We start from the raw sequence: 142,951 nt of genomic DNA, 5'->3' as shown, positions 1-142,951 counted from the left end.
CCCACGTCCATGCAGCGCATGGCAGCACGCTGTGTCCATCAACCACAAGGCCCCCTCTGCTGCTAATGACTGGCGTCTCCCCGGTGCCTTCCTTTGGCATGTAAAGTACTGGGAAGTGCTGGTACTCACCGGAACATTCTGAGCAATAAGCTGGAAAGTGCTCCGGGCTGAAGAAATAAGCTGCGGCCATTTGGGGAGTAAGCCAGCAGATGGAGGACCTTCCCGTTGCTGGTGTGGAGACGTGGAGCCTTTGAACTGTGACCGGAGTTAGGTCATGCACTAAGGGGGCCCCAAGGTGAGTCCCCGCAGCTCCTAAGCAGAGAGGCCCAGGAACTGCACCCAGCTCCACCTCCCCTGTCCCCCGCACGTGACACCCTGTGCTGCCTGGGACTTGGCCATCAGGAAGGCCACAGGCCATGGAGCACGTGGCTGGGGAGGGCCACACTGTGCTATCTGGACATCCATACTCCAAAACTGACAGCTAAGCAAACCTCTTGTCTTATTTTAAAAATATGTGTTTAATTGAAGGGATGAGCGATGGGGGAGGGCAGGGAGAGAGAGAGATTTTTCAATTGCTGGTTCATTCCCCAAATGACCACGAAGTTGGAGCTGAGCTAACCTGAAACCAGGAGCCAGGAACTTCTTGCGAGTCTTCCACATGGGTACAGAACCCCAAGTACTTGGGCCGTCCTCCACTGCTTTGCCAGGCTGTAAGCTGGGAGCTGGAGCAGCTGGGACTGAAATCAATGCTCAGATATGAAACTTTCGGCTCCACAGGCAGCAGCTTAATCTACCGAATCACAATACCAGCCCCAAATCTCTCTACGTTAGCCTACCTCAATGCTTCACTCCAAGCCAGACTAATACAGGAGGCCGCCAAGGAGCTAAGAACGATTCAAGGGCCTTGTGCGGTAGCCTACCGGCTAAAGTCCTCACCTTACACACACCGGGATTCCACATGGGTGCTAATTTGTGTCCCGGGGACCCTGCTTCTCATCCAGCTCCCTGTTTGTGGCCTGGGAAAGCAGGCAAGGACGACCCTGCACCTGCGTGGGAGACCTGGAAGAAGTTCCTGGCTTCAGACTGGCTCATTTCCAATTGACTTGGGGAGTGAATCAGCAGGTGGAAGACCTCTCTGTCTCTCCTCCTCTCTGTACATTGCCTTTCCAACAAAAATAACTAGAGATCACAATGACTTGAAAATAACCTATTACAGTGTCTTCCGAGAACAAGTCATTTTGGGGGGACGTAGCCCCCACTTACATCATCCAAAGGTGCCTAAGGGCTCAGTGTTAGCTGGGGTGAGATGAAGCATTTACACTCCAAAGACAGTGTTTTTATTTATTTATTTTTTTTTGTCTCCAGCTGCAAGACGTAAGAAAGACACTTTGAATTGGGAGTTCCTTATTACCTGATGCACGGCAGGCTTTGAACCTTCTTGCTAATTTATCCCCACATCTTGGAGAGGATACAGGAATAAAATTCCAGCCAAGCAAGTATTGTTGGCGAGACAGAGGTCTTTCCTCATGAGCTCACCCCAGCGAGCGGACTCCCAGTGAGAGGAGAGGGCAGGACAGTGTGTGGGCAGCATCAGTTCACAGGCCTTGGCACTGCAGGTGCCACAGTGGCCAGGCCACTCCTGATGTCTTGCAGCTTCCATTCTAGCGAGGAGGCAGGCCAGAAGCCAATGCGGAAATGTCACGTGATCCAACATCAGGGCTAGGGAGAACACTGAAGGAGGCAGACCGTGAGGCAGGAGTGCTGCTTTGGGATGATGTCATCTCAACAGAGACACAAGGCAGACGGGAGCCATGTGACGGTCCGGGGTTGGGGCAGAGCATGCTGATCCAGGGGCACAGCACGTAAGCAGGTCCTGAGGCCCATACGCGCTGGAGCGTGGTGCGGGAAGTGAGGCCACACTGAGCAGGGTGAGGGAGAGCAGCCGCGGAGAACTGGATGGCAACGAAGGCAGGCTTGCTTCTGCGTGACACGGGATGGCCCTGGAGGGAGTCTACGTGCATCTTTCTAAATATATACTTATGTGAAAGTCAGAGTTAGGGAGGAAGACAGAGAGAGGCAGATTGTCTATTCTGGCTCACTCCTCCCCAGATGGCCTTTGTAGCCAGGGCTCAGTCAGGCTGTCGTCAGCAGCTTTGGCTGGGGCTCCCACCTGGGTGGCAGGGACCCAAGCACTTGGGCCATCCTTTGCTATTTTCCCCAGGCCTTTAGCAGAGAAATGTATCAAAAGTGGGACAGCCAGGACTTGAGCCAGAGCCCACATGGGATGCCAATGTCACAGGCAGTGCCTTTACCCGCTACAACCCAACACCAAGCCCCTCCGCCTGCTGACTCTGGCTGCCGGAGCAGAGGCTCATCCCCTTGGGAAAACCACGCAGGTTTTGTGATGTTACAGTTCTGCAGGGCGGGTCAGGCAGGCCAGAGCAACAAGAGTGTAATCACGATAACTGAGCTGGGGTTGCAGCCCATGACCCAAGCCGCAACCCACTGACGCTTGACTCAGCTTCAGCCTTCAGTTGCTCCGCACGCCTCACTTCCATCCCTCCATAAATGCTGTCAGGTCACATTGCTGGCTGGAGTTTCCAGAGCCTCCTCTGGTTCGGGAAGCTGCCCAATGTGCAAATCCTTTTTGTGTTGTTGTTCTTGTTGTCTTTGTCCTTGGCTGCTGAAATGAACTTAACTTGACATAATTGGCCTACGGGATTTTTCCCTTTTGGCAGCATTCTTGTGTTGAGACTTCTCCTCGGGCTGCCTCTCCCACTGCAAATGTCCTGGATTTATTCTGTCTAAATTCTATTCGTTAAAAAAAGATCACCCTGGGGCCCGGCGCGGTGGCGCAAGTGGTTAAGTCCTCGCCTTGCACGCCCGGGATCCCATATGGGCGCCGGTTCTAATCCCGGCAGCCCCGCTTCCCTTCCAGCTCCCTGCCTGTGGCCTGGGAAAGCAGTCGAGGACGGCCCAAAGCTTTGGGACCCTGCACCCGCGCGGGAGACCCGGAAGAGGCTCCTGGCTTCGGATCAGCATAGTATCGGCCCGTTGCGCTCACTTGGGGAGTGAATCATCGGACGGAAGATCTTCCTCTCTGTCTCTCCTCTCTGTATATCCGCCTTTCCAATAAAAAAAAATAATAAAAAATAAATCTTTAAAAAAAAAAATAAATAAAAAAAAAAAAAAAAAAAGATCACCCTGCTATGATATCTCCCTAGATTTTCCTAGTCCATATTAATGTCTGTCATCTTTGAATCCCTTCATCATAGTCTTTAGTTATATATATGTATAATATTATGAATATATATGGTATATATAAACATATCTACATATACACACTGTTACTGTAGGATGCAGGTGTCTTGAGTGTATCAGTTTGACTCTTACAAAAGCTTGCAAGGTAAAATAGCTTCCGTTTTGTAAATGAGAGAACTAGCGGTGGACACATGTTAAGTGACCAGCTGAGAAGCTGAATGGATGGAATTGGAACCCGGTTTTGTTTGGCTAGATCTTCAAATATGAGAGTAATTAACTTCCCCCCATTTGTGATACACTTCTTGTCCCACTATCTTATTCAGAAAGTTTGAAACTTCACGGAGAATACTGAGTACCCATCAGCTAGATTCTACAATTGGCCTTACTACTTGTTTTATCTAATGTCTTTCTCACCATCCACCCGTTCCCCAACCATCCTTCCACCAATCGATTCATTCTGTTCTATCTGGAAGGTAGAGCGACAGAGAGACTTTCGTCTGCTGCTTCACCCCCCCCCCCCCCCCCCCCCCCAGTGCTCACAACAGCGGGCGCAGCCAGCAGGCAGGAACGCCGGTTTTCCCAGGAGAGTAGCCTCCTGAGGGGCGCACTCGCGAGAAACTTGGACTAGGGGCTGCAGGGATACTCGGCCTCGGCCGCTCTCCTCTCACTGGGAGTCCGTTCCCTGGGGTGAGCTCATGAGCTCAGCTCCCCATCTGCCCCCGCTAATTCATCTTATTTGATTACTTTTAGTTCCAAGTCAGTTTCAGGCACCAGTACACTTCCCCCGATGCTTCACGCACGTTGTTCATGACGACTCAATATTTGTTTACAGTTCTATTTTTTTCTCTTTGCAGGTAATATTTGCCTCTTGTGGAATGTGGAAATCGCTTGCATGGGTGTCATGAGCTGCACCTGCACGCCCAACCGCTTCCCCCCATGGAGACAGAGCAAACGACCGTCACCCCAGAGGTCCCCAAGGCCCCTTCCCTGGTGCTCTCTCCCCCGCCCACGGGCGTGCCTGTTCTAGAACGTCATGTAGGTGGCACAGCTCACTGTGTTTTCTCCTTGCACTCAGAACAGCGTTGCAGAGATCTCCCCCTGCCACTCAAGCACCACACGCATCAATGACCTGGTCCTTTTTGATGCAAACCACACGTTGTTTACCGGCTTTGTGCAGGGACACAGGCTGAGACCCTTGATTTTGTTTTGTGTTTTTGGTAGATAGGATTCTATCCATCTTGGATAAACATGTACATTTTGGAGCCCCTAAATTTCTACTACTGTGCAATAAATTGGAGAGGGTATATTTCTAGAAAGTTCAACATTTGGCTACTAGTTATAAGGAGACGGTTACAAATCAGTGACCTCAGAAAGAGCATCGGGTTGAAAGCAAGGCCAGGGGACACACAAAATCAGTACTCTGCAGACTGGGCTCCCAAGGCCAACGGCACACCTCCCTGCCAACACAGACCTCTTTCCTTAATCACTTACCCAGTTGCCTAATGTAATCCAGGAAACAGGTGGACTGATAGTGTTAAGACTGTGTGCTGCTGTGCCGTCTTATCTAGGCCTCCATGGCAACTGGGCAGGTCCCAGCGGCAGGAAGATACATTTTGTGCTGGTCAGCAGGCCCCAGAAGGCTAATGCATTTTCTGCTGGGTAACTTCTTGGCTAATGGCCACTGTTGTGTAACTCTGGAGGAGAGCAGCCAGCTCTTTTGGGCAGCTGCTGCTGCAGTGTTCTTAGTCACCCATCCTTGCTGCTGCCTTAATAAAACAAAACAGAACAGAAAAAAACCTGCTTGCTCACAGCAGTTCCCAGCCCTGCACTCCTCAGTGGTCCTATTGACGGAGCGCAGGTCTGATGTTTGTTCAATGAAAACATTGAGATCCGGGTGCAGTAGGTAGCCCAGTGACTAAAGTCCTTGCCTTGCAACTGCAGGATCCCACATGGTTCCAGCTCCTGCCTTTGCTGCTCCACTTCCCATCCAGCTCCCTGCTTGTGGCCTGGGAAAGCAGTCGAGGAGGGCCAAAAGCCTTGAAACCCTACACCCATGTAGGAGACTCCAGGGAAGCTCCTGGCTCAGGATGATCTAGCTCCAGCTGTTGTGGCCTCTTGGGGAGTGAATTATCAGATGAAAGATTTTTCTGTCTCTCCTTCTCTTGTAAATCTATCTTTCCAATAAGTAAGTAAATAAATAAATCTTATACCAAAAAAGGAAGAAAACGTTGTGTTCTGTGACCCAGCAATGGGGTTTCTTAGTACAATAATGCTTAAGAACAGAGAGAGACGCTAATGGCTGGGCTTGTGATGCCCGGGGCCAAGCCTCTGCCTGGGTGCTTGGGTGTCATTCGCAGCTGCTCCATTCCTAATTCAGCTCCCTGGCAATGTCCTTGGTAAAGCGGAAGTGGTGCTCCCGCTGTGCGGGTGCCCAGATGCAATTCCAGGCTGTTGGCTTCAGCCTGGCTCAGCCCTGGCCACTGTGGGCATCTGAGGAGTGAACCAGGAGATGAAGCTGTAACTCAGCCTTTCAAATAACTTTCTCTTAAAAAAGAAGAAGAAGAAGAAAGAAAGAAGGGAAAGAAAAGTGAAAGGCAGAATTGCTTCTGATGGAAATCCGGAACTTACAGCCTCAGGAGGAATGGATGAAATAGCAATGATCACATCCTGTTTCATGTTCCCCAGCCCTCCCAACTTCGTGTTCCTCCTTGGAGGAAAAACAGAAAGCAAGCACTTGCAGAACATTCTCAAGTAAGTCCTCCCCTCCCCCCCAGGAACAACAAAAAGTCCCTTTTTTATAAATAAATGGGGGAGGGCCTGGTGCGATGGTGTAGTGGCTAAAGTCCTCGCCTTGCACGCGCCAGTTCTAATCCCGGCAGCTCCACTTCCCATCCAGCTCCCTGCCTGTGGCATGGGAAAGCAGTCAAGGATGGCCCAAAGCTTTGGGACCCTGCACCTGCGTGGGAGACCCAGAAGAGCTCCTGGCTCCTGGCTTCGGATTGGCTCAGCTCCAGTCGTTGCAGCTGCTTGGGGAGTGAACCATCTGATGGAAGCTCTTCCTCTCTGTCTCTCCTCTCTGTAAATCCGCCTTTCCAATAAAAAAATAAATAAATCTTAAAATAAAATAAAAGGGAAAATTATAACAAGATGGAACATACTGTATACACAAAATTTGCAAGAGTAATCTTGGTCTAAAAATTATTCTAGCTGACTCTTCAATTTTATTACCCCCCTAAAAAATGTCCCATGATCAAACTTAATGATAGTGAATTAGGCACTAAAAAAGGCTAAAATGGTAAATAAATTAAAAGAAAACTTTATTGAGCTGCGTTGTTCTTTGCTGCTGTGGTTCAGTTTAGTTTGATTGAGAAAGAGAAAACTCCCATTCACTCTGCAAACGGCCCACGACGGTGCGGGGCCAGACCTGCGGACTCGCTCATCCCGAGTGAGCGGCAAGGACACGACCACCTGAGCTGTTTTCCGCCTCCTGGGGTCTACATGGACATGAAGTTGCAACTGGGAGCAAGCTGGGAATTGAACCTGGGACTTCAATGCTGCGTGTGAGCAGCTTAAACACTCTGTGTTAATTATACCGGATTACAGTTACAGAGCAAAATCTGTTGCTCCTGAAGCATTAACTCCACCTAGCACAGGGAAGCTCTACCTTTCTCTCTCCCTTTTAAAAGACTTGTTTACTTTTACTTGGAAGGTAGAGTGATAAAGCAAGAGGGAGAATCAAAGAGAGCTTCCATCCACCTGTTTCATACACAGTGACAATAGCCAGGGCTGGGCCTGGCTGGAGCCAGGAGCCAGAAGCTCCATCTTCTCCCACATGCGTGACAGTTGCCTAAACATTTGGGCCATCCTCACTGCTCCTCCAGGCACAGTAACAGGGACCTGGTTAGGAAATGGAACATCCGGGACTCGAACTGGCACCCATATGGGATGCAGCACTGTGAACTAAGGCTTAAGCTGATATGCTACAACCCCAGCTCCCTGAAGGCTCCCAGCTTCGATAACACGCTCGATTGATGGCAGGCAAAATCTTTTTCAAATGTTTTCCAAAAATCTTTGTGGCAGACATCCCATCCAGAAGAGATACGCGAACAGTCCACCTTGGGACATATTAAGCAGGACATAAAAATGAGCACCCAGTCTTCCTGCAGCCATTCACAGCAAGGATGAACCTTCCAAAGCAGTTCCGTGTTGAGTGAAAAATGTGGACAGCCACCCACTCGTGCTCCTGGCCTGGCACTGTGAGGGGCTTGCTGCCAGCCAGGCTCCTCCCCACGGGGAGAGGCCAGCAGGGCACTGTGGGCACTGTGAGGCAACAGGAAGGGAAGTTGGAGAACGTCTTCCTCCTTGTGCTGCCGTGGCTGGGATCCCGGCAGTCGGCTTCCTCACTCCATGTGACCTGAGGCAGGCCTGGCTTCCTTCGGCCAGTCCCTGGGGGCACCAGTGGCACCTGTTTCCGTCAACCTTGGCCTCATCGGCCAGTTCCTTCTCCACCATCTCTTCCTTTTGCCATTTGGTTTTCCTGAAAAGATTCTGGCTGACCCAGTCTCCAGAGAGGATCCCAATCCCACCAAACTCCAAATCAAGGAAATGAAACAACAGCTTGTCCAGTAAAATCACAGGAACCAAACCAAGGTGTTGTCTGATAAACATCACGTTCGGGTTGGTGGGTGTCTCTGGGGACCAGCCGGGAAATCAGACTTGGGAGGAGGTGGCGGGGAGACACCTTCAACAATTCTGAAGTTGGGTAATGGATTCGAGGCAGGTTCACACTAAAATCAGGCTGCTTTTTTCTTTAAGGTTGATTTTATTTTTTTACTGGAAAATCAGATATACAGAGCGGAGGAGAGACAGAGAGGAAGATTTTTCTGTCTGTTGATTCACTCCCCAAAGTGAATTCACTCCCCATTGGCCACAGCGGCTGGAGCTGAGCCAATCCGAAGCCAGGATCCAGGAACTTCTTCTGGGTATCCCACATAGGTGCAGGGTCCCAAGGCTTTGGGCCGTCCTTGACTGCCTTCCCAGGCCACAGGCAGGGAGCTGGATGGGAAGTGGAGTTGCTGGGATTAGAACTGGCACCCATATGGGATCCTGGGGCGTTCAAGGCGAGGACTTTAGCTGCTAGGTCATGCCACCGGGCCCTTAAACTTCTTTTAAAAATTATTATTATCATTTCATGATACAGTTCCATAGGCCCTGGGATTTCCCATACCCCCTCCCCAAGTGTCCTCTCCTATTACTGAGTTCCCTTATATCACTACTGTAGTATAGTTCTTCATAAACACTCATATGTCCATCATTGCGGGCATGGACAATGGCAGAGAGTCCAGCATCCTATTGTCAAGATATAGCAAACAGTTTTACTGGGAGTCCATCTTTGTCTGGAAATAGAGATACATACTGCATTGTATCCTCACATCTGGATATGATAGTCTCCATTACACAGTTACTACACATCCCCTTATATGAAAAGCCACAAAACAAAATCAGCAACAGGAAGAAGAATAGAAATTTACAACACCATGAAGTTAAATAGCATTCTACTGAATGACTAATGTGTCGCTGAAGAAATGAAAAAGAAAATCAAGAACCTTCTTGAAGAAAAGGATGCTACTGCATGATGAATGACTCAGTGAAGAATTTAACGAGACAGAAAATGTTTTGAAGACATGAAACCAAAAAAATAAAACCAAACTCCCCCTTATCAGTTTTAAAGAAATCTTATTAGAATAACAGAAAGAGAGGACCAGCACCCCGGATGTGTTCCATTGGCTGGTTCACTCCCCAAGGGCACAGCATCTGGGCTGGGCCAGGCCACAGCTGGGAGACAGGAACTGCAGCCAGGTGTCCTATGTGGGTGCTGGGATCCAGGGGCCTAGCCATCATTTGCTGCCTCGAAGGAAGATCCTCAGGAAGGTGAGCCAAAAGTCTAGAATGGCAGGGACTTGAACCAGAATTCCAATATGCACTGACACTCAGTTTGCCAAGATGTATAGAATAAATTGCCGTGGGATATTTTATGAAGAAAATTTGAGACTCATTGGAATTTAACCTGGATTTTGCAAAGCACAACACCATATGACATATTAAGTAACAGATTACAAATGAAGAACACAGCAGAATTACTAAAAGCAAAGAACTTCACAAAGCATGCTGGTTATTGACGCAAGCAAATTAAAGCACGGTCTCATTTTATGTCTAAAGCCAAATAATCAAACTCACCATCACTTAAAATTATCTTAAGGCTCCATGCCTTTAGATGTGACATCATGAAAACTAAATGATGTCACTTCTGAGAAACAGCAAGTAAAACACTGTTGTAAGTGTGTTTTGCTACTGCCAAACTTGGCAGCGCGCTTATTTGGAGTCTTGAAATACATATTTTTAAATTGCTGATCCTTTTGCTGAGGTCTCTAAATTTAGAGTCGAGGGTAGCCACAGAGAAATATTTGCCCCTTAAATCAGACGTGGCAAAGACCGAGTTTGTTTTGGCAGACTGCACCTGAGTGACTGGCTAGAAGAAAATATTCTGCTGTGCTAATTATGCTTGAATTCTACAGAAGGACGGTTTAGAAGATGCTCTGCTGTGGACTTAACACCTGGGGATTAATGCAGAAGTTGTCGCTCTTTTTGAATGGAGGAGAGAGTGAGAAGGCCACAAAATGTGGGATGACAAGAGCAAATGATACAGTGAGGTTGTGTTTAGTCTTTTTTTATTATTAATTTTTAAAAAATTATTGATTACATTGTATTATGAGACAGTTCCATAGGTACTGGGATTCCCTCCCTCCCCCGTGGTGGGCTCCTCCACCTTGTTGTGTAACCACAGTTCAAGTTCAGTTGAGATTGCTTCATTGCAAGCATATACCAAGCATAGAGTCCGGCATCTTATTATCCAGATAAGTTCATCTGCTTCTTGGGGAGACCTTCCCTGGTCTGAAGGTAGGGTCAAGAGAGCAAGATCCCGCTCAATTAAAAGCCCCAGCAGCAACAATATATATCGTTATGGAATTAATTGACATAGTGTTGAGTAAACAATATGTTAAAATTACATGTAAGTTCTTAGCAACATCCTGTGACTACTTCAATGACATTTTAACAATTGAGGTGCAAAACAGCTTTAGGGGGGGTGTGCTAGAAATCTCTCATACCTTGGTGAGGAGTACTTGTTCTTTGTGTCCTACCTAGTAAGGTATGTGTGAGTCCATGCTGACCAATCTTTCCTTGTTGTTCTCTGCTTATCTATTCCAATTTGTGTGTGTATGTGAGTGTGAGTGTGTGTGTGTGTGTGTGTGTGTGTGTGTGTGTGTGTGTGTGTGTGTGTGTGTTGGGGGGAGGGTCTGGAGTGACCCTGTTGGTCATTGTGGAGGGTGGGGGCCCAGAGCTGGAACTAAGTAAGGACCGGAGAAAGCTCCTCTCCCTTGTCCCGAAGGAAGCTTATTGTTTTGATTCTGAAGACCGCTCGTGGTTCCTGGCTGTTGTCCCGATGACTTTGGATCCTATGAGGAAGGACTTGGGCTTCTTCCATCTCGTGTAGTAGGTCTAAAGAGGGGGGATGGATGTCATCTGAGTTCTCGGTCTCCGAAGGCATTCCAGTTCTGAATCTATCCTCTATAAATTGCCTGTCCAGTTCCTGTAGGTTACACTACACGGCTTTCTCACACATTCAAAGGAGATGAGAGATTTCTCTGTGCTCCCGCCCAGTTACTGTGTATCACAAGGAATTGGGAGTGTATTGGGTATTACAATTATTCATAACACGTGGGATGAGACAGTATTAGTTGCAGGTTCATCTGAGGAAGATTTACCGTCATTGGAAATTTTTATGGTTGTTTCGCGTCCCCAAAGCACTGCGGGTTCGGCATGGAGCTATCTGAGCAGCAATCAAAGAACCAAAATCCCAGGGCTCCCTGGCCACGGGGCTCCGGCAAGCCCGGAGCAGCTCCCCATGTGGGCGTGGGAGCCGCCATGGTGCTTACCAGGCATGAAATGGCCGGACCCGGGGGCGGCTGAGGGACCACCCCCCGGTTGTGTTTAGTCTTGGGAAGATACAGAGCTTGTGATTCTTAAATATTTATTCTCATGTGGAGGAACAGAAGGAGGGATGGGGACTGGAAAAGACAAAGGATTTTTAGCTGGAGGGAGGTTATTTCAAAAACAATGTGCAAGTTTATGGTACATGATTTTTCAAAAGATTTATCTTATTTTTATTGGAAAGTCAGATACACAGAGGAGAGACAGAGAGGAAGATTTTCCATCTATTGATTCACTCCCCAAATGACCTTAACAGTTGGAGCTGTGCTGATCCGAAGCCAGGAGCCAGGAGCTTCTTCCGGGTCTCTCAAGCGAATGTAGGGTTCCAAGGCCTTGGGCTGTCCTCAGCCGCTTTCCCGGGCCACAAGCAGGGAGCTGGATGGGAAGCAGGGCTGCCAGGATTAGATCTGGAGCCCATATGGGATCCTGGTGCATGCAAGGCAAGGACTTTAGCTGCTAGGCTACCGCGCTGGGGTCAGTACATTATTTTTTAAAAAACGTTTATTTTCATTTGAAAGGCAAATTTTCAGCAAGGACAGAGAAAACAAGATCTTCCAAGCACTGGTTCACTCTCCAAATGTCCACAACAACTAAAGCTAAACTGATCTGAAGCCAGGAGCCAGGAGCCTCTTGGTGACCTCACATAGAACAGGGCCAAAGATTCCAGCCTGCCTCGCTGTTTTCCCAGGTCAGAAGCAGGGAGCTGGATCAGAAGTGGAGCACCCAGGACACGAACTCATATCCACATAGGATGCTGGCACTACAGCCAGGTGTCACTATGCCAGCCTTGGTAGATAATTTTTTCAAGGGCTTGTTTTACTTATTGGAAAGGCAATGTGAAAAAGAGAGATGGAGAGATCATTTACTCCCCAGATGCCCACAGTAACCCAGGCTGGGCCAGGTCAAAATCAGGCCCAGGAACTTCACCCAGGTCCCCCATGTTGCTGGTCGTAGAGGACTCAAGTCCTTGAGCGTGCTGCCTCCCAGTGTGCACATGAGCAGGCAGCTGGATTGGAAGTGGAGCTGGACTCTCTTCCCGGCTGTTCTAACATGGGGTGTGAATGCCCCGGGCAGTGGCTTAATCATTGGCCCGTAACACCTGCTTTTATCACAGGTGACTTTAAATAGGAAAGTGCAAAGAAGAAAGCAAATGCATGTGGTGGCCCGTGACACAGGCTGGCACCGTGTCCAACGTGATCGTTGGAGATGAACATGAGATGAACATGAGGGGCAACCATCTACTGCGCACCTGCTACGTGGCAGCACCATGTTGGACAGCCGCCTGATGCCTTGGGAGGGACTCACCCTGTAACGGAGGGGCTGCTACTCTGTTTTTGTTTTGTTTTGTTTTTTTTTTTTTTTTTTTGGAAGAGAGTCAGAGTGTTCCTACTCACATAATTCATGGAAGGCACAGCCTAGAGTCAAACTCGGGAGTCTGACCACAGAGCCGTGAAGCTGGGCAGAGTGTTTGCCTCGTGGTTCAGACGTCAGTGAAGACATTCATGTCCAGTGTCAGGCTCCACTCCTGACTCAGCTTTCTGCTTCCAAGATGCCTCCATCTTGTTTAAGGGTGGCTCGTTGGAAATGAGGGTTACCTTCAAACTGACTGGGGTCACATCTGAACCCATTTGAGAACTTTATTTGAGCCCAGAGGAAAGAGACAGTTTTTCCAGCATATGTGTTTTATTTTTTTTTCTCTTGGAAATTATTATTTAAGGGGAAAAAAGCTGCATTTGATATTGTGTTAATTTCCAATTGCGTCCATGAGAAGACACTGGAAAACGAGTGGCTTAAGAACGACAGATTTATGAGTTCACGGCTTTCCTAGGCCAAAGTGGAGGTCTTGGCAGGACTGCTCGCTCTGGGCCTGGGCAGGTGGGGGGAGGGCACTGGTTGCCCCTTGGAGTCTCTGCCCAGGGACAGACACAATCATTAACTTCAGAGTTGGCCTGCTATGGAGTCAGGGAATTCTGAGTCCATCTGTGGCTGCCCTGGCGGGGCTGTCCACGTGATTTCCCTGTGGGCTGGGGGTCCCCACCCTGCCTTTAAAGCTGCTTACTTTCCTTGGTTTGCGCCGCCTCCCATACCCCCACTTCAAGGCCCACACTCCGACGTCAGCACGCCCCGACTCTCTCCTGCCTTCCTCTTCTGTGGAGCCTGTTAACCACATTTGTGCCACCTGGATCATACAGGACCGTGTCTCCACCTTGAGATCTTTAACACAGCTTGTAACTCCCAAGTCCCCTTGCTATGCACCATAACATGTGCCTGAGGTCAGGAGGTTAAATCTGGATCTTTTGAGCTATTGTTCTAATTAACATAGCATTTTCTCTATAGTCTCTCTCTCCGATTTAATTCTTTTTATTTAAAAGGCGAATTTACAGATAGAAGAGACAGAGTTGTCTCAGATGTATTTGTTTTTATCTGAAAGGCAGATTTACAGAGGGAAGGGGGAGAGAGAGAGATTTTATCTGCTGGTTCACTCCCCAAATGGCTGCTATGGCTAGAGTTGAACTGATCCAAAGCCAAGTGCCAGAGGCTTCTTCCAGGTCTCCCATGCGGGCACAGAGGCCCAAGGACTTGAGTCATCCTTGTTCTTCCCAGGCCACCAGCAGGGAGGTAGGTGGGAAGTAGAGCAACCAGGACAGGCTCTGGCACCCATTTGGGTTGCCTGTGCCTCAGAGAGAGGGTGAGCCTACATGCCACAGTGCTGGCTCCCTTTAGTGGGTGAGAATGGAGACTGATCCTGGTATTCTGAGGTGAAGGTTTTGGAGGAGACAGGATTAGCTGACATCAAGAGGGTGCGGCTCCAGGAATGGCATTAAAACAAGAGGGAGTGGGAACTTAAGAGAAAAGTTTGCCCTGTGCCACCTTGGTTCTCTCCAGAAGTTCTTCCAACCCAACAGCTCTCACCTCCAGAGCCGTGAGCCAAAGTCAGCCACCTGTCTTTCAGCATTATCGGGTTTGTGATCTCACGTGACAGCCGAGAGAGAACCAACAGACTCAGGAGTATTTGTAATGGTTCCACCAGACTGATGCTGATACAGGTGTTCTGGTGGCTTGCCTTGTGAATGTCTGTTGTGGTTCCAGCCCAGAGTGGACCTGCTGGCCACAGAGAAGGCACGCACTGCTTCTGCAGGCATTGCCCAGCACAGTTCAGAGCCTCATGACCCAATGACAAGGTAGGGACCCCGAATCTATACTAACACAAGCTAGCAGAACAAACACGTTAATGGGGCGCAGTGAAACTCTTCCTTAGGGTACACAGTCTACTGGGAAACGGAGAAGCAAGGACGGGATTGCACGCACATGCTCCAAGGCAGATGTTTGGAATGGAATTTCCTTGTTATTGATTTTTGAAAGAAAATTTACTTAGGGCTGGTGTGATGGCTCAACTGGTTAATCCTCCACCCTTATGTGCCAGGATCCTTTACAGGCACTGGCTGGTGTCCTGGGAAAGTAGTGAAGGATGCCCCAAAGCCTTGTGCCCCTGGACCTGTGTGGGAGACCTGGAAGAAGCTCCCGGCTCTGGATTGGTTTAACTCTGGCCATTGGTGGCCATTTGGGGAATGAAAGAGCAGATGAAAGATCTTTGTCTCTCCTCTTCACAACTTTGTCTTTCCAAAATAAATGCATCTTTTAAAAAATGTATTTATTGTTGCTTGAAAGGTAGAAAGACAGAGACAGAGATTTCGTGTGCTCATTCACACTTCCTGAATGCCTGTACACTCAGAGCTGGGCAGGTCTGAAGGCGCGAGCCAGGGGTCTTAGTGTTCGAGCCATCATCTGTTGCTTCCAGGGTACACAGTAACACACAGCTATGTTGGAAGCAGAGGAGCCAGGATTCAAACCAGACATTCCCAAATGGGATTGGGGGTATCCCAAGTGGGGTGTTACCTGCTGCATCAAATGCCTGCTCTTCTGCTATTCTCAGCCCAGCTCCTGTGTAAAACTTAAATTATCTCAAAAATAAAAGTTAAAAAACACTGTGGTGATACAACTTCAGCAGAAAAGGCAGGTTTTTGTGCAGCAGACCTGCCAAGGACAACAGGTTCTCGGGAAAAGTGCAGTCAGCTTGCTGTGCAAATCGGCACGTCCATGTCTTCTGGTGTGCGAGGGTTGCTGCCGCATGAGCACGTCCTGGGTTAGGGCACGGCACATGGGGCTGGCATTCGGTGTCATGGCCAGGATCATGTCTGGGACATCCCCTGCTGGAGGCCTGGATTTGACTCCAGCTTCTTGGCAGGTGGCAGGGAGAGTTCAAGTAGTTGCTCCCCTGTCACCCATGTGGGAGACAGAGGTTGCATTCCTGGCTCTCAGCCTGGGCCTGACCCAGACATGTGTGGTTGGGGCATTTGGGGAGTGAACAAGCAAATGGGAGCTGTCCATGTGTCTTTTTCAAGTAAGTAAAATATACAATCAAAACGACAAAAACAAAACATAGGCAGCACTTGAAAGCCGCATACCGTCCTGAGCCCAGGGCGGTCCCTGGGCTGCTCCGTCACATCCTTCCCGTCCCTGAGCCTGCCCTTTAACCTGGCTCCTGCTCTTCTTCTTATCTTCCCTTCCCCACTCCAGGCCTCAGGAACCAGCTACAGGGTAAAGTTCAGCCCTGGAATGAGGCTCAAGGATCAGATGAATCTGTATCCTTCAAATGACTGGCTAAGCTTCAACATGACGAAACAGAAGCGCTCTATCTTGATTTAGGCTGTGACGCGTCCCTTGGATCAAAACAGTGTCTTAAAGCAAACGCTTCTCGGCCTTTTGGCTAAGATCGAGTGTGGTGTTGTAAAGTGACCCGGGCCAAAGCAGTCCTTCTGTGCTTGGTGACAGTGTGATAAAGCTTTTGTTAAGTGGAGGGTAGGAAAGAGTAATGGGAATGTTGGAAAAATGGCAGAAACAAGAGTCTCCCACCTGCTAAAATCCTTGTCGGGTGTGCACGTTCCCAGCCCCAAGCTCTTTAGGGAATGCAGGAGGCCTAGAAAGTTGTGTGATTGGACACAAGTGGGTGGCTTATATACTGTTTTATGGTCATTGTTAAAGCTTACAGGCTCAACATTGCAGCACAGTGGGCTGAGATTGCCACCTGCAATCTCAGTACCTCACCTAGCCGCTCCACTTGTAGTTCAGCTCTCTCGTAATGTGCAAGGAATGCAGTGGCAGATGGCTCAGTGCTCGGGCCCTGTCGCCCTGTGGCAGGCCTGGATGAAGGCCCAGGCTTCTGAGCCTCCTTGGCCCAGCCTCGGCCACTATGGCCATTTGGGGAGTCAACCAGTGGATGAAGTGGTTGTCTCTGTAACTCTTTCATACAAATAAATCAATCTTTAAAAACCAGTTTACCTTTTGTTTCCTGCAATGGAAGACTGGTACTTACATGTTTGTCACGCCCACGCTCCTATCGACCCGCAATAAGAGGCAGACGCGAGTGAAGTCTTCCGCGGTAGTCTTTATTGTGCACACCAAGATGATGAAGAGGAAGGCCCCGACCCAGCTCGTGCTCTCGCTCTTATCGGGGATGGCTCCGCCCAAGTGGCGGCTTATTGGTGAGCCTCTAGACCACGCGCCAATCCTGCAGTTTGGATAGGGCAAGAGGCCTGTGCACGCGCTGATCACGCCGCTGTTCACGCGTCAGCCCTCAGCGCATGTGCAAGCGCCTGCGCAATACTCTCTAATGTACGTGACAGGAGCTACTCCTGCTGACGTGTTTATTTCCGCCAGGCGCCATCTTTAGGCCACCGCGTGTGGCAATCAACATCACCTCGTGTGGCAATCAACATCTCCCCCTTTCTTCTTTACAAAAAAAGCCTGTCTTAGGTTGTGGCTTGGGATACTCTTTACCCGTCTAGGGAGATCATTGTCAGATACCAATGGCCTCCTGTCTTAGGTGGAGACATCCTAGCCATCTTACCCGTCATTGGCAGCAGTTTGTAGAGAAAGTCGGCAAAGGTCAAGCTGCTGACATGGGTCACCCTTCCGCGTGCAATGGGCAATCCCAGCGGAGTGCAAGGGCTGACCCTGAATGAATAAGGGTTGTGTGCACACCCAACTCGGTGCAATGCCGTGACGGCTCGAGGTGCTAGGGCTGTGCATTGGACCTTATTCATTATTGAGCATGGTTAACCAAGCCTGGGGGGAGGCACCCTCTTGAAGGGCTAGAAGGGCCTGGCGGATAATCACACGATCTTGAGCAGCCCTCTGTCTTATGCGATAGAGGCAAAAAAGGGCAAGCGCCAACCCGCCGCATAAGAGTGAGAGCAAGACCCCCACTCCCGCCCATTCCTTTATAGAGGCCGCAGCGGTTTTGATCCAGTCTGTCATGGAGTGTGCTATTGAAGGATCGACTCTGGTGGAATTAATCTGCACGATCGCGATCCTTAGATCTTGTTGAAGCTCGTCGAACTCTTTGGTCCAATTTCCTAAAAGATAACTAGACAGTTGTCTGGACAAATTAGCAGCATGTGAGCCATTAACAAAAGGAACCGATGTCACACATAGGCCAGGAAGACGCCATTGACAGCCTAATTGTGCTACTTCCCACAGGGTGTCGACCTGGTCCTGAACCAGATCGACTCTCTGATTCAAGACCATCAGGCCCCCTTTTAGGTGGCTATTAATGTGGGCCTGATTTTGTAAGGCTTGGGCTGTAGCAGCAGAAATGTTATTTAAGGCAGTGGCCGTCTGTACAGTGGTGGAAAGGGCCACGGCCGCCGTAGCGGAGGCTGCAAGAGCTACGGTAATAGCGGCTATCAGAGCGGCCGTTATCCCAAAATCCCTCTTCTGGCGATATAGGGTCAGAGCAGTGGGGGTGTCCACGGGCCAGGGAAGCCATCTCGGGATGTGCATCACAACAGCTCCATCCCAGTCATCAGTGGCATTCCAGCATTGTGTCAATTTGCACCATTTCTCAGAACAATTCAAAGATGACACTGGTTGGCCTGTAGATTTAAACAGCAGGAACAAAAACGGAGGAATCACACAAACTGGAGTGGAAACAAAACTCTCTGTCCTAAATTCTTTGGTAACATTTAACGAGGTCTCAAAAGGTTCCGTAAAATTCCAGGTAACATTGGCAAGCATTATCTTGCCTCCTCTCAACATTGAAAATGGTTGCAAATCTGTACAGGATCCATTAATTCCACAAAGAAGCCACTGATGCCAGGGATTCACAAAAATAGATTGTACTGGATTTTGATATGTATAATTAAGGCCACTATAGGAGTTATTGCGCCAGGTACCCATAGCAGGAGAAAAGGTATAATGGCCTCGTCTGGCCCACATAACCATGGGGGACTGACAGGAGGTCCATGGTTTCAAAAGTTTTGATGAATAGGGCGTGGAACAACGGGGCATCTATTTTGGCTGTGATGGAATCGTCAGATTTCTATTAAGATGGCGGAGTGGCATGGCCCCGAAAATTATGGTGGCATTGGCAAAAGGAGCGGCCTCAGTAGATGGCGACTGTGTGGACAACAAAGTTTGCCTAAGCCATTGATCTAGCTTCTGTGTCCAGGTTAACTCTGGCTGATCTACCCACGCAGCTGCCTGTGGAGAAAAAGTAACACAAGAATAATCCTCGCTGGCAGAGCCACTCCAAAGCTGAAAACACAGGGAGCCACTCAGATCCAAATTATAGCTTGTAACATTGGCCTCTTCCATATCCACAGGCAAATATGGCAAATCAAGGGTCTCATTTGTGGTAAAAAAGCGAGGAAACACAGCCGCTGTATGGGTGACCGGCAGGGGCCGTGGAAAGGCAGTTAGAATGCCCCAACGATGCTCAGTCATGGCTAAGCTGGATAGAAGCAGCACCCCAACTAGCACTAACAGGGTATTACCCCGAAAGGGATTCACGGTTCTCATTCTCAGCGGCGTCCTCTTCGTCCTCTTGCGAAGGCGCTGCTTCAATCGGGCCTGGACAGCTGCGGGTCAATCGTGACGGAACCCAAATCGGGACTGGAGCATCCTGTGGAAACACACAAATAGCTCCTCGAGCTTGTCTTATTACCGGGTCTGGACCTTTCCATTTAGTTTCTAATACATCCTTCCATTTGACCCATGACTGTTCTTTAGTAGAAGGAAGGGAATGCCGATCAGCGGCGCTCAGGCCTTTCTCATCTAGCTGTAAAAAATTAATGGTAAAAAGGGCCAGGGCCAAAGTGGCCCGAGGGCTATGGCTAGTGAGGCCAAATGAGTCCCAGGCGGTTCTCTGTTTTTGTATGTATTCTTTAATGGTGCGATGAGCGCGTTCAATTATTCCTTGTCCTTGTGGATTATATGGGATACCAGTAATTAATTTCACACCCATCTGTTTGCAAAAGGCATGAAATTTCACCGAGGTATAGGCAGGGCCATTATCAGTTTTGAGACATTCAGGTTTACCCCACGCGGCCCATGCTTCTAGGCAATGTTGGATTACATGAACAGCCTTTTCCCCAGTTAGTACTGATGCAAAAAGTATGCCTGAAAAGGAATCAACAGATACATGTACAAATTGATTTTTCCCAAAGGAGGGGACGTGTGTCACGTCCATCTGCCATAGTTGATTAGGCCTCAATCCTCTGGGGTTAACCCCTTCATGCGGAACAGGCCTAAATTCGCAGCAGGCAGGACAATCAAGAACAATCTGGCGTGCCTCTTTTCTAGTAATCCCAAATCGAAGTCTAAGGGTCTGGGCTGAAACATGAAACTGTGAGTGGAATTGGCGGGCCTTCTCCTCTGAGGAAGGTGGAGACACGAGCATCATCATAACCTGAGTCCTGGTGGCGGCGTCTGCAAGAGCATTTCCTCTAGTTAGTGGTCCCGGTAGGCCTGAATGGGCTCGAATATGGGTTATATAAAAGGGGTGGTTTCTATGCCAAATGGCCTGTTGAATTTGTTTAAAAAGATCTGCCACCGGGCCGGACTCTGAAATAAAGCCAGCGGCCTCTAAAACATTCACCGCATTCACCACATATAGGGAATCAGAAACAATATTCAAGGGCTCTGAAAAGGTTTGTAAGGCAAGAAGCACCATATGACATTCCACTCTCTGAGGAGAGACTGTTGAAAAGGACTTGGTTATTATCCTCTCTTCAGCAACCAGGGCTCCAGCTCCTGTCGAGGAGCCGTCAGTGAAAACTGTCAAAGCACCAGTAAGAGGATGAGAGCTGGTTTTCTCTGGAAAAACCACAGGATGTCGCTGTAAAAATTGTAATAATGGGTGTTTTGGAAGATGATTATCAAAAACTCCTTGATAGGTAAACATTAAGATGGACCACTCATTGCTACACCCACTCAGCACTTGTAATTGTTGAACAGTATAGGGAACTACTATACGGTCTGGATAGCGTCCAAAATGACACAAAGCTAATTTTAACCCCTTAAGTACTATGGACGCGACCGCAGATGGATACCATTGAATAGACTTAATCTGAGAAATCTGAGAATGAATCCAAAGCAATGGGCCTTGTTGCCATAACACAGCAGTGGGGAAAATCTCTGTAGCTAACACACATAATTCAAAAGGCTGATCTTGATCTAGGCGAACTAATTGAGCCTTCTCTATGGCCTCTTGAACTTTCACTAAGACCTGTTGTGCCTCAGGTGTGAGTGTTCGTCGGGAGGCAAGATCAGAATCGCCTTCAAGTAGGGCGAACAGGGGCTTTAACTCCTGAGAAGAGATCTTAAGGAAGGGTCGTAACCAATTAATATCCCCCGCTAATTTTTGAAAATCATTCAGTGTTTGCAAATGAGAAATTTTAAGACTTATCTTTTGAGGCCTAACATATGTTTCTGTGATTAAAGATCCTAAAAAGGCTTTTACCTGCTGCATTTGAACCTTCTCGGCTGAAACTATAAGGCCATAATTCTGTAGAGCCTGCTTCAAGTCAACATAAATCTGTAATAACTGGTCTTGTTTTTGGGCACAAATTAGAATATCGTCCATATAATGGACAATACGAGCTGTTGGAAACCGGTCTCGTACCGGCTGTAACACTTGGGCAACATAAAGCTGACACATGGTGGGGCTATTAGCCATTCCCTGAGGCAATACTTTCCATTGATAACGCTTATCCGGCTCTTCATGATTAACAGAGGGAATAGTAAAAGCAAACCTCTCCCTATCTTGTAATGCTAATGGTATAGAAAAAAAGCAATCCTTTAAATCAATCACTAATAACGGCCAGTGTTTAGGGAGGGATGACAAAACTGGGAGGCCCCTTTGAACGGGACCAAAACATTGCATCTGTGCATTTACAGCTCTTAAATCATGCAAAAGGCGCCACTTTCCTGATTTCTTTTTGATAACAAAGATAGGAGTATTCCAAGGAGAAACAGAGGGCTCTAAATGTCCCAAATGTAATTGTTCCTGAACTAATTGTTGAGCAGCTTGGCATTTCTCAAATGATAGCGGCCATTGGGGAACCCAAACCGGTTCGGCTGTTTTCCAAGGTATGGGCAGCTGCATACCAATGGCCGCTATTAAAAACCCAGGCCTTTACGGCCTGGATTTTCCCGAGGTTCAATTGGCTGGACAATACCTTGATTCTGTTTGCCTAAACCTTTTCCCTGTATATAGCCCATTTGTTTCATTAGTTTTCGAGAGGTCTCAGAATAACCGGAGGCATTGGAGACTAACCGCACCCCCATCTGTTGAAGAATATCTCTTCCCCAAAGGCAAACCGGTAGGTCCAGGACATATGGTGTAACTGTCCCGCAGTTGCCTTCCTTATCCTTCCACTGTAGGGCTCTGGCACTTTGGGATGGAGCTTGTTCAAACCCCAGGCCGCGTAAACTATGGGAAGTTCGAAGCAAAGGCCAATCACGCGGCCAATATCTGGAGGTTATAATGCTCTTATCAGCTCCTGTATCTAAAAGTCCCATAAACGGCCTGTTTTCTATTTGTAATTTAAGCATAGGTCTATCAGCCATATCCATCATTAAATTTATATTAGAGATCTCTACTTTGGTCTGAGAGGAATCCTTCATTTCAGATAAAACTGGCAAAAATATAAGTTGAGCAATGGGGTCACCTTGGGCAACAGCGAAGGTACCTTGTGTTGTTGAGCATAAAATCGACAAGGAATCAGCGCCCGGGTGTAAGACCCCTGGTGTTACAATAAAGCCTTGCGAACTCAGGGCGGCACGGCCCACCACAAGCCCTAGTTTATCTGGCGGCATCGTGCCTGTCAGGGTAACAGGAATTGGCAAGATGCCATCTTCTGTTGTTAGCAGGACTCCGGTGGCGGCACAGAGGTCCATACTTGCTGGGTGTTGGCGCGGGTTGGGCTCTTCTGTGTGGAGCGATAAAATGCCCGAGGGACTGAGGGGACCTGGGTCTTTGGGCCCCACTCCCCGTTTTTTGATTCCTGAGTGGGAAGTGGTCGCCCTTCAATGTCTTTGACAGATTTACATTCATTAGCCCAATGTTTTCCCTTACGGCACCGTGGACATATTCCGGGGACTTTACGGCCTGGCCCGGCGCGGCATTCTTTCTTCATGTGTCCTGGCTTACCGCATTGAAAACATACCGGCAATGTCCTCTCTCTGGGGGAGGCCTTTAAAATGGCCGCCGCCAGGCCATGAGCGGTTAGAGGGCCTCCTGTATCTCTGCAAATTTTCAGCCAATCCGTCAGTCCCCTGGCTCTACGATCTTTTATCAAGGCCCTGCATTCTGCATTACACTGTTCCCAGATAATTTGTTCCATCATCTTATTTGTTTGCTCTCCTTCTCCAAAAGTTCTCTCCACTGCTTGCATTACTCGAGCAACAAAGTCAGCAAAAGGCTCATCAGACCTCTGCTTTACCTGTGTTATCCCCAACTGCTCCTGTCCTTTAAGGGAAATGCCTTTCCAGGCCCTAATTGCCGCCTCGGCAATCTGTGTGTATACTTGCCAGGGGAAATTATTTTGATCATTGGCGTATTCAGCCTGTCCAGTAAGCATATTAAACCCCCATCTTCCAGCCTCGCCAGCACGTCTATGATTGGCGTGTGCCGTCACGGCCAAATATTCATGCCATAGGCCCTTCCAATTTAAGTAAACACCCATATTTGGGAGGACGGCCTTCACCACAAACTGCCAATCTGACGGAGTCAAAACCTGTCCACCCAACCGCTCTAACAGGGATAAGGTATAATTGGCATGAAGGCCATATTGAGACACAGCTGCAGCTAATTCTTTAATTAATGAGGCCTCCACCGGGTGATGTACTCTCTGGTTCCCCTGTTCAAGTACGGGGAATGCCTGTTGAAGTTCCCGTTTCACTTCATTACTAAGAAAAGAATCATTTATCATGGGTAAGGGGGGCGCTGAAGGCGCCGGAGTTGCGGGTGCCTCTTGGCTCCGCCCATTGCGGGAGGAGGGGCCACAACGTCCCTCCTGGGCCTCGCGTTCCCTGGAGTCTTTCTCACCTCTCCTTTTTCTATTATAATCTTTTCTTGGTCTACGCTCTTCCTCTGAGTCTAAAGATTCTGTATCTGAGGAAGAGGGAGCTACTTTTAACTTCTCTAACTCCGATATCGGGTAAAGGGAAGATTTTTTCTCTTGACTATGGCCATTTTTATCGTTTTTCTCATTTTTCTTGACTCCCTTTTCTTGTTTAAGTTTGGTACCAACTCTCTCCTCCCGCTCTGTTTCTGAGAGGCTATCTTGGGCTAATTGAAGGCAATCTCGACCCTGAGTCACAGCTTCTTTGCACCGGTCATCTTCTAAACATGCACGAATCAATCTCCATAGTGGCATAACTCCCGGACTCAAACGGTCACGCTCCTTAGCTCTCTGTAAATCTTTACCGAGTTTCTCCCAGGACCGCGGAGTCAATGATCCGGAAACCACATACCAGGGCGCATGACGGTCTACTTCTTTGATAAAGCCTTCCAGTGTGCGCTCATTAATCTTTAAGTTGCGCGCCTTCAAAACTGCCTGTAAAGGCTTAATCAAGGAAGTCTGCGCACCCATGTCTCAGGGTTAAATTCCTCAAGCCCAGTAACGCCTCCCTCTCAGAGCTCCTTACCTATTTATGGCCGCGGTTCTGACTTCTCCCCGTATGGCACGGGGGGCCTTCCTCTAGGTCCCGAAATTTCCCGGGTTTCGGCACCAGTTGTCACGCCCACGCTCCTATCGACCCGCAATAAGAGGCAGACGCGAGTGAAGTCTTCCGCGGTAGTCTTTATTGTGCACACCAAGATGATGAAGAGGAAGGCCCCGACCCAGCTCGTGCTCTCGCTCTTATCGGGGATGGCTCCGCCCAAGTGGCGGCTTATTGGTGAGCCTCTAGACCACGCGCCAATCCTGCAGTTTGGATAGGGCAAGAGGCCTGTGCACGCGCTGATCACGCCGCTGTTCACGCGTCAGCCCTCAGCGCATGTGCAAGCGCCTGCGCAATACTCTCTAATGTACGTGACAGGAGCTACTCCTGCTGACGTGTTTATTTCCGCCAGGCGCCATCTTTAGGCCACCGCGTGTGGCAATCAACATCACCTCGTGTGGCAATCAACACATGTTAATCCCTCCCCATCTTGTTGCGACAACCCTGCAGCTAGAACCCTTGAAGCACTGCGAGATAATAGGTAATTCATAGCAGTCAGCTGAGCAGTACTCTATTACAAAGAGGAAAGAGATAGCCAAAGATTTTCCTGGAAATTCCAGAGTCACTAATTAGCAATTCAAGTCTGTTGGAAAGTAAGTTTCTACATACTCCATATTTTTCTGCATGAAACTGAGTTTCTAAATTATTGATTTATTGTGGAGAACAATGCAGTCTCCTTTTACGGCCTGTTTTCTGCAAAGACTGCACACACAACTTAGTGCTGTGGCCTGTGTAATCTTCCAGCAGTGAGATGTTGGCAAAGCCTGTCTCGTTAGGAAATCCTATCCTTTAGCTGTGATGAAAACTGACGTGCTGAAAACAGTCTAACGAACACACCCATTTTGTGGCCAACCTCAAGTTACCTGTGAGTTGTGTGAGTTTTGTCACTTCCTCTGCTTAACATGACTGACCAGCCAATAAAGTGACCTCTGCTGTCTTAAAGGCCTCTGGAGGCAACCCAGCTCACAGCTGGACAGACGCAAAGCTGAGTTCTTCAGGAGAGAGAGCTCGTATGTCTTCTGCTCCCGTGTAGCTAGAAAGAGCCACCAAGGTGGGCACAACAGCGTGATTCTAGAAGTGCCCGCCATGCTGGGGATAGGGCTTGCCAAGGCTTGGTGGCCTCTGTTTTTAAACAGGAAGTTGGGTTTGTGTTAGCCTGCGGGCATCCTTACACCTTGCTGTTTCTTGAGGACAAGGGATGGTGACGCCTGCAGGTTGCCATGGGGATACTATTTCTTCCTCTGCGTGCTAAGCATCATCATCACCTGGATATGGCTGTCCCTGCCTCGGGTTCCCAGCTCGCTCTTATCCATTGCATACATTTGCCAAGTATCAGGAGAGAACCTACCAATAGCGTGAGCCAGTGGCCTCGAACTCTCCTTTCTTGGAACGTCTCTCCATTCCTGCCCTTCCCTCTTTGGAATTCCTCTTGGCCCTGCTGGATTTTCCCTTCCCTCTCACCACCAGAAGCTCACAGCCAGACCAATTCTATTTGTCTCTTCATCTTTGGGATCAGCAACACCCTGAGTAAACTAGGGCCCTGGGCCCGGTGAAGCAAGAGGCTGGGCTGCTTCTTCTCTCTCTCTCTTTTGTATTTATTTTTATTTAAAGTCAGATCTACAGAGAGGAGAGACAGAAAGAAAGATCTTCCATCTACTGCTTCATTTCCCAAGTGGCCATAATGGCCAGAGCCCAGCTTATCCAAAACCAGGAGCCAGGAGCTTCTTCAGGTTTCCCATGTGGGTGCAGGGTCCCAAGGCTTTGAGCCATCCTCGATTGCTTTCCCATGCCACAAGCAGGGAGCTGATGGGAAGTGGGGCTGCTGGGATTAGAACCAGACCCCATATGGGATCCCGGACATGTAAGGCAAGGATTTGGCCACTAGGCAACCCACAGAGTGGGAGAAGATCTTTGCACACTATATAGGCGATAGGGGGCTAATTTCCAGGATATACAAAGAACTTCAAAACAACCAAAACACCAAAACAAACAAACCACTCAGGAAATGGGCAAACATTTCACAAAGGAACAAGCCCAAATGGCAAACAAACATATGAAAAAAATGCTCCAGTTCCCTGGCAATAAGGGAAATCCAAATTAAGACATTGATGAGGTACCACCTAATACCAGTAGGATTGGCCCACATAAAAAAGAACACCAGGGCCCGGCGCGGTGGCGTAGTGGTTAAGGTCCTCGCCTTGCACGCCCGGGATCCCATATGGGCGCCAGTTCTAATCCTGGCGGCCCCGCTTCCCTTCCAGCTCCCTGCCTGTGGCCTGGGAAAGCAGTCGAGGACGGCCCAAGGCTTTGGGACCCTGCACCCGCGTGGGAGAGCCCGGAAGAGGCTCCTGGCTTCGGATCAGCATAGCATGGGCCGTTGTGGTCACTTGGGGAGTGAATGATTGGACGGAAGATCTTCCTCTCTGTCTCTCCTTTCTGTATATCTGCCTTTCCAATAAAGAAAATAAAAAATAAATCTTAAAAAAAAGAAAAAAGAACACCAACGACACTTGTTGGCGAGGATGTGGGGAAAAGGGAACCCTACTCCACTGCTGGTGGAGCTGCAAGTTGGTACAGCGTCTCTGGAAATCAGTCTGGAGAACACTCAAACAACTCAAAATCTGCATACCATATGACCCAGCAATAGCACTCCTAGGAATGTATCCAAAACACCTGTTTCACGACAAACTAACATGCACCCCTATGTTCATAGCAGCACAATCAGTAATTGCAAAAACATGGAAGCAACCGAAATGCCCATCAGCAGAAGATTGGATAAGAAAGCTTTGGTTCATCTACTCCATGGAATACTACTCAGCTATTAAAAAAAACAAAATGTAGTTCTTTGTGGCTAAATGGACCCAACTGGAAACCATAATGCTGAGGGAAATGAGCGAATCCCAGAACGCTAGATACCACATGTTTGCCTTAATTTAACCTGTATTTTTTTTTGATCCTGTCATTGATACTGTCTTATTATTTACTCAGTACTATGTCAATCAATTCCATAACACTATATATTGTTGCTGATGTTTTGTTGGGGCTTTTAACTGACCAGGATTTTACTCTGTTAGCTTTGCCTTCAGACCAGGGAAGGCCTCCCCAAGAAGCCGTTAAATGTTATCAGGACAATAAGATGCTGGACTCAATGCTGGGTATGTGCTTGCAATGAAGGAATTTCAACTGAACTTCAACTGTGGTTATGCACCATGGGGGGAGGGTTGTGGGAGGAGCGGGGGAAATCCAAGCACCTATATAACTGTATCACATAATACAATGTTATTAACAACAACAACAACAAAAGGTCTTGGGAAGGAAGGAGTTCTGAGATCTAGCAAGATATTGTAAGACAGACACAGACACACACACAGATCCTCTCTGATGGCGTATTCCCCAGGGCCCGTAATGGCTGGGGCTGGGCCAGGCTGAAGGTGGGCGCTGGGAACTCAGCCAGGTCTCTCACACGGGCGGCAGACTCAAAGACTTGAGCCATCCCCTGCTGCCTCCCAGGGAGTGCACTGGCCGAAGCTGCTGCTGCTGAGGGAACAGGGAGCAGAGCCTGGCACCCTGCTGCAGCGTGTGGCTGTCTTAGCTGACACACCAAATGTTTCTTCTTAGGCAGACCCTTTCAAGATACACGGAAACAAGAAAGAAATCTGAGGGCCAGGGAACCAGAGGACAGTACTGGGGACAGTCACAGGGGCTGAGTGAGGCGATGCAGTGGCTGTTTGCTCAGAACCTGGGTATCTGTCACAGATCTGCAAGAAAAAGGAAGGCCTGCTCGTTGAGGGTGCATGATGGTACCACTCACAAGGACGCACGCAGAGCCAGCTGCCAAGGGCTGGGGCAGTGCCTCCCATTGGACTTGGAGAAGCCCAGAGGTGGAGAGGGCTAGGGGAAACGGCAGAATGGCTCACCACAGGGGTTTGCTATTCGGAGAGATGGCTGTTCCACAAGCACGGTGCCCTTCAGGCCCTGCCAGTCTAGGCTGGTGGGCAGGGAGCGGAGAAAACAAGCCCAACCTCACTCCCTTTTCAGACTTCTGTCTCCTGCTGAGGCCTCCTCCTAGTGAGTGGTTTGGGAACTGTGTGGGCTGTGAACCAAGGGTTTGGATGCAGGACAAGCTTTTCTGGGCTTAGACCAGGGGAACAAAGTGGAGAGCAGAATGATCCACACAGCTTTAAGAATCAAGGGGCCTGGTGCTATAGCCTAGTGGCTAAAGTCCTTGCCTTGAACGTGCCAGGATTCCATATGGGAGCCGGTTCTATTCCTGGCAGCCCTGCTTCCCATCCAGCTCGCTGCTTGTGGCCTGGGAAAGTAGTGGAGCACAGCCCAAAGCCTTGGGACCCTGCACCCGCGTGGGAGACCCAGAAGAGGGTCCAGGCTCCTGGCTCCTGACTCTGGATTGGCACAGCTCCGGCCGTTGTGGCCACTTGGGGAGTGAATCAGTGGATGGAAGATTTTTCTCTGTCTCTCCTCCTCTCTGTATATCTGACTTTGCAATAAAAATAAATAAATCTTAAAAAAAAAGTAGAGCTAAGGAGGTTGGTCTGAGTGGATGGGAACCGGACAGGCCTGCAGAGAGGCTGCGTGAAGCTTAAAGAAATCTAAAAAGTAGCCATTCATCGGGTGAAGGATTGGGGGAGACCGTCGAGTACGCAGGACCTAAACTAAGTAGGAATGGAGAGAACAATCATTGTTACCTCTCACACCAGCTGGTCTTTGGGCGAGGCATTGTTCCAAGAGCTTGACTCCCCCTGCAAAGCCTCACAAACAAGTCAGGATTATTCTCAGCTATCCTCTGAGCACTCGGCAAGATGTGCTGGTTTGGCACACTGTCCCGGAAAGGGACACTCCACACATGTCACGCAGTTGTGTTGCTCATGCCGAGGACTATGAAGCACAAGAACAAAAAAGCTACTGAGCCACAGCGAGGTGGCTCCCCTCCACCTCCAACGCCGACACGCGCTGGGGTTCCAGCTCCCGCAGTCCTGAGGTCGCTTCCAGCCGCACTCTGCTCCCGCAGTGCAGGCACAGGCATTTCAGTGGAAGAACTGGTAATACTTGGCGACAGACTGCAGGTGCCTGCAGCGGCGAACCTGCAGGGACACAAGCCAATGACCTGGGAGAGGCAGAGGCTGCAGAGCGAAGAGATAAACGTGGAAACTATTTGCCGAGGGCGGCAGGGATGGGTCAGGAGGACAACAGGCTAGGTGTATCTTAGAGAGGGAAGAGAGGGTTTGGGTGCGGTGGGGGAAGATGCGGAAGATGCGGAAGATGCGAAGCCCCAGGAGTTAGAGTCAGGATGTCACCGACCGGGAGCAGCTACTCAGCTGCTAAAAACCTCACGGATGTTAACCCTTGCACTTCCGGGAGATCACACACAGGGTTCCTGCCTTGCACAAGGCCTTGGATGCAACTGTGTGGATGCAACGTGTCCGTGTGCCTTTTATTTCACTCTGCAGACTGAGTTTTGTGGTGTTAACTGCTCTGCGAGTCCAGTGCCCCCCATTCGTGTCCCTCAGACACAGGGGACACATGCATCAACAATGGCTGCTGCCTGGGTTATGTCCAGCTCACAGACGTGCTTTCACACACTGGGTTATGTCCAGCTCACAGACGTGCATTCACACACTGGGTTATGTCCAGCTCACAGACGTGCTTTCACACACTGGGTTATGTCCAGCTAACAGACGTGCTTTCACACACTGACATCAGGACCTGAGTCACGCTATCTAATTTGCACAATTTCCACTGCTTACAGATTTTATCACCTTCTTCAAAGTCTTTCAAAACTGACATCTTTGCTTTTGACTGCTCTACTAGGGTAAGTCTTTGGAACAAAGCGCTTGACTTTGCTTGCCATTTGCCAGGGAAGCTTTTCACAGTTAATGCTTCCGGGTTGCCTAGGTGGTGACTTGGAAGGTCCTATTGAATTCTGTTATTTTCCTTAAAAGGTACATACCTAGAGCCCAGTACGGTAGCCTAGTGGCTAAATGTTTGCCTTGCATGGACCAGGTTCCCATATGGGTGCAGGTTTGTATCCTGGCGGCTCCACTTCCCATCCGGCTCCCTGCCTGTGGCCTGGGAAAGCAGTTGAGAATGGCCCAAAGCCTTGGACCGTGCACCTGCATGTGGGACCTGGAAGAGGCTCCTGGCTTCAGATTAGTTCAGCTCTGGCTGTTGTGTCTACTTGGGGAGTGAATCAGCTGATGGAAGATCTTCCTCTCTGTCTCTCTCTCTCTCCTTTCTGTATATCTGCCTTTCCAATAAAATAAATAAATCTTAAAAAAAGAGTACACACCTAAACCTTTAAGACACAAGTTTCCTTTCCTTTCGTTGTAGGGTTTTTTGACCCCGAATATGGCAGCAACCTCAATTCTTGTCTTGCAGGAAAGAAGAATTTTCATGCGGACACAGTTTAGTTTTTTTTTTAAGATTTATTTTTATTATTTTTTTATTGGAAAGGCGGATACACAGAGAGGAGAGACAGAGAGGAAGATCTTCCGTCCGATGATTCACTCCCCAAGTGAGCGCAACAGCCCATGCTATGCCGATCTGAAGCCAGGAGCCTCTTCCGGGTCTCCCACGCGGGTGCAGGGTCCCAAAGCTTTGGGCCGTCCTAGACTGCTTTCCCGGGCCACAGGCAGGGAGCTGGAAGGGAAGCGGGGCTGCCGGGATAGAACCGGCGCCCATATGGGATCCCGGGCGTGCAAGGCGAGGACCTTAACCACTGCGCCACCGCGCCGGGCCCCACAGTTTAGTTTTAAAGCAAGATTTATTAGAAAAGTTGAGATGAGAGGCTCCCGTCCTAGTGACGGGAGGGGGCTCTGAGATAGGAAGGACCCTTACCCCCTGCCATAGTGGCGGGAGGAAAAGTGAAAAAGAATGCCCTAGTGCTCTGCCACAGTGACAAGAACACGTATCAATGGTGGGGAAAGCATCTTTTAAAGGTTTACCTAAGATGTTTCTCCATAAACAAAGAAAATTCCTGGTTTCCATGGTGCCTGGCCCTGGGACAAAAGGCCAGAAAGGTGTCACTGGCCAACTTCCTTGGTCCCTTTGTAATGATGAAGAGGCCAGTCTGAAGCCCTGTGCCCCCCTTGGCACTGGCAGGAGACAGAATGGGGCTGAGGCTCCAGGAGGGGAATTGGTATGTTAATGTTGCCCTTGTCTCTTGGGGAAGCATTCCTGATAAGATATGCACTTGTCTCAGGAGAGATGTGCTCTGGGGAATCCAAGACATGGTGGGGGAAATACCCCTTTATATTTGAGGAAAAATGACTTGGGGCCCCAGAATGCCCTAACTGCCTACTGCCCAGTCCAACTCCTCTCACGCTTTCCTTTTCAATTTGAAAGAAGGGATGAAAGAGAACGAGAGAGAAGAGTGAATCCTCTGGCTCACTGGCTAAGTGCCCCATGCCAGGGCTGGGCCAGGTCACAGCCAGGAGTTACCCTCAGTCCAGGTCTCCCACATGGGCGGTAGGACCCGGGAACTTGGGCCAGCACCTGCTGCTCCCAGGGTGTGTGACAGCAGGAAGCTGGCCGGGAAGACTGCAGGTAGCGAATCGGATTACACAGGTACTTACCACACAGGTTTTTCAAACTTGAGCTCACTGGCGTGCTAGTTATACAATGACACCCACGTCTCTTTCAGGCTGTTTTCCTCCTTCAGGAAATGTAGCGAAAGAGGTCTGCTTTGCCCATGTGCAGGCTGAGGTAGTAGTGTCCCTGCTGGCAGCACGGCCTCCCAGCCCAGATGGCACTCACTAGCTACGCGGCCTGGCGTCATTCTGCATCTCTTGGGATTTCACCTTTCTCATTGTGAAGCGGATGCATGCACAGCCCCTGGGTCACGCCTGCCCGGAGGACCAGCCTGCCCGGAGGACCAGCCTGCCCGGAGGACCAGCCTGCCGGGAGGACCAGCCTGCCCGGAGGTCCAGCCTGCCGGGAGGACCAGCCTGCCGGGAGGACCAGCCTGCCCGGAGGACCAGCCTGCCGGGAGGACCAGCCTGCCGGGAGGACCAGCCTGCCGGGAGGACCAGCCTGCCGGGAGGACCAGCCTGCCCGGAGGACCAGCCTGCCGGGAGGACCAGCAGGTTGACGGAAGGGACTGCTTGCCAAGGGCTAAAACGCACTACTGCCTTTGTCAGTCCTCCCACAGGGACACGGTGATAACGTTACAGCTTCCAGCCTTTGCTTATCAAGTCATCTGGATAATTTAGCTCTTCACGTGACTTTCCTGTGAGGAACTCGGGCTTTGTTTCCGTTTTTTGCATCCTGAGTGCGTGCACCTGGACTGGATTGGATTCAGCTGTGTGGGATCCAGGCCGGATTCTCGCTTGTTCCCAAGTCTCCCAGCGGGCATTCAGTCCGAAGCTGGGAGTGGACAGCAGAATCCCCTTCTCCCTTCAGTGGGCATGGGTGTCCCGTCTGTCCGTCATTTGGGTCAGGCACGGGAAGGCTATTTTGCCGCATGTCACAGTCTCTATTTAAATGTAGGAGTGTTTGATGGCTGCAGCAAGGCTCCTGCAAGGGAAAACCCACACCTTCTCGTGTGAGGACCTGTAATTGCTACCCTGGCGCCCGGTCCACACGCTGACTGCAGACAAGGGCCACCGTGCGAGCCACCTCAACTATCCTTTGGAAGGCTGCACGTGGTGGCTTGTTACCAGAGGAAACACAGCTGCTTGGCAGCTCTCTGAAGGTTGCGGCTCGCTCCTTTGTCATCGGCTATCTCACAACATCAGAGCAGGGACGTGCTGTCCCCGCAGTCAGGTGCTTTCTGCTGGCCCTAGAGCACGTCAGCCACAGGCCGGTGCCCGACTCCGCGACGCCATCACCCGAAGCCCCAAACCGGCGTTTTAGGTCCTTGGATGCCGCCGTCTCCGTCCTATGTGTTTTTGAATCTGGTTTTTCTTCCCCACCCTTGTAACTCTTGCGTGAATGCTTTTTTTTTTTTTTTTTTTGGATAGTCAAGAGTCTATTTAAGCAGTTTCTTTGCCTGTTGGTCTTAATCCTCTCAAATGTTATTCATTATTCATGTCTGGCTCTGACCAGTACCATGTCCCCTCACACAGACGTGCCCCGGAATGGCGCCCGTCCCCTCGGGATCCGCCTCAGTCGGCTTCCCTGTGAGCACTACAAGTGTTTTTCATGCACAGGTGATGTTAACAGACTTGGTGATGGACTTGCCCAGACACGCGGGGCGGTTACAAACATGCGCACCTGGGCCTACGGTGGAGTTCTCTAGGGGAGATCCAACCCACCACATGCTAAGAATTCACACCAATGCACACCGCTGAGCACACATTCCGCCAGTGTGCAGGTGAGGAAAAAAATGAGAGCTCGGGGCTGAAATGACGTGCGCAAGCGGCAAGCGCCTAGCAAGCCGGCCGTGTCTCAGGTGCACGCACGCGGGCAGGCCGTGTCTCAGGTGCACGCACGCGGGCAGGCCGTGTCTCAGGTGCACGCACGCGGGCAGGCCGTGTCTCAGGTGCACGCACGCGGGCAGGCCGTGTCTCAGGTGCACGCACGCGGGCAGGCCGTGTCTCAGGTGCACGCACGCGGGCAGGCCGTGGCAGGCTGGCCGCTGCACGGGGCGCCCGGAGGTGCACGGGCAACGAATCCGGTTAGGTCAGAAGCCCAACATTAGGTCATCGCCGGAACGTTGTTTGGCCCTCTTCCGTCCAAGAGACGTCTAGACACACAAGGTCACTCTGTACCCCCTCTCGGGCAGGCGTGGCTGCCTGGCCCTGGCGTCCCCTGCCTGCGCCTCCGTCCTGGCGTCCGGCTGAGCTGACGGCCCTGGGCGCCGCGGCGTCGGACACCCGGCCAATGCGGGCCGCAGGGACCCCGCGGGGTCCTCTGTCCGCGGCCCAGGGAACATTCTCCAGCGCTCTCCATGCCCCGGAGCCTCCGCTCAGGGCCCTACTCGGTCCTCCCGAGAGAGCGAGCCCTCGCGGCGATGCCATGTGCGTGTGTCGGGGGGTGACCAGCACACACTGGCCCCGGGTGACCGTCCGTCAAGTGTCCCTCCCGAGCGGCCCAGGGCGGGTGACGGCGCCGGGCCCGCTGCCGGAGGCGCTGCGCAGGCCGGGCCGCTCCGCGTCGGGGCCTCGGCTCCCGCAGGGCCCGGCCCGTCCTCCGCCCGCCGCGCCCGCCCACCGCCGCCCGCCCGCCGCGCCGCCCCCTCACAAAAGCCCGGCGGCGCCTCACCGCGCGCAGGGATCCCGGCCGCGCGCGCTCCCGGCCCTCCCCCCGCCTGCCGGCCGGGCCCCGCACCTCCGTCCACCCGCATCGTCCCCGCTCCCCGAGGGCCCCGAGACCGCGCAGAGGCCGAGCGGCCCGCCGTGTAGCTGCGGCCGGCGGCCCGCGCGCCCCTCACCGCGGAGGGACTACTTTTCCACTCGGCGGCGGGGACTACTTCCTCCCCCGCGGAGGGGTCGGGCGCGCACGGCATGGCGGCGGCGGCGCGCGCCTGAGGAGAGGGACGCCGGCCCCGGCAGGCCTCGGCGCGGCCTACACGCTTCGCTCGCCCGCTCCCGCCTCCCTGCCCGCGCCCGGCCATGGCGGAGCCGTCTCCCGCCCGCCGCCCGGTGCCCCTCATCGAGTCGGGTAAGCCGCGGGGCCGCCGCCCTCCCAGCCCCCGACCCCGCAGTCGCGTCCCGCGTCGCTCCCCCGTCCTCGCCGTCCCCCGCGCGTCCGGCGCTGACCCGCTGCCCCGTCTCCCCGCAGAGCTGTACTTCCTCATCGCGCGGTACCTGTCGGCGGGCCCGTGTCGGAGAGCGGCCCAGGTGAGGGCGGCCCGCGGGCCGGGGAGCGGGGCGGGGAGCGGGGCCGCAGCCCGGGCTGGCCCGCGCCGGCGCCCGGCGCTGACCGCGCGTCTCTCCGCAGGTGCTGGTGCAGGAGCTGGAGCAGTACCAGGTGTGTGCCGCCCCCGCGTCGGCGCGTCCCCTCGCCCGCGCCCCGCGTCCTGCCCCGCGTCGGCGGCGGGCGGCGGGGCTCACCGGGCGCCCTGCGTGTCTTTTGCAGCTGTTGCCGAAGAGGCTGGACTGGGAGGGCAACGAGCACAGCAGGAGCTACGAGGAATTGGTGAGCGCGCCCCTCCCGCACCCCTCCCCGCCCTGGGCGCGCCCCTGCAGGGGCACCTGCCACGCGCCCGCAGAGGGACCCCGGTGGGTGCGTGTAAGGGGCGAGGCAGCCCCGAGGTTTTGTGGGGTAGTGGACAGTGTGGGCGGCCGGGGTGCCCGGTCCTGGTGGCCGGGTGGGCTGCCAGGTGTGGCCGCCCGTGGGGCGTGCAGCCGCCTGTGGGGTGTGCTGCTGCCCAAGGGGTGTGCTGTCACCCGTGGGAGCGTGATGCCGCCCGTGGGGTGTGCAGCCTTCCGTGGGGTGTGCAGCCTTCCGTGGGACGTGATGTCGCCCGTGGGGTGTGCTGTCGCCCGTGGGGTGTGCTGTCGCCCGTGGGAGCGTGATGCCGCCCGTGGAGTGTGCAGTCTCCTGTGGGGCGTGCTGTCCCCCGTGGGGTGTGCTGTCCCCCGTGGAGTGTGCTGCCGCCCGTGGGACGTGATGTCGCCCGTGGGGTGTGCAGTCTCCTGTGGGACGTGCTGTCCCCCGTGGGGTGTGCAGCCGTCCGTGGAGTGTGCAGTCTCCTGTGGGACGTGCTGTCCCCCGTGGGGTGTGCAGCCGTCCGTGGGGTGTGCAGGCGCCCGTGGGACGTGATGTCACCTGTGGGGGTGTGCAGCCGCCCGTGGAGTGTGCAGTCTCCTGTGGGGCGTGCTGTCCCCCGTGGGGGCGTGATGCCGCCCGGGTGGACATTGGCACCCCTGGGCGCCGGCCATCTGACTGGCATCCGAGCTCCGATTTGGTGTCCCCTCTGGCCCCGCCCTGGGCTTCCGACCACTTGTTCCCTGGGAGAAGAGTCTTCTGTCTCTGGAGGTGCCTGCTTTAGCTTAGTGATTTTTGTGAAGATATTGCTGTTTGCACACGCGGCCTCTGGAATCTGCTGGCTGTGCGCAGCGGGCCCTGGGCAGTTGGCTTGCAGTGGCGAGTGGGCGCTGAGCTTGCCCGGTGTGACTTAACACGGGCGTTCCTCACCAGGGAGGCTGGGTTTTTCTTTGAGTGCTGCTGACTACGCTTTTGTTTCCCTCCGTGCACCTGTTCAGTTGCTGTCCCAGTCTGTGAGGAGTTTGTTCACAGTGTTAGCAGTCTCAGGGATTTATTTGTCTTTAGTGGGAAAAAATGTGTTTTCCGGGAAAGTGTGCCTTTTCTTAGGGTGAAAGGGGTATTTGAGGCTTGCCAGGCCATGGTCACCGGCTGGCGGAGGGGATGTGGCCGCGGATGGTGGAAGACTCGTGTGAGGTGGCGCTGCCACCTGGGAGCAGCCACACGTGCACACCGAAGGTTGGCTGAAGTTACCAAGAGCTTTGGTTTAACTGAAGGACTGTTCACAGGACTGCTGTTTGCTGGTGACGTTAGCCTGGTTGGTGAGCAGAAAGTCCTGACGACACAGCACTGCAGTTCCCGCACGAGGGAAAGTGAAACTCCGGAACGCAAATGCAGGGCTCTGTAACTGCTGGAGAAGTTACACACTTTATGTAAGGTTTTGGTTTTTGCCGGTCGCATTGCTTAGAACCCTACTGGAAAGTAATAGTTTTATTTAAATCCGTGTCCGCTTTCGTGCTGGGGCGTGGCCGTGGGGGTGCTGTCCCGGCCTGCCTTGGCTTGCCCGGTGGCCGTCCTCTGCTCCTGGCCCGCTGCCCCGTCGCAGCACACGGTGCAGGGCAACAAGGAGGTTCAACTATTTGAGTATTTATTATTTACTAGAGTTGCTTTTGTGATTTATATTTGTGATTGTGATTTTATTATTTTGTGGTTTATTATGTTTTTGTAAAGGTTTTTTGTGTGATTTCTAAGTTTCCAAAATCTCTATTTTTCAAATGAGAATGGTGTAATGATCTATGCACCACATTTACAGGTTTGATTTTATAGCCAGTTTGTTATATTTATTTTGATTTCAGTTGGGGGGATGCCATTTGTGTGTGAGTATGTATAAAGCTCTGGCTTTATAATGCTAAGTGCCAGTGTGTGTCCCTCTTCAGATTTTCCTGTCTTTTGGTTCTTAGTTGGAGTTAAATGAATGTTTATGCATTGCACTGACAATATAGTCCGTGTCTTCTGGAAAGTACTTTAGTGAGAGATGGGGCAGGTTGTTAGATTTTGTTGCTGGTGGCCTGCATTTGATGAGACCGTCTGAGGTTGAAGAACTCTAAGTACAGTGTTCTTTAAGCCAGTTGAAGTTGAGTCTTTGTCATGAAACCAGGCATTGATTTTTTTTTAAAAGGTTTTCAAGAAATTGTAACACTGATGTTTGTAAAGCTTCAGTTTCTGTTCAGCTTGTGCCGGTTCTGGGGCTCCACCCTGCACTGGGGCGCATCCGCAATTTGAAATGCTGGGTTGGAGCCCTGCTTCCTCTGGATTCCAGCTTCCTGCAACTGTGGACCCCGGGAGGCAGTGCTGACTCCTAAACACGGGTCCCTGCGTCCCCCTGGGAAACCACGCCTTCCTGTCCCTGACTTCTGCGCGGCCCCTGGTGGTTGTGGTCGTCTCGGGCCTGGACTGGTGGGTGGGAGCTGTTTCTGTTTCTTGCTCTGTGCTTCTCACATACCTGCAGATGAAAGGATTGGACAGGACTGTGTGTGTAAAGGTGAAATGCTTATTTTAACAAAGCAAAAAGGATTATTAAGAAACATCAGTGGATAATATGATGTGCTTTTGTAAGCCAGTCTGGTCTTAACCAGAAGAAAAAATTCCGAAGATCTTTATGGGGCAGCATGTCACAGGGGGGCTCATTGCCACTGATTAAGATTTTTATCGTCTGAGTAAACCTTTTGTTTGAGGACTAGATTTTTTTTTTAAAGATTTATTTATTTATTTTATTGGAAAGGGAGATCCACAGAGAAGGAGAGACAGACAGATCTTCTGTCCACTGGTTCACTCCATAAGTGGCCGCAATGGTCAGAGCTGAGGTGATCCAAAACCAGGAGCCAGGAGCTGCTTCTGGCTCTCACACGCGGGTGCAGGGTCCCAAGGCCTTGGGCTGTCCTCAACTGCTTTCCCAGGACACAAGCAGGGAGCTGGATGGGAAGCAGGGCTGCCAGGATTAGAACTGGTGCCCATATGGGATCCCGGTACATTCAAGGAGAGGACTTCAGCCGCTAGGCCACTGAGCTGGACCCTAGCTTATTTAAAGTTGAGAAAATCACAGAGGTTCTTGAGAAGTACTCAGTGGTAGGGTGCACAGGGAGGGAAGGTGAGAGAGGTGTTTCTGATCTGCCCTTGTGTTGCTGGGGGAGAGAGAGCAAGCTCCCCTAATTGCTTGCTGGCTTGTTAGGATCCTGGAAAGGGGGTTGATTACATAGAGGGGCCCTCTTCCTGGAAGCTCATCCTCCAGGGTGCAGCCTCCTAGAGCTGATTGGGTTCCTAGCCTGTGGCTCCCAGACTTCATGGTGTTGTGTTGTAGGTACAGCCTACCTAGGACCCGTAAAATCCCTGGCCTGATCCCAGACTGGCATTGGGGTACACCATGGTTGGTGGGCTTCCTAGGACCCCAGTGTCAGTCACTTGGCCTGCTAAAGGCCATCAGTACCTCTCACCCCAAGACCCCAGCCTCAGGCTCCTGGCCTAGCATGGGGATATGCTGCAGGTGCCTTCTGTTCAGGACCTGTGAGGCACGCTGGCGTGCCTGCTCCGACCCTGTGTCAGGTGCCTGGCCTGCCACTCCTGCTTCCACCTCATCAGGCCCCTGACTTGCTGAAGGCTATCACGAGTAAACCCCCACCCCAGACGTGGCCTCAGGACTTGCCCTGGCATTCTCATGCAGCAAAGTGATGTCTCAAGGGTAGGTTAACCCACTGTACCACACCAGCCCTTCCTTCAGTTGTTTTGAAGTTGTCAAGATGCAGTGCACTCTAAATAAATTTAGAATTATTGTCTCCCTATCAAATGGACCCTTTCATAAGATTAGGAATGCCCTTCATCTCTCATAATGCATCTCAGGTTAAATGTTTGCCTTGCGTCAGTATACGCATACCAACTTCCCTTTGGCTAACAGCGCGACTATATGCTTTGTTCTCATAGGCAGTAAAGCTGTTCCTTGTGCTGCTGATCTTTGTGTTATTAACAGTGTTTTCCTTTGCACATATTTGACATTTTCCTAGATAGTATTAGTTGTTTTGAAGTCCGTATTATTTGCTTGCTTGTAGCTGTATAGCTTTAGAATGTTTGACTTATTTGTAGGCATGTAGGCACTCATTTGTAGAGTGTCCGACTTATGATAGAAACGCAGGCATGTTTCATGAAACTGCCTCACTCCCCAACGGCGGGCGCGGTTCAGGTAGAAGCCAGAAGCTTGGCACTGCACTGGGTCTCCCACATGGGTGTCGGGGGTACAAGTACTTGGACCATCTTTTGTTGCTTTCCCGGGCACATTAGCTTGGTCTGAATAGGAGCAGCTGGGCTTCGAGCCGGCACTTTGACTGGCTGCTGTCACAGGTCTCCTTCAACCCCCTTGTGTTGGTATTTTGGATCCTTCTGTGCAGTTTCATGGGTCTTATTTGTGGTATTTTCCCTTCAATCAGAAGAACTGCCTTTTTTAAAAATTCCCTTTTCTGTTGAATTAAAAAATTTTTTCTAAAAGATTTATTTTTATTGCAAAGTCAGATATACAGAGAGGACGATCTTCCGTCCAGTGGTTCACTCCCTAAGTGACTGCAATGGCCAATGCTATGCCGATCTGAAGCCAGGATCCAGGAACTTTTTCCGGGTATCCCACATGGGTGCAGGGTCCAAAGCTTTGGTCTGTTCTCAACTGTCTTCCCAGGCCACAAGCAGGGAGCTGGATGGGAAGTGTAGCTGCTGGGATTAGAACTGGCGCCCATATGGGATCCTGGGGTGTTCAAGGCGAGGACTTTTTTTTTCCAGGCCACGCCGTTCGGCCCGATCAGTTTGTTCTGCCCTCTATCCTCAGTAAGCCAGTGGGTGTTGCGGACCAGGCCAGCCCTGCCCAACTCAGCTTCAGCCCTCAGGTATACAGAGGGAGCTGTAGCCTAGTCAGTGACCCCCAGTAACCCCGACTGGACTGGCCCCCAGCATTTGCTGGCAGGTGCTTTAGTCTGGCCCAGCCCAGTGTGCACATATTTCAGCTTGCACTGGCTGGAGCTGCTGCCCAATCTGGTGCAGTCAGCCCCCAGTCCCAGCCCTAATGCAAACTGGCTGCTGCTGTGGCCGGACCCAGCCTGTGCTGCACCCCATCCTGGTTCTCACATCTGCCAATGGGGTGTTATGAACCGGCCCAGCCCGCCCCCCAGACCTGAGCCACACACGTGCCAGCAGGTACTATAACCTGGTCTACTAGGAGCTGCTCCTTGCTTTAGTTCTTGCACTGACCTGCAGGGACTGCAGCTGTTCCCCAGGCTCCTCTGTTGGGTCTCCGCTCAGTGGCACATCTCGTGCCCACTGGTAAGTTGTTGGTCCGGGCTGACGTAGTCCACTTCCCGTGCTGGCAGGAACAGTACCCTTGCCCAGATGACCCATACCCAACCTGGTTATATAAGACTTGTTCCTTCTTTGGAAGGCAGTGACAGAGATGGAATGGTAGGGAGAGACAGAAATCTTCCACCTGCTGGGTTACTCTCAGATGATAGCAACAGCCATGGCTGGGCCAGGCCAAAGCCAGGACCTACACGGATGGCTGCCGCCTTCCCAGGATGCTGGCTTGACGCGGGATCGGAGGGAGAGGAGCCAAGACTCAGCTGTCTGATGGTGTTACAAACAGTGGCTCAGTGCACTGTGCCAGGTCTGATTCATGAGGTAATTTTTCATCTTTTTGACTGGCAGCTATATAGCTGTTGGAATGTTCTCTTTACATTCCTGCCCTGCCTTTTATGCCAGAAGAGATCCGTTTTTGCTCTGCTGTGTCCCTTCTGTGGCCTTAGAGGGGCCCTTCAGTGCCCTTGGAATTGGCGGTTTCTCTCGTTTTGGCCCTTTGACATCTGTGGGAAGAATTGGGGCAGGTACAGTGTGACTGAGGCGGCTCTGGGTTCTGGTCCCTAATGCCAACCTGGCACTTAGCTTGCTAAAAGTTGGGCAGGTGTCTGTGGTCAGTTCTTTATCTACCTGGGATGAAAGCAGCACCAGTCTTTCACAGAAGGGCTCAGTACTGTTTTTAAGATTTGTTGCATTTGAAAGGCTGAGTTGGAGAGATGAGAACTTATTTGTCCACTGTTGGATCCCTCCCTCAGTGGTTGGGCTGGGCAGGCTGGACGGGGCTGAAGCCCCTCATGTCCAGGTTTTCCATGTGTGTGATAGGCTGTCCTCTGCTGTTTTCCTAGGTGCATTAGCAGGGAGCTGGATTGGAAGTGGAGTAGCCAGTACCTGAACTGGTGCCCGTATGGAATGCTGGTGTTACAGGCAGTAGTTTGGCCTGCTGCACTACAGTACCCACTCAGGCTCATCATTTCCTGAAGTGTAGTAAATTTAGATTTGTTTCCTTAGCTCTGTAATTTTTTTTAAACTTTTTTTTTTCATTTTAAAGAAAATATTTTGAAAGGCAGAGTTACAGGGGTTGAGGGGGGAGAGAGAGAGAGATCACCCATATACTGGCCCACTCTTCAGATGACTGCAGTGGCCAGAGCTGAGCTGATCCGAAGCCAGCAACCAGGAGCTGCTTCTGGATCTCCACGTGTGTGCAGGAGCTCAAGGACTTGGGCCTTCCTCTGCTGCTCTCCGAGGCGATCGGCTGGAAGCTGGGTCGGAAGTGCAGCTGCTGGGACTCAGACCGGAATTCATATGGGATGCTGGTGCTGCAGGTGGAGGCTTGTTTAGTTGTACCGTAGCACCAGCCCCTGTAATGGGCTTTGACATACATTTTTATGTTCTTGGTTAAGGAAAGAATAATAGTTTCTAACATTATATTTCAATAGTGATTCTTTCTGACAAACTGCATGTAATCTTTAGTGCAGTTATAGCTGCTTGGTGGCTCCTGGAATTGGTAGGCTCTCAGTGTTTGTCCAGACAATGCAGTATGCTGCAGTATATTTCCTTATTTAGAGCAGATTATCTGTAATTTAATAATTAAATGTTTGATGAAATTTGTCCTTATTGACATCAGTTAATTTTTTTAAGATTTATTTATTTATTGGAAAATCAAATATACAGACAGGAGAAGAGACAGAGAGGAAGATCTTCCGATGATTCATTCCCCGATGATTCACTCCCCAAGTGACTGCAACAGCTGGTGCTGAGCCAATCCCAAGCCAGGAGCCAGGAGCTCTTCTGGGTCTCCCACGCGGGTGCAGGGTCCCAAGCTTTGGGCTGTGCTCCACTGCTTTCCCAGGCCACAGGCAGGGAGCTGGATGGGAAGTGTAGCTGCTGGGATATGAACTGGCACCCCTATGGGATCCTGGTGCATTTGGGTGAGGATTAAGCACTAGGCTATCCTGCCAGGCCCAGTATTTGTTTATTTTTATTTGAAGGACAGAATTACAGAGAAAGGAGAGACATGTTTCATCTACTGGTTCACTTGTCACGTGGCTACAATAGTCAGAGCTTGGTTGGTTGAAACCTGAAAGCCAGCAGCTTCTTCTGGGTCTCCTAGGTGGACTCAGGCACCCAAGGCCTTGGGCAGTCCTCTGTTGGTCCCTAGACTGTTAACAGGGAGCTGGATTGAGAGAAGGGCCGACAGTATTCGAACCAGCATTCATCTGAGATGTTGGCGCCTCAGATGGAGGCTTAGGTTAGCCTGTTGTGCCATGTTTTGGGCCAGGAAGTTATATTTTGAATGCAAAAAGTAGCAGTGTAGAGTTAATTTTGTCTGCCGTGTTACTTCAGATTTTAGCTGAGGCCCCTCTCCCCCAAATTTGGGAATCGGAGACACACAGAGATGGCAAGAACTTCCATATGTTGTTTTGCTCTAAGTGCCTGCATTGTCTGAGGCTAGCCATTTCCCACAAAGGTGGTGGCACTCAATTACTTGAGCTGTTTCTGCAGGTTGCCAGGATTTGAATCTTCAAGAAGCTGAAGTTAGGAGTTTAGGCTGGGAGTCAGAGAGGAAGAGCGTTTGTCCATCTTCTGGCTCATTCCCCAGTGGCTACGTTGCTTAGGGTTGAGCCAGGCTGAAAGCGGGAGGCTGGACTGCAGTTGGCTCTCCCACTTGTGGCAGCACTTAGCGCTTGGACTGTCTTCTGTTGGTTTAGCCTGCACATTAGCAGGCGGCTGGGTTGGAAGTGGAGGTGCCAGGACTCGAATCAGTGTTCATGTGGGATTCGGGCATTGCAGGTAGCAGCTGGTCCTGCTGTGCCCCAGCACTGGCTGGTTCCCGGCCCTGGTGCTGTGATGTGGACTCTTCAGTATTCTTGGTAGGGTTGGTGCAGTAAATTGGATGTGAGAATCTGAAAAATTCACTGACTTAATTTGCATATTTTGGAATTAGAGTGTGTAGACTATACACAGAGATCTGACCATTCTGTGTAAGAGATTTTGGGTCTTTGGACTCTTGTGTCTGTGGAACTCCCTGAACCAGTGTAAGATCCCAGAAGGTAAAGGACTGTAAACTCCTTTCCATTTCATAGAGTTTTTTAAACCAACTGCTCAGGGACATTGGTTGGTTTCTGATTTTTTACTAGTGATTCTGTGAATATACACATAGCATTTGTGTGTGTAAATTTAATTGTGTTTGAAATTGATATCTGTTAGTTTCTTGTAACTTAATTGTTGAATAAAATGGCTTCCATGTTTTAGGTGTTCATTACAAATTTTACTCTTCAGGACCTGGCACAGTGGCCTAGCAGCTAAAGTCCTTGCCTTGACCCTGCCGGGATCCCATATGAGTGCTGGTTCTAATCCCGGCAGCCTTGCTTTCCATCCAGCTCCCTGCTTGTGGCCTGGGTGAGCAATGGAGGCCGGCCCAAAGCCTTGGGACCCTGCACCCACGTGGGAGACCCGGAAGAAGCTCCTGGCTCCTGATCAGCTCGGCACCAGCCTTTGCGGTCACTTGGGGAGTGAATCATTGGATGGAAGGTCTTCCTCTCTGTCTCTACTCTTCTGAATATCTGCCTTTCCAATAAAAATAAATATTTAACAACAACAAAAAATCTTACTCTTCAAAAAACTTTCAATTTATATTTTTGATTATGGAATGTGAGTATACTGATTCATCCTTTTAATCTTAGCATGTCTAATGGGCAAAACATGATTAGCTAATGGTTGAATTATTTCTTTACAAGTACTGTGCATAAAGTTAACGGTTTGAACTCATCAGCAATTCTTAATTTGTATGAGTAGGTTTCAAAATGTTCTTGGAATAACTGAATTAAAAGGTAGTGTTGGGGCCCGGCGCAGTGGCGCAAGTGGTTAAAGGTCCTCGCCTTGCACGCCCGGGATCCCATATGGGCGCCGGTTCTAATCCCGGCAGCTCCGCTTCCCTTCCAGCTCCCTGCCTGTGGCCTGGGAAAGCAGTCGAGGACGGCCCAAAGCTTTGGGACCCTGCACCCGCGTGGGAGACCCGGAAGAGGCTCCTGGCTTCGGATTGGCATAGTATCGTCCTGTTGCGCTCACTTGGGGAGTGAATCATCGGACGGAAGATCTTCCTCTCTGTCTCTCCTCTCTGTGTATCCGCCTTTCCAATAAAAAAATAATAAAAATAAATCTTTTTAAAAAAAAAAAAGGTAGTGTTGAAGAGCTAGCACTGGGGGGGAATGGTGGGTTAAGCTGCTGCCTGAATGAGCTCCAGTTCAAGTGCAGCTGCTCCACTTCTGATGCAGCTCCCGGGCAGTGTGCTTGGGCCCTTGCCAGCATTCGTGGAGGCAGTCAGGTCTCCTGGCTCTGGCATAGCCCAGTCCCCACTGTTGTTGCCGCTTGAGGAGAGAATGTGCAAAGATCTCTGTATCTCCCTCCTCTGTCACTGTTTCAAATAAAACAAATCTACCTCCGCCCTGCTCCAAAAAAAAGATAATGTTGGAGGTCTGTGAGCTTTCTGAAGGACGTGCCCCTCCCCATGCGTTGCGATATCCAGTTTGCAGTGAAACTGGGCAGTCCCTGGATTGCGGATCTACACGGAGCAGATACACTGCAGGTCAAGGTCACTGTTGGGGTGCTTGATCTTCCATCTGATGATTCACTCCCCAAGTGAGCACAATGGCCAATGCTATGCCGAACCTAAGCCAGGAGCCGGGAACCTCTTCTGGGTCTCCCACGTGGGTGCAGGGTCCCAAGGCTTTGGGCCGTCCTCAACTGCTTTCCCAGGCCACAGGCAGGGAGTCGGATGGGAAGTGTAGCTGCCAGGATTAGAACTGGTGCCCATATGGGATTCCAGCGTGTTCAAGGCAAGGACTTTAGCCGCTAGGCCATGCCGCCAGGCCCTCAAATAAATAATTTAAAACATCATAAAGTATTTCCTTTTGAAGGGTAGTTGTGTACTTTCTTGCTTATTCCATATCCATTTGGAAAATTATTCTATTTGATTTAAATGTGTTTAATGAAGAATTGGTTCCAACCTTTCAGAGCTCAGCAGTTTAATTTAGAATTTGCATCTTTTTTTGACTTTTTGTAAGTTTAAGAATTGTTTCTTGAAGAACATTTTTGTGAATTGTTTTGTATGTGTTGAGTTTTAATGGATTTGCTTTGAAGATGAAGCTGCACTGAGCAGTGTCTTCAGCACTGCATCACAGGACCAAAATGCTTTCAGCTGAAGCCTGCGCTGCAACATGGGTATTTCTTTACATAAACGAGGGGCTACGATCTCTTTCTCCCCGATTGTTACTGGAGTCTCTCTTTGGGTTTGAGTTTTGGGTTCTTTGAAAAGCGTAGAAATGAAGCGAGTGTTCATCTCTTCAGAAACAGAATGAGTTAAGCAAGCAAGACTCTACATTTCAAATTTTGTGCTACAAAAATGCTGTCACTTTTTTTTTCAGTGTTGGGCTGTACTATGGTTCACTGTGTAAGAAATATAGTGTGATATGGCTATAAATTTTTCCTTTGCATGGTTTCCAGATAACATTTAAAATTTTAGGGAAAATTAAAGGTCAGATAGAAGCAAATGAAAGATACTGAATATTCATTTTAGAAAGGCTACTTCCTAAATTACCCAGACTATCAGGACCCTGTTATTGCTTCCTATCAGCTTCCCTGGGCTTGAAGAGGCTGATTCTTGGTCACAAAAGGTAGCGGAAGTTAGTAAAACAAGTGATTCAAGGCATGGTTGGACACGGATTATGATGAAGAACAAACTGGTAGAGTGAGTGAGTGAGCATTGAATAAAATTGCTGATAGGTGCTACTTTTAACATTCAGGTCTGAGCCTTCAGAAACTGACATTTTATTGATTTGCTCATAATATTTTATATATATGTACATATATATTTGTCCTTTTAAAATTATGATACAATTGCATAGGCTCTGGATTTCCCATACTGCCTCCCCAAAACCCATTCTCCCCCTTGTAGTTTTCCCCATATTATAACAGTATAGTTCCTCTTAAGCAGTCATAAGTCCCTCATTGCTGGCATGGACAGTGACAGAGTCCAACATCCTATTGTCACGATGTTTCATTGGGAGTCTGTCTTGGATCTGGAAGTAGAGATGAACACTGTATTGGGATGTGGTAATCCCTAATACTCAGTTACTATGTATTCCCCTAAATAAAAAGCCACAAAACAAAATCAACAATAGGAAGAAAAATTGAAACTTACAATGCCATGAAGTTAGGTTAACATTCTACTGAATGACCAATGTGTCGCTGAAGAAATGAAAATCAAGAACCTTCCTGAAGAAAATCTTGCTCATGAGTGACCTATTAGTGAAGAATTTGAGAAAAAAATTGTTTTGAGGAAATGAAAATAAAAACAGAAACATCAAAATCCATGAGCTGTAGTTTTTGCTGGTCTGTGTTGGTGAGGTCTGTCTCCTGTAGGCAGACAGCTGGGTTTTCTTTTTGATCAGTCCACTAATCTATGACATCTGTTTTTTAAAAAAAAATTTAAAAAAAAGATTTATCAGAAAGTCAGATATACAGAGAGGAGGAGAGACAGGAAGATCTTCCCTCCGATGATTCACTCCCCAAGTGACCACAATGGCCGATGCTATACTGATCTGAAGCCAGGATCCAGGAACCTCTTCCAGGTCTCCCACGCGGGTGCAGGGTCCCAAGGCTTTGGGCGGTCCTCGACTGTCTTCCCAGGCCACAAGCAGGGAGCTGGATGGGAAGTAGAGCTGCCGGGATTAGAACTAGTGCCCATATGGGACCCCGGCGCGTTCAAGGCAAAGACTTTAGCTGTTAGGCCACTGTGCCAGGCCCATTCTATGACATTTCATTGATGACTTTAAGTCATTTACATTCAGGGTTTTTATAAAAATGTGGTAATTTGGTCCTGTCAATTAAGCAATGAGTTGTTGCTTGTTTGATTTAGTCTTTTGTTATTTTACTGGGATGTTCTTCGTGTTTGCCTTTGATTTTGGTGGGGGCTATTTTCTCTGCTAGCACCTCTTTATCATTTATTGGGCAGGTTTGGAAGAGGCATATTCTATTAGTTTTTTTTTTTTTTTCTGTGGAAGATTTTATTTCATTTTCAAAGACAAAGGAAAGCTTTGCTTGGTACGTTATTCTTGGCTGACAAATTTTTTTCTTTTAGAATCTGGAATATGTTGCTCTATTCTCTTTTGGTCTGTAGAGTTTCCTGTAAGTCATCAGGTGTGAGTCTGATTGCTATTCCTCTATGTGCCAGTTGATTTTTTTTTCATGTGCACATTACTTAAGAACCGTTTTCTTGTGATTTCCTTGAGTGTATGGGAATGGGCACCACGTTGCTGAGCTGCTTCCTGTGTGATATGGAGGTAGGATGAGTCTTCCTGGGTCTTTGATGGTGTGTTACAGTTCCTAGTGCGGTAGTGGATCTGTGATTTTTCTTGTGTTTGAAGATTATGACTACTGTATAGAATGCACGTTCCTGTAATATTTGGGCTTGTCTAAGTATACTTGTCCATATAGTTAGGAAGTTGAAGTTTCCTATTTTTATTTATCTATTTGAATGGCAGAGAGACCTGTTCTGTCTACTATTTTATTCCTCCAGTTGCTTGCACAGCTGACAACCAGGGTTGGTCCAGGCCAGAGAAAGGAGTCTGAAATGGAATCATTGCTGACACCACCCTCCCTGAGCCAGAACTCCAGTCCAGGCACGTGGCTAGGGGGTGCCCTCTACGACCTAGGGGAGCTCTTAGCCATTGTGCCAAGTGCTCACCCACCCCAGTATTCTGATGATCAGTTGTACTGCTTTTTCTGTCTGGAAAATGAGTGTGGTCTGCTTGTTAACAAAGCTTCGGGTGATTTAAGAGATGAAGCACTGGGAAGTAGTCTTCAGTTTTACATCTAGAGAACTTCTTTTTATTTGATGTTCAGAAATCAAGACTTCATTGTTTGTCTGGCTTGGAAATCAGTTATGTCATTTAGAAATTGTCTTGACAGTTGTCGGCCTCTTAGTGGACTTCCTCAGCTGGAGAAAGGTGGTTTTCCTCCTCCACAAGCCATGTTGTGTTTTACTCAATTTTTAAAATTGTTTGTATGTGTTATTTAGGTCAGTTAGTTTGTGATTTTTCTTTCCACAATTAAAAATTGTATTAAAAATTCTTTGTGATTTTTTTTTTTCTTGATAATATAGGACTTATGTTTCTCTGTATTTCTCTGATTTTCTGCCACAGTTTTACTTTCTGGTATAGCATGCTATTAACACCATGAAGCTTTTGAGTGCTGCCTCTGTTTTGGCATAAGTTCATGGACAATGTGTGTCCTGAAGAATTGTGCATAGACTTCAAAACCTTAATGCACTGAAATAAACTTTTCCATTTCTTTATGAACACTTAGTCACCTTGCATTTGCTGGTTTATTTCCCAAATACATACAACAGCGAGGGCTTGGCCCCAGATCAAACCCTAGCTGTTGTAGGAATTCTGTCCAGGTCCCCTGGGAGGGTGGGTGACAGTATCCCAAGGACTTGGGCCCGACAGTGGTTTCAGCTAACCGAGACCTCAAACTGGCCTGATCACTCGCCGTACAGGCAAGGGTGGTGTGTTGTTGTGGGCTGCACTGCAGTCTCTCTTCTGTGTCCTTGAATGAGCTGTGCTGTGTCAGATTTGCCACCCACCAGGGAAACAATAACTCAGCCGAGGAAATGAGAAGAATGTAGATGGCCTTTATTTCGGGGAACTATGATCACAGGCTTCCCTTTCCCGTGCAGCAGGAAGGACAGCCGTGAAGGAGTGGGCTACAGTGGAAGAAGAGCGCGAAGAGACGGGGGAAGGGGCCCTTTTAAATTCTTGACATGGAAGCCGAGACGGGTCGCCTTAGCCCTTATTGGTGGGGGGATATGGGTCTGTGCCCCTCATTGGTGCAACAGTGGTCTCACCGCCTGAGGAGCCCACCAGAATTCCACCATCTGTTCCGGGTTTGGTTGGAGGCAAACTCCACCCTTCTCCAGCCACCTTGGTAGCCATCACGCTGGGACTTCCTGACCTGGTACCTGTGCTGATTAAGGGATGATGATGATGACGACGAAGGGCCAGGAAGGCCAGAATGAACTCTGATCTTTTGGATAAAGAAGGGGGAATGGCGGGCTTCAACTGTTGAGTTGAGACTAGGATAATCCAGTCTGCAACAAGCGTAAGGAAGCTGAGGAAACCACTGCACAATATATACTCTCATTGAATAAGTTACAGGGCCGCGGAGTGAGCTGTAAGGCACAGTAAGTGGCCAGCAGCTCTGAAAACTGAGGCGTCCTCGCCAGTCCAGCATGCACAAATTGCTAAGGTAGTTGGTTTTGAGGTATATTTAACTGCAGCTGTTGTGTCTGTGGAACTAGCATCAGTAACGACTAGTGGGGCTGGAGAAATTGGTTGAGAAAGAACCACTGAGGATACGGTTGGGGTGGTAGACGCATAGCCTGACTGAATTTACTGGGGTTACAGTGGCTATCAACTTAAGGCCTGTGTATGCTTTTAATGAGGCTATGAGAGTTAAATGATTGGGCAACAAAAAGTCCAAGGTGTCTAGAGACAGGCGATCCCAAAAGATCTGGCTCACAGCCTAACTGCTGTAAGAAGAAAAGGCATAGACTTAACAGTGGCAGCAGGCATGGAAATGGGGGGTAGGACCTTTGCCATTCTGGAGGAAACTAGATATACACCCACTCAATATTGTCTGACGGTTGCCACAGTGCACCAGTATTAAGGACAAGGCCCCAAACTCTTTGTTTGAAGGTTCCACTGGTCGAGCTCCCAGGAACTGATGGCCTGATTGATCAGGGCAAGAGCAGGTCCCGCTGCTCTCTTAGCGCCCTAAGGCAGCGGCGTGGGAATCGCTGCTCAGGCAAGCAAGAAGTGGGGTGAACTGTTGGGTACTCAGTTTTAACCAAGAATGAATCCAATTTAAATGGCCTAAACACATTTGTAAATTATTTCAAGTGGTTTTCTTGGGGATCATAATGCGAGGGGCTCTGGGGTGCACAGTAAATGGGAGCACTTCAGACCCCCCAAAATAGAAAAGGACCATGCTGACCCTTGAGGGGCCACTGTGAGACCTGAGGCTTGAGGTTCCTCTGAGCTGCACAGCAGGCATGCTCAAGAAAACCAGGTTGTGCAATTTTTTTTTTATGGTAGTTCATAAATTTTTAAAAATACACATTTATTTGTTTGAAGCCAGAGAGGGAGGGACAGAGGTTTTCCAACTGGTGTTTCACACTCTGCGTGGCCTCAAAAAGAAAAACAAAACAAAAAAAACCCCACAAAAACACCCCAGGTCTGGGCCGAGAGCTCATTCAGATCTGCCTCGTGTCGCAGGGGACCAAGTAGCTGGGCCGTTTTCCACTGCTGCCCCAGAAAATGAGCAGGGAGTTAGGTCAGAAGTGGAGTCAGCAGCTGGGCCATGAACCTGTGCGCACAGGGGATGTTGTGGCAGCTTTACGTGCAGTGTCCCAACATGGCTCCCGATCGTTTCAGAGTGCTTGACGTTTCTGGGTACATTTCCTTCAGAAATACACTTCCTGATGACTTTTAGCCTGTAGCTGTGTTTTCATTCTTCCTGAGCTCCCTTTGAATACAAGTTACCGTGTTTTTGTGGGCTATCCTTTCGGTATCACATTCTTCTTGGCCTACTTCTACATCATAGACATTTTCTTCTGATGTTTTAGGAGTTGTATCGTTTTATGATTCATCTGGAGATAATTTTGGTTACAGTGTGAGATGAAGAGCAAGTCTTTTTTTTTGCAAATGGTCTGATGAGATGACTTAAAAAAATCAATGAAGAATTCATAATGTATTTTAATTCTGTCCCCCACCAAGTTTCTGCAGCCCTGGTACTTGTGTGTGTGTGCTTCTGAACACTTGATTCTACCACTGATCTTTGTCTCACTTGATGCCCCCCACGTGTGTGTGTGTGTGTGTGTGTGTGTGTGTGTGTAAATTTGAGAAACAGTTGGCGAGACAAGGGAAAGGGATCTTTGCCCTTCACTGACTCCTTCCCAGCTAGCTACCATGGTTGGCACTGGAACAGGCCCGAGCCAGGAGCCAGAATGCCACCCGGGCCTTTCCCGTGGCTGTGGGGCCCTAGTACTTGGCCCATCTGCTGTCTTGCGTGGATCGGAAGTGGAGCTGTGGGACTCCGCCAGCGCTCTGGTGACATGCTGGCCCCTTTACTGTTTTGATTGTGATAACTTTGTGCTGAGTTGACTGTAGTCATTATTAACCTTGTAACTTTGTTCTTGTTCAGAGTTTCCTGAGCTTTGGGTTTTCTAGGTCATTTTCATCTAAATTAAAAAGAAATTATCAATATCTACAAAACTTCTGGAATTTTGGTTGGGATGGGTTTGACTTGGTAGATTGATCTGTGTCTGAGTCTTTACATTTTTTCAGAATGTTTTGTGGTTTGCACCATGTTTTATTATACTTACACATTTATTTTTTGATGATACTGTAAACAGTGTTGTTATTAAAACTTGCTCTTCACCCAGGTCTTATCCAATAAACATGTGGCTCCTGACCATCTGTTGCAAATCTGCCAGCGTCTCGGTCCTATGTTGGATAAAGAAGTCCCACCCAGTATTTCAAGAGTCACTTCTTTACTTGGTGCAGGAAGGCAGTCTTTGCTACGTACAGCAAAAGGTACCTTAATTTGAAGAAGTGTTCTGCTTTGTATTATTAGCTTAATAATTACAATTGTGGAGTAATGTAAGCGATGTGGAAGAAAGGTGTTATGTAACTATAAATCTTGCTGTGGACTATAATGTCTTGCAATTAGCATAGATCATCGAAATTGATTACAATAAGTGTCTAATGAGTCCTTTTGCATTTAAAATATTGATAAAGATGCAGTTGTTAAGCTGAGAAGCTTGAATTCATTCTGAGATGTGTTTGAGGTTTGATTTGTGTGAGTTCTTTCCATTTTGTAGCTCACTCGTAACTTCATTGAATGTAATTGTATGTGTCTAAATAAACTTAAATGCTAGAAGTACTTCGTTGGGTACTTAGGCTCTGAGAGCCCTTTGTCATGAGCGGAGGTGATTTTTAAAATTCGGTAGCAGTTTGCAATCAAGCACCAAAAATGTAAAATTGCATGGTTCCTTTTTCATGGATTTTTTTTGCAAAGTTATGTGATAGCAAAATGTTTGGAATTGCTGTTCTTTTCTGTTAGCTTGGTATAATTGACTTAGACTAAGTATATGTATGTGATATAATCTATGTGTACATGTGGCTAACCTGCTGATGGGAAGATTGTTGGCTCTTCTGACCCCGAGCAGACGTCAAGTTCATCCCGTGATGACTTTGTCAAGAGCTGTTGGTGATGTGCTGCGCTCTTAGATGAGCAAAAGAACAACCCTCTCCTTTGCTCGCTGCCACGCTGGTTTGCTTAGTTGTTTCTTAGTGGAGACTAAGCAATGCCACTCGCTGGTTCTAGTCAGGCACTGCTCATATTCTTCCTTTTTCTGTGTCCCTATCACTTGTAATGAGGTTGGTCCGTAGCGGCTATCTGGGTAGCCTGTTTGCTTTGTGTCAAGCTCCATGGTGTTCTGTGATGAGCATTACTTTAGAGCTGGCAGATCTTCGGAGAGACCTCAGCAAGCCACCCTAGGCAGGAGCATATTTCTCTATTTGCTTTGTACGAGCGCCCCAGGCAGAGGCCTTGGAGAACTGCTCTTTGGTCATGGTAAAGATAATGAATTCATTCCTGTCAAACAGAATATGCCTGCTGGCGTGGGGCACCGAGGGCACCGAGGCAGTAGAGGTCTGTGGGCATCTTCCCTCTCACTGTGGAGAAGCTGCCTCTTCTGTTCGGAGGAACAGACGCTGTTCCTTAGTCCGTTTCCTGGTCAGGGAGGGATGGGGCTGCAGTTCGTGCTTGACTCCCAGGTCTTACATGCGTGTTCTGTAAATGAGCGGAAAGCTAAGCTTGTTCATTTTTTTGGAGTTTAAACTTATGGTGGTATTGGCTAGATTAATTTTCAAAGCGAGACAAGTTAATTATTTAAGTCAAGAGTTTTCTTATCAAGAAGTTTTTCCTTTTGAAGTTAACGTTTTTGAAAAGCTGGATTAGTTGTGATTAAGACCTTTTATCTTTCATATTGTAACTTATAATTCTGCTTTGAAAAATAAACACTTACCTGATACTAAATGGGACTTGGAGTCGAAAGATCTGGTTTTATGGTCCATCTCACTAATCCTTTGCAGTGGATCTCTTAAAGTCCTGGAACCTTCGGGCCTCAGTGACCTCACCTGGAAGTTGGCGAACACACCTACCTCACAGGGTTGTTGTGAGGGTCCAACGAGACAATGTATGTGCAAAGCACTTGGTGGACTGTGAAGTGCTACCCACGTTAGTTATTGCGGCTGTATCTGAGATGTCCTCAAGACTTTTCCCCTTCAGAAATAGTCTAATAAATCTCCAGGGCTTTTCTGTTAAAGTATATTAGTTGGTAAAACTTTGAATAAACAGTTTATTACAATATACGTAAGTATTCTATAAAATCTTTCTTGGGGTTAACTTTCAAGATTTTATGTGTATCTAAAATTCGTTTTAAAGACTGCAGGCACACAGTTTGGAAGGGCTCTGCCTTTGCTGCTCTTCACAGAGGAAGACCCCCGGAAATGCCAGTCAACTATGGTTCCCCGCCAAGTCTCGGTGAGTGAGGGTGGCCTGGGGAATGACTCAGTTTCCATTCTTGAAGAGTGCTTATCTTTATGAATGCCGTAGTAAAACCTAGAAAGACTAGTACTGTTATTTCAGTAGTACTTATCAAATTTCAGATTCTTTTCTAAATGTAGTAAGAATAAAATTAATGAAAAAATCATAAGATGTCTGTATTAATGAATATAGTACAAAAAATTGGAAGACACTTGAATCATTAGGATTTCTCAGACATGGATTTTGTGATCTTACAGAGATTGTTTTGGATTTTTGTTAGCATTTTATGCACTGGCCTCCTTAACCGTTCTCGTTGTTTTTATTTCCTAGTGGAGATACATCGAGGAAAACAACTCACAGGGTGTTGCACTTTTAGCACAGCCTTCCCAGGAACCATGTATCAGCATATAAAAATGCACAGGAGGATTCTGGGACATCTGTCTGCTGTTTACTGTGTAGCATTTGATAGGACAGGACATAGAATCTTTACAGTGAGTTAACATTTCAAACTCTTTGGGATTACCTGGAGCACTTTATTGTGCTTCGGAACCATCTAGAAACTTAAAATGTTTTGATGAACTTGGTCTGGTGTGGAGCCTGTGAATTTGTCTTTTCAACTGTGTTTTTATTTAAATGTGTGTGGGAGGAGTGCCTAGCTGCTTGTTCCCTGCCCAGGTGCCCACAGTTGACAAGGAGGTGGGAATTGAGGCTCCGTCTCGCACATGGGTGGCGAGAACCCGGTTATTTCAGCCATCACTGCTGCCCCCTGAGATTCCCCCTAAGGAAACTGGAGTCCTGAGCTGGGGTGGGGTATGTTCTTTGACAGGGACATGGGTGTGTGTGTTTATTTAAAGATTTATTTATTTGAAAGTCAAAGTTAGAGGGGACAAGACAGAGAGACCTGTCTGTCGATTTACTCCGCAGATGGCAGCAATGGCCAGGACTGAGCCAGCAGATTCCTCAGAATCTGCCGCAGCGGTGGTTGGGGCCCCCTGCTGCTGCTCTCCCTCGGCTGGAAGCTGGGTAGGGAGTGGAGCAGCCAGGCTGTGCACTGGAGCCCTTAGGGACGCCGGAGCTGCAGATGAGGTCTCTGCCCACCGTGCCAGCCATGTCCGTGTTGCGGACATGGCTGTTTTAACCGGTGCCTTAGCTGTTAGGCTAAATGCTCACCCCAGATTTGTGTTGTTAAAGTAACTCAGGTGTCAATGCTGCACAAAGCTCTGTGTGCTGTTTTGAGACATACTGAGTCAGAATAATGGTTCATTTTCCTTGCTTTTTTTTTTTTTTTAAAGATTTATTTGAAGAGCTGAGTTAACCACAGGAAGAAACAGATCAACTAAGATGTGATCTGTTCACTTGTTCACTCTGTCAATAGCTGCAGCAGCTGGGGCTGGGCCAGGCTAAAACCTGGAGTCTGGAGCCCTGAATCTTTGCTGTGGCTTCCACTGCTGGCCATGTTCCTAGCATGTCATCTGGAGCTTCAGCTGATGCACATTCGGAAGGCCCGCTCCTGTGTGCTGCAGATTTTGGCTTAAGCTGCACACCACAACATGGACTCTTGGGAAAAAAAAAAATTTTTTTAAGAAAGATTGATTTATTTGGAAAACCGAATGTCAGATAGAATCTTGCACTTGCTAGGCAATAGCCAGTATTGGGCCTGGTCAAAAGCTGGGACCTGGGTCACAGCAATCCAGACACTTTGACCGTCATCTGCTGTGTCTTAGGCACGTTAGCAGGAAGCTGGCTCAGAAGCAGTCAGGTCTGATCCCGGGCACTTCAGTGATGTGATATGGGCATAGACTGGGGCGGCTTAACCTGGCTGTTAGAGCACCCACCCCATTCTTATTAAGGATGCTTAAAAATATACATGCCTAGAAAGACAAAATTAAAAAAATATATATGCACACCGAATATTTCAGTGCAGCCCATTTTAGATTACCGAATTACATTAATTTGTAATTAATCTAAATATGTATAAGGAAATTACTCCAAATTTAGAAATGTCTTCGGGGCATACATGGTGGCATAGCAAGCTAACCCTGTGCCTGCGGTGCCAGCACCCATACGGGCATTCTTTCTAGTCCTGGCTGTTCCGCTTTTGCTCCAGCTCTCTGCCTGTGAAAAGCAGCGGAGGATGGGACAAATCCTTGGCCCCTGTATTCCCACAGGACACCCAGAAGAAGCTCCTAGCTCCCAGCTTTGGACTGGCTCAACTCTGGGGTTCAGACTATTTGGGGAGTTGGCCAGCAGACAGAATTTCTCACTCTCTGTTAAATGTAACTTCCAAATAACAAAGATTTGAATCTTTAAAAAGAAATGCCATAAACATCCCAAACTTCTACAAGTGATTTCCGTTAATATTGATTAATCACTAATCCATGAAAATAGATTGGTTATAAAAGTAACCTTCCCATGCAGAATAATTATTAGAAAACCGAGAAGTGGGAATGTAAGCACGTGAGCATTTAGATCAGGTTAGGATCACTGACGAGTTTTCTTAGCATTGTGAGTCAGATTCAGAGTGGATACTGAAACCTTGGCGCTGCGAGTGCTGGCTGGTACTGTGATCTGAGATGAAGACCGCGTTCTCATTGTCCCCTCGTTGGTTTTGGGATGGCTCCTTGCTTAGTCTTCATATATTTGTCCTAATGCTTGTCAAATGATTGAACTCGGTGTAAACGACTGACATTTGATTGTTGTTAACTGATGGAGGTGATCATGAACTTTTGGCTCAGACCTAACTAATTGTCAAGGAAGTTTGTAGAAATGTTATTTATGATGAGATCTACCCCATAGAATTGATCATTTCACAGTGTATGTAAATTTTCTTTACGTTGAAGAAAAATACTGTTGTTCCATAGGTAATTCCTGTGATTCTGTAGGAATCATAATTCACAAAATTTTCGACGTTGGAAAGAGGGGAGGGCTCTAGATGCTTCACTAGGGTGGCACCCGAAAGCTGTTCTTTTAAACTGACAAGCGTGCTGAACTGATGTTTGTTGCGTGTATTATTCCCTTAGGGCTCAGATGATTGTTTGGTAAAGATTTGGTCCACACATAATGGCCGTCTGCTGTCCACGTTGCGAGGACATTCTGCGGAGATCTCGGATATGGCCGTGAACTATGAGAACACGTTGATTGCCGCAGGAAGCTGCGATAAGATCGTTCGAGTGTGGTGCTTGAGGACGTGTGCCCCGGTCGCAGTGCTTCAGGGGCACACAGGGTCAATTACGTCTCTACAGGTAAAGCTCTGCTGAGGGGCAGGCGTGGCAGTTACTACAAGTCTGTCCCTTTAGGATTGACGACTAGGAAGGTCCTGCCACGTATGTGATCTAGTTTGAATTTAGGTAACAGAAAAATATGATTTGAACTTTGACAAATCATGGGAGGAAAATATAGTATCTAATGCAGACAGGCTTACGTAGGACAGCGTGCGTGACTTACTGCTTTTCTGAGATTAGTGGTTGAATTGGATGTCAGTTACAAACTCGTGTTGGTTTATTTTTCGACTTTAAAATTTGTGGGTGTTGACAGGCTGAAATTTGGCAAGCGTAAATTTGCTGATTTTTTAAGTTTAAGTTTTAAAATTTTTTAATTTTTCAAAAATTTTATTTATTTTTCCTGAAAGGGAAGATTCACAGAGAAGGAGAGACAGAAAGATTTTCCATCTACTGGTTCAATCCCCGAGTAGCTGCGACGGCCGAAGCTGAGCCAATCCAAAGCCAGGAGCTTTCTTTAGGTCTCCCTTGCAGGGGTATGGTCCCGAGGCTTTAGGCCGTCATTGACTGCTTTCCCAGGCCACAAGCAGGGAGTGGGAAGGGAAATGGAGCAGCTGGCATTAGAGCCGGTGCCCCTATGGAATCCTGGCATGTGCAAGGTGAGAATTTAGCCACTGGGCTACTGCACTGGGCCCCATTTTTAAGCTTTGTGTCACAGGAAGTAAAGAGCAATTGTGAAGACATGTAAAGTAGAATGATAGCATAGGAGACTCCTGGACCTGCTGACTCCTGACTCGTTTTCCCTCGCCACTTCATGTGTCCCTAAATGAGGCAAAGTGAGAGATAGATGAAGACAGGGCCCTCCCAGCTGCTGTTCCCTGTCCTGAGAGCACATTGTGGGTCTCTAGGGTGTGCAGTTGTCTCGTGAATGCAGTATTGTCTTTAGTTTGGATCAGGAACAAAACAAAGCTTATCCCTTACAGTTGATGTCTGTAATAATAAAAACAAAATTGTAAACCTAAGTTTCACCATCCTACTCAGCTGTTTTAAAAAGTTCTCTCGCAGGCCTGGCACAATGGCTCAGTTGCTAGATTCTTGCCCCGTGCTCATGGGTATTATGTGGGTACCAGTTCATGTCCCAGCTGCTCCACTTCCCGTCCAACTCCTTGTGCTTTAGGAGGGCATCTCTTTTTGCGTAGGCTCGATGTTGGAAACTTAGATATTGGGGACATGATATAGTGTGACTTCGGGTGCTGGGAAGTGAAGACTTGGGCAGCTGTTTCCTTCAACTTCTGGTCTCGAGGGGCAGCTGTGCAGTCACCTGGACACTCAGCAGCCTTGGAGGCTGTCAGCAATCTCCTGTCCCAGCTGTGGGACTAGCCCAAGGCAGTGTCCTGACCACAGCCTTGTGAGACCCTCGGCCGGAGCTGCTGACCCTCTGCTGCACCTCTGCTTGGAGCGCTTAGAAAGTGTGAGATACGGGTACTTATCACCTGTGCTCAGTGCTTAGAAAGTGTGAGATACGGGTACTTATCACCTGTGCTCAGTGCTGAGACACCGAGATACGGGTACTTATCACCTGTGCTCAGTGCTGAGACACCGAGATATGGGTACTTATCACCTGTGCTCAGTGCTCAGACACCGAGATACGGGTACTTATCACCAGTGCTCAGTGCTTAGAAAGTGTGAGATACGGGTACTTATCACCTATGCTCAGTGCTCAGACACCGAGATACGGGTGTTTATTCCCGGGCAGCGCATGGTGGGGTGATTTGTTGTGTTTCAGTGTAAACTGTACATAGCTGTGTCACACGTAGCATGTGTACCAATGGAAGCTAGAATTTGATGATCTGTCATGTTTGTCAGAAAGAACAAATAGCAGAGAAGAATTACAAAGATATGTATAGGAATTATATGTAGAAAAATATAGGATTAACAGGAAGATTGAAAATTCTAGTTAAAAGTCAGGATTAATGAGGGAACAGGGAAGAATGTGCAGCTTATCTACAAAGAGATTTGAGAAAGGGGCGTCAGTGAAGATCTTCAGATAACTTCAAAGGAGCATTTTAAACATTTTATAGGAAAATTGAAGAGAAATAAGAGGGTTGATGCCAGAGTCCAGCTCCAGCTGAGTTCGGAGCTCGGAAAGGGTGCATGGAGTCGGCGATAAAGAAAGACACAGACACTGACACTTGGTGCGTTCTCACAACAGCCCAGGAAAAAGCTGTCCTTTTATTTATTCAGACACCTTACAAGCCTCTACACAAGCAACTAATTATTCTATTTTTACTTCAAGGCAAAGGGGCATGTACAGACATTTGGTCACTCCGTCTGCACATCAAGGCTAAGCAGGTGCCCCTAAAGATAATTCTGCAAATACTGTATTCATATTCTTCAAAGCAAGCTATTATTTATTCTTCAACAGTAGCCATGGAGGGACAGCCAGGACTCCAAGGCCAAGGCACATGCGATTACCTGCTAATCAGTAGTACTTTCCCACCACATTTCTATTTCTACAATTCACCCATCATTTAATGGGAAAATAGGTTACAAGGGAAAAAAACCTAAAATCCAAAACAGAAATTTCAAATATAAAATCCCCTTACAACTATAGACTCTGCTACCCTATAAACAATGAGACAATAATCAAAAGCGTTTTTCTTTAATAAAAGCATCCTTACTTCCTCTAGCTAAAAATTATAAAAGCGGCTAAAAGAATTACATTTTCTATTTTTCAAAAAAATTGCAAAGACAGGCTAGTGTTTGAGATAACAGTAACTATATTTATTGCTATAGCAGTTTCAGCTCTCACTCCCATCACTTCCATTACTTTGTAAAATTCTTATTAAGCTATTTCCCAGAAGGCGCGGTATATGTCTAAGCCAGATTTCAGGGTATTGGGTTAGGTACATAATAAGATGTCCAGAAATGGCATGGGTTTAATTGTACTCCTGTGCGCCGTTAAAGGCCCACTCTCCAAGACGTTATCAATAACATTAACTTTCAAGCTCACGTAGGTGGCAAAAGCCATCTCAGAGGGGTGAACAGTGCCTCAATAGATCGCAGAATTCTTGGGTGGTTGAGTGTCCATGCGAAAGGTGGCCAGAGATCCGCCGGGTCTTGCCAAACAGCTGGAAGCTCCCCGGGCCCTGCCATCTGCACCTACTGCACGGACCCCAGCAGGTTGACACTCTAAAATTTGAATTGATTTGTGACTGTTAAATCTGTAGTTGAAAAAATCTTTCTCCGTGTGTTTAGTGTTTCTTTCAAATAGTTGACGTGGTTCTCCTGTGGAAGGAGTCCTACACACACAGACTGAGACAGTGTGAGTGGTCTGCTGCTCAGGACAGACAGGCGCAGGCTGAGCGACGCACAGATGCACCCTGTGAGCCTTCGCAGGAGTCTAGATTTTCAGCAAGAAAAAGCTCTGAAGGACTTGTGCAAAACGGGGAAATTTCCGTTTGGATTGTGTGTTGCATAATAATACAGCATTAAGTGTCTGGAGTGTCGCTGGGCATGTCACAGTTACGTGGGTGAATGCCATTGCTTTTAGGCAGGAAGTCTCAGCTCAGTCCCAGTGTCCCTGCTGGGCACTTGCATGGGACCTACGGCCTGGGCTGAGTGACCCATCTGGACTGTGCTGAGTCTGTGATCGGTGCTTGTGAGATGATCTTTACACATTTTACAAAATCAGCTGTTTGCGCAAAGTGAATACGAGCTAGCCATCACAACTGTCGACATTATCTTAGCACATTCTATCAGAGCAGAAGGGAGAGAAGATTCTGATTTTCCATTAGCTCGCTTGCCTTTTTTGATACATCTCAGGGAATCCTTTGAGAATACCCTGAAAGGTTGTCGTTTACATTGTACATTATAACCGTGGACCTAGGTAATGAGAACGAAATGGCGTTGTGCAGGTATTCAGTGCCTCTGAAATACTGACTGTAAAATGCTTAATATAGTAAATTTTATGTTACGAATTTCATCCCTCCTAACCATAGTGATAGTGCCATCTTTGATAGTGAAATAGGATCAGCATAAAGTTGAAGTTCTTATTCTGCCACTGTACAGGTTTCAACAGTAGAAACTGCTAAGCTGCTGAGCCTGTGCTAAGAGCGAGATAGTTTCTAAAAATGTATGTTATTATAGGAATTGTTTTGACATTGAAGTCAATGCACAGAGATAACTGTAGCACAAACTCAAAATGACAAGGGACTTTGAGAAGTTTTCTTACTGCTTTAAGTAGGAGTGAGCTAACACATCTTAAAATGATTCTTACTTAGAAAATTTTTTGAAAAATTATAAGAGAAACTAGGGGTAGAGGGACTATGGAGACTGAGATATGGGCCCGTCTTCCATTTGCTGGTTCACTCTCCAAATGGCCACTGCAACCAGCACTGGGCCGGGTAGGTCAGGCGCTTGGACCTCCATCTGGGGGCAGCATGAAATGGGGTCCTGACGAGGCTGCGTAAGGCTTGGAGGGCTATGGAAAACTGATTTACTGAACACCTACTCAGGGGGCCTCCCCTCTGTTTGTCAGTAAGGTTTTGTAGGACTTGGCGCCTTACTGACCAATAGGACAGCTTCCTGCAATCTCCCCAGCCACAGCTGGTAGCCTGGCCTCCAAAGATGCAAGCAGCAGGGAGGGCCAGGGTGCTGAGGCACCTGCAGCTCTGGGCCTGTACAGGCAGTGCCTTCTGCTGGCCTCTTCCTTCTGGGAAGTCAGGGTCCACCTGCTGTCCAGTGTGCAAGGCTAGAGTACAGGGGCTCTGACTCTACCAGCCCTTCTCCCGTGTGCTCTGGTCCCGTGTCCTAACTCTGGTCCCTTCATAGACTGTGCCTCTGGCTATAGCATCAGGACGTGGTTGCTGTCCACAGACCTTCGGACAGCGGCATGCAGCATAATTAAGATCGAGATATTATAAGGAAAACAGTGTGTTATCAATGCAGGAATAGACCACAGTAAGAGAGGTGGCAGTAGACACCAACAAAGTACTCGTGTATCTGGGAATTGGATTTAGAGTACAGGTGACTTAAAAATGTTCTTTCATAGTCATTTAAATTGTAAAAGGGCGCTGCAGGGCTCCAAGTTTTACTGAGGTTTAATTTTAATTAACAGGTGCATTCATTAATATATATTTTTAAGTGTTACTTCTGTTATTTTGGAAAAGATTTGCTACAAAACTCAATATTCAGAACATACCTACTTAAATGTATGTAAGCAGATTGAAAATTTTCTAATCCTTCATGGGTCAGGATGTGTTTTTTTTTATGTTAATGGTCTCTATCTTTTTTTTTTTAATGTGAAATTTTATTGTTATTTTGACAATCTTTACATAGTTAATCAGGGTAAGAAGGTTCAAGGGCTACAGGAAAAATGGATAATACTAGTATATTTTCCATATTGTTACCTTCATGTTTAAAGGGGGGTATTAAGGGAGAAGGCCCACCCAATTTCCCACCCTCCCCAGGTCCCAGATGTAGGGCATGCTCTGAGGTTCTTGCTCATGTGGCTTAGATATTGCAACAGTTATGAATTGCTGTCAGTCTTGCCACTCCAAGCACTATGAGGTCTTTGAAAAATCCACTGGTTGACATAGTCCATCATAGCTGAGATGGTTGGTTGACCTGTTCTGTCTTCTCTCTTTTCTTGGTTAGGGTTCTGAGTCCAGCATTTAGATTAGGAAGATCTCCAAAGAAACTTTTTGTATGTGCTAACAAGTACAGGGCCTGGCACCGTCCATCAGCTGGTGGTTGCAATTGCTGGGTTGGTTCTGTTTTCACTCCTGACTTCCACTGGAACCAATGGGTGTTGCAGTCCAGCCTGGTTCTGCCCAGCACATACTTGGCCCTCACATAAACCAGTGGGAGCTGCAGCCTAGGTTGGAGCGACCCGCAATAACCCCCACCAGGCCCGCCCCCTACCCTGGTTTGCCAGTAAGTGTAGCAGTAATCCAGTCTGTCCCACACCCCATTCCACCCCAGCCGCTATCTTAGTTTTATGTCCTCCTGTGGAAGTGGTAACCCAAGAGGGATGAGCCCACTATTTCCCTCCCAGGCCTCTCCCACTCCCAGATTCCAGCTGATGCTGTGGCTAAGCCCAAAGAACCCTCGCCCACTTTAATTTTGTTTGCACCAGTAGGAATAATCCGCCCAGCCCAGCTTTTCCCTGATCTAGTCCACGTGAAGTGCACAGGTGTGGTAGCTCTGCCTAGTCTGGTCTGCCCCCATCCCAGCGTATGCTGTCCTGCGGGAGTAGCTGTCCAGAAAAGGAACCCTCCCTTATTCCCCTGCCGGCTCTGCCCCCTTCCTTTCTTGTTCTTAGGCTGGTTGGGTGCTGCGGTCCTTTCCGGTACAGGCAACCTCACCTTGGCATTCCATAATGTGCACTAGTCTTTGTTGCGACCGACCCTAGGTCGACCCACACTGGTGCCTGGATTTGCCAGTGGATGATGTGGACAGATTCAGCCTGGTCTTCCCCCAACCCCTGCCAATTGTATGCCAGTGTGTAGCTTTCCATGGCCTGTTCTGGGTTGTTTCTTATCATGTTTCTTGCACTTACCTGCCGGGTCTGTGTCCTGCCAGAGGAGTTGCCCAGGCTCCTCCATCAGAACCTCTCCCAATGCCAGGTTTCATGCTTACCAGTGGTTCCATGAGCCAGCCCTACTCAGTCCACCTCCTGTCATAGCAGGAACTGTGGCTTTTCCTGACTGGCCTTCAACCCAATCTGGTTCTTGCTATTGGATGTTCCAGCCCAGCCATGGTTTGTCCATACCCACATATGGCTCACACATGGCTCAGTAGGGAGGGGTTTGAGACCTTGCCTAGTCCATCGCATATCTGCCCTGGTCCTCCAGGACACCAGGGGGAGTCGGGGTCTGGCCCGGTTTGGTGCATCCAATCCCAGTCCACACTTGCGCCAAGGGAGACTACAACTGTTTCCAGATCAGAATGCAGCCCCCCTTCCAGGCCATGTACCTCTTGGTGGGAACCTTAGCCCAGCTAGGGTTGTCCCCTTTGCTCCCCAACCGGGTCTGTTCCCATCCTTAGATCACTTGTATGCCAGTGGTTTCTCTGACTCAGCTTGGCACAGCCCCTCACCTGTCCTGAACTCTGCCTTAGACACTGTGGCTTAGCGTCCCTGGCTCCCGCAGACCAGTAGGTACAAGAGCCTAGCTCGGCATGACCTCTGCTCCCTCCTGGTTTCTAGTTTTACTTGTGGGCTAAGGTTTGCTCGGTCGTGCCTGATCTACTCTGTTGCATTACCAGTTGACACATTAGCCAGCTGTTGGAGCTACTTTTTCAGGACAAGCCCCAAGCCATAGCTTCTGCATGGACTGGTATTTGGTGCTCAGCATTATTGGTGATTACAAATTTTACAAAGGAAGAGTTACTGCCTGTTTCAGGTCCGAGAAGCACAATGGGTTCAACCTGGAGCTAATTAAGCAGCGACTCAAAGAATCAAATTCTCAGAGCTCCCCGGCCGGGAGGCCAGCAGGCAGAGCCTGGCACCAAATGGCGCACTGGCCGCCCTGGGAACAGCTCACCATGTGCACATGGTGGCTGTCCGGGAACAGGCATGAGATGCCCTGTCCTGAGACCCACCAGCTGCCAGGAGGATGCTGGAGGTTTAAATTCCGATCTCTATGTCTTTTTAATGTTTGTTTATATTTATCTTCCAAGTTCACTTTTTCACTCCCCAAATTCTTACACAAGCTGGGGCTGGACCAGGCTGTCGCCATGTGGGTTTCCCACAGAGGAGGGAAAGGCTAGACCCTGGAGCAGCCCTGTGTTGCCTTGCAGGATGCAGCAGCAGGAAGCTGGGTCATGTGAGGAGTTGTCATGACTCGGGACTGCCAGAATTCTGATGTAGGATGTGACTGGGACCCGTCCTTTCAGTTGCTTCTTTGTCTTGAATGTTTTTGTTTTTCTAAAGATTTATTTATTTATTGGAAAGTCAGATATACAGAGAGGAGGAGAGACAGAGAGGAAGATCTTCCGTCCGATGATTCATTCCCCAAGTGAGCACAACGGCCGATGCGAAGCCAGGATCCAGGAACTTCTTCCGGGTCTCCCACACGGGTGCAGGGTCCCAAGGCTTTGGGCCGTCCTGGACTGCTTTTCCATGCCACAGGCAGGGAGCTGGACGGGAAGTGGAGCTGCTGGGATTAGAACCGGAGCTCATATGGGATTCCAGCGCGTTCAAGGCAAGGACTTTAGCTGCTAGGCCACGCCACCGGGCTCATTGAATGTTTAATGAATCAGTGAGTTCTGTTGCTGCTTCTTTTTGTTTTCTTTATACTCTCCCTTCTGGGGACGGAGTGGAAAGCAAGTGGCTGTCTGTCAAGATTGTTGAATTGTTTTTGGCTCTTGTTCACATCTTACCTGTCCACTTTCAGTGTTTCATCCTTGCTTTTGGGGTTTTACTTGACAGTTACGTTATGTTTACTGTTACTACATCAGGGCACCTGAAAGGTTTACTTTTGGCTTTTGATTTCAGAGTTCACTGTTTAAGATTTCGTTTTTTAAAGATTTATTTTAATTGTAAAGTCAGATTTACAGAGAAGAGGAGAGACAGAGGGCAAGATCTTCCGTCCAGTAATTCACTCCCTAAGCGGCCGCAATGGCTGGAGCTGAGCTGCTCTGAAGCCAGGCACATGGAGCTTCTTCTGGGTCTCCCACACAGGCGCGGGGCCCCAAGGCTTTGGGCCGTCCTCGACTGCTTTCCCAGGGCACAAAGCAGGGAGCTGGATGGGAAGTGGAGCCACCGGGATTAGAACGGTGCCCATATAGGATCCTGGTGTGTGCAAGGCGAGGACTTCAGTTGCTAGGCTGCCATGCTGGGCTGTGTCCAAGATCTTTGACCTGAGTGTTTTGGGGTCTGGGAGAGGTGGTCCTGCTGCTCAGGTCCTCAGATGGCATGGAGCATCGCAAGGCAGGAGGGACCATGTGACCCATGTGACTGCACCTCCGGTCTCACAAAGTCTTCCACCTTTACTCATGGGGCTCCATCCTGATGACTCAGTCTAATCTAGTCACTTCCCAAAGATCCCATTTTTAGACACCACAATTATGTTGTTCTCAGGCTCTCAGAAATATTAACATAAAACTAACTTGTAAAACATAGATCTTTGAGGGCATTAAGCATCTAGGCCAATGTTTAAGCCTTAGCTCCCCTTAACATGCTATTGCTGTGCCCTAAATGATGGCTCAGTGGCTAATTCTCCCTTGCAGGCACTAGGATCCCTTATGAGTAACAGTTCATATGCTGGCTGCTCTGCTTCCCATTCAACTCCTTGCTTGTGTCCTGGGAAAGTAGGTTTTAGACCCAGTGGTAGGCCTGCAAGAAGCTTCTGATTGGCTCAGCTATGTCCTTCGCGGGCATTTGGCAAGTGAACCAGCAGGTAGAAGATCATTCTTTCTCTCCCTCTCTCTGGAACTTTGACTTTGCAATAAAAATAAATTTCCACATACAAAATGCTGTTGCTAAGGCCAGATTCTCAACCAGCTTATCCATCTCCTAATTTCACTCAGATTTCTTCTGTCACTTTGGAAACAGTGCTTATATTATTTTGTTATATGTTGTGTTTCTTACATTTTCTTCTCTTTTTAAAATGTTTGTTTATTTGAAAGTGCCACAGACATCTCCTGCTTGTTGGTTCGCTCCTCAGATGGTTCCTCGGGTCAGGGCTGAGCCAGGCTGAAGCACAGAGCTTCATCCAGGTTTCCCCTGTGGGTGGCAGGGACCTTAGCACATGGGCTGTCTTGTGCTATTTTTCCAGGCCATTAGCAGGGAGTTGGATAGGAGGTAAGTGCCTGGGACATGCTTGCATCCTAAGCTGTTGCTTTTTACCCTGTATGCCACAGTGCTGGCATTGTTGTTTCTGAGTTCCTCTTGATTGGATATTTCTGGATAAAATAGATTTTCTTTTTTAAGATTTACTTATTTTTATTGGAAAGTCAGATATACAGAGAGGAGGAGAGACAGAGAAGATCTCCTGTCACCAAGCTGCCACAGCGGCCAGAGCTGCACTGATCCAAAGGCAAGAGCCAGGAGCCTCTTCTGGGTTTCCCGTGTGGGTGCAGAGTCCCAAGGCTTTGGGCCGTCCTTGACTGCTCTCCTAGGCCACAGGCAGATAGCTGGTTGGTGAGTGGTGCTGCTGGGACACAAGCCAGGGCTCATATGAGATCCCTGGGCCAGCAAGGCAAGGATTTTGCCACTACGCTACTGTGCCATGCCCCAGATCTTCCCTTTTTTCTAGCTTGTTTGTGTAGCATTCTTGGTACTTTCGTTACTGAAGAGACGAGACGGCAGAGCTCTTTGTGATGGTTCATTCCTCAGATGTTTGCAAGCGCGGTGCTGGGCTGGACTCGGGCCAGCACTTCAGTCCAGGTGTCCCGTGTGTTCCTTGTACCACCGCCAGCCTCTTCCAGCATCTGCATCAGGACGGAGCTGGAGCTGGGTATCAAACTCAGAAACTTCCACAGGGGATGTACCTGTTCCTGAGCCTGGGTACTCGGTTAAACAGATTTTAATCCTGTTCTGAGGCTGTAGCATGATTTCTTACAGTGCAGTTGGAATTGAAGCTGACGTTCATCCTGAAGAATGGATCTAGTTTCGTTTTCTTGCTGGACTGCTGCACGGTTGTCACAGTGCCGTTCATGCAGAAGTGCGTTGTTTCCTCGGTCTGCGGTACCGCCTCCATCTGACCTCAGTCTTAGGGGGAGTTCGTCTTTGGGCTTTCTGTTGGTCATTCACATGATCTTACCGTTGTGTCTGCGATTGCTTCAATATAATTTGATCCTCAGATTTTATATTTTCTCTGGGTAATTTTGCTTGTTCCAAAACTGGTCTTAATTTCCTTAAGGATTTTACTCTTTTTTTGAAAGAGACACAGTGTGGGAGAGACAGATCTGAATCTGGAGGTTCATTTTCCAGATGGCACAATAACCAGGTTTCCCCAGGCTGAAGTGAGGAGACAGGATTTGTATCGGGGTCTCCCACATTGGTGACAGGAGCCCAAGTGGTTGTGCCATCTTCTGGTACGTTCCCAGGCAGTCAGCAGGGAGCTAGGTTGGAAGTCCAGCAGCCACTAAGCTGCTTCTACTGAGATCTGGAAGATGAAGGTTTTCAGTTGGAAGGACAAGTGGGGAGTCTTGTCACAGCATGGTAGGAGTGGGAGACTTAAATTGTTTTTTTTTTTTTTTTGCCAAGGGCCATTTGGATATTTAGTATCATCGTGGGTCATTCAGAATCACTTAAAAATTTAGCCTGCTATACATTTATTAAGTTTTAAGTCTTACCTAAGTTTTTTCAAGGTCACACTTGATAATTTCATGTGTCTTCCATGGCCTGGGGACCAAATATTCCCCATAACCACTCTGAAGTAGCACTTATATTTTGGATTTCTTGTATTTTGCTTCTAAAGAATGAGTAAATGGATAATTTAGACACTGAGTTGTGTGTGTTGTTGTTTTCCAGTTCAGTCCAATGGCCAAAGGCTCTCAAAGGTACATGGTTTCCACTGGTGCAGATGGGACAGTTTGCTTTTGGCAGTGGGACTTAGAGTCCCTGAAATTCAGGTAAGTAACTTCAGTTATGTAACAGATTTTCTTCTCTCCCCCCTCCCCCCCTTTCCTCCCAAGACTTAGGCAGAGTTACACAGAGAGGAGCGGGTGAGACAGCTGGAGCCAGGCCAGTCTGAAGCCAGAAGGGCGCTTCTTCCCGTTGACGTGGATGTACTGACCCAGGCGCTGGGGCCTCTTCTGACTTCAGAGGATCTTTAGCAGGGAGCTGGCTCAGAACTAGTGTCCGTGTAGGCTGCTGAATGCCACAGGTGGTGGCATTACTGCATCATACAGCCGGCCTCAGCAAGTTTTCTGTAGTGTCTTTTATTTCTTTTCTTTTTTAAAGATTTATTCAGTTTTATTGGAAAGTCCAATATATAGAGAGGAAGATCTTCTGGCCGCTGATTCACTCCCCATGTGGCCACAGTGGCTGGAGCTGAGCCAATCTGAAGCCAGGAGCCAGGAGCTTCTTCCAGGTCTTCCATGTGGGTGTCTGGTCCCAGGGCTTTGGGCCGTCCTCGGTTGCCTTCCCAGGCCACAGGAAGGGAAGAGGAGCAGCTGGGATTTGAACTGGCGCACGTAAGAGATCCTGGCACTTTCAAGGTCAGGAGTTTAACTGCCAGGCTGCCATGCCAGTCCCCTGTGGAGTATTTTCAGTGTAGTCTTAGTGTAATGAGATACTGTGTGTTGTGCTTGTCTTTTTGCTTTTGAACTTGGTTTTTATTACATATAACGGGCATTTTGTGTTGATGATTTGACAGTTTGTTAGCTGGATAGAAAAAAGCATAATTTTCTTAGTACATTTTTGTGACAAAAGATTATGTGACTTTCAAAAAAAATGTTGGAAATCTGTCATTAGCTATGTGATAAATCAAAAATCAGGTGGGAACACATGACAGGCACAGGCCTTGGATCGTAGACCTGTGCTATCCTGAGCTCTTGTGAGCAGGTTAGTGAGGGACCTAATTTTTCATTTAATTTAGATTACCTTACTCTGTTGTTAGGAAACTCTTAAAATATGTTTGGAATAATTTGTGCCTGAATTCTTCAACTCAGAAAGTTTTAGGATATCCTACGCAGCTAATAATTTTTGATGACAGTGTCTAGATTGAGGTATTTAATTGCTAAGTGTAAACTAGAAGATTTCAGTTCAGTGAGAAAGGAGTCTGAAATATCCCAGATGTTAAAACTATTGGTGTGGGATTGATATAGATATGTTAAGTGATATAAACTGAGTTTTCTTTTCTAGAAATGTTGCGGTTAGGACATTTGAAGTTGTGTTTGTAGCTCATGCCCCGGGTTTGTAGGAGAGAGCTGCCCCTCGTGACTCTGCCCTTGCGTGCATTCACCCGCACTCTGTTGTCACCTCTTGGGAGGGGTTAGCACGCTGCTTCCGTGCGGTGGATTTGTCTTGAAGATTGGACTGGACTGTATCTTTGAAAGTGCGCAAATACAATAGCCTATATGAAGATGCTTAATATACAAATAAGATTATAGTGATTATGCAAAAATAAAGCTAATAGTTTAAACATCTTATTTTGTACAACTAACGGATTTTAAATCATTATCTTCTTCTTTTAAAGTCCACGACCCCTGAAGTTCACTGAAAAGCCTAGGCCGGGAGTTCAGATGCTTTGTTCTTCTTTTAGTGTTGGTAAGATAATTTATTCGGTGGCTTTTTTCTTAGTTTTATTTCAGTATTTACTAAATGATCCACAGTATAGCTAAGATCTTGTAAGTCGTGTGTCTTTAATGACTTCCTGTGTTTAGGTTTAATGTATGGTATGCTCATTTAACACACTTTGTGTAGTTTTTGTTTTCCATCCCCCTATTCTGCTTTTCCCTCATGTGTACAATCATCAGACGGTGATAGAAGACAGCTGGCAGTAAGGGTTAAGCTATTCCTTAGGAGCTGTTTCTGTGCATTTCTTTCCTTTTTTTTAAGCTTATTTTTATTCTTTAGAGATTTATTTTTATTGGAAAGTCAGGTTTATAGAGAGGTGAGACAGAAAGATCCTCTATCTGCTGGTTTTACTGCCCAAGTGGCTGCAACAGCCAGAGCCCAGCTGATCTGAAGTCAGGAGCCAAGAGCTTCTCCTGGCTTTCCCGTATGGGTGCAGGGCCCCATGGCTTTGGGCCATCCTCAGCTGTTCTCCCAGGCCACAGGCAGGGAGCTGGATGGGAAATGGATTATCCAGGACGCGAACCGGTGCCCACGAGGGATCCCAGCACATGCAGGGTGTGGACTTTAGCCTCTATTGTGCTTGGCCCATTTCTGTACATTTCTGAGATCAGTTGTTTAAGGTATAACAAAATTTTGATTTTTTTCCATGATCCTAAATTACACATTTTTGGTAGCTGAAAGTTGTTTTCCATACATGTGTCGTGGTGAAATTCTTCTCCTTTTTTCTTGTCAGGTTTCGACTTGTGTGGGACTTTGCTTTTGATAGGTCGGAGAGGCTTTCATAAAAGACAGGAAATTTCAGTTCAATATCTAGTTGAGATAAGTTTAGTTTTGGAATAAGAGACCGCACTTTGTCTATATTTTAAAGTTTGGCAGTCCCACTTGTTTGGCTGTTGGATGTGAGCAGACGTTGAAGCCTTCCTTGCTGTGTTTCAGGTGGTATGTTTTTAGCAACGGGCAGCACTGATCATGTGATCAGAATGTACTTTTTGGGTTTTGAAGCACCAGAAAAAATCGCAGAACTTGAAAGCCACACTGTAAGCATCACCTTTAAAATTCTGTAGCTGTAATGGTTGAGTCTCTTGCTAGATGTGCAAACCTAAAACTGTTATTTGTAGTTTTTGTAGAGCAAATGAATTTTATTTTAAAAGTTTTGAAGTGTTTGATTTAAAAATATTAAATCATAGTTATCTTAGTTGAGAGATTGGTTGTAATGTTTATACATTTTTGCTGAATTATGTTAATCAGTTAAGAATAAGTTAGAGATTTTATGTTAATAAAGTGGAAATGTCCATTGTGGTTTTTGTTAATTTTACTCTAATGCTCATTTTTGAATAGGAGTTAGTGGGTTGCTGTTGTTGTCCAGTGGCTGTTTTGACCTTGTCTGATGAATAGTTTGGTTCCTTTCAAGTAGATCTTCTGCTACCCAAGCTTATGAAATGAAAATGCTATAATTGGGGTACAGTGAGGTAGATAATTTTTAGTGTTGTGTACATAGACCATGTCACGTCAATTTTCTCCTACTGGAGTTACTTGATAAAGTGATCAAATTACATTAAAAGGCAAAAATAAAACCAAACAATTTGTATATCATCATCAAAGTGAATATGCTTTGTTGGCAGCTGCTGAAAAATCTGTCTTTTGATGTTTTGACACAGTTCATTTTCACCTAAGTCATTTTGAAGAGATGTTGTGGTAAATGCAGCTTTACTTTTGGGAACAAGGCCCTTCCCCAGCCTCACCCTGGGGTGTGCCTGCTCTAGATTTTTTACTGTACTTCAGAGTACTGTAGGTGTTCAGTGACAGAACCGGGCAGGTAAGTACAGATCTACTGGTTAAAGCACTGAGACTTGCTTTTGCAACATTTACAGAGTTTATAGGTAACATGTCTGTGTTTTTGTTTCTTCTTTAGGATAAAGTAGATAGTATTCAATTTTCTAACAGTGGTGATCGGTAAGTGTATGTTTGTATGTTTTTAGGCAAATTAGTGTAACAGTACGTGCTAGCATAGCAAGCATATCACTTTGACTTTTTTGTTTATTTAAAATTTATAAATAAGAGTATGTTTTTGTGGAGTGCAGTATGATGTTTTAGGAAATGATTAAATAGAGCTATTAGCACATCTAGCACCTCACATTTTCTTCTTGATAGGAACATTTAAGATCAACTCTTTGGTTTATAAGTGTACATTATATACTAGTATCACTTTCTATATTGCAGTTACTTATAAATACATTCATTGGATACAATGTTGGACAGGGAAAGAAGTTACATTTCATGTAACTTGGAGTTCAGTTATCGCATGTTTTTATAACCAAATAGAATTCTTTGGCGGGATGTGTAAATTTCTTATGTTTGAGAAGTGGAAGCAGTTTCTGGGAGTGGGCCTTTAGGTAGAACTTAGCCTAACCGTCATCTGCATTGGCACCGACTCCACCTGTCTGCTAATGTGGACTGGGAGGCTGGGCTCAACTCCTTGGGTTCTTGTCCCCATGTAGCCTCTGGCTTTGTCTAGCTGTTGCTAACATTTAGGGTATCTTTTTAGCTGTGCATGTTCTGAGAGCTGTCTTGCATCTATTGGTATTCTTTCCTTATGTGAACAACTACCGTTAGGATAGGCCAGACCAGTGCCAGGAGCCACAAGCTCCATCCAGGTCTCCATGTTTATGGCAGGAGCTCAGGTGCCTAGGTCACAGCTCCTGTCTGCCAGGCACATCACCCAGAAGCTGGGTTCAAAGTTGGAGCAGCTAGGGCTTACACTGATGCTGTGGGGTGGGATGCTGGCCATCGAAGCAGCAGTTCACTTGCGCTACTCCAGTGTTTGATTTAATTTGCTAATAGATTGATTTATTTTTACAGTGACTAGCATGCATCAGTTTGAACTTAGAGTTAAGATAACTTAAATGGAGTTTTTCTCTTATTTTCCTGTACATCTTTTATTTTATGTTATTTGATTTTATTTTACCATTTCTTCCCTGGCTCCAAGTAATTCTTGTTCATTTTCTTCTCCAAACTCAATCTTATTTGAAAAGCTATTGATTGAGTTTGAAACGTGCCCTGCTCCACAGGACCAGGCCTTACAGCAGGGCTGATTTTTTTTCTCCCCAGCAGATAGGTCCTAAATACTTACTCTCTTGAGTTTTCACATGCACACTGACCTGTCGCCAGTACAGCCACATTAACAAAAGCTTCCTTGCTTGTGATTTCAATTGTAGCTTTGGTGGCAGGTGTATGAATGGATGTTCTTCTGAATGTTTTCAGGTTCCTAAGTGGTAGCAGAGATGGAACAGCACGGATTTGGAGGTTTGAGCAGCTGGAATGGAGAAGCATCTTATTGGACATGGCAACCAGGATCTCGGGGTGAGTGGTGCTCGGTAGCTTGGTCTGACTGGGTCTTCGTCTTGGTTATTTTCCTTAAGGGATATTAGCCTCTTCCAATCAAAGCTTTGTCTGCTACACAGCTTGTTGGAGAACAAGTGAGCATATCCTCTTTAAGATTTAAAAATTAGGCTCTAGAGATGTTGTGATAATGTTGTTTTGTATGATCATGTTGAAAGACATGGTTCTGAGTGCCTACCTCATTGCAGTTTCAGTTTCCAGGATAAGAACTGCAAGTTTATACATATATTAGTATTTTGACTTTGCTTATTGAGAGTAGTATAGGAGGTGGCACGAATATGTATTTTTAGAGTCAAACCTTGACTCAGTACTGCTTACACTGTTTATAAATGTATGATTTTTCAGAGCACTGTTTAATATTTCTTTGATCTGCTTCATCTGGGGAATAAAGCTTCCCTTTAGGCATCACTGGGAATTTTAAATGATACAGTGAAAACTGTTAGTTTACTTTCTGGCTGAGTAGCATGTTAATAAATCATGATTATGTTGCATTCAGCATTATTATTTTAATTGAATTTAATAGAAATTGGGGCCAGCATGGTGGTTCAACAGACTAATCCTCCACTTTTAAGCACTGACATCCCATATGGATGCTGGTTTGTGTCCTGGCTGCTCCACCTCCCATCCAGCTCCCTGCTTGTGGCCTGGCAAAAGTAATGGAAGTTGGAGCAAGTCCTTGAGCCCTTGTACCTACGTGGGGGACCCGGAGGAGGCTTCTGGTTCTTGGCTTCAGATGGGCTCATATCCACGTTTTGCAGCTGTTTGGGGAGTGAACTCCAGGGGGTGGAAGATCTTGCTGTTTTTTTCTTCCCTCTAAAATAGGCCTTTCAAATAAAAATTAAGTATATTTTTAAGAAACCAACAGAAGTCTAAAGTCATGAATTTTGTTTGAATTTGTTTCCTGTGTTGTATACTTTTACCGATTTTTTCTGAGAAATTTTGTTTTGTTTTATTCTTTCAAAAAATCATCCTATCTGGTTTACTTTTTCTGAAATATAAACCATGGGATTTGTAGTGAGTTTTCCAAATAAATTTGGCCTCAGTATTTTTGTGGAATTAACTGTTGCAGAGAATGGAGAAAAAAATATAGAACGGGACTTTTGATAAACAACCTTTGTTAAGTTAAAAAGCCTTCAGGGCCCGGCGTGATGGCCTAGCAGCTAAGGTCCTCGCCTTGAATGCACCAGGATCCCATATGGGTGCTGGTTCTAATCCCAGCAGCTCCACTTCGCATCCAGCTCCCTGCTTGTAGTCTGGGAAAGCATTCAAGGACTGCGTCCTGGAAGTTCTTCATTCGTTGAAATAATGAAGGAGAGGGGAGTGTGAAGATCATGGAGAGTTCTGTATTTAGGCCAAGTAAGAATATCACTGTTGAAATTTGAGTAAGGACCTGTTTTGTGAGGTGGAGGAGTAAGCTGCTGCCTGGACATCAGCGTCTCATTGGATACCAGTGTGCGTATCCTGGCTGCTCCTCTTCCCGTCTAGCTGCCTGCCAGTGGCCTGATAAACACAACGGAGGATGCTCCGAGTGTTTGGGCCCTGCACCCACAGAGACTGGCCCAGTTCCGGCTGGTGGCTATCCTGGGGGTGAACCAGCGAGTGGGGGATCCCTCTCATTCTCACTCCAAATTTTATGTAAACATGAAAAAGATTTTTTTCTAATGAGCCTGAAAAGTGCTGTTTTTTGCTGCCATGCTCCATTCTTGGAGGTAATGTTACCTGTGTGTGTGTGTGTGTAATGATTGTTTGAAAGAGTTGGCTGGGAGAAAGAGATCTTGCATCTACTCGTTCACTTCTCGTGCCTGCAAAGGCTTACACTGGGCTAAGCTAAACAGAAACCTGGAGTCCATGTGGCTTGTCTGCAGCGTGGCGGGGTTCTAGGTGCTGGGGTACCCCTGCTGCTTACCATTACTTGGAAGCTCAATTGGAAGTAGAGCAGCAGGACTTGGGTGCTTCTGTGGGAGCTTGTAGTTGGTATTTTAGCCTGCTGTGTTACAACTCCAGCCCTGATGATCTGCTTTTCTTTAAGTAAGTTTTTCCTGGAAATCTTGAAAAACATTGTGTTTGTAAGAATTAAGCAGTTTACTTTTTATTCTTTAATGTTGGTGAATCAACTTGATAAAATGTTACTTTTCTACCTCATTTATAGCTCAACAAATTGACTGTCTTGAGTCATGTTTTTCTATATGCTGATGATATAAAGATGGATTGCTTTTTGTTTTCCTAAAATTTATTTCTTTGGAGTTAGGACCAGGTGAAGATAAGTGTTAGTAATAGGTTGGAATCAGGACAAGGGCATAAAGGGAGCGAGGTAAAATCTGATTGACTCTGTCTCTGAACTGCTTCTGATTGCTCTTCGGGTTCCACTCTAATCTCTGGCTCGGTAGTCTTCATGGATCCGATGTGATGAGTCGTTTGTATGTGTTGGGAAAATAGGCCCAGGAGTGTCATTCTCGCTGCCGTGCTGGTGGTGAGGGGTTATATGCACTGTGTGGAAGCCATCCGAATGAGTGAACAACTTCTGTATTTTTGTTAGGGACTTGTCCTCAGAAGAAGAAAGGTTTATGAAACCGAAAGTAACAATGATAGCTTGGAATCAGAATGACAGCATTGTTGTCACTGCTGTGAACGATCATGTCCTCAAAGTGTGGGATTCCTATACGGGACAGCTTCTCCATAACTTACTGGTACGTCGTTTTTATACAATATGACAGTTCAGAATGTTGGAGCTTTAATGTTCCTTTTCACACTACAGATTAGATAACACACATTTTTTTCCACATTTAAGTTACAAGTTGACTGGAAGCTTTTACATGTGTAATTTTTCTGATTTGTGTATTTATAAAAACCATTATACTAGGACAGTGTGTATGTGTATGTACAAGTTTCAACTGATAAACTCCTTAATGTCTTGGCTTTGTTGAATAAAGGGTCATGCTGATGAAGTATTTGTTTTGGAGACACATCCTTTTGATCCCAGAATTATGTTATCTGCAGGACATGATGGCAGCATATTTATATGGGATCTTACGAAAGGCATCAAGATGAAACATTATTTTAATATGGTAAGTGAAATGAAGTGTATCTTTATGCTTACATTGGTTTAGAGTGCTGGTTTTACAAAGTTTGGCTGGAAATTGATCTGCATGTTTTGGCTTCAGGTTTCTGTCTGTACAAGTCAGGGTATGTAACAGCTAATGAATTAACTGGCAGCCATGAGTGCAGAGAGTTCAGACATTCAGAGTCTGCAAAAACTGAATTGATTTCAGGTGTTTTACACTAAAATATACTTCTAATCCATTGTCCAGACTTTTTGAAGTGCCTTAGTATGTTCTCTTTCAAGAGAATACACATTTATATATATATATATATATATATATATATATTATTTAATGCCCTAACTAGTCCAGTGTGTTATTTTTCTACACATGCTAATTAGCGACAATTCATATGCAACTTAACATCAGTCTTGGGCTTCCTGCCCTGGCTTGTTTGGATGTGGAGGGCAGTCTGTCAGAGCAGTTAGTAGGTTAATGACTCTTCCAGCTCAGGTCGCATTTGCCTGGGATTCAAGCAATGTAAGTTAGAGCTGCAAGGAAGAGTAAAGCAGTTTTCAGGAGTGAGCATGTGTTCCATCATAGACCGCCCTCGCTGAGGCAGGGAGCTGCAGTGGCAGGGAGCTGCAGTGGCAGGCATGTACCTGTGCGCCCTGGAGGCTGCAGTGCGGTCGTCAGATCAGCCTAGGACTGGGTTAAGGTACTTTTCCATAAATTCTTGAAGTGTTCATTTTAGTTCAGAAATACTAAATTTTATTAAAATTTACCTAGTAGGTAACTTTTTAATACGTATTAAATTCAAGTCTTAACCAGTTGCCTGTCATTCACCTATAAAATGCACAGAAAAACCTTCACTGTGGATTGATGTGGAGCCTTTATTCAGTGACTTGCAGAACTAATTCCTAGAACTTACAAGTTTATTTTGTTCTCTAGAATAGTAGTATCTAAAATGAGTTTTGGTTTGTGATAATGATATATTTTAAAAGCAAAGGTTGCTTTAAATTTCTGCTTCAGAAGGGACCTATTGCAAGACTTGATTCACATTAGAAAAACGCATGTGTCAGAAGTCGGTGTGTAGAATTTTTCCTGATGTGTCTTGTTGGCTTTCCTAGATTGAAGGGCAAGGACACGGAGCGGTGTTTGACTGTAAATTCTCCCAGGATGGACAGCATTTTGCTTGTACAGATTCTCATGGACACCTTTTAATATTTGGTTTTGGATGCAGCAAACCATATGAAAAGGTCATTTAAAATATTTTTTTATAGTGTGGGGAAAAATTAACTTTGCAAATAGTTTATGCTAATCTTTTATTTTGATTAGCTGTTTAATGTCTATTTACATATGTTTACATGCATTTTTTACATGTTATATGTAAACCTGAAAAATGTCATCCTGTGAACTTGACTTTTCTAGATTCCTGATCAAATGTTCTTCCACACTGACTATCGACCTCTCATTAGAGATTCTAATAATTATGTCTTAGATGAGCAAACTCAGCAGGCCCCTCATCTTATGCCTCCACCATTCTTAGTGGACGTGGATGGAAATCCTCATCCAACTAAGTACCAGAGATTGGTACCAGGCCGAGAGAACTCTGCAGATGAGCACCTGGTTCCTCAGCTCGGATACGTGGCCACAAGTAAGTGTGAAGGTGCTTTTGTTTTTGTTTTAAATTTTTTATTTAATAAATTTAAAGAGCAAAGAGCTGCTGTACCTGTAGATTCACCAGATGGTACTCTTTTGAAGTCTTCTGTTACTCTGTGTCTGCAGTATCTTATGCTGTTTGAGGTGAGGATTCTGGATCACGTGCTTGTTTCTGCCTGAATTCTTTAAAATGTATTTCTAAAAATAGTACTCTTCCCTATAACTGTGTATTATTAAAATCAGGCCATGTAATTCAGATAATGTTGTTCTCTGTGTTTGTGATCAGTTTGGTCAGTGTTCTGATGTCTTTGCTTTGCCCTCTTGTGATGTCCATCTGGCATCATCCTGGCGTGGAGGTATTCCATTTCCTCTGTCTCCCAGAATCTGGCTTAGGTTCTTCTTTACTTCCATGACAGTGATGCATTTGAAGAGAGTAATGCAGGAAGTTTGTAGAATGTCTCATTTGTATTCATCTTCTTTTTCTTGATTAGGTCTAATGCATTTTAAATTTTTATTTGAAAGGCAAGAGTGAGTTGCTTATCTACTGGTTCACTCCCAAAATGCCTTTCACAGCCATGATTACGCCACTTTGAGGCCCAGAAGCTGAAACTCAGTCCTGATGTGCTCCCTGGCTGGCAGAGACCAGCCACCTGAGCTGTGACCGCTGCCTCTGAGGGTGTGTGGTAGCAGGACCCGGGGTGGTGAATGCAGTTGGCACGCGCTTAGGGGTGGGCTTCCGCACTGCTAGACCAGATGGCTGCCCCCAGTTTTTTTTTGAAGGTTTATTTTGATGGGTATTAATACATTCAGTCCCACCTTTTTTGGTTAGTGCTTGCATTCCTCTAATTTGCAATCCTTAACATCTTTGAATCTTTTAAAACAGGCTTTTTATGGGCTGCATATTTAATCCGATAATGTTTGTTAGAACTTGTGGACTGTTAGTCTTCTGTTCCATATGTCCTTTCTCCCCTTTTTCTGCCTTCTATGGGATTATCATTCGGTAATGCATCTACAAATATCTTTCTAGTGATACTTGTTAGCTATTTACTTTTTATTTTTTTAAAGATTTATTTTTATTACAAAGTCAGATATACAGAGAGGAGGAGAGATAGAGAGGAAGATCTTCTGTCTGATGATTCACTGCCCAAGTGAGTGCAACGGCCGGTGCTGTGCTGATCTGGAGCCAGGAGTCAGTAACCTCCTCCAGGTCTCCCACGCGGGTGCAGGGTCCCAAGGCTTTGGGCCGTCCTCAACTGCTTTCCCAGGCCACAAGCAGGGAGCTGGATGGGAAGTGGAGCTACCGGGATTAGAACTGGCTCCCATATGGGATCCTGGTGCTTTCAAGGCGAGGACTTTAGCCAGTAGGCCATGCCGGGCCCATTGAAAAATTCATTTTTAAACTTCTTTAAAATTTTTAATTAGCTTCTAGCTGGTTCAATGCTGTGTGTAGATTATGGTCTTAAGCATATGACCATGAGCCTTTCCTGCTTTTTCCTTCCCCTCATGACTCTATTTCTGTAAGAAACAGATGAGAATTTGTTTGCTGTAATATACTGAGTTAATGTTAAAAGAAGATACGTGTCATAAGGAGTATTTGAATCAGAGTGCTTAGACGTGTTTCCAGGTCCCACAGTTAGCACTTTTATCCCATTAACTAATCATCAGCCTGTTTAATGTTTTTTGTGAGGAATGTTACTGAAAAGAGAAAGGATATACAGACATGAAAATCAGATTCTTCCTTTGAGGTAATAGTCGTGGTATCTGCTCTACTCAGAATCCTGTGTAAGAATGAAAGTAACTTATAGCTGATGGCAGCTGTGCAGCTGACGGCTGCTGCTGACTCTGTGCTAGCCTGGACCTGGGAGCAGGAGAGCCTCCGTGGTTCTGTCAATGCTGCAAGCGTGTTCCGTGCACTTTGCAGCGGCAGTGATGTGGCAGAGCTGGTAGAGCCCGCCTTTCTTACGGAGTGCCGCTTTCATCCTGCCTGCTGCGTCGGTTGCTTTTCTCTTCTCCTTAACCTGTTTGTGCATCTGTTTCCTATTTTCCCCAGCTACTTTCCTCTCTCACATATATATGTATGTGTGTATGTGTGTACACATATAAACATGTACATATACACATGCTGTATTTTAAATGATTTATTTTTACTTGAAAGGCAGAGTTAACAGTGAGAGGTCCTCCATGTGCTGCTTCATTCCCTGACTGACTGCTTTGGCCAGAACTGGGCCACTCTGGAGCCTGGTGCCAGAAGCTTCTTCTAGTCTCCCACAGGGGTCTAGGGGCCCCAGTACTTGGGCAATCTTTAGTCACTTTACCAAGCCATCAGCAGGGAGCGAGATCAGCAGCAGAGCAGCGGGGCACTGGTCCAGTTCCGGTTGACGTTTCACACACCGTGCCCAGATGCTCTGCTCTTGATCTGGTTGCAAGCCGAGGCACCTGGGAAGCAGCTGATGCTAGTTCAAGTGTCTGATGGAGTTGCTGCCACTCTCGGGGGAGACCCGTTTGCAATCCCAGCTTCTCTTGGTGTTGGCCTGGCCCGACTCTGGATAGCACAGCCATCTGTGGACTGAATCAGCACACTGAATGTCTCTGTCTTTCTCGTAGGTAAATAAACAGATGGAAAAATGGACTAGTCCGTCTTTTAACAAGTCCGTTGAAAAAGATGGTTGAAAAGAAATTGCTTCTTTCTCTTCCAGATATCACTTGCAATTTCCCTGTTTGTTCTAGTCAGAGGCTCTGGTTTGGAAGGTTTTTTGTGTCTGCTACTTGAAAAAATAAAGATTTATTTTTCATTCATTCGAGAGGCACAGTTAGACATCTTACATGTGCTGGTTTACTTCCCAAGTGACCAGAGAGGCTGGGTCTGGGCAGGCTGAAGCCAAGAGCTTCCTCTGGGTCTCCATGTGGCTGCAGGGCTCAAGCAGTTGGGCCTTTCTGTTGCTTTCCCAGGTACATTAACAAGAAGCTGGATTGGAAGTGGAGCAATCACAGCATAAATTGGTGCCCATTTGAGATGCCAGTACTGCAAGTGGCAGTGTAACTGGCTATGCCACAGCAGCAGCCCCCTGTAAGATTTCAATGAAATATATCTGGTATAAGCGAAGAGTATTAAAGTGAAAAAGTGTAATAAAAGCTTTATAGAGATAATTTTTTATGCTTTTATTCCAGGAATTTCAGAGCTCGTGTTGAGGTTTTTGTAATACCGTGATAAGAAAGGGTTTTGATTGCTTTTAGTCTTTCCTCAGAGTTAGTTGTGAAAGTGTATATATTCTAATGCAATTCTGATTTTGTGAGAATAGAAATCCTGAAATTGATGTATCTTTAGTTGCCGTGCACTTGTTCTTTTTATGGTTTGTGTTATGTGTGATGATTGTGTGTTCAATCATTGAAATTATAGGTGATGGAGAGGTAATTGAGCAAATTATAAGCCTCCAAAGCAATGATAGTGGTGAGCGAAGCCCGGAGTCCAGTCTTCTTGATGGAATGATAAGACAGTTGCAGCAACAGCAGGACGAGAGACTGGCAGTGGATCAGGACGCCAGCGCCAGTGGACTGCCAAGTGGGGAAGAAACCCCGCGGAGAGGTAATGAGCAGATGGGAAACAGTGTGTGTTGGCATGCCTTCAGGTTGGTGTGAGGAAAGGCACATGCTTTGTCAATAACCTTTAAAGTAGGTATTGCAGTTTTATAAACATGTAACATGAATATCTTATTATACATTTTTCTAAAATAAAACTTGTTTACGGGCAGAAAGAAACTGACTCCCATCTGCTTGCTAACACCCTGACAGGATTTGATTTTTAATTATCAAAGACTACTTAAAGGTGCTTGACTTTTTTTTCTTTTAAAGATTTATTTACTTATTTTTGGAAAGTCAGATTTACAGAGAGGAGGAGATACAGAGTGAAAGTTCTATTCTCTGGTTCACTCCCCAAGTGGACACAATGACCAGAGCTGAGCCGATCCGAGGCCAGGAGCCAGGAACCAGAAAAAATTAGTAGTACAACTGGGACTTGAACCCAGGCACTGCACTATAGATTTGTACAAGTGTCTGTGCAGACACCTGTCCCTGTTTCACTTTTTAATAATAAATTTATTTTTATTGTTGATGATGTTTGCATAGTTGGGAAAGTTGTATACCCGTGTTTACCACTGATTCATGTGGGAAGGTCAAGGAGTGGGGTAAAGTTGATGAGACAATTACTTCCCATCTTTTTTTTTTCTTCCTGAACCTGGAGGAAAGGGGGAGAGGAGAGGGCTGCTCCTAGCAGCCTAACTGCATCAGGACCCCAAGATGAGGGATGGCCACCCAGTGTTATCCCAGGGTCCCCAGTATATAGCTTGTTCTGTGGGTACTGCTTATACGGTTTTGATAGTTCTGAGATGCTATTGATGTCATTGCTGCAAGGTTAATGAAACCTTTCCAAGGTCCATTGGCTGATACAGTCTAATTTAGAGTCTCCACTCTCTCAGATACTTGCTGACAAAAGTTGGCTGCGAAGTTGTCCAATTTGTTCTGCCATCCATGGTAGTGGATGTTCTCTGTTGTCTCCATGATGTGTCATGTCCCCCATGTGCAGCTGAGGAGGCCCAGTTCTGACACATGCACTCTGGTCATGCTCCAACCATGGGAAAAACCAAATTCTGTGGTTTTTCCCATGGTTGGAGTTTTGAGTTCAATGGTTCAGTTGGGTGGAAGATATTCCTGAAGAAACCTCGTCTCATGTGACCCCAGACCTGACTCCTATGTGTGCCAGCCAGTGCAGGGTCTGGTTCAGTCTGTCATCCTCATTATCACACGCACGCGTGTGCACACACACACACACACACACACACACACACTCTTTCACTCTCACTCACTCTCTGGTGTTAGAGTGTCCTGGTCAGTTCTTTCTTCAGCCCCACCTCATATGCAAACCTATAGATACTGTGGCCCAGCCTAACCTGCCCACCACCTTGGCCTTAACACACTCGTGTAGCAACTGCAGCCTAGTTGGAGTGAACCCCCCATGATCCCCACTAGGCCTGCCCCCAGCCCTAGTTCCTGTGCACAAACCATTTATTCATTTTTAGTATATATCTTTTTTTTTTTTTTAAAGATTTATTTTATTTTTATTGGAAAGGCGGATATGCAGAGAGGAGAGACAGAGAGGAAGATCTTCCATTCAATGATTCACTACCCAAGTGAGCGCAACGGTGGATGCTATGCCGGTCCGAAGCCAGGAGCCAGGAGCCTCTTCTGGGTCTCCCACGTGGGTGCAGGGTCCCAAGGCTTTGGGCCGTCCTCAACTGCTTTCCCAGGCCACAGGCAGGGAGCTGGATGGGAAGCGGGGCTGCCAGGCCTAGAACCGGCGCTCATATGGGATCCTGGGCGTGCAAGGCAAGGACCTTAACCACTGTGCCATCGCGCTGGGCCCATTTTTAGTATATATCCTACAAGTAGGGAGACGTGCTTTTGTTACATGCCAAGTACATATTAATATGAAAGTCTTTTTTGGAATAATACGCTGCTGATTTTTTCCTAGGCTTTAGAAGACTAAGTTTAGATATCCAGTCCCCCCCAAATATTGGCCTGCGTCGTAGTGGACAAGTTGAAGGCGTTCGGCAGATGCATCAGAATGCTCCGAGGAGTCAGATGGCTACGGAGCGTGACCTGCAAGCCTGGAAGCGAAGAGTGGTTGTACCAGAGGTACCACTAGGCATATTTAGGTTTGTTTGAGGTTACCTATTTATACGGTTTTTATCTTTAAAGATATATTCATGTGGTTATTTACACGTTTTTAATTTTGTTGTGTGAATAATCATATAAAATATGTTTTAAAGATTTATTTGTTTAGTTATTTGAAAGAATGGTGGATCCATTTTCTGTCTGTTTTCCCAAGTGCTGAAAACAGCTGAAGCTTGGCTAGGTTGAAACCAAGACCTGGGACCCTGGCACTGCCTCCCAGATCTGTTTCTAGAGAGCTAGATGCAATAGAGGTTGCACACGTCCTGGTGGCAGCCTGACCGACGGGCTGTGCCACCATACCTGCTCTTACTGTCCTGCCGTCTCAGCTCGCACAGCAGTGGAGGCACTTGTCTAGCAGTTGGTGCAGTGATGGTGGGAAGTGAAACACAGATGGTAGGAATGTGATGAAAAAGTTTTGTGTGGTACAACTAAGTCTTAAATTTTGTCTGGTTCATGATGATCAGAACTGGAAGTGTCATTTTGGGATAACTTCTCATTGTCAAACAGGGATCGGAAGTGAAATATGTGAATAGTTTCTTAAACATGTAAGCATTACTACTTTGACCTAGAAGAAATGGATTTTTTTCAGCAAGGCATGACCCAGATGTCTGTGTTGTCACTGGCAGCTCAGCTTTCAATTTTAAGTTGCTATACCTAAGAACACTGCCAAGGCTGCAGTCGTTATGTGTCCTTTTTGGTGAGATAGTTTGAGATTTAGGCCATAGGAAGAGAGAAAGAAGAGAAAAAGGCCATTTCTAGTCAATGGAACTTCCTTGGTGTGGCTATCCGGCATTTCTGTCGTCATTTGACCACTAAAGCTGGTGAGGGGTCCAGGTAACAGGGTATTTGAGGTGTAAAGAATAATCCAGTAGGATTGGTAATGGATTATGTGCAGTGTTTCTTGTAACAGTGAAGGGAAATACAGCATGTATCAGATAGGAATTTCATCTGGTTTTTATGTTTGTTTATGTATTTGAAAGGTGGAAGGACAGAGTCTGGTGCTGTGGCATAGCAAGCTGGCATCCCCTGTGGGTGCTAGTTTGTGTCCAGGCTGCTCCACTTCTGATGCAGCTCTCTGCTTATAAGCTGAGGAGGTCGTGGAGAATAGCTCAGAGTGCTTGCCATTGCACGCATATGACAGACCTAGAAGACATTCCTGGTTCCCAGTATATCAGATATACTGGGATATATCAAATATGCCAGTATACATCTTAGTATGTATTTTTAGTATATCAAATAATCATTAATTTTTAACAAAATTGATGTAGTGGAACATTTCATATGTATAATCAATTTTAAAGCATTACAACATATGTACTCTACCTCCCTGCTTTTTTTTTCCTTTTGATTTTTACAATCATGTACTTAAATAATTTTCTTTGTAATTGCAGTTGTAAGCCTTTATCAGGTAAAGATTTCAGCAGATAGTAGTGGAAAAGTCATTGCTTCTCAAGATTCTGGACAAAGGCTACAAATAATAGCAAAATGTCAATTTCATTCATACACATTGCCATTTTTTAGACTTGTATGTTACCATAAATCAAGGAAAACTTGCATCTGTCTTTAAAGACTGGCTTACTTCATGAAACAAAATGGTCTCCAGTTATATCCATTTTGTTGTGAAAGTTTTTTTTTGTTTGTTTGTTTTGAAAGTCAGATATACAGAGAGGAGGAGGAGGGAGGGCGAGATCTCTGTCCGTTGAATCACTCCCCAAGCAGTCGCAATGTCCGGAGAAAGACAGGATTTTATGGCTGAATATTATTCTGTCATGTAACTATATCAGAATTTCTTTATCTAATCATAAGTTGATGGGCAGTTGGGTTGATTTTATATCTTCGCTGTTGTTGGTTGAGTTGTGAAACATGAGAGAGTATAGATAACTTTCGAATGCTGATTTCACTTGCTTTGGGTAAACTCCTGGGAGTGCAATGGCTGGGTCATATGGCAGGTGCATGTTCCTGTTTCTGAGGAATCTCTGTACTGTCCTCTCTGGTTGCACTAGTTCACACTTCAGCACAGTGTGTCAGGGTACCTTCCCCACAGCACCACCAGCATTCAGTAATTGCTGAAGATAGCCTTTTCTAATGGTGAGCTATTTATGGATTCCATACATTGAATCATCCTTGAATCCAGATTAATCCCACTTGATCATGGTGTGTTATCTATTTTGCGTGTTGTTGAATTTGGTTTGCTAGCATTTTGTTGAGGATTTTTTCTCTGTGTTCATAAAGTATGTTGGTTTGTAGCTTTCGTTATGTCTTAGTACCAGACATGTTAGTGGTCTTCGGGAATAAGTGAGAAGAATTTCCTATTGTAATCTCTAACAGTGTAAGAACAATTGATAGTTTTCTTTAAATGCTTGGTAGATTTCAACAGTGAAGCCATGTAGTTCTAGACTTTTCTTTGATTGGAAAACTTTTATTTTTGCTGATCATTGTACATTGTTGGTCTATTTAGGAATTCTATTTCTTCATGGTTCATTCTTGGTAAGGGACATGTGTATAGGATTTTTATGTTAATATGAAAATCAATGTCTAGTTTCCTCTGTTAATATTTATATTGTATTTTTGACACTGTTTCAATTTGAGGAATTCAGTGTATTGGCTTTCAGGGTTATGGGTGAATGATCTGTAGGGTTGATTTCATTAGCAGCTTTTCCTCTTTTTATACTTACTCACCAGTTCAGTAACTAATATAACTGGATTATTTCAATTTGCAGGAAGTTGGAAGATTTTCGGATGGAGAAAGGTGAGGAGGAAAGGAATCTTTACATAATAGGAAGAAAAAGGAAGAGTGCCCAGCTCTCGCAGAAGGTAACGGCACTCTGCTGTCAGGGCGAGCTGCTTAGATACCTAGAGTGTTGTGACTTTCTGCTGAAGTAGGATGTTTCTTTCTCTGGATTTTCCTGTTAATAGATTTCATGACAGTCCAAAATTTAGCCCATTAAAATAATTTCTTAAATTAATTTTTCCAGTATTTTGCTTTCATGGGAAGTTTTGAGAGGTTTTTAAACCTTTGTTTTTATGTAAGTATGGTTTGTATGTGTAATTTAATGCCATTTATGTTGTTAAATTGGGGTTAATTGGCAAGTGGTAATAAAAGTTAATATGAACAGCTTTAATGTTTGTACTTGAAAGTTTTAGTTTTCACTTCCACATTGAGCAAGAATACCTAAAATGTTTATCACATATTTTTGAGAACCAGATAGTTTTGTATGGATTTGAGAAATTGTACCAAAATGAACTTATCCCTTTAATTTCATTTTCCATAGACTTTGAGCTTCATGTATAGATTGCATATAAATATAAATATATATGTAACATTATCTGTGGAATTAAATTTCATGGAGGGGCAGTTAGGAAAAGTTGAAGTGCTTTCTTTTCTTACGTCTTGCTGGTGTGAAGAAACGGTTGGGAGGCAGATGAGACATTTCATCCTGCACTCGGCAGTGACAGCAGGGCGGGGGTCAGCCTGAAGCCAGGCACTCCATCGGAGTCTGTCGCTGGACGCAGAGGCTCAAGGACTTGTCCCGCCTTCCTCTGCTCTCCTGGGAGCCTGAGCAGGCTTACTGTAATGCACGAGCCTCGTCCCCAAATCCTCTCATGCTAACATACCTTGCTGAGGTGGCTACCGGGTACATAGTTTATGCTTCCGTCTTTGGCTTTCTCTTCTAAAATTTGTTCCGTGTACAGTTTTAAAGTTTTATTTGAAGGATCAAGAGAGGGAGTGAGAGATCTCTCATCCAGTAGTTGGCTGTACAGGTGTTCGCTGGGGGTGAGCCACGCTGTCCAGTAACTGGACATTCTACTGCTCTGTGCCGTGGTGGCAGACACACTTGCATCAGTCATTGCCAGCTGATCCCTTTTATGTCTTCTACAGATCATAAAAGTAAAAACAGGAAGATTAAGTTAACAGTGTATGCCAGAGTGGCACATATTAAAGAACAGATGTATTTTTTTTTTAGTTACTATATTAGAAAAGCAAAACTAGAGACAGAAAAACAGATCTTCCACCCCTTGTTTTCCTCCCCAAATAGCTGAGGCTTGGCCTGGCTCAAGTCAGGAGACAAACTTTCTCTTGGTCTTCCCATGTGCATGGCACAGACCCTGTCGCTGTGTGGTTTTCCAGGACGCATTAGCAGGCATCTGGATTGGAAGTGGACCTGCTGGGACTGAAGCCTGGTGCCCATATGGGATGTAGGCTCTGCAAGGGGATGGCTCAATTTGTTGTGCCACAGTGCAGGCCCTGAGTATTTTCTTTTCCAGGCCTTTATTTTGAGCTTATGTCCTTTCCGGAACTTGATGGAAAGGCTGTTTGGTTGACACTGTCCTTAGGTATTGATTGTCCTGCTCATGTTTATTTTTCAGACAGACTCAGTGGTTCCAGTGTCACAGTCAAGACAGAGGACGTGTAGACGTAAATATCTGAATTATGGTCAAAGAGATCTGCATGAGTTATCTTCTGAAGATGAGTCTTCAGGGTCCGCAAGACATGTGAGTGTTGTCAGTTTAAACAGCACACAATGGCTGTAGATGTATTTAATTCTCTACTGTGAGTCTATGCTGTATTTATTTGAAAATATTATACTCTGTAGAGGTTAACAGTGAAATTTTATAATTAGAAATTTTTAAGTAAAAAATTTAAGAACTCTGTTGAGATAGTCACTACATTTGAGTTATTACCCACCACTAGTATTACTGTGGCTGTTGCATCATTACCACTATTCACTTTTTAGAAAGATTTTTTTTGGAAGAGTTAGAGGTGATTATCGGCTGGTTCACTGCTAAGAGGGCTTTATGGCCAGACTGCAGGCAGGAGCCGCATATCTCCTGCATGGGTGGCGGGAGCCCGAACCGGTGGGCCGTCCTCCCTGCTTTGTCAGATTGGAAGTGCAGCGTTGGATCAGGAACCAGCACCCAGATGGGACGCTGGTGTTGCAGGATTTATCTACTGTGCTGCAGTGCCAGTCCCCTCCCCCACCCCCTGCTCCCGTCACCTGCACCTCTACCTGTTTGTGCTGTTCTTTCTCCTCTTCCCTGTCCCTGGCAAGCACTAATGTGCTTCCTGTGTGCGCGTTTTCTTACGCTGCCGTTTCAGTGGCACATGATGTTGTGGTCCTCTCACAGTGTTCTCAAGGCTGATGTCAGTGTGCGGTGTGTAAACAGTTGTTGCCCAGCACTGTTGAGTGGTACGTCGGGACCACATGTGCCTTACTCATTCATCAGCTAGGGGACGTTTCTGTTTTTAGTTATTATCAATAGTGCTGGTTATTAACTGGCATACAGGTTTTTGTTTAGACATTTAGTTGTTTATCTGCTCAGTCACTTAGCTTTTGTTTAACTTTTGAAAATTTACCTGGCTTTTTAAAATTTTATTTCAAATGATATGAAGTGGACAGATCTCATGCGTTTCCTAATACAAGTGTAGGAGCATAGTGAGCGAAGGCTTCTGTCCCGCTCCTGCTGCGTTCGCCACCAGCCTCTCCTTCCTTATTTCTTCATTTTTGTTCCTAATTTGTACAAGAACATTTTCACATCACTTCACCATCACAGGCTCAACTCCATACACAGAGCAAGTAGAGTAATACTAATGATAGTAATAATGATAAGCCCTATTCCTCGTGAGTGTAGAGAAGGCCGTCACCACGATAATCAAATCCCAGAGTCAGTGCAGCTCACAGAGGACATTTTTTGTATGCTGTGTGTTAATTATCACAGATCAAGGACCACTATGACTTGTGTCTTTAGGACTGGCTTATTTCACTGAGCATGGTGGTTCCAGTTGCATCCATTTAGTTGCAGAAGAGATGGCTGATCAGTATTCCAGAGTGTATTTGTACCACATTTTCTTCATCCAGTCATCAGTTGTTGAGCATCTGGATTGATTTTGTATCGCAACTATTGTATAATGCACTGCTGGAAACATGGGGTTCCAGGTAGCTCTGTCAGCTGCAGATGTGATTTCATCTGGATCTATTCCCAGTAGTGGGATGGCTGGGCCATGTGGTAGAGCTGTTTTCGGCTATCAGAAATCCCCATACTGTCTTCAACAATGGATGCACTGGGTTGCATTTCTACTAATACTGGCTGGATTAGGATACTTTCCCCCCACGTCCCACAAACATTTATTGTTTTCTGATTTCTGTGTGATAGTCATTGTAACTATGGTAAAGTAAAAGCTCATTGTGGTTTTTATTTGCATTTCCCTGGTGGCTGGTGATCCTGAGCAGCTTCCTCACTTCTGTGGCCATTGGACTTCATCCTTTAAAAACACCTGTTCATGTATTTTTGGCCATTTCTTCACTGGGCAGTTTTGTTGGTATTTTGTTGGTATCTCTTCTCTTCCTCCCTTCCTTCCTCCATTTCGTTTCGTTTCGTTTCTTTTCTCTTCTTTTTCTTTTTAATTGAAAGGTTAGATACACAGAGAGGAGGAGAGGAGAGGAGAGAGAGGAAGATCTTCCATTTGTTGATTCGCTCCCCAAGAGGCCGCAACAGCTGGAGCGGAGTCAGTCTGAACACGGGAACCAGGAGCTTCTTCTGGGTCTCCCACATGGGTGCAGGGTCCCAAGGCTTTGGGCAGTCCTCGACTGTTTTCCCAGGCCACAGGCAGGGAGCTGGATGGGAAGTGGGGCTGCTAGAACAGGAACTGGCGCCCATATGGGATCCCAGTGCATTCAAGGCGAGGACTTTAGCCACTAGAGTACCCTGATGGGGTTGTTGAGTTTCTTAAGCTCTTTATAGATCCTGATATATTAGTTTTGTGATATTTGCATAGTTTACAAATATTTTCTCCCATTCTGTTGGCTGCCTTTTCACTTTGTTGTTTACTTTTGCAGTACACAAGCTTATTAGATTGCTGTAATCCCATTTGTTTATTTTGTTTTGATTGCCTGTGCTTCTGGGGTGTTCAGAAAAGAGGAAGTCAAGCTATGCCTGTTTGCAAGTGACACAGTCCTCCACGTAGGAGAGCCAGAACACTACCAGGAGACTATTGGTACTCACAAGAAAGTTTGGTTAAGTTGCAAGATTAAAAATCAACACACAAATATCAATAGCTGATCCTGGTGCAGTGGTCAATCAGCTGATGCTCCCACTTGAAGCTACAGGATCCCATATGGGTACCAGTTTTGAGTCTTAGCTGTTCCAGTTCCTATCCAGCTCCCTTTTGATGGTCTGGGAATACAGCAGAGAATGACCCAAAGCCTTGGGACATGCCTCACACGGATGTCTAAGCTGTCTCATGCTGACCCCTTTACTTGAGTCTTAATGACCATGTATCATTGGTTGTGACTTTTTGGAAGGAAAGCAGTTCTTTTGGAGAAGAGTGTTCAACATCAATATTAATTTCAACCCTTGATCTTTGTGCTGTAGCGGACTGCTATCCTGGCTCTAAGTCATCTTTCCTGTTACTTTTCTTCTCTGGTCTTTTGCCACGCATTTAGAATTTTCTCCTTGGTACTTTCTAATTAAATCACATTTTCTTTTTTAGACTTACGTAATCTGTCAGTAAATGATTGATTTACTCTTGATTTGTCTGCTTAGGCATAATGAACAGGCGTTAGCCTCTTTCTTGGTTTATATGCTGTAACTTACTATTGTCTCATAGTCTGTGAGCCTCAGTGTCCCTGTCCGTGAAGAGGGGCCGGTAGACTCTTCCTCATGAGTCGCTATGAAAGTTTCTTGAGCTCAGGGCTGAGGACTGACTGGGTGTGCTTGCTGTCCAGATGTCTGCCCCACTGAGTCTCTGCAGCTGGCTTTTTTCTGGCTTTTTTCTTTCACGTTTCCGTGTCTCAGGCTTTAAGCACGTATTCTGTTGGAACAAATTTCAGGCTCAGCTTCTGTTTTCTCTTGGTAGATTTGGTGAATAGTGCATGGGTTAAAGATTCAAATTCTTCTGCATTATACTGTGTGCATTGGTAAGCAAAGGGCTGCTTCTTAAGTTTACCTGATTATGTTTTTATTAATGGATGATTACATTGAGATGATTTCATCTCCCATTGGGATGACTGAAGATTTTTTGATGTGTCAATTTGACTTCAGAGAAAATTTTTTTTCCCTCTTGCGAATTAGGAGACCTCCTGTGATGCAAGTGAAGGCTCTTGTTCTTCAGAAGAGGATGAGTGGAAAAATGATAGAAAGAGTGACAGCTACAGCGAGAGTTCAAGGTATGTGCTTCTGATGGTTTTGCTCTTTCTTTTTTTTTTAATTTTTATAAAATTTTATTTTGACATTCTTTACATAGTTAATTAGGGTAAGAAGGTTCAAGGGCTACATGAAAGTGGATAATACTAGTATGTTTTCCATATTGTTACCTTCATGTTTAAAGGGGGGTATTTAAGGGAGAAGGCCCACCCAATTTCCCACCCTCCCCAGGTCCCAGATGTAGGGCATGCTCTGAGGTTCTTGCTCAAGTGGTTTTGATATTGCAACAGTTATGAATTGCTGTCAATCTTGCCACTCCAAGCACTATGAGGGCTTTGAAAAATCCACTGATTGACATAGTCCATCATAGCTGAGATGGTTGGTTGAGCTGTTCTGTCTTCTCTCTTTTCTTGGTTAGGGTTCTGAGTCCAGCATTTAGATTAGGAAGATCTCCAAAGAAACTTCTTGTATGTGCTAACCAGTACAGGGCCTGGCACCGTCCATCACTCCAATCAGCTGGTGGTTGCAGTTGCTGGGTTGGTTCTGTTTTCATTCCCGACTTCCACTGGAACCATTGGGCATTGCAGTCCAGCCTGGTTCTGCCCAGCACATACTTGGTCCTCACATAAACCAGTGGGAGCTGCAGCCTAGGTTGGAGCGACCCACAATAACCCCCACCAGGCCCACCCCCTACCCTGGTTTGCCAGTAAGTGTAGCAGTAATCCAGTCTGTCCCACACCCCATTCCACCCCAGCCGCTATCTTAGTTTTATGTCCTCCCGTGGAAGTGGTAACCCAAGAGGGATGAGCCCACTATTTCCCTCCCAGGCCTCTCCCACTCCCAGATTCCAGCTGATGCTGCGTCTAAGCCCAAACAACCCTTGCCCAGTTTAATTTTGTTTGTACCAGTAGGAATAATCCGCCCAGCCCAGCTTTTCCCTGATCTAGTCCACATGGGGCTCAAAGGTGTGGTAGCTCTGCCTAGTCTGGTCTGCCCTTATCCCAGCCCATGCTGTCCTGCGGAAGTAGCTGTCCTGCAAAGGAACCCTCCCTTATTCCCCTGCCGGCTCTGCCCCCTTCCTTTCTTGTTCTCACGTGTGCTGGTTGGGCGCTGCGGTCCCTTCTGGTACAGGCAACCTCACCTCAGCATTCCATATTGTGCACTAGTCTTTGTTGCGACCGACCCTAGGTCGACCCACACTGGTGCCTGGATTTGCCAGTGGATGACGTGGACAGGTTCAGCCTGGTGTTGCCCCCACGTCTGCCAATTGTATGCCAGTGTGTAGCTTTCCATGGCCTTTTCTGGGCTGTTTCCTATCATGTTTCTTGCGCTTACCTGCCGGGTCTGTGTCCTGCCAGAGGAGTTGCCCAGGCTCCTCCATCAGAACCTCTCCCAATGCCAGGTTTCATGCTTACCAGTGGTTCCATGAGCCAGCCCTACTCAGTCCACCTCCTGTCATAGCAGGAACTGTGGCTTTTCCTGACTGGCCTTCAACCCAATCTGGTTCTTGCTATTGGATGTTCCAGCCCAGCCATGGTTTGTCCATACCCACGTATGGCTCACACATGGCTCAGTAGGGGTTTGAGACCCTGCCTAGTCCATCGCACATCTGCCCTGGTCCTCCAGAACACCAGGGGGAGTCGGGGTCCGGCCCGGTTTGGTGCATCCAATCCCAGTCCACACTTGTGCCAAGGGAGACTACAACTGTTTCCAGATCAGAACGCAGCCCCCCTTCCAGGCCATGTACCTCTTGGTGGGAACCTCAGCCCAGCTAGGGTTGTCCCCTTAGCTCCCCAACCGGGTCTGTTCCCAGCCATAGATCACTTGCATGCCAATGGATGCTCTGACTCAGCTTGGCACAGCTCCTCACCTGTCCCGACCTCTGCCTTAGACACTGTGGCTTAGCGTCCCTGGCTCCCACAGACCAGCAAGTACAAGAACCTAGCTCGGCATGACCTCTGCTCCCTCCTGGTTTCTAGTTTTACTTGTGGGCTAAGGTTTGTTCAGTCGTGCCTAATCTACTCTGTTCCATTACCAGTTGACACATTGGCCAACTGTTGGAGCTACTTTTGCAGGACAAGCCCCAAGCCCTAGCTTCTGCATGACTGGTATTTGGTGCTCAGAATTATTAGTGATTACAAGTTTTGCTAAGGAAGAGTTACTGCCTGTTTCAGGTCCGAGAAGCACAATGGGTTCAACCTGGAGCTAATTAAGCAGCAACTCAAAGAACCAAATCCCCAGAGCTCCCCGGCTGGGCGGCCAGCAGGCAGAGCCTGGCACCAAATGGCGCACTGGCCGCCCGGGGACAGCTCAGCACATGGCGGCTGTGCCCATGGCGGCTGTCCGGGATCCAGGCATGTGACGCCCCGTCCTGAGACCCACCAGCTGCCAGGAGGCTGCTGGAGGTTTAAATAACCCAGGCCCAAGGTCGCACCCCTCCCAAATCCCATTCACTGCCCCATGAGGGCGGCGGGTGGGTCCCGGGCCTGCCCAGTCCCGGAGGCCTCCCCCTCGGTCTACTCACCCCGAAGGAAGCGGCTCCCGGAACCCAGCAGGCCCGGGGACAGCTCAGCACATGGCGGCTGTGCCCATGGCGGCTGTCCGGGTTCCAGGCATGAGACGCCCTGTCCTGAGACCCACCCGGTTTTGCTCTTTTAAGCATTGTCCAAACTTGGAGAGAACTCTATGTGGATGAAATTCCAGGGCAAGAGTCTGCACCTGTAGTACAGTTAGCACTGAGGTTTAAGTGTGTTTAAAATGAGAAATGAACTGGATTAACAGCTGTTAAAGACACATCTTTTTGGGATTCTTAGGTGACTATCAATGTCAGCCTTGTAGCGTTAGCTAACACCTAGTCGTGTTAAGTATGTGTGGTAAAAATGTCAATGTAGTCTGGCTTGAATTTACAGTGAGTAATATACAAAGTCTGCATGGTAATACATCTGTGTTGTTATTACTGGCATATGTTTTGTTTTCCTGATAATTGGTTTTGGATTTCGTAGGACCAGATTGTCACATTCTGTTTCCCATCGTGGTTCATGTCACCTTCATCCCCACACATTCCTTTTCCTTTCTCTCCCTCCCTCCTTTCCTACCTCCCTCTGAGCTTTCCTTCCTTCCTTCCTTTTTAAAGAATTACTTATTTAAACAAGACAGGAAGAAACTTATCTACTCCCCAAATGGCCACAACTCCCAGAGCCGGGCTGCTTTGACGCCAGAAGCCACGTGTTGTTTGTTTTTTGAGGTCTCCTTCATGTATAAAAGGAGCCCAAGCACTTGTGCCATCCTCCACTGTGTCCCAGGCACATTATCAAGGAGGTGGACTGGAACTGGAGTAGCTGAGATTCCAGTCACTGCCCTTGTGAGATGCCAGCGCTGTGGGCTGTGGTTTGACCCTCTGTGTCACAGCGGCGTCTGAAGGCAGAAACCCCGACTTAGGCTCTCCAGCCTGTCCAGGGCATGTCTAGACAGCTAGTGTCACTCAGATCGCCTTCTATTGTCATCGTAATTAGTCAAACGATAGTCTTATGTTTCCTTTTACTTTATTTTGATCAGTAACTGGCATGATTTTATAGCATCTGGTTATATAAATACTTTTAAGTTTATTTTAAAAAACAAACAAAAAAGGACTTCCATCTACTGATCCTCAACCCAGCCTCCCCCAACCGCCATTGCATACCTACCACACAGCTGGTGCTGGGCCAGGCTGAAGCCAGGAGCAAAAAACCCAAAAACACAGTACAACTTTGGTCCTGCTTCCTTCCCTTGGCCTTCTAATGTGTTTATTGATGGCTTGTGATTGCAGTTCATTCTAAGCCGCAGCCTCTTGCAGTGTGCTGGGCGAGCTGTTCCTGAGCCTCGTCTCTGGAGGAGTTGTGGCTGGCTTGCAGGTGTTAGCTCTGTCGCGCTTCATCTGTAGGCTTGGGAAGAAAAGCTTGCAAGCTTGTGTTCTCCCTTCATGCAGCATCTGTGCTCTCTCCTTGTCGCTGTTTCCATTCTGCACTGGTAGTGTGGGGGCTGCTCCTAGGATCTCTCCTTTCCTGTCTTCTCTCTCCCCTTGAGCTGTTCTATTAGCTTGCTGTCAGCGTTTAGGTCCTGATTCCACATTCCTTATGGCATTCTCCTCCTCCAGCGACTCTTCGTCTAGATACTCTGATTGGACGGCTGACGCAGGCATCAACTTGCAGCCTCCTTTGCGAACATCCTGCCGGCGACGAGTCACCAGATTTTGTAGTAGTTCAGAAGATGAAATGTCTACTGAGAATTTATCACCTCCAAAAAGGAGACGAAAAAGAAAGAAAGATAGTAAGCCTAAAAAAGAGGTAAGAGACCCATATCTTGTAATTTGCTTATTGTCTTACAGCCCTTATTCATACTCGAGTAGAACTATGATCTTTATCTTCTTTATTGGCTGAGTATTATGCCTAGTGGGACATTAAGCCTGTGATTTATAGAGTAGACTGAAGTTATGTTTTGTAAAAATGAAAAAAAGGAAAGAAGGAGATTGAGGGAGGGCAGTGTGATTGTCTTAGAATTGTACCTGTGGGCACTAGCACCACGACTAATCCTCTGCCGGTGACGACAGCATCATATATGGGCACTGGTTTGAGTCCCAGCTGCTCCTTTCAAATCCAGCTCGCTGGGGAAGCAGCAGAGCATGGCCCAAGGTGCTGGGCTCCAGTGCCCACGTGGGAGACCTGGGAGAAGCTCCTGGCTTGGAACTTTGGGTGTGGTGTCCATTTAGGGAGTGATCAGAGGATGGCAGGTCTCTGCCTCTCACCCTGTGTAACTCTTTCAAGTAAAAGAAGTCTTAAAAAAAAAAGCCAAAGAATTCTATTTATGAAATACATGGAGTCTATTCTATTTATATCAATAAAAATTTAAAAGATTTGCAAAGCAGTGTTGAGGAAGAGTGTAAAATAACCTGTATCTGTACTTTTTATGGAGATACTGTTTTTATTCTTGTATGTACTGATCTGTTTGAAAGAACTACAGAGAGAAAAGTAGAGAGCGAGTATCTACCCCGGGTTTACTTTGAGGTAACTCAGTGGCTAGGCTGAGTCTGGAATCCAGGAGCTTCATCCAGGTCTCCTGGGTAGGTGGCAGAAAGGCCTCATCCTCTGCACTTCCCGTTCTGCTAGTGGGCTCTGTGTCAGAGGCGCAGCATCCTGGACGGGAGCCCTTCCCGTGTGGGCTGTCTGCCTACGGTGCTGGCCTGCCATGCTGCCCTCCACGGGTTATTGACACTTCTACGTCGCTCTGCTCTGAGTTGTGGATTTGACAGAGAATCCTTTCCATATCAAAAACTTACAGGCAGAGCTCTGTTACTCTGAATCCCACGCAGCTCATATTTGTCTCCTGATAATTGGAAGAAGTTTGAGGTGCTTTCTTATTTTGACTTTCACTGACATTTTTTCCTGTTCTGTTTATACTTTTATCATCATGCTTTTCTTGATTGTGCTGTCCTTTTTCCTCCCTTATGCAAGGTATTTGAAGAGGTTTTTAGAAAATGCAATTAAATGTTTATTTTAGTGCAAATAATTTTGAACTTCATGCATAGGATATTCAAGAAGTTCATAGAAAGTGCATATTTTCAGAAATCTTCATAGAGAAGTCCCTGCAACGCCATGTTTATGGTAGCATAGGATAAGACCTGGAAACAGTCCAGATGCCATCAACAGGGATTTGTGGTCAACTTGAAAAGTCACTAGTCTTAAACTCAAATCAAGAGGGCACTTGGAGAATTTTGGTAGAACTATGTGTGGAAGAGGAGTTAGGTTGCACGTTAGCTACCTGGCATGAGATGTAAAAGAAAATCAGGAGATGTTACCGAATGTGCCAGGTAGTTATATTGCTTTCAGAAGTGCTGTACTCAAATGTATGTCAAGAACCAAATGTGTTTGCTGCTTAAAAGTAATCATTGGAAATGAATCATTGGAGCTGGTGTACTGGCTCAGTGGGTTAAGCTCAAAGCAGCAGCCCATATTGGAGTGCCATTTCGGGTCTCAGCTGTTCTGCTTGTAGTCCAGCTCAGGACTGATGTATCTGGGAAGGCAGTGGGAGATGGCTCAAGTGCTGGAGATCCTGTCTCCTGGTTGTGGTCTGCTCTAAGTCCTCAGTATTATATCCATTTGTGAAGGAAATCCCGTTTCTTTCCCGCTCTGATTTGTTGCCTGGAAAATTCAAAATGAATGTTTCTTAAAATAGACATCCAAGGGCCCAGTGTGATAGCCAGGTGGGTAAAATTCTCACTTTAGATGTGCCAGGATCCCCTATGGGCACAGGTTCATATCCCAGTGGCCCCACTTTCCTTCCAGCTCCTTGCTTGTAGCCTAGGAAAGCAGTTGTGGACTGCCTACCTGGCCTGGGAGCGGCTCAATTCTGGCTGTTGCAACCACTTAGGGGGTGAAACCAGTGGACAGAATATCTTTTCTGTGTTTATCTGATTTTCCAATAAAATAAATAAATATTTTATAGAAACAGTAGACATTCAAAAGGTTTTCACTTGTTTCAGTTAAATAGTGCATAATGGCTCTTTAGAAAAAAGTTGTATTGCCCTATTTGAAAGGCAGAGTAACAAATATGGAGAGGTAGACAAAGGGATTTTTCATCTACTGGGTCGCACGTGGCTGCTAAGCCCAGGGGTGGGCCTGCTGGCAGCCAGGAACTTGGAACTCCATCTGGGTCTCCCAGGTTGGAGACATGGCTTCAGGTGCTTGGGCTGTCTTCTGCTTTTCCAGGTGTGTTAGCAGGGAGCTGGGTCAGAAGTGAAACAGCCAGGCTGGATCTGGTATTCCCATCAGAAGCTGGCACAGCAGGTGGTAGTTTAACTCGCTGGGCCATGGTACTGGCCTCAAGCTGTTTCTGTACTGAACTTGTTTGCTTTGCTTTGGCAGAATTTGTGTAGAATAACTCCAGCAGAACCAGCAAATACGGAACATTTATGTGAATTTCATCCTCCAGTGTGGATAACTGACACAGCACTCCGAAAATCTCCTTTTGTTCCTCAGATGGGGGATGAGGTGAGAAAGATGAAGTTTAAGAACATGAGTGTGGATCATGAAATCAGATTTAAATTAGTCCTTAGATTGCTATTAATTTTGGAATATATACTTCCCATTTGTAGGTGATCTATTTTCGACAGGGTCATGAAGCTTACATTGAAGCTGTGAGAAGAAGCAATATTTATGAACTAAACCCTAGCAAGGAGCCATGGAGAAAAATGGATCTCCGGGTAGGATGACGGTGTTATTAAATCTTGGACATCCGGGGGGCAGGGCCATGTTAGGAAACCATTGAACAGGGGCACATTTGGAATGCTCATCCCGAACAATCTGTGTGAATTTTGTTTTTTTTTTTTTTTTTTACACTGAAATAAGTTTACTTTTAAATTTTGTTTTCTCCTGAACTTTAAAAATTACTCTTATCGATTGAGTTATTTATAGATCCATTGGCAACTTGTGAGCGTATGTTTGAGATTTTGACTTTTTACTTGAGAGGCAGAGAAAAGGTGCTGCTGCTGAACCCTGGTAGCTGCTGTCTGGGATTCTGATGTTCTCTTTTAAAAGACTGACTCATTGATGGACTTGTGCTGAATAAATGGCCATTGCTTCGCAACAACAACAAAAAGATTGGCTAATTAATTGAAAAATTTGAAAGAAGTGCAAGGAGAGACAGAACAACAGAGAAGCGTCTTCCGTCCCCAGGTCCGCTCCTGGATGACTGCCACGGCCAGGCTGGAAGCAGGCCAGAGCAGAGCTCCACCTGGGGCTCCCCTGTGGACGCAGGTCCCAATCACTTAGGCTGCTTTTCTCAGGCCATAGTTTGGGAGCTAGACTGGATGTGGAGCAGCTGGGACACAAACTGGCACCTGGATGGGGTCCTGGTAGTGCAGGTGGTTACTTAGCTGCCATACCACAGTTCCGTGCCCAGTTTACTTTTTATAATCACAAATTTCACTCTTAACTAAATAAGGAATTCAACAAGCAGCATATAAGAAAACCACTGTTGCTCAAGAATGTAGGCCAGGGTTATAAACAATAATCAAGTTTCCAAATGTCGATTTTGCTGCTCCACATCAGTTGTTCCGGCTGTGTTCATTTTCTTGGGAGCAGTGGTGTTTTCATTTGTTTATATGGCTGAGTAGGATTCCAGCGTGCATGCGTGTCCCGGTGTTTTAAGTCCATTCCTCAGTTGATGGAGATCTGCGTTGATCACATATACTAGCTTCTGTGAGTTGAGGTGCTATAAATGTGGGGTACAGGTAACTACATGTGCTGACTTTTACTGCCTTTGTCTAAGTTCTCAGGAATAGAATGGCTGGGTCTGATAGATGCGTTTTCAGATTTTTGTCTGTCATAATGGGTGTACTAGTTTACAATGCTGTCGAATAGTGTGTATTTTTGATTTTTAGAAGATAGTTATTCCCTTTTTAAATGATTTATTTATTTGAGAGAGGGCAGAGTACTGTGTGTGTTGTCCATTTTTGTGCTTTTCTCAGGGTAGCTCCTCAGGTGTGCTGCTGAGCTCCAGCAGCCTGGAGGGACAGAGGGGGAGGCACGATGGCGGGTGGTCCGGCTCAGGTGTGAGTGCAGTGCTGTTGCCTCGGAGTTGTGGCCAATGAATCTGTGGCATGTATTCAATGAGATGCTATTGAACAAAAAATGCATATAAAACCAGGCTTATTCTTTGTACTGTTGTAGCCATGACCAGTTTAATAGGGATTTTTTTCCCCTGTGAGCACAGACTCAGTGCTCTACTTGAGTGTTCTAAGCAGCTTTATGGAGTGTGACTAACAGTAACAAAGAGAAGCCAGTGTTTGTACGCACTTTGGTATTTTATAATACGCATGTGCTTGTTTAGTGAAAAACTGTCCCAGTACTCTGTTGCATTCCTAATACCCAGGAAACAGAAACAGATTGTAAGGTTAAGTAAGGCAAGTTCATTTAATGGATATTCTTTCCAAGAAAAAACTTGTCAAAATTGGCTGTCCTGTCTCTGTTAGATTGTAGGACATGGCGTATTATTATTAAACTAGTATTTGTTATTGAATGAATTAGGAAATGAGTAGCAGGATTTTGAATAGTAGAAATACTTGCCCATTTTGAATATATCAAACAGTTTTATTTAAAATGTATTTAAAAAAATAAAATGTATTTTAGAGGAAAATGTCAAGAAATTATGTAAGATTATTAATGGTTATCTTTATCAATATTGAGGTTAACTGTGTTTACATTCTTAAGTTTTGAGGTGCATTTTCTAAAATTAGTATATTGACTTTAAGTTCCCTTTGTTATGTTTGTAGTATGTTTGTATTCCTTTTGTTAGTATATTTAAAATACTTTGTTTCACAAAGATCATGAAGATTTGAGAGAGGGCAAATCTGGTGGTTTCAAAGTCTAAATTGTGAGTTTGCTTTAGTAATAATAATGGAAAATTAGTTAATGAGTTTTGCCTTTTAATTATTTTTAAAATTGTTTGATAAAGGATCAAGAATTGGTGAAAATAGTTGGAATACGGTATGAGGTTGGACCACCTACACTTTGTTGCCTCAAACTAGCGTTTATAGACCCAGCAACTGGGAAACTCACGGATAGAGCTTTCTCTATTAGGTATGTATCACTGCTTTTTGAGTGGAATCCTGTGAATTTAAGAGCTTCTGTCTTGCTGATTTGTCTTGTGGAAAACTTCCAATATGTGTAGAACATCAAATGGAAGAGACTCGGTCAGAAGTAACATTGATGTGTTACAGCACATCTTTAATAAATAAATCTTTAAGATTTATTTATTTTTATTGGAAAGGCAGATATACAGAGAGGAAGATCTTCCGCCCGATGGTTTACCTCCAAGCAGCCACAACAGCTGGAGCTGAGCTAGTCTGAAACCAGAAGCCTGGAGCTTCTTCCAGGTCTTCCACGTAGATGCAGGGTCCCAAAGCTTTGGGCCGTCCTCCACTGCCTTCCCAGGCCACAAGCAGTGAGCTGGATGGGAAGCGAGGCTGTTGGGGTTAGAACTGGCGCCCATTTGGGATCCTGGTGTGTTCAAGGCGAGGTCTTTTTTTTTTTTTTTTTTTAAATAAAGACTTATTTATTTATTGAAAAGTCAAATATACAGAGAGGAGGAGAGACAGAGAGGAAGATCTTCCCTCCGATGATTCACTCCCCAAGTGAGCACAATGGCCGATGCTATGCCGTTCTGAAGCCAGGAGCCAGGAACTTCTTCTGGGTCTCCCACGCGGGTGCAGGGTCCCAAGGCTTTGGGCCGTCCTGGACTGCTTTCCCAGGCCACAAGCAGCGAGCTGGATGGGAAGTGGAGCTGCTGGGATTAGAACCGGCGCTCATATGGGATCCCAGGGCATTGAAGGCGAGGACTTTAGCCACTAGGCCATGGCGCCGGGCCCCAAGGCGAGGTCTTTAACCACTATGTTATCATGCCAGGCCCTGTGTGTGCAGAATTCTTTTTTTTTTTTTTTTTTTTTTTTTAATAATCTTAGTTTATTAGGGTACAAAGGGTCAAGGGCTACAGGGTGAAAGTGGGTAATATCATTGTTTCCACACTAATATAATCATTTTGCCCTGTATCTAGGGTTAGGGGAGTAACAAGGGGGAAAGTCCCACCCTACCTCCCACCCATCCCCCATCCCCAACATGAGGCGCGCTCCAAGGGTCCTGCTCATACAGTTTTGATAGTTCATCAGTTCTGGATTGCTGCCAATCTCTCCGTCCCAACCGTAATGAAACCTATTCAGAGTCCACTGGCTGACAGTCTCTTGATGGTTGGGGTTCCAAGATCAGCAGTTCAGTTCGAGAAATATCCAAAGAAACTTCATCTGAGTTGATCCCAGATCTGATTCTTGAGTGAGTTTGCTAGTACAGACTCCAACACTGTGCTTCACACCAAGCAGCTTATGCATATGCTGGTCGTTGCGATTACTGGGTCCGTTCGGCTTCCAGCCCTGTCTTCCTTGTGAACCAATGGGTGTTGTAGTCCAGCTCGATTCTACCCACTTCATACTCGGTCTTCATGCAAACCAGTTGGAGCTGCAGCCTAGTTGAGGCGACTCCCCAAAACCCCTACCAGTTCTGCCCCCTACCCTGGTTCCCGTGCTTGCCAGTATGCACTGCAGGCTTGTCCAGTCTGTCCCACATCCCAATTAGCTCTCGCACACGTCAATGGACATTGAAGCCTGGTTCAACCCAACCAACCTATTATCCAGCCCATACACCCACTGGCAGGTGCCTTTCTGTCAAGCCACCCCTGCTCCTAGCCTGGGTTTCGTGCTGTCCAGTGAGGGTGGTAACCCTGAGGGAGGTGCCCACTATTTCCCTACTAGGCCACACCCACTCCTAGAGTATGCAGTCTCCTGGTAGTTTTGGCATTTGACTTGTCAGAATTGGCTCCTAGTACCAGCCTCTGCCAGCTAACGCTGTGGCTAAGCCCAAACACCCCTCAACCCACTCTAATTTTAACTTGCACCAGTCAGAACAGTCAGCTCACCGTGAGGCCCGCAGGTGCTATAGCCCTGCCTAGTCTGAACTGCCCCCATCCGTATTCACACTTTCCAATGGAAGTAGTTATCCAGCAGGGGTGCCCACGTTCCCCTGTCGGCTTTGCCTCCTCCCTGATTGTCACATGTGCTGGTTGTGTGCTGCAGCCACATCTGGTACGGCTCATCTCACCTTGGCATTACTTGTTGTGTACTGGTATGTGTTACAACCGAACCTGGCTCGACCCACACTCTGTTCTGGTGCTCGGATTCACCAGAAGGTAATGTGAACAGATTCAGGCTGGTCTGCCCCCAACCCATGCCATGTGTATGCCAGTGGGATAATTTTCATTGCCTGTTTTGGGTTGTTCCCTATTGTGCTTCTTGCGCTTACCTGCATGGGACTGTGTCCTGCCAGAGAAGTTGCCCGGGCTCCTCCACCAGAACCTGTCCCAATGCCAGTTTTCGCGCATACCAGTGGGTCCATGAGCCAGCACTACTCAGTTCGCCTGCTATCCTAGGAGGAACAGTGGCTTTTCCTGCCTGGCCTCCGACCCAAGCTGGTTCTTGTTGTTGGATATTTCAACCCAGCCATGGCTCTTCCATACCCCTACCAAGCTCACACATGGTTCAGTAAGGGCTGAGACCTAACCTAGTCTGTCACACAACCCTCCCCGGTCCTCCAGAGCACCAGATGGTGTTGGAATTTGGCCTGGCTTGGTGCTTCCCATCCCAGTCCACAATTGTGCCAAGTGAGATTACGATCGTATCCTGATCAGAATGTAGCCTCAGTTCCAGCCCATGCGCTCCTTGGTGGGAAACTCAACCCAGCTAGGGTGTCCTGTTATTTCCCCAACCGGGCCTCTGCCCTGCAGTAGAGCAGGTGTAGGCCGGTGGTTGTTCTGTCTCCGCTTGGCAGAGCCCCTCACTTGTCGTGGCCCCTTGGATGCTGTGGCTTAGTGCCTCTGCCTCACACAGATCAGTATGTGCAAGGACCTACCTGGCATGAGCTGTGCTCCAACCTGATTTCTGTTGTTACTTGTGAGTTAAGGTTTGTTCAGCCCTGCCCCTTCTGTCCCTTTCCAGTGGCAGCCCGGCCCACCCCACATCCTGTTTAAAGATGCACATTTGGGTGCTGCTGCCTTGACCTACCCTGACTGTTGTGGATTCCTTTACCCATGAGTGATGGCAGATGGCGTGGTCACACCTAGCTTAGACCATTGCAACCCCAGCTTGGGAACTAACCCGGGGGATTTGTATTCCAAAGGGTTGGGCCCACACAACCCCACAGAGCCTACCCCCAGCCCAAGTTCTCTTGTGTGCTGGAGAGTGTCTTGATCCTGCCAAATGTGACCACTCCACAACTCCAACACTCAGTCGGGCAATGGTACCCAACACTGCCAAAGAGGCCCCATCCATAGCTTCGGTGTGGGCTAGTATATGGTGATCAGTGATGTTCTATACAAATATCCCATCTCTGTATTCATAATTGAGCTGTTGCATCTGTCTTACTAAAATTATCTTCTGGACACTTCCCCCAAACCACTAGGTCTTGGTCCCCTTGCCTGCTTATATCTTTCATGACACTGTCACTGAGAATACCCGAAAATTCACTTTGCACCTACACTCAACCTAGTCTTAGTCATGAGTGACCCAGGCAGCAATTACATATCTTGAAAACCCCAGAGTTTGCCGTTCCGGGCGGCCAGCAGGCAAAGTCTGGCACCACTTGGTGCACTGGCTGCCCTGGGGGAGGCCGAGGACTCGTTCACTGCCTTGTGGCAGTGTCTTTGGCGTGAGTCCCCCGCATGGGGTCCGACCCGGCAGGGGCACCCCCCACAGTCGCCACACTGCAGGGAGCGTCAGTTGCCCCCAAGCCCAAGGACCGAACTCCTCCCAAACTCCCCCAGCCGCATGGTCTTAGCAGCTGGGCGGAGCTAGGAATTTCCACCCAGTTCCCAAGTTCCCTCATGGCGGACTTACCCTGAGGGAAGAGCTCTCTTGGGTCCTGGGGGAGGCCGAGGACGCGTTCACTGCCTTGTGGCAGTGTCTTTGGCGTGAGTCCCCCGCATGGGGTCCGACCCGGCAGGGGCACCCCCCACAGTCGCCACACTGCAGGGAGCGTCAGTTGCCCCCAAGCCCAAGGACCGAACTCCTCCCAAACTCCCCCAGCCGCATGGTCTTAGCAGCTGGGCGGAGCTAGGAATTTCCACCCAGTTCCCAAGTTCCCTCATGGCGGACTTACCCTGAGGGAAGAGCTCTCTTGGGTCCTGGGGGAGGCCGAGGACTCGTTCACTGCCTTGTGGCAGTGTCTTTGGCGTGAGTCCCCCGCATGGGGTCCGACCCGGCAGGGGCACCCCCCACAGTCGCCACACTGCAGGGAGCGTCAGTTGCCCCCAAGCCCAAGGACCGAACTCCAGAATTCTAATCGTGAAATTATTTCAGCCTTTGTTTTTGAGAAACATTTAGAACAAATGGCTTGTTGCACTTGTGCTGCCAATATGGTAGCTAATGTTTGTATATGAAGCAATGTTTATATGTTAAAGTGATACTTAGGGAATATTGGGTTAAAATAATATTAAAATCTTTTTGTTTAGATACCACGATATGCCAGATGTTATTGATTTCCTGGTATTGCGTCAGTTTTATGATGAAGCAAGACAGAGGAATTGGCAGTCGTGTAAGTCTGTTCTTGTTGAGTTTTATATTGCCTTAAAATGTAATGTCTGTTGTTTTCCTTGTGTAATTATGGAGTTTACAGATATGGAAACTGGAAAGAAGTGTAAGTGATTCCAAAATAGGTCTGGCTTAGAATGTAGTACTCCGTGATTCGTTTTTATTCTGAGGACTGACTGACTTGAAAGACACAGTGAGAGAGGAAGAGAAACGTCTTCCGCTGGCTGGTTTACTCCCCAAATGCTCGTAGTGGCCAGGGGTGACCAGCCCCACGCCAGGAGCATGGAGCTCCCTTCAGGTCTCCCATGTGGGTGTCAGGGGTCCCCGGTACTTGGCCATCGTCTGCTGCTCTCACCTGCTGCTTTCTGAGGCCTGTTACCTGGGAACTGGATCAGCAGTGGAGAAGCTGGGACTGAAATCACTCCTCTAGTAAATGATTTTGACATCACAAGGAAACCTTCTCTGAAATAAGTTTGGTGTGGGCATTGTGCGCAGCCCATGAAGCTGCTGCGTGTGCCAGCTCTGTGGGAGTGCTGGCTCTGGTGCCTGCTGCTCTGCTTCCCACCCAGCTTCTGCTGATGCGCGCGGGAAGGCACTGGACGAGAGCTCACGCGTGGGTTCCTTCCGCCCACGTGGGTGACCTGATGGACTTGCATGCTGCACTCTGTCCTGGCCCGGGCCTGGCTGTGCAGCCGTTTGGAGCCTGCGTGGGTTGAGTGCTCTCCCTGCCTCTCATTCACCCTCTGTTTCCTCCCTCACCCCTCCCTGTTTCTCTGTTTGCTTTTCAAATAAATGAATTAGTCTAGTCTTTAGAAATAATTTATTTGTAGTTATGCTTTATACCCATGTGATACTGTAGTTGGACAGAAAGAAACAATCTAAATGGTGGCATTGAATTACTGGAATGGTTTTTGTGATTACCAGAATTTCAGGTTGATTCTTTAGACCTGTGTAGATATCAATTTCAGGATGTAATTGATGAATATAAATAACTTAATTAGTACTGGATAGTGACTACAGTACCTGTTTCATGTAAGTTTGAGTTTAATCATGTAACATAACTAATGGTGTGCTTAATTGCTTTTTTTCACAATACTGTGTTCACCTAGGCTGTGTCATCTGATGTATGTTTTCATAAATGGTATTCAGACCTTACTGTAATCTTTCTAGATTCACAATCTTTTTCTATAGGTAATAGAAGTACGTAAATTTTAGCTAAATATTCCATAATTATTTTCTTTTGAAATGAAATGGCTGTTTTTGTAGACTGTTTCTAAACTGTAATGTCTACGTAACTACGTTTTGGGAGTAGAAATAGAGCAAGTTTTTCTTGAAAGATGCCTAGCTGAAAGAGGAAAGCTGTGATACTGGCAGCTCGCTAACTGCAGAGTCCAGTCCCAGAGCACGTTCCAGTTTCCTGGGCATTTGGATTTTTTGACCCTAGAGGGTCTTTACCAATGTTGCCACTGAAGCTTCTTGCTAAACCTGATTCCCTACAACTCATCTCCAGAAATGTGTCCCAGTTGCCCTTTGTAATTTAATTTTAATTTTGTGATCGGCAACAAATTATAGCAGATCTTTCTAATTCAGTGTTACTGCCTTGGGAAACCTTACCTGAAATTCCAGCAGTGTGGTTGGAGAAGGTTGTTTCCATTTTCATTTTCTCAGTGTATTGTTAACGTACTTGAAAAATTTTAGCAAATTATTAGAGCAGAGAGCTAGGAAAAATGTACAAAAGCTACTTTTACCCTTAGAAAATAATTTCTATAGCTTTTTAAAATTTAATGATTGGCTTATTACTGGAGACGTAATTTTTATCTGGCCTAAATTATGTTCTAGCATTAGGTAGAGAAGCAAATGTTATAAAATAGTTCATGCTTTGTATCAAAGATTAACTAATCATGTTTTTATATTATGTTTGTCAACATTAGAACAGTTGATTATTAAAATAATTTATTTTTACATTCAATTATAATTAATGCTTATTAGCTAATTTACATCAGGATTGAACAAAATATTAGGCTTAGATTTAGGACATAGCTAATACAGTTGAAAATATAGTAATTATCTTGTAATACATCTCTAAGGGTTACATTATTTTTCAAACAAGTATTTTCTGTAAGTATATTTTATGCAATTACAATTATTTGATGGATACTCTATGTGTTTTTGTATATTTGTATATTATATATACGTAGCGTGAGTCTTTGAATTAAAATGTAGCTTTTGTTTATTATTTTTGTAAAACTTGAGAAAAATTGTCCATCGATACTGAAGAAATACTAATGCTGAAGAGGTGATTTTTTTCTTTCAGTTGGTTTTGTTTTGAAGTTGTAGAATGAAGAGGAAAGAAGAGGTAGCTACAGCAGCTTGTTTTACTTTTTAATCTATTAAAAAGATTTATTTATTTATTCCTTTGAAAGGTAGAGTTACAGAGAAAGGAAGAAAGTGGTTCACTCCTCACATAGCTGTAAGAACTGGCACTGGGTCCTGCTGCAGCCAGGGGTCTGGATGCCCCTGCAGGGCTCCCCTGGGGGTGCAGGCTCCCCCCAGCCGCCCTTGGCCGCCCTCCCAGGACGTCAGCAGTACTGGGGCAGCTGGGACTCTTAGGGGGTGCCAGTGTTGCAGGCAGCAGCTTAGCCTGCGGCCCAGGCGCTGCCCTGTGCTGCTTCATGCCGTTGCACCGCACAGAGGAGAGATGCACTTTCTGCTCCATGGAAGTGCTCAAGACTGCGGTGGATGAAATCTGTGAAACTACTCCAAGATTCCTGTTGGTTGGTCTAGAATCACTTGTAGTATTTGCTTGTCTGCTTTTGTGCTTTATGCTGAGACAGTGGCATATGTGGGTGTTTATTTAATCCTATCAGATAGAATGTTGACTTTTTATGGGTACATTGAGACAGAGCCTGGTAACTGGAATACTGTTGATGTGGAGTTACGATTATTTACATAGTAACAACTTTAAACATGAAGCTTGTTAGTTACATTTTTGGGAAATGGTATTGAAGTTTTTTGTTTTATGCATTAGGCATATAGATGTATATGTAGTATTTTTAAAACTTGGTTCCTCACATTGTAAATGTGGGATGCTGTGTTTTCGAGTAGGTTTTTGAATGCACTCCACAGTGAAGTCTAGTCAGAATCACTTCGCTCTGTGGCTTGACTTGTCACTGCTGGGAGGCTGCTCGAGTGTGATTCTGTAGCTTTTCTACATCTTGTCATTGAGGTATACAGAATGAAATGAATACATTTTAATTTCTGTTTTCATTTCTTTTATATGGTAGCAAATAGATGCCTCACCCTTTACCTTCACTTCCAGGTGACAGATTCCGCTCTATCATTGACGATGCTTGGTGGTTTGGGACAGTGTTACGTCAAGAGCCGTACCAGCCACAGTATCCTGATAGTCATTTCCAATGCTACGTTGTCAGGTTTGTAGCTGGTAAAACCTCATCATTGGTGGTGCTTGTGTTTCAGGGTAAAGATGTGCACTTTGGGCTGTGGTTCATTCGCATCTGTCTGACCTATGAGATAGCTCGGACACAAACCCCTGGTTTCCTGCTCACTGACCCTAGTTGAGGATGTGTATCTGATTGCCTGGAGTCAGAAATGCATTCAGAGTTTCTTTTTGTTTTTTTAAAGCATATGCAAATAAATATACACATAGACATATGCATGCTTTGGGGATGGGACCCGAATCTAAAGACAAAATTTATTTATATTTCACATAAACCCTACACATTTAACATGAAGCTAACTTGATACCATGTTGAAGTGGGGGAATTTTATACACTATTTTAAGTGAGCTTTGGAAGAACTCGAGCAGCAGGTAGCCCTGCAGCCATGCAGAGTGTTTTTCTGTTGGTTCATCTCCTGCATGCCCAGTGACCGGAGCTGGGCCAGGGCAGTGCCCCAGGGTGTTGTGTTAGCAAGAAGCTGGGGGTTGGCTCCAGGTTTGCTGATGGGTGACCACGAGGCCTCAATGCGTGACCCTCCCTGAGCCCTGCTAAGTGAGATCAGGTCAGGAGTTTGCTGCTGTGTCCTCGTGGCAGGGCTCAGAAGGTATCTGACTGTGGAGTATTTTCAGTCTGTTATGTTCAGTTTCTGCTTGCTTGTTTGAGACTGTTTCTGCAGGCTTCTGTTGTTTTCTTTATTACTGTTGGGGCCATAGTTGAGGAGCAGGCCATAAATCTGTGCTTTGTCATTGGCTGTGGAGCACTGTGAAGCATGATATTCAAGACCTTGGCCCTTTGAGTTAGTTATCCTAACGCATTGTGGTCCACACATGAATTTGGATTTTGAGAACTGAGAGCTTGTGCATTTTGACATTTCCAAAAATACTCAGTACTAATATTTAGAATGTACTTTTTGCGGGGATTTTTTTTTATATTTTAAAATCATTTTTATGATGAAAACCTAGGTAATATCTCTAATTAGTTTTCATGAATTCTAACTAGAATTTTGGTTTTTGTTTTTTGAATAGGTGGGACAATACTGAAATTGAAAAACTTAGCCCATGGGATATGGAGCCAATTCCTGATAATGGTATATGATTTAATGCTGAAAATATTTTTGTTTTCACATATTTGTTTTCAGCTTTGTATCTTTCTAATGCACATGGGACATCTTTGTGTTGCTTATTAGCATGTGTTCATGTTAATACAGTGTATTTCACTGAAGGAAGCCAACAGCATTATCTTTGTTTTCTTACCAACTCCTGCCTCAAATTCTGGTGTGATGCTGGTTAGGTCTGAACAGTCTGCTGTCGTTTTTCACGTACCCTCCCTTGGTAGCAGACGTCCTCTCTGCCATCTGCTTTCTTTCCCTTGCCTGTGTTACCTTTTTTCTGTAAGGTACAGTTTTAGTTTGACTGGAGTGGGTCTGCTCTGATCCACCTCAGCCACCCTACCATGGTTTGTCTATTTCCTATGAGAAGTAGACGCCTGCTTACAGCCAGCCTGGCCTCCTGCCGTGCCCTGTATAGGACCTGTTGTGGATTGCCTGCAGCAACGTTAGTTTCATTTGCTTTCTTTCTCCTTTTATTTGCCTTGATTGAGCATTTGTATCTCCTTAAACTTCCTGAGAGGGCAGCCCATGTCTCCCGGCTCCCTTTTTCCAGTGCCACACTGTATCATCAGTGTATGTAAGGAGTTATTCCAACATCCCACCCTGGACCCTGCACCAATCCCCTGGGAGCCTGCCCTCAATCCATCCCAGTCCCCGCCCCCACACCTTGTGGGCTCACCTGATTGGTTTAAAGGGCCCCCCAGGTGCCTGCCTGCCTCCCTTCCCCCCCTCCTTTTACTGTTGATCTCCCACCACCTCCATCCTGTTCCTGCCCTGCTGGAATAAATCTGCTAAAGTGCCACGGTGCCTCTGCTGTTTTTGGCTCATGGTAAAAAGAACCAGGCTGCAAGAATTGGCTGCGCGTAATAATATAAGAACTTGAAGTGCGTTAAATAACTAACAGTAGGTACTCATCTTGTCTCTAGCTTGAGACACATGAAACGTTTGCTCCATGAGATTCTGCTCTGTCTGTCTGGAGACGGAGCCCTTTTTCCTTCCTATTTATCTTTACATACATACGTTATCTAGATTTGTTTTAGAAATAAGAATTTTAAAAAGTATTTTTAAGAATAACTGTTTTATTTTCCTTCCTTTTGCTGCTGTTTGAAAGGCAGAAACAAGTACATATCTTGTACAGATCTTGTATCCATCAGCACCTGCCTAGGTATCTGCATCCCTGAGGCCCACAGCAGGGAGGGCAGGAGTCTGCCTGCCTGAGCTGCCTGCGGCTTCACCTCTCTGCCAGTGCATTACTGAGCAAGAAGCTCGTGGCTAGGACTTGAACCTAGGTGTGCAGCATGGGATGTGGGGGTCATCCTCCCAGTGATGCATTTTATATCCCTGTAAATAATTCCTGAGCTTTGTCCCACATCACAGTTAAGTTAGTTGGAAACATTTTATGTTAGATGGGATTGGCGCCGTCTCAGTCCAGAGTTTGCCCTGTCCTGAGCAGTGTGTGGTCGGTGCCCTGCCTGGCCGGGGAAGCAGGCGTAGTTCCTGTCCTGACTCAGACCTGTCTTCACCAGTCTGTTCATTAGCTGCTTTCTCTGGCCTCACACTGCTTTTTGAAGCACGTGGACTGCAGGTAGTATCCATCAGAATACTTGAGAGGGACCCCTTATGACACTGTTGACTCTAGCTTACTTGTTCTCGTGGTGCTCAGTTCTTTTTTTTTCCTTTTTAAGATTTTTTTAATTGGAAAGGCAGATTTTACACAGAAAGAGACAGAAAGATCTTCCATCTGTTGGTTCACTCCCCAAGTGGCTGCAACAGCTAGAGCCGAGCTATCCAGAAGCAACAGCCAGGAGCTTCTTCCAGGTTTTCCATACTAGTGCAGGGTCCCAAAGCTTTGGGTCATCCTCTCTGCTTTCCCAGGCCACAGGCAGCGAGCTGGAAGGAAAGTGGAGTAGCTGGGACATGAACCAGTGCTCTTATGGGATCCGTGTGTTTGCAAGGGGAGGATTAGCCAGTTGAACCCTAGCAGCAGGAAGTACTCGGTTCTTTGTCGTCACCTTTGGTCACCAGTCTAGACCCACCCCTGAGTTTCCTTCTTGTGTTGACCTGGCTACTCAAGGCAAGCTGAGCAGTCACGGCATTGACCTCCTTTGTTTTTTTCTGTGGGATTTCTGTCCTTTGCATAATGTTCTCTCTTGAAAGCAATTGTTTCTCTTTGTTTTTTTCCTGAGGGTGAAGGGTGATGAGTGTGTGGGTGGAGGAGGGAGCAATTTCAGCTGCTGGGGCTATAGGCACTTCCTATTCTTTCATCTTGTGTGGAAATAACAGAAAAAGCCCTAATTAATTAGTGAACATTAATGATTTTAAGCAATAGATTATGTTATCTTTCCATATAGCCTCTTTTCTTTTTTGTTTTAGTTTGGTTTGTTTTAATTTTAAATCATTTATTTGAGGAGTGAGAAGGCATGCTGTCATCTGGCGTTTGTCTCCCCAGATGCCCGTAACAGCCCTGTCAGGGCTCGGGCTGAGATTCAGTTGACGTCTGCTGTGTGGTGGCAGCAGTGGAATTACCTGAGGGTCATCGCTGCTGCTGCTTGGGCTCTGTGGGACCAGCAAGGCCCTGAGACTCGGGAGCTGGAGCTGGGCAGCAAAGCCAGGCACTCGAAGTGTCTCAAGCAGATTAACCCACATGCTGGTGACAAGATTACCCTGGCGCGCAGTATGGAAAGTCAGGAATGCTGGTGTAACTGTTAATAAAAAAATGTATTGAAAAGAAAGGTCTTCTGTGAGTGGGTTCACTCCCTAAATGCCTACAGTCATCTGGATTGGCCGGAACTCCATCCACGTTTGTTGTGTGGATGTCAGGGAGCCGACTAACTGGCCGTCACCTGCTGCCTCCCAGCATCCGGCAGCGGGAAGAAGAGCTGGGGCTGGAATGCAGGCCTTGCCCTGAATCAAATACTTACCCCCCAAATAGTGTCAGGATGCTAGAATGTCTTCTTCTCTTATGTTCATGCAGAAAATAAATTTGGGAAAATATTTTCCTTTGCAAAAACCTAAGTTATAAGCGAATAGTTACCATGTACCGTTTACATTAACAAAATATTCCCAGAAGCAAGACTGCATCAGAATCACTGTGCGTCAGAATCTCAAGTTACGGTGCGTTTACAGTGTAATTAAACATCTGACTGAGTCTCAGCGGGGAGGTGCATGAGGAGAGCCCGCAGGCATCCCCTCTGTCAGTGTGTGACATGGCCGCGACTCTTCTCGGTGCTCCAGCTCTCCCAGCTAACTCAGAGTCAAAAAACAAATACTATGAACTTACTTTCTTTTCCCTCTGGTTTGCAGTGTTGGGGCTTGATAACTGGCCTTGGTGTCTGACCACAGCTGGCTCTGGGAAGCAGCAGCGATGGCTCAGGGGGCTGGGTTGTGTCCCTGGGCCTGTTACCACGCCACACTTAATCCTGGCTGTTGTGGACACGTGAGGAGTGAGCCAGAAGACAGGAGCAGGTGTCTCTCTCACTTCCTCAGAGCCATAAGGAAACAGCACACACACATCTTAAGAAGAAAGCTCTTTACTCTTGTCTGCATTTTTGAGTTTAAGAAAATTATCTGGGGCCTGGCGGCGTGGCCTAGCGGCTAAAGTCCTCGCCTTGAACGCCTTGGGATCCCATATGGGCGCCGGTTCTAATCCTGGCAGCTCCAGCTCCCTGCTTGTGGCCTGGGAAGACAGTCAAGGACAGTCCAAAGCTTTGGGACCCTGCACCCACATGGGAGACCTGGAAGAAGTTCCTGGCTCCTGGCTTCGGATCAGCATAGCATCGGCCGTTGCGCTTACTTGGGGAGTGAACCATCAGATGCAAGATCTTCCTCTCTGTCTCTCCTCTTCTCTGTATATCTGACTTTGTAATAAATAAATCTTTAAAAGAAAAAAAAGAAAATTAGCTGTTTGACATGTTGGGCTTATTTTACACATTTTGTTTTAATAGAAATTCTGATCATAATGTAAATTTTAAAACTAATATTGTCAAATTGCATTTTCAAGTAGTCCTATATGAAGTAGAGTAAGACCGGTGACACCAGTTTGTTAGAGTAGGTTGATTATCGTTGTACCCAAAGCTAAGCAGTCAGGAGTTACAAGTTTGAACTATTGTAATTTTGATTGTGGAGATAGCTTAGCTATTTGAACTTTGAAAATTGAATTTTAATGCAGCATATGTCTTTTGGGTTGATTTTCTTTTTCTTACATTCCCCCTGCCCCCTTTTCTGTTCTCTTTAACTGGGATTCATAGTCGATCCACCCGAAGAGTTAGGAGCCAGTATTTCTGTCACCTCAGAGGAACTGGAGAAATTGCTTTATAAACCACAGGATGGTGAATGGGGACAGAAATCAAGGGATGAAGAATGCGACCGAATTATCCGTGGTATAGATCAACTTTTGAATCTTGGTAAGTGTTTTTCGGGTGAAAGGTTTCATTTGTAGATTTTTAGGAATATATCTTAAAACAGCACAGCTGAAACTGTGTTCTTTAGTTCCTATTTGTTGAATTTTGATTCTGTAATTTTCTGAATTTTGATTCTGTTTGGTCTGTAATATTCAATGTTTTTTCTAGAGATGTTGATAGAACCTTTTCTGTGTTCCCTCACAGACATAGCAGCAGCTTTTGCAGGTCCTGTGGATCTGTGCACATACCCGAAGTACTGCACTGTGGTAGCTTATCCCACTGATTTGTACACAATCCGCATGAGGCTGGCCAATCGCTTTTACAGGTTAGTGGAAATTTGCTTTCAAAAGCATTTGAAAGAGCTTTTGGGCCTTACCACGTCAGATTAGCAAAAAGGTGGTGGGAGCTGAGGGAGATGGTGACGGGTTAGGGAGTGATGGGCTTTTTCTGTTTCATACCCTGTTCCTGAACTATTACTGTGTTAGGAACAAGGTTGACAAGCGTAAGGTTACATGCTGTACTCAGTCCTTAGTCTTAAGTACGCCGACTCTTAAAAACTTGCTTAAAAGATTTATTTGAAAGAGATAAGAGAGTGAGGGAAGGTGGATGGAGAGGGAGACATCTTGCTTATGCTGGTTCACTCCCCAAATGGCCCCAATGGCCAGGGCGGGGCCAGAGAAAACCGAGGATCTTCTGGGTCTTCCAAGTAGGTAGTAGGGTCCCGCCTCCTTGGACCATCTTCCTGCTTTTTCAGGCACATTAACAGAAAGCTGAGTGGAAAGTGGAGCAGCTGGGACTCAAACGATTGCTCCTATGGGTTGCCAGTGTCACCTGCAGCAACTTGACCCACTATACCACAATGTTCCTGATTTATAAAACTTGGTGCTAAATTTGTATTTATTTGTTCAGTTGAAAATTAAAGGTAGTTAGTTAATTGGGGTTTGGGATAAGGTTGATTTTCCAGAGGCATTAGTATCTCCTGCTTCTAGAATGCTGGCAGTATAAAAGTTCCTATTCTTAATGATGTTTGTAATTGATAACACTTTTTATAATTCAACTACTTTAAGAAATTACTGTTACAGCAGTCTCTTTCTTTTTGAAGATCTCTTTGTTTGGCAGGCAGGGCAACAGAGGGAGAGGTGAGACAGACAGGAGGTAGAGATCTTCCGTCAGTTGGGTCACAGATGGGTGCAGCAGTTTGATCGGGTCAGGCTCAGGTGAGGAGCCGGAAGCTCCGTCCTGATCCCTTAGGGGCTTGATGGCATGAACCGTCCTCCGGGGCCCCTTCCTAGGAACTGTAAGGAAGGTGGACCAGAAGCAGGACAACTGGGAGGCTTCGTGCTCTGGCAGCTTACCCGGCTGTGCCACGGGTGCCAGCCCAAGAGAGACTTGTTGAGTTCACATCATGTTAGCTTTGAGTTCACATCATCTTAGCTATGTGAGCCAAGAAAACACTTTTCTAGTTGAAAGTGAGATTGTCTTAGGGCTTGTGATATTTAACACATTTTCATTACTGAACGTAAGTATGAGAAGAGGATTACTGTGTTGATTTTCTGCATGTGGTTGAATGAATGACCTGTTATGCTTATGTTCCTGAAATTATTTCCTGCGGTTCCATGTCCAGTGTGATTTCTAATGTTTGTAATCAAACCACTGGTGTTGGATTATTAATTATAACTTTGCACTTAGGATTTTTTTTTTTAACTAATGTGCTAGTATTGTAGACTTGACTTCTGTCTCCAGTTTCTAAACCCTAATTTGCCTACTTTACTTTGAAGGAGACTATCGGCATTAATTTGGGAAGTCAGATACATAGAACATAATGCCAGAACCTTTAATGAACCTGAGAGTGTAATTGCAAGGTCAGCCAAAAAGATTACTGATCAACTTTTAAAATTTATCAAGTAAGTAATCTCATAGATGTTGCATAAGGTGACTGCATGTGTCGATTTTAATTTTTACTCTTTCACTTTAGTTTGTTCAGTGTTTTACATTAAATGACATTTCTTTATATGTTTATTATAATTTTAATAAAGGAGTGAAAATGATCAATTCATTTTTTTCTTGCTTTTCAAAATTTTTAAATTTTTAAATTTTATACTGCAGAGTCTTGTCATATACGCTTCATACAATGTTCCAGGTTATGAGCGTTTACTTATTAAAAAAAGTCAGTGTACAAAGATGTTAAATATTGCTACTGTTGACAATGATGTCTGTTATATTTCAGAACCTACTCTGTATTCTTCATTGCATTTGTTTTGTTTTCTTTGAAGTTCTTTCAGTGTTTCTCAGTCTTCCCCTTTGTTTTGTGACCTCATTCAGCATTTAGTGATGTATTGGAGAAGCAGGAGAGACAGACTGTGCAATCTGGCGATTGTGTCCCTGGCTGCCTGTGTTGGCTGGGGCCAGGCCGGGCTGAAAACTGGGAACTGGGCTCACAAACTTCATCATCTTCATGAATACCACTTTGATACTTGTAGAGTGTGCCTCGTGTTGGTTGATCTGATCACTTCCTCATGAGTCAGTTGAATTTTCTTGCATTTACATATGAAAATATTGTCATTGTGAAGTTTCATACATTTTCTTATAGTGAAACATCAATTTGGAATAGAATAGAAAGTGATCTTCAAAATAAAACCCAAGTGTTAACCTAATTGTTCTAGTAAACATTTTTTTCAAACTAAACATTCTTTCAAAAGTTGGGTAGGTGACTTTAAGTTCACTGGCCTATAAAATCAATGAGTTTAAATACCCCTCTCCTACAACTGTAAACGTTCTTTACAGTTCTTTACCTGAAAGCAGGTTCCATTGGAGACATTTACAAACCAGGACCATCATTTCAGTGTCTGTCCACACATTGAAGAAGTTCTTAGAACTAGTTACTCTTACCTTTCCTGGGCTATTCCCAAGGACCACATTCTCTTATTTACTCCAGAATCACCTTTTCTACTTCAGAAAATCTCAAGTTGGCGTCTGTGTCGAAGCGTGCAGTGGATTTAGCCACTGTCTGCTGCTAGGTCAGCAATGTAAAAGTTCCTATTGATGAATTTGTGTAACTAGTCATTATTCTGTGTAATTCAACTACTCTGAGAAATTACTATTTCAGCAGTCTTTTTTTTTAAATAGGTATGCATTTTAAGTCCTTTGCAATAGTAACTGTGTTCATACCAGTAATGTGGATGCTTGTTGTTCCAGGAATCAAGATTGTACAAATATTGCAGAACTTTCTAACGTGTCTGAAAGTGATGATCAAAATGCTGAGGATTTGGTATGGAGTTCTGTTCATTTTCTAATTTTGTTAATTTCAAATGATAATTTCAAAATAATGAGTGATTTAGAAAATAGGTAGAAATTCTTTTTTTTTTAAGATTTATTTTTACTATTTATTTATTGGAAAGGCGGATATACAGAGAGGAGAGACAGAGAGGAAGATCTTCCGTCCGATGATTCACTCCCCAAGTGAGCGCAACGGCTGATGCTATGCCGATCCGAAGCCAGGAGCCTCTTCGGGTCTCCCACGCGGGTGCAGGTTCCCAAAGCTTTGGGCCGTCCTCGACTGCTTTCCCAGGCCACAGGCAGGGAGCTGGAAGGGAAGTGGGGCTGCTGGGATCCTGGTGCGTTCAAGGCAAGGACCTTAACCACTTGCACCACCGAGCCAGGCCCGGTAGAAATTCTTAATGCCAGTTTTTTTGCACTGTTCCAATGAACTGTATGCCAGGTAGGAGGTAATTTGTATTAGGCAATATTGACCATCACTTAAACTCTGAAAAATACTTGAGGTATTTTTCAAGTTTCCCTGTCCAAGTTTCCCTTTCCAAATTGCACCAGGTGCAAAACATCATATAAAATTTCTTAGAATTATTTTTGGTAAAACCTGCATTTGTGTAAGTTGAATTTAATCATCACCAGAAGTTAAGGAAGTTGAACTTGTAAAAATGTGGTGGTACTGAAGTGTTAGTACATCAGCAAACAACAGTGGTGGTTAATTTTATGTTATAAAGAGTTAGCCTGTGGTATGGAGTAGCAGGATTTTTTTTTTAAATAGTGCGTAATCAGTCTATATAAGTTCTTGTTACATGATGCAGTAAAAGAAAATAAAACTTTTCTGTTGACTGAGATCATGAATACTTGTAAGTGACACGGGGAATAAGAAAACCTGTAGAACAGAAAAACCAGGAGCTATAGGAGTTTCGGTGTTTCTGGTGTTTTATGATTAAAAATAAAATATAGATTAAAATTGCTTTTGCTTGTTGTATTGGGAAATGCACAAAAGAACCTTCTGTAGCAGTAAATATGAATTTAGTATTAGTGTGTATTGTTAATGGATGTAAAAAGGCTTATTAACAATTACAGTGTCGAGCCTGGCACGATAGCATCGTGGTTAAGGGCCTCGCCTTGCACATGCCAGGATCCCATATGATCGCACGTTTTAATCCCGGCAGCCCTGCTTCCCATCTAGCTCCCTGCTTGTGGCCTGGGGAAGCAGTTGAAGATGTTGCCTAAAGCCTTGGAACCCTGCACCCGTGTGGGAGACCTGGAGGAGGTCCTGGCTCCTGGCTTCGGATTGGCTCAGCTTCAGCTGTTGTGGTCACTTGGGGAGTGAACCATGGGATGGAAGATCTTCCTCTCTGTCTCTGTATACCCGCCTTTGCAATTAAAAAAAAATTACAGTGTCTTTTACACCTGGATACCATAAAGATAATCTGATAGTCTATCTTGAGATTTTTTTTTTAATGACAAGTTACCCCTTTGATAATACCAGTTGTCTTTCATGCACTTTGTATTTATTAGGTATTTTATTTATGTTGAGAATGTGCACATTTAAGGTGTTTTGATTTTATTCCTAGGATGACAGTGATCTTCCTAAAACATCTTCTGGAAGGAGGGGAGTAAGTCACCGCTTGAATTGCTTCTGTGCTGTGATTGCTCTTTGTTTGGAGATGAAGATTCGATTTTGTTGTAGAAGTTATTAGTTATGTGAATACTGAATATTTTATGAGAAGTGTCATCGAAAGAGGAGATACAAGAAAGATTTAGTGAAAACTTAAAGTTTGAACAGTATTTTATGAGATGAAGCCAAATTGGGGGTTAAAGATTTATTTGCAAAACAGAGAATGTTCCATCTGATAGTTCACAGCCAAATGGCCAGAGCTGGGTCAAACTGAAACTAGGACCTGGGGGTTTGCTTGGATCTTCCACTTGGTGCAGGAAGCCAAGTGGCTGGGCTATCTGCTGCTGCTTCCCAGGAATCTTATTCTGGAGCTGGACGGGAAGTGGAACAGCCAGGACATGACCAGTACCCATTTGGGATACCAGTCCTGCAGGTGGTGACTTAGCTTCCCGTGCCACAGGGTTAGTCCCAAAATGATTTTAGGAAGTAGTGGCTTATAGTGCATAGAGAAAAGTGTTTTTCCTGCAAGATGTATTTCTTTTGTTATTGGAAAAGCAGGTTTTCAGAGAGACAGCTTTCAACCTCAGGGGTTGGAACTGAACTGGTCTAAATTCGGGATCCAGGAGCTTATTTTAGAACTCCTCTGTGACTGGTCCCAAAGACTTGGGCCAGTCTGCTGCTTTCCCGGGCCATGAGCAGGGAGCAGGATGGAAGTGGAGCAGCTGGGACTCAAATTGGCACCCGTATGAGGTGCTGACACCATAGGCAGAGGTCCTGGTATTCTAAGCCACCACACTGGCCCTTGACAGCACATAGTTTACCGTGTCTGTTGAACTGTGGCCTACTGCGTGTTAGTGGAGGGCACTGACCCAGCTTGTTTTGAAAGTGAATGCTGCCGTTATACTGGAAGCCTCCAGACTGAGAGATGTTTTTGCATTTATTACAAAGAATGTAATTTGAAGATTGGGAACCTAGTTAAGAGTTGTGTTTGCTTAAAATTGAAAAAGAAAGGAAGGAAACCTTGTGTGAGGACACATAAGTAGGATTTTGGGCTGAATCTAGTTGAAAAATGAAGGTTTGTCGAGAAAATAAGGTAGAGGTGTGAAAAGGAACACAACTTCTAAATTAAATATAAAAATAAATTTTGTAGGGCCCAACACAGTAACCTAGTGGCTAAAGTCCTTGCCTTGTATGCATCAGGATCCCATATGGGCGCCACTTCATGTCCTGGCTGTTCCACTTCCCATCCAGCTCCCTGCTTGTGACCTGGGAAAGCAATTGAGGACGGCCCAAAGCTTTGGGACCCTGCACCCATGTGGGAGACCCAGAAGAGGCTCCTGGCTTCAGATCAGCTCAGCTCTGGACATTGTGGCCATTTGGGGAGTGAACCAGCAGATGATGGAAGATCTTTCTCTGTCTCTCCTTATCTGTAAATCTGATTTTTCAATAAAAATTAAAATCTTAGATAAATACATTTGTAAATGAATTCCAAGTGCTAATGTCTGTATGCTCGCTTTGTCTGATATACAAAGTAGGACAAGTTATTGTTTGAACAACTAAAATGTATTATTCCTCAGTTGTGTAGATTTGATTGTTGTCTAGTTGCCATGGAGGGAAACTCGGAGTTCTCTGCAGGCGTGTGGCTGCCTCGGTCCTTGTGTGCAGACCCTCCTGTGTCCTCCAGCTGCTCTCGCTGCAGTCCTTCAAGTGAACCTTGGGATTACATGCAGCCATGCTCTTAATCGAGTTATTCCACCAACTCTCACGTTGTATGAATCCTGAGTTAAATCTGCAAATATCTCTTTACCTGTAAAAGAGCACAGTCTTAGGTTCTGATCATTATGGTGTAGATGTACTTGATGGAGCCATTAATCTCTTTGTTATCATTAAATATGATCCTTGAGATTCTGAAGTAAACGCTACACAGTTGGGTGAAAGTTGGTAGATAACATGCCTTGTAGAGTGATTTTCATATCTTGGAATCTTTGTAGTCTTGCAGTTTTTCTGAGATTGGCAGATTGTTTCAGAATGTTTTATTAATTTGACATAAAATTTTATTCTGAGAAGATGTTTTGAGCAAATTCTATGACATTGTGTTTTAACAAAAATACAGAAAAAAATGCTTATCAAGCTACAAAGGCAATCTAAATAGCTGAAACAAAACACAGCACAGAAGACAACAGGAACCGCTGCCTTGCCTTTTTGCCAATTTGCCTTATGGTGTGAATTTCCGAAGACTAAAAGCATTTTCATTATTCTGGATGTGTCTTTAGGTGCACTACTGGAGAAGAAGGAGGAGCAAAGCTGCAAGCCGTGCTGAGAGCAGGTGGAAGAGACAGTGTAAGGAACTAGTGAACTTGATTTTTCAGTGTGAAGACTCTGAGCCGTTTAGACAGCCTGTGGATTTGGTTGAATATCCAGTAAGTTCCCATTGCTCGGGGCTTTTCATGTTGTGTGCAGAGAAGCTTGGGTAGAGTGATTTCAAATCTTTAAAATGAAGATGTGTAGATTTTCTGTTAATTTTATCTCTTACTGTGGAAGTACTGTGTCGCATAGTTTTCTTTGATGACAGACGTTCTTGCAGTAGATCTGAGAAGTTAGACTTGGTTTAACCAGTGTGAAATAGAAATGGGAGCTTTGATGTCATCCTCTTTGTGATGTGGCACCAGGGTTAAAGTGTCTGTTTTAGCCCCTGCCATAGAGGAGCTGGAAGAGGACCCAGGGAATACCTGACTTCAGCAGCTCAGGCTGAATGGAGATGTGGCACTGTCTGACCACATAGGGCGTGCCGTGTCCCACTCCCAAGAAATAGACCTCAATATTTGGTGTATTTCTTTCTTTGTAGTGTTTGAATTAGTTTCAGACATTAAGCATTATTAATGAATCTTAGAATATGTATGCTTTTTCTGCTTCCTCTAGAGTGGCTGCATTTACATTGCTGAGAGCGGGAAGGAAATCTGTGAACTAATTAGTATTTTTAATACCTAGGACTACCGAGATATTATAGATACTCCAATGGATTTTGGAACAGTAAGGGAAACTCTAGAAGCTGGCAATTATGACAGCCCTATGGAATTTTGCAAAGACATCCGATTGATATTTAGCAATGCAAAAGCGTATACACCAAACAAAAGATCAAAGGTAAGTTTTATGTGGTTTATTAAAAAAAAAAGTATGTTTGATCTATGTGGATTGCTTTCTTGCTGGTGGAAGTTAAACCATTAATGATAATAAAGCAATACTGCCAGGAGCCTCTTCTGGGTCTCCCACACAGGTGCAGGGTCTCAAGGCCTTGGGCCATCCTCCTCTGCTTTTCCAGGCCACACACACAGGGAGTGGCCAGGACATAAGCCGGCACACATGTGCCATGCTGGTGCCTGCAGGTGGAAGATTGGCCAATTCAGATGTACTACTGGCCCCTTAAATTGCTTTTTGAATTTCCTTTTATGTTTGTTCATTGTTAGGATATAGAAATATGAGTGGTTTATTTTTTTTTGAAACTATTTTTATTATATTTTTATCAATCCTTACATAGTTAATTGTTTTTTTTTTTTTTAATGTGTTCGTTTTTATTGGAAAGTCAGACTTTTTTTTATAGAGTGAGGGAGAACAGAGAAAGATCCTCGTCTGGTGGTTCACTCCCCAAGTGGCCACAACAGCTGGAGTTCACACAATCTGAAGCTGTTAGCCAAGAGCCTCAAGCCTCCTCTGGGTCTCCTGCAGGTGCAGGGTCCCAAGGCTTTGGACCGTCCTCTGCTGCTTTCCCAGGGCACAAGCAGGGAGCTGGGTGGGAAGTGGAGCAGTGGGGACTCAAACCATCTGGGATCCCGGTGGCCACAAAGCAAGGACTTTAGCCACTAGGCCACCGTGCCAGATTCACAAGTGACATTTTTCTGTTGATCCTTTGCCCTGTGTTTTTGCTGAATTAACTTATAAAGCTCTAATTAAATTTTTTGTGTTTTCTTTGGACATTTCTCAGATCATGTCAGCTGTGACTAGAAGTAGCTCTCATAAAGTTAGCTTTATAACGTTGTATTCACTTATTAATCATATAATGTAATAAATGTATGAATTTCGTCTCTGCTTTTTCAACTACCGTTGTGGTAGCAGCTGTGCACAGACTGATGCTGCTCACCCTAGTTGACCAGGAAGGGCAACACAAGATAGCACCATGTTGCTCAGTGTATCATGCAGCTTAAAACTGAACTGTGTATTCCTAAAAATTTCAGGTGATGGTTTAAGGCTGTGGGTAACTGAAATGTATATAAAATGGGGTGCTATTGTACAGTGTTGGATGGGATATGTAAAAACAAGCATTTAAAATTTTTTATTGTCTTGGGACTGTGGCTGTCAGTTTCAGGAAATGCTGTCTTGTGAAGGAATTGGTTTTCAGTTTTAGCAACAATTTCTGTTAAATACGATGTATAATGTATTGTTACTTTTTACATGAAACCTAATATAAAAACAGTGATAGGAAGATGAGAGGTTTCAAAGTGATAATTTACTTTTTCATTTTTATTTTATTATTTTTTTAAAGATTTATTTATTTATTGGAAAGTCAGATATACAGAGAGGAGGAGAGACAGAGAGGAAGATCTTCCGTCTGATGATTCACTCCTCAAGTGAGCACAACGGCCAATGCTGTTTCTGGATCCGAAGCCAGGATCCAGAAACTTCTTCCGGATATCCCACACGGGTGCAGGGTCCCAAGGCTTTGGGCCGTCCTCGACTGCTTTCCCAGGCCTCAAGCAGTGAGCTGGATGGGAAGTGGAGCTTCTGGGATTAGAACTGGCGCCCATATGGGATGCCGGCACGTTCAAGGCGAGGACTTTAGGTGCTAGGCCACGCTGCTGGACCCGATAATTTCCTTTTTAAAAAAGATTTATTTATTTTTATTGGAAAGGCAGATATACAGACAGGAGAACAGACAGAGAGAAAGATCTGTCTGCTGATTCACGCTCCATGTGACCACAATGGCTGAATCTGCGCCGATTTATTTATTTTTATTGGAAAGGCAGATATACAGACAGGAGAACAGACAGAGAGAAAGATCTGTCTGCTGATTCACGCTCCATGTGACCACAATGGCTGAATCTGCGCCAATCCGAAGCCAGGAGCATGGAGCTGCTTCTGAGTCTCCCACATGGGTGCAGGGTCCCAAGGCTTTGGGCCATTCTTCCCAGGCCACAAGAAGAGAGATGGATCGGAAGCAAGGTGGCTGGGATTAGAACTGGTGCCAATATGGGATCCCAGAGCATGCAAGGTGAGGACTTTAACCGCCAGGCCACCATGTCGGGCTTGATAATTTACTTTTTAAAAGTTATGGCCTAAGCTCATTTAGGTTTGAAAAAAACTTAGTAAGATAATGGAGGGCCCTGGCATGATGGCTCAGTGGCTAAATCTTCACAGTTCACAAGCCAGGATCCCATATGGGTGCTGGTTTGTGTCTCAGCTGCTCCATTTCCATCCAGCTCCCTGCTTGTGGCCTGGGAAAGCAGTAGAGGAAGGCCCAAAGTCTTGGGACCCTGCACCCGTGTGGGAGACTCAGAGGAGGCTCCTGGCTGCAGACTGGCTCAGCTCCGGCCATTCACGGCCACTTGGGAAGCAAACTAGCAGATGGAAGATCTTTCCCTCTGTCTGTCCTTCTTCCATAAATCTGATCTGCCTTTCCAGTGAAGTCTTTTACACACACACAGATGATATGTTATATATATTATGTACAGAGGAAGCTAATTCAGAATCATTTGTGTGTGCATGCACATGAGGGCATCTCAAAATGTTTGTGAAAAAATAAAATTTAAAGATATCTATACAGTTTTGAAATGGCATGTAGGAAATTTTTCCAAAAAATGTTTTGCACCAAAATTTAAATATCTTTTCATTTCAGTTCTGTTCTCCAGGGTTGAATGTCTGCCCCTTGTAGTGCCGTAAGACTGATACTCAACCTTTAAGCATTACATTTTTGTACTTAGCATGGAGGAGTATAGGGACCCAGGAGCACTTGTATCACAGTCTGTTTTTAATGTTTGTTTGTTTGAAAGCCAGAGTTAGACAGTGGAGCCAGAGAAGTTCATTCTGTTGCTTCACTCCCTGGGTGGGTGCCGCAGGTCGGGCTAGGCTTGCTGGAGCCAGAAGCTCTGTCTGGGCTTCTCATGGGGGGCGGGGCCCAGCGTTTCAGCCGTACGGGTCTAGGACCGTTTTTTCTACTGTTTGTAAGACTGTAATTTGCATTTAGAGCAAGGTGTCAGCAAGAGCAGTTGTACTCCAAGTTCAAGCTGGTGTGAAAGTGCTGCTTTTGTTCCTTTGCTCCCAGGCGACACTGCTCTCCTCGTGCCTGAAGTGCAGCTTTAGAACAGCTTCTCATCTGACTGTTAAGGGTGCATGTTATGGTTGTACATTGGGGGGTAAAAACAGAAAACACCAGTTGAGATCCATTCACGTATAGATAACACATCCTGATTTTAGGCCCTAATTTAGAAGTGTTCTTTCATAAGAGTATCTAAGAAGTCAATGTTTGAGACTTCCTGTTTCTTGCAGGTGTCTCTGAAGGGGGAAGAGTGGAAATAAATAAAACCAGAACAGTGTGTAAGCAGTGATAGAATAATTGTGCAGATTCACTGATGATGATTGTTTTCTACAATTACTTTTAAAGATATTTTAGAATATTTTGCTTTCATTTCTTTGCAGATTTACAGTATGACCTTGAGATTGTCTGCCTTATTTGAAGAAAAAATGAAGAAAATCTCTTCTGACTTTAAAATTGGTCAAAAATTTAGTGAAAAACTTAGAAGAAGCAAGAGATTCCAGCGACAGCAGAAGCGGAGTAGTGCTGCTCAGGCTAACAGCATTGTCAGGTGAATTGGTCATTCCCAACTTGATGTTTTTTTGTGATATTTCTTTTTCTGTGTAAAAAATTCTTAATTTTGATTTTATTATATCTATTTGTTTTATGGGTGCTTTAAAGTATTGTGAATATCAGATTGTGCAGTATTTACATGTGTAGATGTGTGTATACATGTCTAAAGATCCTGTGTATTAGAAAGAGTTAGGGGGCCCAGCGCGGTGGCGCAAGTGGTTAAGGTCCTCGCCTTGCACACCCGGGATCCCATATGGGCGCCGGTTCTAATCCCGGCAGCCCCGCTTCCCTTCCAGCTCCCTGCCTGTGGCCTGGGAAAGCAGTCGAGGACGGCCCAAAGCTTTGGGACCCTGCACCCGCGTGGGAGACTCGGAAGAGGCTCCTGGCTTCAGATCGGCATAGTATCAGTCCGTTGCGCTCACTTGGGGAGTGAATCATCGGACGGAAGATCTTCCTCTCTGTCTCTCCTCTCTGTATATCCGCCTTTCCAATGAAAAAAATAATAATAAAAATAAATCTTTAAAAAAAAAAAAAGAAAGAGTTAGAAAGAAGGAGTCTTTTCTGAGCTGATAAACTGCAAATGAGACTGGGACAAGCTGAGGCCAGGAGCTTCATCCGGGTCTCCCCAGGCTTCCCTGGGTGCAGGGGCCTGCTGTCCTTCACACATTGAAAGGGGAGCATCTGGGACTTGAACCATTGCCTATGTGGGATGCCAGTGCTGTGGACAGCTGCTTAAAATGCTGCATCCCAACCCTGACCTCTCCGTGTGTGTGTTAAAAACTTATGAACTTGAAATACAGAGTTAGAAACAGGGAGGCAGATAAAGATCTGTGTGTGGCTTCAGTGCCCAGACGGCCCCAGGAGCTTCTTGGTTGGTGGTGCCCAGTTGGGCACGGTGGTCTGATAGAAATGTGGGTGTGAATTTCCGTCTGGTATCGTTTATTTTTCCTACAGCCTAAAGGACTTTTAGAATTTCTTGTAAGGCTCAGATGCTGGAAATGTCTTCTCAGTCTGTATGTTCTTAGCAGTATCTTAATTTACCTTTTTTATTGAAGAATTAATTTTGACACATTTAGAACTCTTAATTGATAGTTTCCTTCTACCCTTGGAATACTTGATTCCTTTTCCTGCTGCCTTCTGTTCGGGTGCTGTGGTTTGCCTCTTCCTACTTACAGGTGTCACTCCCAGCTTTGTCCTTGTTTGTGTCAACTCTTGTAGAGTCATGATCTCATAGCTTTTTTTTTAATGATGTGATTTACTTAATTTATTTCAGTGTCTTTACTTGATAGTTTAACAAGTATTGACATTTAAATTAAGTACTAACTCAAGTCCTGAGTTTCCACTGGAAGCATTTCCCTTCTGTGGACAGGATAACTCTCCAGGTTATATATTTCATCATTTTGTTAAAAGCAGTTTGTATTAAATAGTACAATAGATAGTTCAGCGAAAAGCTCTCCCTTGTTGCTTGTTAATATTGTAGCAACTCTGGATTCCAATCCGAAAAAGATCACAGTGTGGTTTCTAGTACTTTGTTTTTTCTTTTTTTTTTTTTTTTTAATTAATTACGTTGCATTATGTGACAGTTTCATAGGCTCTGGGATCCCCTCAACCCCTCCCCTACCCTCCCCCTATGGTGGATTCCTCCGCCTTGTTGTAGTATTACAGTTCAGAGTCAGTCAGGATTCTTTCATTGCAAGCATATACCAGGCATAGAGTCCAGCAGCTTATTGTCAGATAAATTCAATGGTTTCTCAGGGAGGCCATCTCTGGTCTGAAGGCAGAGCCGGCAGAATATCATCCCAATCAATTTAAAGCCACAACATAACATCAACAACAATTTACAACATTATGGAATTATTTGACATGGTATTGAGTGACCAATATGTTAAAAAATGCAAGTTCTTAACCACATCCTGTGACTGTCAATTTTAGTTTATAAACAGATCCGGCTGCTATCCACCTTAAAATGGCTACAGGATACTACTCAGTTGTCTTGTGTCTATTTTCATTTTAGTATTTATCAGTTTATAGTGTTGAAGCATAATTTTGCTGAACTTGTCAGATTTTAGGGTGGTCTAAACTGGCTTATAACTCTAACAAGGCATATGTCAACAGTTGAGGTGCAGACCAGTTTTAGGAGGGGTGTGCAGAGAAATCTTCAATATCTCAGTGAGGAGTAACTAATCTTTGTGTCCCACCTAGTAAGGTATGTGTGAGTCCACGTTGACCATTTCCTGTCTGGTTCTAAGCTTTCCTTGTTGTTCTTTGTTGATCTATTCTAATTAGTTGTTGTTTTTTTGGGGGGTAGACCTCCGGAGTAGCCCTGATGGTCATTGCAAGAGAGGGTGGGGATCCAAAGTTGGAACGAAGTAAGGACCAGGGAAAGCTCCTCTCCCTAGTCCCGAAGGCAGTTTACTGTTCTTCTGTTTCTGAGGACCGCTCAGGGCGCCTGGCTGTTGTTCCGATGACTTTGGATCTTGCGAGGAAGGATTTGGGTTTCTTCATCCCATGTGGTAGATCCAAATGGGGGTGGATGACCTCAGAGTTCTCGGCCTCCAAAGGCACTCCTATTCCCCGTGGTCTCCTTGGTAGTTGGGATGTAGTCCTTGGTGCCCGTACTGATAGTCCTTGGTGAGGATCCGGTAGTCTCCAGGGTTGGGATACGAGCCTCCTCCTGCCCCCCTGTTCCACTCTGGGGTCACCCCCGCTCTGTGCATATGACCTCCTGTTAAGAGGCTGTCAGGATCGCTCTTGATTCCCCTTGTATGTCTTTGTAGTTTTACTATTGTCTAATGCTGATTTGAGTCTGTTGTCTATGAGTTACCTGTTATGTTCCTGATAGGTTATACTTCACGTCTTCCTCACACATTCTAAGGAGATGGAAGCTTACTCTGCTGGCCAGCCCCATTTCCCAGTAGCATAGGGTCTTACAGTATATTTGGTTTTACGGTTCTTTGATGTAGATCATGGTTTTTAGTATTCTCTTGGAATACTGTTCTGCATGGAGTGTGCCTTTGCATTCTGCAACCACTGAAGTAATTTCTTCTCAATTTTCTTTATGTAAGACTTTGTGCTTTTGTTTTTGGGTATGGTCTTAGAGTTGTCTTCTTGAACTGTCAGCGTAGGGAGATTAGTGCTCACAAGCCAGCGCAGGTCTGCTCTTCCAGGAGTCCGCGTTGGATGGGAGGACTTCACAGTTCAGCCAAGTGTCCTGACTGTCATACGCTTGTGTTTTATCACGTTCAGTCATTTCAAGGTCAGCTAGTGAGGGGCAGGTAACGGAGCTTCTTGAATGTGTTCATGTTTGTTTATCCCAAATAATATGGAACTTTGGAAGGACTTCTCTGGATTTTTCTTCCTGTATGTTCCTTTGAAATTTTGGCTGAACTCTTCCTTGCTTTGTTATTAGCACTTTTGAATTGCTGGTAGTCCTCAATGTTTCACTTTGTCAGAACTTGCAGCTCTTCTGCAGAACTCCAAATACCTTGCAGCTGCGTGCCGTGTGTGTGTGTGTGTGTGTGTCAGACACACAGGCAGATAGCAAGGCAAAGAAGCAGGCCTAGACCAATGTATGTGTTTGTTGCTCCTCCTGCTTCTGTGCTTTTCCATTCTTCCATTCCATTCTCTCTCTCTCTCTCTCTCTCTCTCTCTCTCTCTCTCTCTCTCTCACACACACACACACATACACACACACACACGCCTCTACATGTCCTACTTCAGCCCAGAGAGAGTGGTGGGGGAGGGTGCACAGGCAGGTCATGGCCAGTCTAGGGAGAGGGTGTGTGTATGAGTGAGTGAGTCAGGCAGAGACAGGCAGGCAGGCAGGCAGGCAGGCAAGCAGGCGAAGACTGCTGTGACCGGGAGCTCTCCCAGGTTCACAGACCATACATCTCAGGTGTTTGTTTTTGTCTTTAATCCTAAATTCAGCAGCTTTTTGTTTCTTTGAACAGCAACAACAAAAGATTGATTTGAAAGACAGAATTGGGAACAAAGTGAGCCAGGCCAGCACAGAATCAGGTCTGCTGCCTGGGTGACCGGCCCCAAGCCGTTGATCCACCCCCCACTGGCTGCATTAGCAGGGAGCTGCGTTGGCAAGTGAAGAACTAGCCCTTGAACTGTGGCCCATGTTGGGTGTGTGTGCTGCAGGTACAGGCAGTAGCTGAGCTGCGGTCACGGCCGCGCCCCTCAGTAGCTACTCTTGGAGAAGCACCTTCAGAGCTGCAGCATTGGCTGGGGGAGTAATCTTCTCAGTTGAACTTTTGTTTTTCGGGTGAAGGAATCAATTAGCCTGTTCCATTCCTGCCTCCGAAAGCTGCGTTAAGGCTTAAACCATTAAATAAGTGAGGTGCTTGGACATGTAGCTCAAATACATGTATTTGTGTGCAGTACCAGGGTTCCGGAAGAAGCTCATGGAAAATGAGTATTATGTTGTTGTCAAAGGGATTTAAATGTTTTTGTACCAGATGTAACTTTAAATTCCATTTTTTATGAATTTCTAAAGTATTCATGTGCTGTGTCTTCTATGACTTATCTTTCTGGAGGGAATAATGCTACTAGCAGTATACTAAAAGTACCTTTTTAACGTTTATATTTAAATTAAAAAAAAAGTTTCAGGATAAATTTAGAAGACTTCCATATACTCTTTATCTTTATTCAGCAGTTGTTCATATCATGTTACATTTGCCTTTGATCAATCATACAATTGTGCATTGCTTATTTTTCTTTGTTATGTATGTTTTTTGAGTCATTGACAAGGACTTTTAATGTGATTTTTTTTTAACCTGTGTGTACTGTGAATTTACTAAGTGACGCTTAGATTCTAATCAGGTGTTTTATTTGTATTTCTACGCTTGGCCAGTAATGTCACTAGGACAGAGGCTCTTAATCATCCAACGTCAGTGTAATGCGTTTACTTGTATGTTTTTCTGGTCTTTGAAAATAGAATATTTTTTGAGTTATTTCTTTGTCTTCCTTGAATAATACTCATGAAGTCACTCACTTATAATCCTTAGATTAGTTTGGCTACTTGTGTTATTTATGCTTTTGAAATTTAAATCTATAAGACATAAATATTTTTCTTTTGTTTTTGCTCCTTGTCTCTGTCCTTTCTTAGTGTTAATAACAGATTTTGATGCTTTTGTTTTGACTATATAAATGCTACTTTTTTTTTTTAAGAATTGTGATTGTTGTTAAACTTGAATTCTAGATACCCCTGAAAATATTGTTCATATTTTACTTTAAAGGAAAGAAAAATAGGGTTATCTGGACATGAATATTATCTAGATTTATAACTTGCTTTAAACTTCATTTTCCTTTCCATAATCCATGGCTGAATGAATAGTTAAGGATAAACAGACTAGTGTTTGGTTTTTTAGTTTGTTTTAAATCTTTTGAAGAATTTTTTTTGTTTTTTTTTAGGTAATGAGGCTTAAATAGGTAAATTTCCCCTTTGCTGGTTCACTCCCCCACATTTTGCACCACAGCTGTGGCAGAGCCAGGAATTCTGTCTGGATCTCCCATGTGGGTTGCAGGAATCCAGGCACTTGAGTCATCTTTGCTGCTTTTCCAGGGACGTCAGCAGGGAGCAGGAGCTGGAGTGGAGCAGCCGGGACTTGGAGCTGCCCCCCATGTGGGATGCTGACATGGCAGATAGGGCTTACCGTGGGGCTTTGTGAGTTTAGGAACATTTGTGTGAGTGACTACATTGAGTGAGCCTTACTTGCAAAACGTAGCTGGATCCCTGTATTCTGTATAGATGGATTTCTCTGTTTGAAGATACTCAGTAGCTCTCCTATGTTCACTACCACAAATTTGGATAAATAACACAGAATGCCAGATTTGTCATAAATACTGGTAATAATAATCCATGCCTCAAATAAAATGTTAATAGTGAATAATGTTTGTATCATGAAAATATCCTTATATATTCTGTTTAGGTTATTGTTCGTTAACCAGTTACCTTTATTGAGTATAATTTCTGTCATTCATATTTTTGACCAGAAATACCAAGCAAAAGCGTGTGAAATCTCAGACAAAAATAATTGCTGAGTTGGTAGGTTCTTCTGCACAGTCTACCTCAAGTAGGGCGGCTTACTCTGCAGCCCCCAGGACAAGTGCTGGTGTTTCTTCAGGTGTTACTTCGGATGACTCTTCAGATTCAGCAAGATCATCAGAAAGGCCGAGAAGAAATAGACCTCTAACTCTGAGAAATGGGTCTTCGTTTTCTGGTAAGAACTAAAATGTGTTACTCAGTTGTTGAGCACCCAGTTGTGTAATACTGGCTGTTACTGTGGCTTCAGAGAACAGTGAAACCACATGGCCATGATACTGAAGGGACTTGGCAGCGGGGACTGTGCTTCCCAAAGGACTCAGCCACAGCTGAGGCGTGGTGCACAGGAGGCTGTGGGTTGCAGAGCAGGATTACAGACTTGTACTGTACTGTACTATTGATGTGTTTTGTGTGCTTTGTATTACTCAGTATTTCAATAAGAATTATTATTTAAAAATACACTTCTGCCAACATTTTAGAATGCAGGTGAGATATGAAAATGGCGTGGAGAAGGCCAAAGCAGCCAGTGTGTACGAGAGCAGAGTTACACATCTGTAGGACCAGGTGTTCTGTCAGAGCATGGGAACAGGAAAATAGGATGCACTTTGTATGTGAAAATACTTATTTTTGGGGCATGATAAATATAATTAAATCAAACAGGAGTAAGGCATCCACTTTTTAGAAGAGACCATCAGGGCTTTCAGAAGAGTTCAGATTCATTAATTGTGTTTCTTATTGAGTGAAGGGGTCACAGGAAGAATTCTGTTTCAGGAAGATGAGTTGATCAAGCTATGTTTTTTCTGTGGGGAGGGGAGTTGGGTCAAGGTGATTGCTGTTGTGTTGAGTGGCAGCAGCTGAAGGCAAATCGTAGCGTAGTTTCAAAGAGTATTTGATCTATGCTTTTTAACATAGCCTGCTCTCAAACCGATAGTTAGGCTGATGGTGATTAAGATTTTTTTTTTCAGAAGAGACTTTTGTTCAGAAGCTAGCAGAGATAAATATTTAGTATGATGCCTTAATCCTGAAATGGCAAAAGAAAGTGGAGCTAGGCCAGGCCGGAGTCAGAAGCCAGGCCCTCTGTATAGGACTCCCACATGGGGGGAGAGGCCTAAGCAGGGGGGCTATCGCTTGCTGTTTCACATGCTGCTTGTTTGCAGGAAGCCAGAATGGAAGTGCAGGTGGATGATGTTTTACTTTAGAGAGAGGGAGATCTTCATTGGTGTGCTGCCAAAAGGGCTGCAATAGCGAGCTGAGCTGATCAAAGCCAGAGCTCGGCGATTCATGCACATCTGCACGTGGGTGCAGGGCCCCCAAGGACTTGGCCCAGCCTCCGCTGCTTTCCCAGGCCACAAGCAGGGAGCTGGATGGGAAGTGGACCAGCCGGGATTAGAACCGGCACCCATATGGGATCCTGGCACATGCAAGGCGAGGACTTTAGTTAGTAGGCTCTCACGCTGAGCCCTATTTTAAAGCTGTTGTTAAAAAATATATTCTGGGCCTGGTGCAATAGAGTAACAATTGAAGTCTTCGCCTTGAAGGTGCTGGGATCCCATATGGACACTAGTTGTAATACCAGCCACCCTGCTTTCCACCCAGCTTCCCTGCTTGTGGCCTGGGAAAGCAGTCAATAACAGCCCAAATCCTTGGGACACTGCACCTGTGTGGGAGACCCGGAAGAAGCTCCAGGCTCCTGGCTTCAGATTGGCTCAGCTCCAACCATTGTGGCCACTTAGGGAATGAATCAATGGATGAAAGATCTTCCTCTCTCTCTCCTCCTCTGTGTATATCTGACTTTCCAATAAAATTAAAATAAATCTTTAAAAATATATTTATTCTGAGTAGTTTGAGAACCTTCTTTTGTTATAATGTTATATATATATATATATATATCTTACTGCTTGTACGTATAGAGATAGGATACTATTTTTATGCTTTATTTTTCTTAGAAAGTGAAGATGAGGATTCCTCAGCTATCTCTTCATCGTCTTCAGCTTCAAATAGTTCAGAGGAAAGCAAAGCAGAAAGTTCAAGGGCTTGTGAGTCCTTCCATGGTGGGATGTCAAGCAGCAACAATCTCAGAGTGACCAGAACTAGGGCTGCTCAGAAAAGAGCCGGTAAGAGACTGGGCGGCTTGGGGAGAAGGTATTGTTCATGCAATGCAGAATTAAACAGTGGATTACTGATTGGATACATCTATATTGCTACATGACTTGTAGATTTTTTTTATTTAGAAAGAAAATGTTTGCATTAAAAATAAGGAAACCACTAAAATGATAAAGCCATTAAAATAATAAGAAATTTTTTGTGTAAACTTTTACTTTATCTTAGGTCTTGCTTCTGTAGAAAATGGATACTGTCGTAAAGCCACTCGGAAGAGGGTCTATCTAACTGATTCTGATAACAATTCATTCGATAATGGTGAGGTTCTAAACACCAGAGCTGGAAATAACCGAAAAATACTACGGAAGTGTGCTGCTGTGGCTGCCAGTAAGATCAAGCTCATGAGCGATGTGGAAGAGAATTCGAGCTCGGAAAGCGTCTGCTCTGGGAGGAAGCTGCCCCATCGCAATGCTTCAGCTGCAGCTAGGAAAAAGTTACTGCAGAATTCTGAAGATGATCAGAGCGGGAAATCTGAGCCTGAAGAAGAGGAACTGGAAGTTGAGCGTCAGCCCTCGCCCGGGATCACATCTCATGCTGCCCACAGTGCTGCCAGTGGGTCTGGAAACGGAGATTCCGAGTCAGAAAGTGATCTGCGGGTAGCCCGGAAGAACTGGCATGCCAATGGTTACAGGTCTGATAGTGCACCAGCTTGGAAAGCAAAATTCCTCAAGATAGAGTCTTCTGAGGACTCAGACGATGGAAGCTGGACTGCTGGCCCGTCGACCTCGGGGGAGAGACTGCAGGCAGAAAGCGCTTCGGAGGGTGCAGACTCGGAGCCAGGACAGCATAGTGGTAGGAAATCTAACTCGATTCACAGGAGAGTGCATTTCTCTAAAACAGCAAAGATCTTGAGTGATTCGGAAGAGTCTGCACTTGAAGGTCAAAGTGGGGAAGGCAGTCTGTGTCAGCAGGCAGAAGCACTGAGCGATTCGGAAGGGTCTGAAGGTCAAGCTGGAGAAGGCAGTGAGTGGCAGAAAGGAGAAGCGACTGCCGTGTCCCAAGGTGTGCAGGGTGACTCTGCTGCTGGGTCCCCATGGTTCTCAGATCAGGTGTCTGAATCTGATTCAGATTCAGCTGATGATAAAGCAAAGGAAAGACTCAACAATTTGACGAAAGGTAATTCAAAACACTTACCTGAACTGACTTGACTTGTTACCTGGAGTGCTTAGCCCCTCGCCCCGAAGCTTTTGGCAGCGGCTTCTTTCCATGTGTCTTTCATCTCATTTAGTTTCATGCACGCATAGCTGTCAAATGAGTATACCTAGTGTTATTTGCCTAGCTGGCAATCTTGGTTCTGATTATTTCTGTCAAAGATTTTATCTCTTGTTTTGGTGATGGGAGTATTGTGTTGCATTTGGACTTCAGGAAGGTAGAGGCTGGCCCATTTGTAAGCTGTGACAGTGATAGTTTAAGATTGTTTAAAAGGAATGTGGTAGTGGCCCTAACAGAACATTTACTGAGCTATTTTTTTCTAAAAGTTTTAATGTGACATTTCCATATAGTTAATGAGGTAGGTACTATAACTGTCCGTGTCCACTTGATAAATAACCCCTCGAGTGCAGAGTGATGATATGACTTCCTGAATTAAGATTGTACTCCTAGTAAATGGGAATTGACAGAAACCTTGAAGGAGCTGAAATTGCCGCTGAGGTTCAAATGGTGGAGTGGTTTGGAGTTTTTGGTGTGAGGAGGAATTTTGTGGAGACAGAGTACTTGGTGTCGTTAGACTGTCCCCTCTTGCCTGCTGTGCTGTGCTGTGCTGTGCTGTGCTGTGCTGTGCTGTGCCTGCACGGGCCCCCGCAGGCAGAGAGCAGTGGGATGCCCATCCATGAATTCTGGCCTTGAGTTGTTTCAAATGTTGAACAGTTAATTTCTTCAGGCATAGTTATTCTTTCATAAAAGATTAAAAGAATACTCTTAATTTTTTAGATTCTACATGCCAAGACAATGGACAAAACAGAAAAATTTCCAGGAAAAGGATCTGTTCCAGTGACTCCGAGAATAGTTTAAAGGTGGTTAAGAAACCATTACAAGCCAGAACGGGTCTTGTGACAGTTACTCGAAGAGGTGCCTCTATGGCTGCCGACAAAGTGAAGCTGCTGAGCAGTGGAGAAGATGTCGGTTCAGAAAATATACGCACTAGAAGCAGAAATGGGAGGAAGACCCCCCTCCGCTTCGCTTGTACCGCCGCTGACAAGGTGCTGAGTGATTGTGAGGGAGATGTCAGTTGTGAAGGCGAGTCCTTGGGGCCTGACCCTGCAGCTGCTGCCAGAGGCGCTGGGCAGGATGTAAATGGCAACTCAGACTCCGAAGGTGCTGTGGGTTCAGCACGCACGAGCAGGCACACCAGAAGCCACAGCCCAAGTGCGCCTTCTGCGACCAAGCGTTCCTCTGTCAGGTCTTCAGAAGAAGATTCACAGAGCCGTGTTCCCAGACGTGTGACGGGTAGAAAGTTTTCTTCTGCTTCCACCTTGGCACAAAAGACTACTGCAGAGAATAACTCTGAGGAGGAGCTGAGCTACGGGCTGCGCAGATGGAATGGAAGGCGACTCAGGACTTACGGAAAGGCTCCCTTCAGTAAGAGCGAAGTGATCGGTGATTCGCAGGCAGTTGCAGACGTAGAAGTAAAAAGGAAGAGACTGCGTCCTGAATTAGAAAACGTGAGAATGCATGAAACAAGAGAGAGTTCCAAGTCTGGCCCCGACATGAGTCCCCGATCCTCTGATTTGGGGTCTGTCACTGAATCAGATGAGGACTGTACTGATAAAACAAAAACCAAAAGGAGGAAAACTAAAGGAAAAGCAAAAGTAGTTAGAAAAGGTAAAACGTTTACAACTAGCCCGTGCAAAGCTGTGAGACGGCCGAGACAGAGCAAACGTCCTCGGCTAGCCGTGGATGACGACTGGGAGGACGTGGACTGTGCAGGATCTAAGAGAGTTCTCCGACGTTCAAAAATAAAGACGAGAAATCAGGGTAGACGGACCGTGAGGTACCATGATGGGGATGATGACAGAAGCTTGGAGAATGGGCTAGAGTTCAATGATTGCACCTTATGACCTAGAGGGAAAGCCAGTCCATTCAAAGAGGAAAATGGACTGGAATTTATGATGAAAGCTGGCTGTTGAAATTATTTTTTTGTCTTACAATTCAGGGAATATATTTATATTTTTCTATGAAAAGTTATGAATGTGACTAAATCATGACTGTTATTTTTATTTGCACTTGCTGGTCTTTGTAGCAGCATTCAGCACAGGTGCCAAGATATGCTTCATTCTGGGGCAGATCCGCTCTGACAGTATGCGACTACATCAAGCACGAGTTCAGTGTTAAACACTAGGCAGCCTGGTGATCAGAAGCCAATGAGCATTACTTTTGTGGTAGCAAGTGTCAAGCAGTCATTTTACGAATTTGCCCAGAAGTGGTAGTTTCTAGCCCCTATCCTGCGATAGAATAACTATTTCACATGACCTGTGTTTACAGATTCTTCGTAAATATTATGTGTATACTGACATTACAGTCAGAGGAGGTAGAACCGTGACTGATAAGCCTGACACCTACCACTTTCCCCCTTTCCTTGACTTCTTGAGTAGAATGCATTATGCCAGATTGGGTCGTTTTCATTGAAATGCTTCCAATTTTCCTTCCAAATGCTGTTGGACCTTTTTATTTTCTTTTTGAGGAAGAATTTATTATTTTTGTTTTATAAACTTGAATTTATTAAGTGCTGGCAAATTACTTTGAATGTGTTGAGTGGATATTTTAAATCTCTAAGCCAGAGTATAGGTATAGCATTTTCTTTCCAACTGTGCACTAAGAAAATATTATATAATTTGTCTTCTAGCCAAGATCTCTTAATTTCCATGGTAAAGGATTTAACCAAAATGTTGCTCTTCCATAATTTTACTCTGAATAGAGGAGTTTGTGTGCCTTAGATTAAGGAGTATAGAGTGTACTGGGCTAAAAGAGTATTTAAGTTATATATCAATCTCCCCCATCTGTATTAAATTTAGAGAGTTGGGTTGTGTCAAGAGTGCAGCTGCAGATCTTATGTAGGAAGATGGTTACCACCCCTCTGTGTTCTCGCTTGTTGCTGTCATGCACAGTCCTAAGAATTTTTTTTTGCTGGGGCAGTTAAGTGTATCTTAACATGACCTCTTATCGAAATATAAGAGATTGTTGTGTGGAAACTAAGTTAGGAATCCATTTAAATCAAAGCTTTTTCTCACCATCAGATACCACAGCACATTGACTTATGAGCCAGATACTCTGACTTAAGGCTTTTCCAGTGTAGGTGGCCATTTCCTGGACTTTGTGCCTGCAGATGGACTTGATTCAGTGGTTTACATGCTTAGTATCTAAGGAGCCTATTACAGTTCGCCCATATTTATTTATTGGCTCTACTTGTGTTTGGTTGAATTAACCCTTTTCCCCTGTGTGTGTCCTTGAGGTGGCAGAAAAAAGAAAGTATCCGACTCTGATTTCAGTGTTAGAGAATGTTGAAGTGTTCCGCTTGGAGTTATCTGACTGCTGTTAGGACATTAACGACTGAGATAGGCGAGATCCTGTCACGTCGGCAGTTCAGAAAGCTGTCACAACTTGAGAACTCCAATGTCTTTTCCTCAAAGCTCATGTTTAAGATTCAAGATGATTGTCTCTGACCTCCAAAAAAACAGTAGTATGCCTTTTACCTCCCTAATGTTTAAGAACTGGTTAATAGATGTAAGTTTCATTAACTTATTTAAATTTCTTAAGTTTCTCTGTTTCGTATCTATTCTCAGGGTTATAACTCCATGTTTACCATCATCTGCAAAGAGGTACCAAAACCCAATAACTAAAATACAAAGTACATTCATAAGTCCATAAATTCTTTTGGCAAAATAATACCTTGACAGTTTAGGCTTCATGAACGGATCTGTTTTCATATTTTGGCCCGGATGAACCAGTGCTTGATTGCTTAGTCAGCTGCTGGGTTTTCTTCTGTCCATAATGGTTAGAGCCTTGTTGCGCAGTGTTTTCCTGTGCTCAGACTTGGTTTCATCAGGAAGAGCAGGAGACGGGCCAGGAGACCAGAAGCATGGCTGGTGGCGGCAGCTTCTTGCCTGCTGAAGGGTAAAACTCAAGCGGCTGTGGAGAAGTCATTTTTATGGGGTTGGTTTTTTTGAGGGGGGTGGTTTATGGTGCTATTCCTAAGGTTATCTTTGAATATTGACACACTCCTAAGTATCTTTAGGGAAAAGTAATAATTAATAGTTAAAATGTTTACATTGAGCACTAGAACATGTCTGACTTTTTTTCTCCTTTATGCAGAATGCGCAGGGATTGAATGCACACATGTACTTTAGTGTTTAGGATCAGGCTGTACTTTTCTTGAGAAAAAAGTAAAAGGTTACAAAGTGAATGTGAACTGATCCAGAAATAAGTGCTATAGCTTTCCATTGCACTTGAAATAATTTAATAGTATTAAAAACAAAAAACAAACTTTTTTTTTTTACTGTGGTTGTGTATGTCCAGAGTCCCATGGTTTTATTCATTTGTGTTTTTTAGAGGGTTTTGAAATGTTTAGATTTAATTTTTGCTTCCTTTGAAGGATTAATCTTACTGAGCATATTAAGAAAAAGTGATTTCATACATGGAAAAAACAAGTGAGATTTAAACATGTTTCCCCATGTCCTTATTTTAAAAGGGTGTGCTGACAATGTGTAGTAACTAATGAATAAAAAGAAAAATTTATCCCATTTTCAGATAATCCTTAGGGTGCTCATTCTTTTTTTTTCTTTCTCCATTGAAAATGTCCAATTAAACAACTTCTCAATTTGATGCTCCTTGGAAAGCAATTACAACACAAAGGTTCTTCCAAATGCTAGAGGGTTATACCTGTGCAAGAAATTGGCCTTACAATCAGACAATGGAAGGAAAGCACTGAAGTTTTAGAAAAAGACACTTCAAAATCTGGAAGTAGAAACGGAAAAAATCCCAACGCCAGCTGAGGGTGTTGCTGTCTGCGAACTAAGAAGCCTGCGTCACTGAGTCCTGTGCCCTCACTGGTGTGCCCTTCAGTAAAACATCTGGTCAAAAAATAATGTTGGCTGCTAGCATTTTTTTTTCCTGCTTAGAACAATCTATGACTTGATTCCAGAGTTTATGAACTTCATTGTAATGGTCTTAAAAACTAAATTGAGGTTGTCATCTCTGTCAGCACAAGTTGAATTTGTGTCAATTGAAAAAAGTCAGGTATATCAGTGCAGTGTAAGAACAAGGATAAGGGCGTGTGGGTTTGCTTCACGGCACTGCTCTTTTGAGGAAGTCTCAGATGGCTAGAAAATGGTCTTGTTGCTTTGCTCTGTGGCTGAAACAGCCCCGTTCTCATCTAAATCCATGTATTTATCAAACATCTGGCAATTGTCACAAATACTTTTTTCTTACGCTATGTGGTTGTCTGTATGATGTAATGGAACAAAACTGTTGAAAAAATTCACTTGTTTTAAGCAAGTCAATACCTCTTGGCTTCTGTGAAGAACAGAATAATAAAGCAGAAAGTAACACATTTTCAGCTTAACAGCTTGGAGATCATCTGTCATACTAGTATTTGGGGACATAAGTTGATCAAGTAAAATTTTTTCAAGGCTAGGGAGAAAATGGAGCAGTAGAATCCACTTAGATTAATCTTAGTCTTTGCTGTGGCTGAAATGGTGAATTCATGAAAAGAACTATAAAGAATGTTGGTAGACATTAGATCTTAAGGAAGAATTATTAAGGCTCTGAAATTACAGCTGTGTCTTTTTTTTTTTTTTAAAGATGTATTTATTTATTGGAAAGTCAGATAGAGAGGAGGAGAG

The 142,951-nt window shown here is 45.8% G+C and overlaps 1 protein-coding gene across 3 annotated transcripts; it reads left to right on the top strand.

The window, feature by feature from the left end:
• Window positions 1-34,775: 34,775 nt before the first annotated feature.
• On the top strand, window positions 34,776-142,659 carry BRWD1 (bromodomain and WD repeat domain containing 1). Of its 3 annotated transcripts, XM_040986630.1 has the most exons (41): window positions 34,776-34,995; window positions 35,116-35,174; window positions 35,275-35,304; window positions 35,413-35,472; window positions 52,427-52,577; window positions 54,493-54,591; window positions 54,925-55,085; window positions 57,615-57,836; window positions 69,295-69,395; window positions 70,964-71,034; window positions 72,001-72,101; window positions 72,977-73,017; window positions 74,326-74,424; window positions 77,000-77,150; window positions 77,394-77,528; window positions 78,632-78,760; window positions 78,933-79,158; window positions 82,561-82,746; window positions 84,688-84,871; window positions 87,611-87,704; window positions 89,259-89,384; window positions 92,961-93,055; window positions 97,165-97,354; window positions 99,929-100,054; window positions 100,159-100,266; window positions 102,519-102,643; window positions 107,115-107,197; window positions 110,513-110,624; window positions 111,677-111,738; window positions 116,007-116,162; window positions 116,364-116,484; window positions 117,938-118,063; window positions 119,355-119,427; window positions 121,007-121,048; window positions 123,324-123,470; window positions 124,039-124,191; window positions 127,738-127,904; window positions 133,907-134,133; window positions 135,902-136,069; window positions 136,284-137,231; window positions 138,045-142,659. In XM_040986630.1, the coding sequence occupies exons 1-41, from the start codon at window positions 34,947-34,949 to the stop codon at window positions 139,169-139,171; spliced, it is 6,831 nt and encodes a 2,276-aa protein (XP_040842564.1). In that variant the 5' UTR covers window positions 34,776-34,946; the 3' UTR covers window positions 139,172-142,659. The 3 variants fall into 3 exon arrangements, with proteins under 3 accessions (XP_040842564.1, XP_040842565.1, XP_040842566.1); XM_040986631.1 differs by lacking the exons at window positions 135,902-136,069; window positions 136,284-137,231; window positions 138,045-142,659 and adding an exon at window positions 134,638-134,828 and having other exon boundaries at window positions 133,907-134,147; XM_040986632.1 differs by lacking the exons at window positions 127,738-127,904; window positions 133,907-134,133; window positions 135,902-136,069; window positions 136,284-137,231 and having other exon boundaries at window positions 124,039-124,195; window positions 138,599-138,681.
• The last annotated feature ends 292 nt before the right edge of the window (window positions 142,660-142,951 follow it).

The sequence above is a fragment of the Ochotona curzoniae genome, unplaced genomic scaffold, assembly GCF_017591425.1.
Source record: "Ochotona curzoniae isolate NIBS_2020 unplaced genomic scaffold, NIBS_Ocur_1.0 contig_4516, whole genome shotgun sequence".
Taxonomy (NCBI): Eukaryota; Metazoa; Chordata; class Mammalia; order Lagomorpha; family Ochotonidae; genus Ochotona; species Ochotona curzoniae.
This window is presented reverse-complemented; position numbering and strand designations above follow the sequence as displayed.

Excerpts from the sequence above, each read along its gene's own strand:
- BRWD1 (XM_040986630.1), top strand. The coding sequence starts at position 34,947 with ATGGCGGAGCCGTCTCCCGCCCGCCGCCCGGTGCCCCTCATCGAGTCG. Across the intron at positions 35,305-35,412 it reads AGGAGCTGGAGCAGTACCAG|CTGTTGCCGAAGAGGCTGGA; the intron begins GTGTGTGCCGCC and ends TGTCTTTTGCAG. Across the intron at positions 79,159-82,560 it reads GCTCGGATACGTGGCCACAA|GTGATGGAGAGGTAATTGAG; the intron begins GTAAGTGTGAAG and ends TTGAAATTATAG.